Below are 141,959 nucleotides of genomic sequence, written 5' to 3' on the forward strand. Positions count from 1 at the left end.
GTAAATCAGCCTAGGGTTAGGGATGGTCCCAAGGAAAAAGCTGTGGAGGCAGCCATGTTGTGGCACTTTTGCACTCCCCTTGGGATGCCTTTTGCATCTGCAGTGTGCCTGGAGCTCAGGGCTTTCTGGTTTAAAAAACCCTAACCCTAGGCAGAACCCTAAAATGAACCCTAGGCAGGTAAATCAGCCTAGGGTTAGGGATGGTCCCAAGGAAAAAGCTGTGGAGGCAGCCATGTTGTGGCACTTTTGCACTCCCCTTGGGATGCCATTTCTGCAGCTGCAGGGTGCCTGGAGCTCAGGGCTTTCTGGTTTAAAAAACCCTAACCCTAGGCAGAACCCTAAAATGAACCCTAGGCAGGTAAATCAGCCTAGGGTTAGGGATGGTCCCAAGGAAAAAGCTGTGGAGGCAGCCATGTTGTGGCACTTTTGCACTCCCCTTGGGATGCCTTTTGCATCTGCAGTGTGCCTGGAGCTCAGGGCTTTCTGGTTTAAAAAACCCTAACCCTAGGCAGAACCCTAAAATGAACCCTAGGCAGGTAAATCAGCCTAGGGTTAGGGATGGTCCCAAGGAAAAAGCTGTGGAGGCAGCCATGTTGTGGCACTTTTGCACTCCCCTTGGGATGCCTTTTGCATCTGCAGTGTGCCTGGAGCTCAGGGCTTTCTGGTTTAAAAAACCCTAACCCTAGGCAGAACCCTAAAATGAACCCTAGGCAGGTAAATCAGCCTAGGGTTAGGGATGGTCCCAAGGAAAAAGCTGTGGAGGCAGCCATGTTGTGGCACTTTTGCACTCCCCTTGGGATGCCATTTCTGGCAGAAGGGTGCCTGGAGCTCAGGGCTTTCTGGTTTAAAAAACCCTAACCCTAGGCAGAACCCTAAAATGAACCCTAGGCAGGTAAATCAGCCTAGGGTTAGGGATGGTCCCAAGGAAAAAGCTGTGGAGGCAGCCATGTTGTGGCACTTTTGCACTCCCCTTGGGATGCCATTTCTGGCAGAAGGGTGCCTGGAGCTCAGGACTTTCTGGTTTAAAAAACCCTAACCCTAGGCAGAACCCTAAAATGAACCCTAGGCAGGTAAATCAGCCTAGGGTTAGGGATGGTCCCAAGGAAAAAGCTGTGGAGGCAGCCATGTTGTGGCACTTTTGCACTCCCCTTGGGATGCCATTTCTGGCAGTAGGGTGCCTGGAGCTCAGGGCTTTCTGGTTTAAAAAACCCTAACCCTAGGCAGAACCCTAAAATGAACCCTAGGCAGGTAAATCAGCCTAGGGTTAGGGATGGTCCCAAGGAAAAAGCTGTGGAGGCAGCCATGTTGTGGCACTTTTGCACTCCCCTTGGGATGCCATTTCTGGCAGTAGGGTGCCTGGAGCTCAGGGCTTTCTGGTTTAAAAAACCCTAACCCTAGGCAGAACCCTAAAATGAACCCTAGGCAGGTAAATCAGCCTAGGGTTAGGGATGGTCCCAAGGAAAAAGCTGTGGAGGCAGCCATGTTGTGGCACTTTTGCACTCCCCTTGGGATGCCTTTTGCATCTGCAGTGTGCCTGGAGCTCAGGGCTTTCTGGTTTAAAAAACCCTAACCCTAGGCAGAACCCTAAAATGAACCCTAGGCAGGTAAATCAGCCTAGGGTTAGGGATGGTCCCAAGGAAAAAGCTGTGGAGGCAGCCATGTTGTGGCACTTTTGCACTCCCCTTGGGATGCCTTTTGCATCTGCAGTGTGCCTGGAGCTCAGGGCTTTCTGGTTTAAAAAACCCTAACCCTAGGCAGAACCCTAAAATGAACCCTAGGCAGGTAAATCAGCCTAGGGTTAGGGATGGTCCCAAGGAAAAAGCTGTGGAGGCAGCCATGTTGTGGCACTTTTGCACTCCCCTTGGGATGCCATTTCTGGCAGTAGGGTTCCTGGAGCTCAGGGCTTTCTGGTTTAAAAAACCCTAACCCTAGGCAGAACCCTAAAATGAACCCTAGGCAGGTAAATCAGCCTAGGGTTAGGGATGGTCCCAAGGAAAAAGCTGTGGAGGCAGCCATGTTGTGGCACTTTTGCACTCCCCTTGGGATGCCTTTTGCATCTGCAGTGTGCCTGGAGCTCAGGGCTTTCTGGTTTAAAAAACCCTAACCCTAGGCAGAACCCTAAAATGAACCCTAGGCAGGTAAATCAGCCTAGGGTTAGGGATGGTCCCAAGGAAAAAGCTGTGGAGGCAGCCATGTTGTGGCACTTTTGCACTCCCCTTGGGATGCCATTTCTGGCAGTAGGGTGCCTGGAGCTCAGGGCTTTCTGGTTTAAAAAACCCTAACCCTAGGCAGAACCCTAAAATGAACCCTAGGCAGGTAAATCAGCCTAGGGTTAGGGATGGTCCCAAGGAAAAAGCTGTGGAGGCAGCCATGTTGTGGCACTTTTGCACTCCCCTTGGGATGCCTTTTGCATCTGCAGTGTGCCTGGAGCTCAGGGCTTTCTGGTTTAAAAAACCCTAACCCTAGGCAGAACCCTAAAATGAACCCTAGGCAGGTAAATCAGCCTAGGGTTAGGGATGGTCCCAAGGAAAAAGCTGTGGAGGCAGCCATGTTGTGGCACTTTTGCACTCCCCTTGGGATGCCTTTTGCATCTGCAGTGTGCCTGGAGCTCAGGGCTTTCTGGTTTAAAAAACCCTAACCCTAGGCAGAACCCTAAAATGAACCCTAGGCAGGTAAATCAGCCTAGGGTTAGGGATGGTCCCAAGGAAAAAGCTGTGGAGGCAGCCATGTTGTGGCACTTTTGCACTCCCCTTGGGATGCCATTTCTGGCAGTAGGGTGCCTGGAGCTCAGGGCTTTCTGGTTTAAAAAACCCTAACCCTAGGCAGAACCCTAAAATGAACCCTAGGCAGGTAAATCAGCCTAGGGTTAGGGATGGTCCCAAGGAAAAAGCTGTGGAGGCAGCCATGTTGTGGCACTTTTGCACTCCCCTTGGGATGCCTTTTGCATCTGCAGTGTGCCTGGAGCTCAGGGCTTTCTGGTTTAAAAAACCCTAACCCTAGGCAGAACCCTAAAATGAACCCTAGGCAGGTAAATCAGCCTAGGGTTAGGGATGGTCCCAAGGAAAAAGCTGTGGAGGCAGCCATGTTGTGGCACTTTTGCACTCCCCTTGGGATGCCTTTTGCATCTGCAGTGTGCCTGGAGCTCAGGGCTTTCTGGTTTAAAAAACCCTAACCCTAGGCAGAACCCTAAAATGAACCCTAGGCAGGTAAATCAGCCTAGGGTTAGGGATGGTCCCAAGGAAAAAGCTGTGGAGGCAGCCATGTTGTGGCACTTTTGCACTCCCCTTGGGATGCCTTTTGCATCTGCAGTGTGCCTGGAGCTCAGGGCTTTCTGGTTTAAAAAACCCTAACCCTAGGCAGAACCCTAAAATGAACCCTAGGCAGGTAAATCAGCCTAGGGTTAGGGATGGTCCCAAGGAAAAAGCTGTGGAGGCAGCCATGTTGTGGCACTTTTGCACTCCCCTTGGGATGCCATTTCTGGCAGAAGGGTGCCTGGAGCTCAGGGCTTTCTGGTTTAAAAAACCCTAACCCTAGGCAGAACCCTAAAATGAACCCTAGGCAGGTAAATCAGCCTAGGGTTAGGGATGGTCCCAAGGAAAAAGCTGTGGAGGCAGCCATGTTGTGGCACTTTTGCACTCCCCTTGGGATGCCTTTTGCATCTGCAGTGTGCCTGGAGCTCAGGGCTTTCTGGTTTAAAAAACCCTAACCCTAGGCAGAACCCTAAAATGAACCCTAGGCAGGTAAATCAGCCTAGGGTTAGGGATGGTCCCAAGGAAAAAGCTGTGGAGGCAGCCATGTTGTGGCACTTTTGCACTCCCCTTGGGATGCCATTTCTGGCAGAAGGGTGCCTGGAGCTCAGGGCTTTCTGGTTTAAAAAACCCTAACCCTAGGCAGAACCCTAAAATGAACCCTAGGCAGGTAAATCAGCCTAGGGTTAGGGATGGTCCCAAGGAAAAAGCTGTGGAGGCAGCCATGTTGTGGCACTTTTGCACTCCCCTTGGGATGCCATTTCTGGCAGAAGGGTGCCTGGAGCTCAGGACTTTCTGGTTTAAAAAACCCTAACCCTAGGCAGAACCCTAAAATGAACCCTAGGCAGGTAAATCAGCCTAGGGTTAGGGATGGTCCCAAGGAAAAAGCTGTGGAGGCAGCCATGTTGTGGCACTTTTGCACTCCCCTTGGGATGCCTTTTGCATCTGCAGTGTGCCTGGAGCTCAGGGCTTTCTGGTTTAAAAAACCCTAACCCTAGGCAGAACCCTAAAATGAACCCTAGGCAGGTAAATCAGCCTAGGGTTAGGGATGGTCCCAAGGAAAAAGCTGTGGAGGCAGCCATGTTGTGGCACTTTTGCACTCCCCTTGGGATGCCATTTCTGGCAGTAGGGTGCCTGGAGCTCAGGGCTTTCTGGTTTAAAAAACCCTAACCCTAGGCAGAACCCTACAATGAACCCTAGGCAGGTAAATCAGCCTAGGGTTAGGGATGGTCCCAAGGAAAAAGCTGTGGAGGCAGCCATGTTGTGGCACTTTTGCACTCCCCTTGGGATGCCATTTCTGGCAGTAGGGTGCCTGGAGCTCAGGGCTTTCTGGTTTAAAAAACCCTAACCCTAGGCAGAACCCTAAAATGAACCCTAGGCAGGTAAATCAGCCTAGGGTTAGGGATGGTCCCAAGGAAAAAGCTGTGGAGGCAGCCATGTTGTGGCACTTTTGCACTCCCCTTGGGATGCCTTTTGCATCTGCAGTGTGCCTGGAGCTCAGGGCTTTCTGGTTTAAAAAACCCTAACCCTAGGCAGAACCCTAAAATGAACCCTAGGCAGGTAAATCAGCCTAGGGTTAGGGATGGTCCCAAGGAAAAAGCTGTGGAGGCAGCCATGTTGTGGCACTTTTGCACTCCCCTTGGGATGCCATTTCTGGCAGTAGGGTGCCTGGAGCTCAGGGCTTTCTGGTTTAAAAAACCCTAACCCTAGGCAGAACCCTAAAATGAACCCTAGGCAGGTAAATCAGCCTAGGGTTAGGGATGGTCCCAAGGAAAAAGCTGTGGAGGCAGCCATGTTGTGGCACTTTTGCACTCCCCTTGGGATGCCTTTTGCATCTGCAGTGTGCCTGGAGCTCAGGGCTTTCTGGTTTAAAAAACCCTAACCCTAGGCAGAACCCTAAAATGAACCCTAGGCAGGTAAATCAGCCTAGGGTTAGGGATGGTCCCAAGGAAAAAGCTGTGGAGGCAGCCATGTTGTGGCACTTTTGCACTCCCCTTGGGATGCCATTTCTGGCAGTAGGGTGCCTGGAGCTCAGGGCTTTCTGGTTTAAAAAACCCTAACCCTAGGCAGAACCCTAAAATGAACCCTAGGCAGGTAAATCAGCCTAGGGTTAGGGATGGTCCCAAGGAAAAAGCTGTGGAGGCAGCCATGTTGTGGCACTTTTGCACTCCCCTTGGGATGCCATTTCTGGCAGAAGGGTGCCTGGAGCTCAGGGCTTTCTGGTTTAAAAAACCCTAACCCTAGGCAGAACCCTAAAATGAACCCTAGGCAGGTAAATCAGCCTAGGGTTAGGGATGGTCCCAAGGAAAAAGCTGTGGAGGCAGCCATGTTGTGGCACTTTTGCACTCCCCTTGGGATGCCTTTTGCATCTGCAGTGTGCCTGGAGCTCAGGGCTTTCTGGTTTAAAAAACCCTAACCCTAGGCAGAACCCTAAAATGAACCCTAGGCAGGTAAATCAGCCTAGGGTTAGGGATGGTCCCAAGGAAAAAGCTGTGGAGGCAGCCATGTTGTGGCACTTTTGCACTCCCCTTGGGATGCCTTTTGCATCTGCAGTGTGCCTGGAGCTCAGGGCTTTCTGGTTTAAAAAACCCTAACCCTAGGCAGAACCCTAAAATGAACCCTAGGCAGGTAAATCAGCCTAGGGTTAGGGATGGTCCCAAGGAAAAAGCTGTGGAGGCAGCCATGTTGTGGCACTTTTGCACTCCCCTTGGGATGCCATTTCTGGCAGTAGGGTGCCTGGAGCTCAGGGCTTTCTGGTTTAAAAAACCCTAACCCTAGGCATGACCCTAACCCTTACCCTAGGCAGGTAAATCAGCCTAGGGTTAGGGATGGTCCCAAGGAAATAGCTGTGGAGGCAGGCATGTCATGGCAGTTTTTCGCTGCCCTTTGGAATGCCTTTTGCAGCTGCAGAGTGCCTGGAGCTCTGGGCTTTGTGCTTTTCAGAATTCTAACCCTAGTTTAATCCTAGCCCTAACAGTAGCCCTAACCCTAGCTCTAAATCTAGTCGCAACCCTAGCCCTGACACTAGCCTAAGAAGGGTGCCTTTATTGTTTATTTCCAAGCATTAAACGCAGCCTTGTCTACAGCTGGCTCCAAGGAAAAAGCTCTGGAGGAAGCTGTGTCGTGGCAGTTTTGCCTTCTCCTTGGGATGCCTTTTGCAGCCTCAGTGTGTCTGGAGATCTTGTCTTTGTGCTTTTCAAAACCCTAGCCCCTGGCAAAACATCTCTGTTGATAACACAAGGACATACGAATTACTGCTCAGCGGTGGTTACATAGCGTCACACCTTTTTTGGGGTGATTGTCCTGTGCAGGGTCAGAAGCTGGACTTGATTGTTGTGGATTCCATCCAACTCAGGAGATTCTGTGAGTCTATAAGGCCTTTTCTGCCTCTCACCTCACCAGTGGGCAGCCTGGGGGTGCACAAGAATCTGGGAGGGGACACAGCCAGGACAGCTGATCCAACCAACTACAGGGATATCCCATAGTGTTTGGTTTCTTGCTCAGCATACAAAGCCTGGGAAGAAGGAGGAAGGGGGAGACATTTAGAGTGATGGTGTTTGTTTTCCCAAGTCCTTGTTGTGTGTGATGCCTGCTTTCACCTGCCTGCCCATGGGAAGTGGCGAATGATGCCTTGCTCTGCTTCACTTATGTGCATGGCTTTTGCTTTACCTATTAAACTGTTTTTATCTCAACACACAAGTTTTCTCAATTTTACCTCTCTGATTCTTTCCTCTACCCCAGCAGTGAGGAGTGAGAGAGAGTCTGCATATGGCTTAGCTGTCAGCTGGGGTTAAACAACAACATAATATTGTCTTCATAAGTGTATTTGTATGTCATAAATTTAAAAAGAAATGCAGTTGTGGTGTCTTACAAAATCCAAAAAATTAAAAGCCCAAAAACTCCGAAGTGACTTTCACACAACAGAATAGCACTTGAAATACCAACTGCTTTGGCAATCACCCTATTAGTACAGTATTCCTGACACTGCAAAAATTTAAAACAACAACAATCAGTGTGAAACCAGCTGGAGGAAGAAGATGCTACCTATATCAAACAAAACCAATCTGGATGGTTTATATTCATTATCTCATAGATTGTTCTCCTGCATTCTTGTGTTAGTTGCACCAAGATGTGTGTGTCTCAGTGGTCTGGCCAACTTCACTTATACATGACACAGGGGCAAGGGACATTACCTATCAACTTCTAATTAAATCTCTGTTATTTTTCTTGCTGACAATGGGGTTTACACATAGTTTTAATTCACTTTGTGACTTAGCCACTATGGCATAAACCTGTGCTTCAGGATCTTGTTTAAAGATTCCTCCATATACTTTTTGGAAGACTGATACTTATGGACTGTGTATTATCATTTGGGCGTTTTTGTGGCTGCAACCTTACTGTCATCCTCCTGTTAGCAGAGTTGGAGTCTTCTACTGAAGTGGTGTCATGCTGTGGCCCCATGAAAACTCAGGCCTTCTGATCTTGCTGTAAACAATGGATTCCTTGTTGTTCACCCCTTTGACTGATGTTAACTGTGTCCTTGGTTATCAGCATATGATGTTCTTAACCTTTGTTTGATATTGTTTCTTTTATATACATACAATGCCATCCATAATTCATTCTACTAATCTTTATATTTCTAACACTAATCTCTGCAAGCTACACAAGGCCAAGTCTGGGAAAAAGATTGAACTCTGTTTTAAACTTCAGAGAAACATGAAAAATGAATATGCATGCTCAGCTCTAGAAATAACAAGTATACATTTATAGTCAGTAATTTCTTTGCTCATTTCTGCAGCACAGTTAAAGGAGTGACTCTGTTCTCATAGAAATATGTTTTTAAAATGCAACCATACTAACAACTTTGCCACAGAAGACCACTAAATATTTGAGGCTCAACTGGTACTGAACTGCAGCTGCAACTTTTTGCTGAGGCCAGAGCTAAATGGATCCTGACTTCTTGAATTTTCAGCACTAATAATTTCTTTGAGCAGCATAATTGAGAAAGTATTTAAAGCAATATATGAACTTATGATTATATCCTCTTATTATATCCTGTCCATATGGATATAATTTCAGTCAATTTTAAACAAGTTTGTAAATGAAAGCACACCCTAAAGACATTAGCTAGGCCACAAGAGTCTGTGACAGAGAACAATAAGAATTCATTCTGGTAACTGAGAGACATATTTGAAATATGATTATGTTGGAGAGTAACAACAGCTGTTGTTCACTAATGACCTCATAATTTTATATGTATGCAGTGATATTTTTATTTGATATTCATCAAGGGAAGGCCAAATTGACCCAACCAAGTAAATAACTTCCTAAGGACAAAGCTAAAGATACATTGTCCATTAAGGAAGGTTAGATATCAAAACTAAAATATGAGTAAATGTTTTCCTCTCTGTGAAGAAAGACCATTGAAAGGTTCACTCTGCAAATTTGGTACCCTAGTCCATGCTGAACTGTTCAGTAGTAAATATAGGAAAAAGAACTGGGATGTGGCCTTCTTTGAAAATCTTTATTAGATACACACAAAAAAAATTTACACAGGCTTGTTGCTATGCAGGCACTTTGCAGAAGACTCAGTATAGCACCTGGTAAAAAAACCCCCAAAAACCCAAATCCTGTAAACCCAGTTTCCCTGACAGAGTGTGCAGTAGCCAAGTTCCCTCATGTAGTGCCTTAGTTCCATGGTGTGTTTAACTGAGGAGTACTATGCTGGATCATCTCTACTCTGCACCAGTATAAGCATGGTAGAGGTGGTACAGGAGCCTGCCTCAGGTACCAGCTCCCAACCACTTATGTGGGATAGTTTTCAGCCAGATTTATTCCTTTATTGGTTCCATCAAGAAGCCACAACAGCACAAGTGACTGAGGGAGCAGAAGAACGAGAGTGAATGGCCAAACATCAGGCTGGGAAGGAGTGGAAAACTGCTTTTTCTGGAGGATTTGTGTTGTTTTATGCTTACACAGCAATAGCAAAAGCCAGTGGGAAAGGAAGGGAGACAGAGACAATGGAAGGAATTAAGTCACATCCACCTCATTCAAAGATCATCTATTCCCAATATTCCCTGAAGCCAGTCTCCCTCATAAAGGGGGAATAAGGAAGAGTCTCTACTGAGCCCCTAATGACCTCACTCAGAACACTGAAGTGCCTGCCTTGCCTAATACAATTTGATCAAACACATCCTCTCACGGTCTAACTGGTAGGATGATTCCTCCTCTCCACATGTTGTAACTAAGGCAGGGCTGAAAGAAGGAGTGGGTGAAATCTAAAACATAGTGACTAAGGTAATTGCTGCAACTGAAATTTAAAGAGTTCGTGCGCAACTCTAATTCATATTTTGAATAGAATAATTTAACATTAATTAGAGAAAGAACAAACAGCCCAGTACTTCTACATTCATGTCAATGCCTGTACTAGAAAGATATTAGGTCATGTTGTTTCGGGTTCACTTTGGGATGTTTCCATGCAAAACAGAACTGCCTGACTCAGAGAGAACCCCGCAGCAGCTGGAGCATTTAATTTACAGAAAGATGCATGCTCAGACAGAAAAGAGATTTGAAGCCCAGAATGGGACTTCTGTGTGTCATCATCAGGCAGAAGATGTAGCAGGTGTTCTCTGCCTTCTTATCCACAGTGCATTAGGCTGCACATGAAATCAAAGGTGATCTCTGGCAGCTCCACATCCTGACAGGCCTGACACGTGAGCAATATGAGGAACCACTCAGGCTGTCAAGACTGCAAAAGCTTTGTCAGGTTTCAGATGCAGACCTAGAAGCACATCCATATTGGGAGCATTCAGAGCAGAATATGTTGGAGCACAACATGCCCATGCAAATCTAGCTAACTAGTCAAATGTTCATGGAGTCATAGAATGGTTTGGGTTGGAAGAGACCTTGAAAGGCCATCTAGTCCAATCTCCCTGCAATGAGCAGGGACATCTTTAACTAGATCAGGCTGCTCAGAGCCCCATCCAATCTAACCTTCAATGTTTGCACCAGTGGGGCATCCACACCTCTTGTGGGAGAGATGTCACAGTGTTCCCCCACTCTCATTGTAAAACAAACTTTTCCTTATAGCTAGTCTGAACATACCCTCTTTTAGTTGCCCTGTTGCTACAGGTCCTGACAAAAAGTTTTTCCCCATCTAGAACAGGCTGCCCATGATGGAAGGGATTGAGTCACTATTACTGGAAGTATTTGAATAGATTAAGATGTGGTGCTTAAAGACATGATGTAGTGGAGGACTTGGGAGTGTTAGTCCAACCGTTAACCTAGCACACTAAATATAAGGAACCTGAGAAGAGCAGGATTAAATTTAAATTTCCAAAATTCTCAATATGCTCAGGATCTGCAGAGTCTCAGTAAGATACACAACTTTATTCTTAAGCTCATGTCCTAACACTACAGTTGTAATCATACAATTAACAAAATAGCTACTTTTTGAAGACTGTCACCGAAATTAGGTTTTTTTTCTTTTCATGGTATCACTTTCAAGTCTGTTAAATGTTGATTGGCACACCTTCCTCAAATCCTGGGTTTTCCTGCAGAACCTGCCCTGCTACTTGGCAGTACACATAATTTATACACACCTGAACAATATGTACCTGCTAATTAGATGAGTTGTTTGTGGCACTTTGAGACCAAGGCAACTGAACCGGGAAGAAATTCTCAGGGCTAGTAATAAATGCTTCAAAATTATAACATACAGCTTTTTCATTGAAGGGAATGTGAAATATATTGAGAATTTTTTGTAGCCTAATGTCTCAAAGTATACTAGGAATAGGACATATGAGACTTCTGTTCATGTCAACATGCTGCCAGAAATACAAGCTTCTCCCACTGATATGCACTAGCAATGAAAAACAGAACGAAAACTAAACTCAAATGAACAGTGAATTAGATATTAAACAAGTGAACAACCATCCTGTCAGAATAATTCTCTCCACTGTAATAAGATCAGTCAAAGTTTTATGTAATTAAAAAAAAATCTGATTATGGCAGTCAGACACCATCAGCATTCTAAAAAAATTAAGCACATGGTATCTAGACATCAAAATGTAAAATTTTGACTTATGATTGAAAACCAAAGTGGGAAGCAGACTGAGTTACATGCTATGCTCATACAGTACAGCTTTCACTTTTTTAATACTGTGTACTTTTAAGGCAGTGCTCTCAGATTTATTTTAGTACTTGCATAAAAATCACATGGATCTCTAAAGCCATTAGTGAGCTGGAAGACAATGCTGATGGTAGCTGAAAAAATGGGGAAAAAAATGAAGTACCCCTATTTGCTAGCAACCCTCTCCCACTTCTTCTAGAGAAGAAACAAATGCCAGCTCCACTTCAATGAAGATTAATGTCTGACAAATGTTCAATAATAATCTCATCAGACCTGTGAAACAAAAAATACACAAACAGAAGAACTCTCAGAAGTCAAAATCTCCATTGCTTTACAGTGAACTCACAAACACCTTTGTCTGCCAAGGTGACTCTAAATAGAAACTTGCCTGAAGAAAGCAAAGTGATACCCCAGAAATCAACCAGGTTTACACTTATTACCAGCTAAAATGGCTGAAGGAGCACATGTCAGACACTACAAACAAGGCATTTTTCCAAAACACATTCTGTGTGTGTTTCTGGTACTCCAGGTTCTTTTGCAAATTTGTTTGTGAGTATAAAAGCTAGAAAAATACCTTTGAAACCTCTGATCTCTGTTCAAAGTTGAGATTTTCCCTTAACAACTTCAGCAAAACTTTTATTTTAGCCTTTAGGTCGTCTTTTTGGTTTGATGGGTTTTTTTCCCCTTTATGTAGTCTTTTGGGTTTGTTTGTTGTTGCTGTTGGAGTTGTTTGTTTTGTTGGGATTTTTGTGGGTTTCCTTGATTTGTTTGTTTGTTTTTATGTGGTTGGGGGCTTAGTTTGGGGTTTTTTGGTTGGTTGGTTTTTGGTTTTGGGGTTTTTTTCTGCTCTTTGCTAAACAGTTGCACTGGTACTGCCACCGTGGGACCTATTTATGCTGAACAATGAATCAGCAGAAAAAGAAGAAAAAAACCCATCACTAAGTAAATGTTTGCACATCCGGTATTTGAGTAAAGGAGGCTCAGAGGAGACCTCACTGCTCTCTACAACCACCTGACAGGAGGGTGCAGCCAGGTGGGGGTCGGTCTCTTCTCCCAGGCAGCGAGTGACTGCCTGAGAGGAAATGGCCTCAAGACGTGTGCCAGAGGTTCAGTTTGGACACCAGGGAGAAATTCGTCATAGAAAGCGTGATTAGATATTGGAATGGGCTGCCCGGAGAGATGGTGGAGTCACCGTCCCTGGAGGTGTTTAAGGACAGGCTGGACTTGGCACTCAGTACCATGGTCTGGTTGACACTCAGTTGACACGGCGTTCGGTCACAGCTTGAACTTAATGATCTCAGCTGTCTTTTCCAAGCTAAGTGATTCCGTGATTCCGTTTTCGATTAGGAGGACGCCGGGCACCCTCGCACAGCCGCGGGCAGGGCCCGAGGCCGCAGCCTGCGGCCGGCCGGGAGCCCCGGGGCGGGGCGGCGCGGGTCGGGCTCCGCCCGCGGGCCCGGCGACCGAAGGTGCCCTCGGCTCCCGCCGCCGCCGTACGTGGCCGCCACAGCCCCGGCGCGTGGAACGCGTCCCTCCCGTGATTGGCTGCCTGCGCAGCAGACCCCGCCCGCCTCGGCGTCCTATTGGTCAGTTTAGCTCCGGTGCCGCTCGCGCCGCGGGCCGCCAGGGGGTGCGTGTTCCCGCGGGCCGGTGGGGCGGCACCGCGCATGCGCCGCCCTCCCGTGGCCTCTCGCAGCTTGTCCCCACCGGCCCCGCGCCCCGGTCTCGCGCCATGGCGGCCGCCGCCGAGGAGCCGTTCCCGTTCCATGGGCTCCTGCCCAAGAAGGAGACCGGCGCCGCTGCCTTCCTCGCCCGCTTCCCCGACTTCGACGGGCGGGGGGTGCTGCTGGCCGTGCTGGACACCGGCGTGGACCCCGGAGCGCCGGGCATGCAGGTAGAGCAGGGCGGCGGCGGCCCTGAGTCACGGCCGCGGCTCGCAAGGAGCTCCCGGGTCCCACCGGAGCGAGCCCGGGAGGACGGGGACGAGTACGGGGCCGGCCATGGCACTCGGGCGGCCCGAGGCAGCGTTGGCGAGAGCGGGGGAGGCCCCGGAGGGCTGTCCCGGGGACTGTCCCTGTGGCGGAGACTGTCCCTATCCCGGGGACTCGTGGCTTGTGTTCGCTCTCGGTTCCCGCCCCGCACGCGTGAGCGGGGCTCGGGTGCGGGAGGGCGGGGAGATGCCGTGGCCGGGGATCCGTACCGGTGCTGCTGCTGTGAGGATCCTGCTCCTTCCCCAGCCGTCCGCAGGCGTGTTACGGCACTTAAATCTCTTGGGCTGCCTCCTCTCGCGCAGAGCTCATTATAAAAGAACGCTTTGTGTTTTTGTTAAACCTTAGCGTTACTTCGGCAGTAGGTAGCTCGAGGCTACACACAGCCGCCTAGGTGTTTTACATGAAAAGTGTATTTATGGCACAATTTGCATACCCGTCTTTATATTTCTCGGGCGTTTTATTGCAATAGCAGTCTGTATCGAATTTGATTCTGCCACCTTTGTTTTTTGATCTGCCAACTTTATGTCTCCATGTCGGTTTTGTAAATTTCTGTGTGCGATGTCAGTTTGGGCATTTCCCAGCACTTATTTCTTATAACCTTTGTCTCTTAACATTTCTTTATCTTGTAAGTTTGCATGCGGCCCTTTGTGTCACTGCTGCTTTTGATTTTTTGTCAACATGTTATGTCTGAGTGATGGCATAAGAGTCCGTGGAAGAATGATTCGGAGTTGTGTGCAACTCACTTGGACGCTGAATCCTTTGTTTTGTTTTGTTTTTACTAAGCAGGGCTTGTGTTGGTTTCCATCCTTTCTTTGGTGTGGAATTAACTCCTAAGTGACCTCATTCAAGGACCTGACCCTGGCAGATCATTAGTTCTGTGTTCTGAAATGACTCCTTATGGGATGCGGTTAGACTAGAGGATGAGTTGTGAGGACAGGTTGGATGGAGGGAAGGAGTGGCCAGGTGTAACTTCGATTGATTTAAGCTGAAATGAAGCTGGTGCTTTTGGTAAGAAGTTCTGGGTAAGTGGAAGAGTAATTGGAAATCTTAATGAAAGCTAGTCAAAAGGAAAATATGATAATACCATGGGCAGAGCAGAAAGTAATGGAAGACAATCAGGAAGGTGTGAATATAAATTGAATGATGTGCATGGTTCTGAAGTTTCACATATAAAAGCAAAAACCCCTAAGTTTTTAGAGGTTATGAATGAGTAGTGGTCAACAACAACAACAAAACCCCAGTATGAATTTATTGGCAGTAGTGGGAAGCTTTGTTCTGATATAGATAACCCAAGGCTCATAAGGGCTATTTATGAAGCAGCATGATCTCTGTGTTGACCATATCATTTTTTTCCAACATACTTTCTTTAGGCACAGGATAAAATTTTGAGTACCACAGTAAAAGATTTGTAGAAGAAGTAAAAGATTTGAAGAGCAGGATGTGTAATTCACATTGCAGTGGGTGAGAGTAAATTTGCAGGGTTGTTAGAAAAACATGTAAAGAAGTTGTGTGATCTTTTCACACTGCCCACTTAGTAGACCTAGCTTAAGGGGCTTGCTAAAGTACAGCCAGGGGAGACTTACTGCACAGGCAGTTACAAAGGAAGCATAGGCAGCACTCAGTCTAGAATAGCTTTGTAGGTGTTTCTTCAGCAAAGGAATGTTCTCACTCTCTGGAGCATTTGCCAGTTTACATTTTGGCTCAGTGCAATGAATCAGTGTCCTGGGCATAGGCAGTGACACAGCATAGCTGTACTGCAAGAAGTAGTTTCTAACCTTGGGACAATTTTTGGAATTTTTTTTTACACCCGTCTTTCCTGCTGCTGCTTTTTCTTACTGTCAGTCTTCTTGTCAGTTCCTGGCCTGGCATAGAGTTAGATCTATAAGATGTTGAATCAGTTGCTAACCTGTAGCAAGGTTAATTGGTATTACAACTTTGAGTTCTAGTTAACGACAATGATTATTACAAGCTAAAATGAGCTACTGTGATTTGGATATGGTGGAGTTCTTAGTCAAAACAAAAGAGTTAATTTCTTAGCTGCTCCATAGTGTTTCATTCCTGGGTAGGGTTCTTTGCTTGTTGATTCTGTGACTTGGTTTGTAAACATTGATAGCAGTGTTTGTTTTCTTTTTGAGGGACAGAAAGATCTGGGGACAGAGTTTAACAGGGAAATATCCTTATGTTTCTGTTCTTTCCTGGACGCTTGCTGCTATAGAGAGATAGTTAACAAAACCTTCTTAGATCTGTTGTCTGTTGATTGGCTTTCTTTGATAGATAAAATGTTATTCTAGCTTGTACTTACTTTCCTTTTCTTTATGAATCTTGGGAACCAGTGCCTTCTAGGGAATTCCTTTCACCTCCTCTTCCATTGCTTTTCCACCAGTTGACACCAGCTGTAAGGTTTAGTTTGTCTGCTTCTTTCATGTGAGTTTTGCCCTCTTTCAGTCCTCTTGGTAGAATGTATTTCCTGCTGTCTGCCAAGTCATTGTTTGTAATTCCTCATTAAGGCACAGTGACTGATGAAATTTTAGGTGCGTTTAATGGCGTGTTGTGGTTGTATAGGTATAGCCTTTGCTCAGCCCCACCCTGTCCTTTTCCTGTTCCTATTGTGGCTTCTTATGTTTCATGATAGGTAAGTCAGTTCATTTTGCTTCTTGCAAATTTATTTTTTTTTGTGAAGTGGCATTTGGAATTATTATTTACTAACATTAACTTGTGCTTTTATGTGACAGCTTTTTAGCAGTAGCAGCTAGTTTTGTTTTACTTGCTTTTCAGCACTGAGTTTAAAAAAATTGCTTGGAAATGATTTTGTTTGTGATGATGATGATCAGCTGTCCCATGACCAAAGTGCTGAAGAACTTGTTCATCTCTTGTGGCAGTTGCTGTCAGTTGGAGTCAATGATTGTATGAGCTAGTAAAAACATGCTAAAGTACATCTGGCTTTCCTTTTTCTTGTGTTGTGATTGTCAAAGATACTAGTGCTCCTTTACTTCTATTGTAACCTGTATCAGTTGCCAGGATTATGCACACAGATTAATTTTAGTGTTCTCAGTTTACTGCTTTACAAAGAACTAACATGTAAGTCGGATTTTAAAACTTCAAGCAGAAATGTATAAACAGCAAAGTAGTTTTCAGTTTTGAACTACTGATTTGTTTTTTAAATGCCTATAGGCAAGCCATAATAATTAAGGCAGGATTGGGGATTTTTTTTCTAAACACAGTATAAAATATTTTTAATTGTATAAAAATTATTTTTTTTAAATTTTAATGCAAAAGTTACTAGAATGTACCTTCTGTCTGTGATCAATTAATTACTTCAAGACTCTTCTGTTCGCATAAGAGAATTGATCAAGGTCACTTGATTATTTTTATTATAATTTTAAACTCAGAATGACAAGATTTGCAAAAGCCAAGTGAGCTGAACTCTTGAGTTTCACTCTGGCATTGCTGCTGGTGGGCAGTGTGCCGAAGAGCAGCTCATGGTAGCAGGAGCCGCCGTATCAGTTACTTGCACTAAATTACTGTGAACCTGTCTGGATTGCGGCTGATAGGAATTGAGCCTTAGACCAGCTGAAACTCTGAGTTTCTTGTGTCTGACTGAAAGACTCTGATTTCTTGGTTCTGACAGTACAAACTCAAGTGCGTGTGTGGGCCTGCTAGGTTTCAGCTAGGAGGCAGAGAGCCATAGAGTGTAGGAGTTGCACCTCGTTTTTCGGGCTAGGAAACAACTCCCAAAACTATCCAAGCTTGCTGCTGCATAAATCTGTGTTCTGGCCACCTGTTGCTGTATAACTTGCCTCCTTCAAGCAAGTCACCTTGGATTACATTTTCATTCTTGTTTTCTTGTACTGTGATCACTGAATAGTTGACTTTGAGTAGAGGCATATTGAAAAGTGTGCAGTGCTACTAATGTCAGGATTGGCTTGAAGTTGTTTTAGTATTGGAGCAGCTCTTGACTTTTGTGTGAATTGTGGCCAGCATTGAAGACATTAATTAGAAATGCTTGAAAAGTGTATGGTTTAGTGCCTACACACTGGTCCCCGAATAAATTTTCACTACTGTGTAACTATGGTTTGGTCGATGTTTTACCAGGTTAAGATGCTCTTAAGATTTTCTCTAGTGAACTTGAATTTCTGTGAACAGAGTAGAGTGTTGGTTTCTGTCATGAAACTTCTTCCCTAGCTAGCCTATTCAAAAGCAGTATTTATTACCTTCTGGGAAATTGAATTGATGCTGTTTTTATGGTTGCTATGGGTTTGGGATATTTGGGGTTGATTATTTTTTTAAGCTGTTTAAGTCTGTTTTCTTTGGTGGTGTTGCTTGTTACTTGTCTGGGTTGGTTTTTGTTGAGTTTCTAAGAGATTGTTTTTTGGATTGTATGAGTTTTGGTTGGGTTTTTGTTTGTTACTTGTTTTTTTTTAAGCCATGAATTTGAGACCATGGAAGTATCTATCCTTGTTTGCTGACATGTGATAAGAACCTGACTCTTGTCCTTTTGGCAGCAGCAGAGTGACTTTTATGAAACAGTTTGAATGTGTCAGTAGCTTCCAGTAGCTGAATTCACAATTCTAGAGCATTATTGGAACAAAACAACCTTCCATATATTATATCTAACATCAAAATTATTGATAGAGAATAAAGGCAAAAATACCATATATTTAAATGTAGAAAACAACAAATGTTGCTGCTTTTCTAAATATGAAGCTCTTTTCACTTTCAGTGTAGTTAACGTATAGGAAATACTAGGAAGATGATTGATATCTTCTTTTGTGAATCAGTCTTTGATACAGAACTGTAAAAATATGTATGTATGATCAATTCATAGAATCATAGAATGGTTTGGGTTGGAAGGGACCTTGAAAGGCTGTCTAGTCCAACCTCCCTTCAAGGAGCAGGGACATCTTCAACTAGATCAGATTGCTCAGAACCTCATCCAACCTCACCTTGAATGTTTCCAGGGATGGGGCATCCACCACCTCTCTGGGCAACTTGTTCCAGTGTTTCACTGTTCTTACAGTGAAAAATTTCTTCCTTATAACTGGTCCTACAGTCTCCTTTAGTTTAAAGCCATTCTTCCTTGTCCTATCACTGCCTGTGCCATGTAAAAAATTGCTTTCATGTTTCTTATAGGCCCTCCTTAGGTCCTGGGAGGCTGCTATAACATCTTTCCAAACTCCTTATAGAAGTGTTAGGTGTATATAGCTGTAGCTGCTAACAGTCCAAATGGATTAAAACACAAAGCAGTATCTTTGAAAGAGGAAAAATAAGGTAATAGTAACTTGTGTCCCTTTCAGGTTTCTTTAGGCTCAGTCAAGAGATTCCAGTTTGTGAGAGCTTGTACTTCAGCACCTGTCATTTTCTTACTTGTGCATTCATTACTATAAAATTTGTCCAGAATGAAGGGTCACACGCAACACAGCAAATGATATGAAAACAAATAGTAATTCTTGCAAATAGGTTTTTTGCAAATTTAGGCTTGGTTTTAAATTGAGGCTGCCTGAGCTTTGTTGATAGAGTGTTTTTCCTTTTTTCTCTTCTAAATCCTTATTAGAAATAAGTGGATTTGTATGAACCAGAAATAGGGACATGTTGGTCTTAGTTATTTGAAAATTTATCTTGAGTTCAGGTTGGTTTTATGTCCTTCAGTTAAAGGTTGGGTGCCTGAAAAAGCTAGTTGATATTTTTAACAGCAAAACTTTCCTGGTTTGTGTGCTAAAGTACTAATCAAGTACATTTTCCAATTTTTCTGTGCTCATATTTTCAGGTTACAACTGATGGGAAACCGAAGATAATTGATATCATTGACACTACGGGCAGTGGTGATGTAACTACATGTACCATTGCAGAACCTAAAGATGGAGAGATTACTGGTCTTTCTGGAAGAACTTTAAAGGTGAGTATTTGGTGGTACAGAGACGCCACTGGACGTCATCTTCTTTGGTTAACAGCAAATTTAGCACCTGCTTTGGTTTTTACAAAACTTGCTTCCTTTTAACCACATGTTGTGGTTTAAATCTGGCTTGCAGCTAAGCACTATACAGCTGCTCACTCAGCCTTCCCCAGGCAATGTGGGGAGAAGAGAATCACAAGGGTGAAATTGAAAAAACTTACATGTTGAGATAAAAACAAAAGCCTTGCACGCGAGCAAAGGAAAACAAGGGGTCCATTCACCACTTCCCATAGGCAGGCAGGTGTTCAGCCATCTCCAGGAAAACTGGGCTCCACACAAATGGTGACTTGAATATAAATGCCATCACTTGTAATGACTCCCCTTCTTCCTTCTTTTCCTGGCTTTATATGCTGATCATGATGCTGTATCATATGGAATATATCTGTGGTCAAGTTGGGATCAGTTGTCCCAGCTATGTCCCCTCCCAAATCCTTGTGCATCTCCAGCCTGCTCACTGTTTGGGATGGGTGAGAGAAAAACCCTTGACTCTGTGCAAGCAGTGTCCAACAGCAGCTAAAACATCCCTGAGTTATTAAGAGTGTTCAGCACAAATCCAAAACAGCCCCATATCAACTACTGTAAAAAAAATCAACCTTAGCCCAGCTGAAACCAGCTAACCAGATCTTACCCAAACCTAATGCTGCATTTGCTCTTCATGTAGATTGCTTAGTGTTTTTTACACTTTTTATATGTCTTTATTTCTAATTTATTCTGTAGCTGAATAGGGGTGTGTACAGGGCTTTTTGTGGGGCCTGATAATAATTTAATTATTTGTTCAAAAGACTATCTGATACAGCTTTGGAAATTGGCTGAAGAAAATGTGCTAATATGTTTTTAAAATATCAGACACAGTAGTGTCTTTAAGAGTGCTACTATTTTCCACATTTGCATGAGCTACAAGAGGAATTATGTTAAGCTCGTGGTGAATAGATTTAGAGACTGAAAAATCTCTGAGGACCTAGTTGTAGACTCACTGAATTCTCACTATGCATAGCAGAAATGCTGTAGGGTTTCCAAAAAGGACACGAAATCTTGTAGAGGTCTTGAGTACACAGAACTGATGTTGCTAACGTTTTCTTGATTTCCTGATTGGATTGATGATGTGATATGGGGGCATCACATCTTTGGATCTCTCCATACTGTCAGTTTTTTTCCTAATTTTGCACAGAAGATGATTGTAAGGCTAAGTCTGTTGCTCTTTTACTTTTGTTACTAGGATGAGCAGATCCTGATATACAGAGTCTAAATTGCATGAAGTTGTGAAATGAGATATTCAGATGTTTGTCATGGCTTCCAACCATACTTGCTCATGTTAGGTTTCACTTATAGTACTGTTATTTCCCCAGACCTCTGCCCAGCAAATTCAGTAAAGCTGGGGCTTTGTGTTTTAAAAGTAGACTATCAGAGCAACTAATGCTTAAAGATGTTCAATGGCAGTGTCACATGAACTGATACTGATTTTTTGGGAGCTGGATTTAAAATTCCATGTCATGTTGTTGGAACGGTGCAGTAGTTACTGTTACGGAGACAGAGAATTAAATTGGCAGTATTTGCAGGCTTGTTCTGCTAAGCTCTCTTACAAAGTGTTGGGCTTTTTTGTTTGAGAAGTTCTTTTAATGCCATTAGTTAACCTATTTCTAAATGTACTTTTCTGTAGATTCCAGCAAACTGGGTAAATCCTTCAGGCAAATATCACATTGGCATAAAAAATGGCTATGATATCTATCCTAAAGCTCTTAAGGAGAGGATTCAGGTAAGGATGAATTTTCTTTTCTTTCTGGTATATAGTCATATTTTACAGTTCTGTTTCTTAATTTTGTTAGAACACTACAGCATGTGATTTGCTAACATACTTGGATTGCTAACCAACACGAAAATGCTATTCTCTCTGATTTTTATTGATTCCATTTCTTCTGTGATTTTTTCAGAGCAACAGGGGGGTGGCTTGGAAATCCTCCTCACAGTGGTCCATTGAGGCGAGACATACAGAAATTACTGATAGCCCCTTTTTTTAAAATTGTATGGCAATTTATGCTTATTTATACTATTGTATGGAAGCTTTTTAGCCATTGTCTCAAATCAGAATTTTCAAATGATCTTTATAGACTTCATACTTTGACATACATTTCTTAGCATGTGGAGGAACCTCTGTTTTTATTTTGCAGAAAGAGCGCAAGGAAAAGCTCTGGGATCCTGTTCACAGGCTGGCTTTAGCAGAGGCCTGTAGGAAACAAGAAGAATTTGATGCAGCTCATAGCTCTCCCTCACAGGTTTGCATGAAGCCTAATTTTATGAACTTGTTCTTTGCAACAATTTGTTACTGGTTGACAGGATTAAAATGTTTCATTAGATGAGTGAAAGAAAGATACTTGTGAGTATTTTGGCAGATAATTTGCCAGTGTATCCTCTGATTAATTTTATAAGTCTTTGTATGCGTGGTTGTTCAGTTTGCTTAGTGTTCTTTACTTTTGAGAGTTGGTGTCAAATATGAAAACAGGATTACTTCAAAAAAATTGTTGGATATTTTCAGTAAGTTTTGTTGTTAATTTAATGTGCAATGTTTTGAGGCCACCATCCTTGCTGTGTTCAAAGTTGGAATTTTCTAAACATATTCTTTCTTGTGTAAACTGTGTACTATTTTAATGAAGTACCAGAAATGCCTCAGATACTACTTTATCATCTAATAGTCTTCAAGAAAATAATGGCTTTAAATGTTATGTTTACAGAAATTAGAAGTAGTTGTACATAATAGGCCAAAAATAAATAGTGCACTGTTGAAAGCCGTTGAACTTCTAGATTTTTGTGACTCCTAGGATAGTCTAACATTGCTGGGAAAGTAATGGAAAAAATGTATAGCACTAGAAAAGAATGTAGGATTACCCATCTTGTAATAGCTTTGGAAATATTCTAATTTAATTTTGTTTGCCATATTAGGTAAATAAGCTAATAAAGGAAGAACTTCAAAATCAAGTGGAATTGTTGAATTCTTTTGAGAAAAAATACAGTGATCCTGGCCCAGTGTATGATTGTGTAGTGTGGTATGACGGTGAGACCTGGAGGTAAATGACTAAACTTGTCTAAAATATCTTGTTCTCTACATAAAACAATAGCTTGCATCGAGGACTTGTTATCTTTTATATCTGCCCTCTTTATAGAGGTTTTAAGTATTTTTTGCTTTAAAAATAGTCCTGCTGTACCAGTTGAGTTTCTTGACAAAATTCTGGTCCCAAATGAAGATCGGATAGAATAAAGTCTTATTGAAGACAGTGAGATATGAGTGTAAGCTTATGGGGTTTTTCTTCTGAAGCAGAATAAAACTGTTTTGACTATCCATTGGTGATGTGAAATAAGACGAAACAGGTGTCTGTGCAGAGATGTAACATGGCACATTTCTTTACTGATAATGTGCCTCATACAAAACAGTAAAACTTCAGATGTTTGTGTACCAGCACTGAACATCTATCTTTAGTAAAATTTCTCCCTTGAACTTGCCTAAATTTTCATACTCTTGCTTTTCAAATACAGATTTATTTGAATTTAGTAGTGTTTTGAAAATCAGTTTATTTAGATAACTTTCTGAATCTTAAGTATAAACAACCAAGTTTTAAAGTAGTTGCTCAAAGAACTATTTAAAGAAACCATAAACACAGAACCAAACTTCTTGAAGTCTTTTTGCTATGCTCAGCTGGAGAGGGTAGGTGACCAAAAGTTTGCAGCAGCTGGGACATTGCCTTCTTTTGTTTGTTTGTTTTTTGTCAACAGAGCCTGCATAGATACAAGTGAGAGTGGTGACTTAGCTAACTGTACAGTGCTGAGAACCTACAAAGAGGCTCAGGAATATGGATCTTTTGGAACATCTGAGATGTTGAATTATTCAGTGAATATATATGATGATGGAAACCTCCTTTCTATTGTGACAAGTGGAGGTAAATGAAAATAATCTTAAAAACATTTTGCTGCTAAGTAGGTATGATGAGAAGCAGTAATTTGTATTGGGTCTTGTTTCTGATACTTGGGATGGCTTGAAGCAGCTGTTGTAGTACAGCAGTTGTTATTATGACTTTTAAGATCAATACTCATATTTCCTGAACTAAATTCTATAATGATAGCTCATTACACAACTTGCCTGCATTTTTGTATGAAATATTGTCAACTTTTATGTACATAAGCATGTATACATAGAACGTGCATGCTTAGGTATTCTTTAATGTGTACAGACATCTTAAAAGCTAAACTAAAGAGAACCTTCTGTCAAAAAACCTTTTTTGTTATGTTTGTTAAATATAGAGTGATGATTGATTTTAGTTGCTTCCCTTTGTATTTGTTTACTTTAAGAATCTTAAATACATGAACAAAATGGGTATTGATCTTAATTTAGGTTTATGCAAACTTTTTTGTCATGCTAGATGTCACTATAACTGTAGCTCCAACCACTCTGAACCTGTTTTAGAGTATTCTTTAAGTAATCATGGTTTGTTTTGGAAGAAAGCTGAGTGGTTGGGATGGTATGGATGCATTTGCTTTGAAAAATGCTCTTTATTCCCCATGAAACTATCCCATCTCAATAGAGCTACGTAAGCAGTTCAGATTTCTAAATAGATGGTAACTTATTTGAGATGTTCCTTTCTGTGTTTCTGTGTAGTTTTGTTTTCTATTCTTAATGCCTGCTACCTGAGTTGTCTCAGGTGTAGTATTCATAACTTTGAGTAGGAAGTGTGGAGCCTTCAAAGTAACTTTTGTTAGTGGAATTAAGTTAATACTTTGTTCCTCTCTTCCTGCTGCCTCCTTTCTCTCCTTAAAAAGCTGTTTCCTTTGTTGAACCTCATACAATTAGCCTCAGCCTATTGATCCAGCCTGTCCAGATCCCTTTGTAGAGTCTTCCTATCCTCCCAGCACTCCTGCCCAGCCTGTTGTTATCTGCACAGTGACTGAGGATACTCTCAATCCCCTTGTCCAGACCATCAAAAATACTGAACAGGGCTGGCTCCACTGCTGAGTCCTGGTGAACACTGTCACCCTTTTGGTACCAGCAGCACTGGTGGCTGGCCACTGACTGGATTTATGCGCTTACAGCTCAATAAGCGAAAATTAATTGAGCTGTAGCATATTGAATTCCAGCAAATGAATTCCACTAAAAATATGTACTTTTCCTTTGCACAGGAGCACATGGGACACATGTGGCTAGTATTGCAGCTGGATACTTTCCAGAAGAGCCAGAGAGGAATGGTGTGGCTCCTGGAGCTCAGATTCTTGCAATCAAGATTGGTGATACGAGACTGAGTACAATGGAAACTGGCACTGGTCTAATAAGAGCTGTGGGTATTTCACTGAATAAATTACTAATCTCAGCAGTGTGATTTAAGTGTAGAATATTGTGGAACTTCATGCCCTACTTGTTTATAGGCTTTGTTTCTGTGGTTCTACAGTATTTCCAACAAAAATACCAAGAATAAAAAAACAACCAAGCCACCCCCACAAAAAAAGCAAACCCTCAAGCAATAAATAACACAGCCAAAACCCCTAAAACCAACTAAACCAACCAGAATGTATTTTAAAGCATATTGTAAGACTAGTTTTTTAATATAAAACAAGACTTCTGTTGCATAGAGCTCTTAGAGTTTTTCCAGGCTAACAGACTTGCAGTGTCTGACTAGCTTGATGCATGAGAGCAGTTACTTGCATACTTAAAAAAGTTCTTTATGTTGTCAGTGTATCTTTTATAGTTACTCAGATCTAGAATAAATCTAGAATAGAGGCAAGTATCTACCTATGTTGCTGTATTTGTGTTAACTCTTTTTCCTAAGAGTGAGGAAAAACAGCATTCCTTTTAGTGATGAAAGATCCAAGAGCTTTTCTGTATAATGAGTTGATAAGGAAAAATTTTACCCAAGGAAAGGATATGAAAAGACTATGTTGTGGTCCATGGGATATTTTGATATAGCAACATGAACAATAACTTTTTTGCAACTTTTTGTACTTCAATCAAACTGCACAGGAAAGGAGAATTTTATGTTCTTGAGACAACACTAGTGCTGTCTGCAGTTTTCTCTTAGGGTAATGCCTTGATTTATAGCTGGGAACATGGCAAAAATAAGGCTTTTCAGGGTTTAGGTTTTTTAATTTTAATAGGTTTTTTAATTTTCTTAGTTCTTTGGGAAAATAGCACTTATCTGGCTGCAGTAAATTCAAGAGATTCAAGAGATTGATCTGTCTTTCTGAGATATGTAGCAAATCAATTTAAGCAGATGTTTTCTGTCGTTCCTGAAGTCACTTTCATTCTTTGACTAGCACATATTTTGACTTCCATTTTTACTTTATCAGATGATAGAAACAATAAAATACAAATGTGATCTTGTCAACTACAGCTATGGAGAAGCAACACACTGGCCAAATTCTGGGTGAGTAGTGCTGTGGTTAAAGTATTTTAATTTCACAGAGGTGGAATTGTATTTGTTGAGTTTTCTGTAAGTCAGCTAGTGGCTTAAGAGTGAACCATCCAAGCTCACATGATTCATAAGTTAGAAACTTTGCAGTATAAGTTATAAACTGGCTTTGAAAGAAGTAAACCCATTGAAAAAGGTTTTCATTTATATATCATACACATACTTATAACACATATACAAATAATATTTTAGTATAATTAAGAACTTTAATAGTTGCAACACCACATGATGTGTGGGGTATTATTTGAAGACCTAGGATCACTACATAATTTTCACTCCTTTTTGAAACCAGAAGATGGTTTTGTGGTCAGCTTCTGTACTGGAACCGCCTCTGCTAGGTGTGGGAAGCAGGCTGCATAAGCTTCCTTGTTTGGTGAATGGTCAAAGGTTGTACTAGAAATGAGAGCTTTGTCCTGTGGAAGAAAGCAATATTGTTGAGTAAATGATTCATTTCTTTCTCTTACTTTAGGAGAATTTGTGAAGTGATTAATGAAGCAGTGTGGAAACACAATGTAATCTATGTTTCAAGTGCAGGAAATAATGGTCCTTGCCTTTCTACAGTTGGATGTCCTGGTGGAACTACATCTAGTGTAATAGGTAAATAATTAATTTAGACAAATTTTTTGACAGTATTCAGCTTCTGTCTTTTCAAACTTTGTACTTTTGTTACATGTTTGATTGCTGAACTAAAATCTAAAAAATTGCCTGCTGTGCTACAAGGTTAATTCTGAGAGAAGCACTTGCTCTATGCTTAGGTATACAAATTTAGATTGTTATCTTCTTAAAATTCAAGACCTTACATATGTAGAAAAGGGATGAGAGGCAAATGATCTTGATTTAATGTGGCTTTGTATAAAATTTGCAAAAGAAATGTTTGGTCTGACTTACTTGAATATTTCAGGATTACTTTTTCAACTGTAACTGTCTAAGCACACCACTTTGCTCCAACCCATAGCTGCTGGTAAATGCAACTTATGAAAATATGATTCTAAGTTGGATTCTAATTAGTCTTCTGCAAAGTATTGCAATGCATTTTGAATTCTAAAAACTACAGTTTTCGATCATGTCTTCATCAGATACTCTAATTTTTATTTTTAGTGGAACAGATGGTTTTAATTTGGATAGAAAATAATCCCATGCTAGGATCTAGACAAGTCCTTGTAGGGGAGGAATTTTTCCAGCTGCAGTGCCACTGCTGTGCTAGTCTATTACTGTCATTAAAATTCTTTTTCTGATAGGCTAATGTATGGTTTTGATACTTTAGGAAAAGATGGAAGTATAGGATTCAGCAAAATGTCTTGCATTCAGGGGTAACTTGCTTAGTCTTAATTTTTAAATAAATCCTTTATTGTCTCACTGCTGCATTACACAAGATGCTTTTTAAGTGTCACAATTCCTGTGCAAAGAGACCAGTATGTAAGGAGACTAGCATGAAGCCTTGGAAGCTGGAGAGCTGCTATTCCAGGGCAGCTAGTAGAATTAATGCTGATTACTTTCTGGAAGTTAATCTGCTATTAATTCTCTGCTGAGACTGGGGGTTGGAGCTGGAACTAACAAGCTCTTTTCAGGTCTGCACTGGCTTTGCTCTTACAGTGCATCTACTTTGTCAATTCAGCTTAGTTGTATCATTCCAGAGACAGCATGATTATTCACTCTGCATGCCAAGTAGTTTGCTCCTGTCCTCCATCTGGAGTGAACCAGATAGAGTTTTTGTTTTTTGAGGGTAAAGCAAAATACAGCTGACAGGTTGGCTTAGTTCACACAGAGATTGCCTTGCCAAATTTGTCAGCTTGGTATGGTAGTTTTGTACCACCATGGTAGTGCTTGTGCTGTAAACAAAATCATAGTTGCAGTGTGCATCCTTGGCATTCTCTTCTACAATTGCTACTTTATCAGGCTTTGATGTAGTTGTTTAACATATTCTCTGTACTTGGAACTGATACCTAGTAGAGACTGTCTCCTGAGTGAGATGTGTGGATATGGCCATTTGCTCCAGGGGGTGTAGCTGGGAGCCACATGAACATGAACCAATTCACATGGATTGCTCTGACGTGCAGTTTGTGGCAGAGCAGTGTAAACAGAGAAAAGAAATGCAGAAGAGGGAGAAGAAATGTACAAGTTAGCTGTTGAGAAAGAAGTGTAGAAGGTTATATTCCAGCTGAATAAAAGTGAAACTTGGAACTTTGCATGATACTTTACTATTATACAGTGTGCCCATCAGCATTGTTACTGCATAGCATGATGGTTTACACTTGCCTTGCAAAAATATCTGGATTTAATGAGATGGCAAATGTGTGTTTCCATTTTAAATGTCAAGAAAGAATTCTTCTCATAAAGAACTAAAACCACAGAAGAATTTTACTTTAATTCTTAATAAAAATTCGTATTAGATCTAAAATGCTTGAATGTTTTTTACAGGTGTTGGTGCCTATGTGTCACCTGACATGATGGTTGCTGAATACTCTTTGAGAGAAAAACTGCCAGCAAATCAGTACACTTGGTCATCCAGAGGGCCTAGGTAGGTTACATTCCAAAAACAATTGATTACTTTGGGGTTCAGGTGATATAACTCAAAATCGGGTCACTAATACCAAAATGAAAGTATTTCTTCCCTGTGGAAAGAGCATAACTAGCCTGCTCTTCTGGTAACACTTTTGTATATTGGGATCTAGAGCTCCTGGAGGAGAGGGAATAGCATGGAACTGCCTCAGCACAGCCTGTATTTTCCAGAAAAGTATTTGGGTGCAGATCTATTCAAGGATAATCAAAGTTACTGAACGGTTGTTTGGAAATTTATTTGCATTTTTTGAATTACTTTTTTTCTATAGCATTTATTTCATTAGGTTAGTGTGGTGAAGTTAAATGTGCTATAAGTGATGAAGATTAAAATAAATACTGTTACTGCAGTGGTGTTACTTCTGTGACAGTGACATTGCTGTGATGGCATAATTTACTCAAGGGTTTTGTTTGAGTTCAGTAGAGGTGTGAATAGGCAGAAAAAATTGCTTTCTGCCTTATACTACGGAAAATTTTCTGAAGTGTGTGAAAGAAATTTTAAGGGCAATGTAAACACCAATTTTTATTTAATTTCTCAGAAGCATCTGATAGTAATGTGATAGACAAACAAAAAAAATAGTAACATCTTTTCTTGAGTTCTTGCTTGTGTTTAGACTTTGGAATTGTTCTCTAGCTGTTCTAGTGTTTATACTTACAGACAAGTATATTGTTTCAAGAATCTTACTATGAAGGATTGTCATGTTTTGTGTAGGGAAAAGAGAAATGTGCTCTCTGCCTTCAGCTGAGAAAGGGAAATTGATTTGTAATTGATTTTGATAGACACATACACACACACATACACATATAGATCACTTCTTGTGTGCTTAGTCGCTGTGCCCTGTAAAACAGTCAGCTGAAAGGCCAAGTCTGGCCAAAGGAGGATTCTCTTTGTTCAGGGTGCAGTATGCAGATGACTGAAGAGTTCCTGAAGTTTGCTAGAACAGTCTTGATGCAGGGATCAGTCTGTCCCAGTAAGCAGTAGAGGCTTTCAGGCAGATGTGCTGTGCACTGCTTGTCCCAAGGTGTTGGGATGCAGAACCTTTTTATGGGTTTATATACATCTGTCATAAAATATGTCCAAACGTCACATTGCTGTTTCATACTTGGAATATTCTGATTTCAGATGGATTTTAGACATATGAAGCTGTTAGTGTGGGATATAAGTACCCTAAAATATCCTGCCTCTCTACAGAACTAAATAGCTCAGGCACAGGGCTGTCCTTATTCAAGCAGTGCAATTTTTGTCTATCCAGAGCAAGAAAGATGGAGCATATCTGGCTCACAAAACTAGATGCTATTCTAACTGTGCCATAGGCACACAGTTGCTCTCTTCTTAAATATGCATGTGAAAGAAGAAGTGGGGATTAGGGATCAGGCCCAGCTGATCCTGACCTATGTCTTGACATTACTTTTTATGTGTTCTCCCCTTGCCCTCTTGTCTCAGGCTTTTAAATTCAAAACTTAACCTGGCAGTGAACTGTCAGCATGCAAAATTAGAAGTCTAAGTTTTGGGTCTTTTCTAGCCTTCCTCCTCCTTCTTTTACTATTTTTCTTTAGAAGTAATAACCATTGAATAGGCTATGTGGAATATGAATTTATTTATTGAAGTGTTTAATAGGTTGGTTAGTGTGCATTTTGTAATTCAAATCCCAGAAAGTATCCTGCTGGCTAAACTCAAGCCTGGTGGAGAATATTGAAGGAGTGGAAAATTTAGAAACCTCTCAATGTGAAACAGGCACAGCTGATGATTAACATGACATTTTAAATTGTTGGTTGGTGGCATGCTTTTTCTTGGGTTTAATGGGTTAATGGATTTAGTGAAGTAAAATGCAGTGAGTATTCTCTAAAGCAAACTTTTTCTTTTAAATGTATTGACAACTTTATCTTAAATTGTGCAAAAAAAAAAAAAATCAGTGTTTTAACCATTGCTTTTTAATGCTAGCACTGATGGAGCCCTTGGAGTAAGCATCAGTGCCCCAGGAGGTGCTATTGCTTCAGTTCCAAACTGGACTCTGCGAGGAACACAGCTCATGAATGGCACATCCATGTCTTCTCCCAATGCATGTGGAGGCATTGCGTTAGTATTGTCAGGTAAAGTGCTACAATGTTAAACATAGATGTATCATCTAAAAGTGGTTAGATACTTTTTCCTCTTAAAAGCATGCTGTCACTTTCAAATATTTTGTTGTATCCAATAACACTCTTATTTTTAATTTCAGGACTCAAAGCTAATAATGTTCATTACACTGTTCATTCTGTCAGAAGAGCATTAGAAAATACTGCAGTGAAAGCTGAAAACATAGAAGTATTTGCACAAGGACATGGTATTATTCAGGTATTTGAAAGCAAAAAAAAACCAGTATAATATAAATAACTGCTGGTGAAAAACTAACCCATAAAACAGCCAGAACAACTTTTCAGGTGATCTCACTCAGTTTGTTCCATGCTACTTGATTCTCAAATCTCACTGGGGGAGAGGAAGGAATGAGAAGGTTCTTCCAGTTTCAGCATGCAGATACTGTAAAATAAGTGTGATAACTGGACACATTCTTAGGCTGATCTAAAAGATACATGGGCATAAAAGTGGCATGAAAAATAGGTTTTCATCACCCACATGTGGATTTAGGTGCCACATGGGCACCTAGATTCTGTCCTAATGTCCAAAAATGTTTTTAAGTATTGTCAGAGACAGCTGAACTTGTTCTGTCCAGACAAAAGGTGGGACTGTAAGTTCTGGGCAGTGAAAACAGATACCCACGCTGGTTCACAGAGAAGTACAGCTGCAGTTGTACAGTGACTTTGCTGCAGGCCTGCACTAAACAGTCTGAGTGCTCATCATTTCCTGTGGGCTTCAGAGTAGTTTGGAAATCTGTGATAAGATCCTGTGTATGTATGGTAAAGGCATACTGACTGTCTCCTTTGCAATAGCTTATGTTCTTACAGAGCTGGGCCTGGTTATTTTCTACAGTCACTCCTGTCCTAGTATAATAGAAGTACTAAGATTTTTCTCTTGTGCTTCAAAATGCCAGCTATTAAATGCTTAGTCCAAAATTCAAGTTCAGGAGATGCTAGAACCTAGTAGGTAATGCCTGTTAAGTGCATCTGTAATGCTGGGTTTGATACAGAAGGCAGCAGTGGGGGTAGCCATATCAAATAAAAAATAAAATGCACCAATCATACTTGCTGTTTTAGCAGCCTGTGATTAAATCATGTGTTAAAATGTGACTAGAATTGATCTTGGAGACGAGGTGTTGTATGTCCACTTGTCTCAAAGGAGAGTGCCCTAATCTTCACTGATGAAGGTACCTTGCTGTCAAGTAGAAGAGAACTTAAGATTTTTGTAGTCAGTAAAATAGCAAGTGAGGTGGAAAGGTATCTTTTTAAAACAGGAAGATTAATTTTTTATGTGAGTTGATTGTGACATCTCATGTACTTAAACCCAGAGCTGGATTTCATGACCTGATTCTTTTACTTCATATCAATATATAAGACTTGCATGGGTATTCCATTGTCTTTTTTTTTTAATTGCTCAGCTTCTTATAGTATAAAAGTTTTCAATACTTTAACTAGTGTTGCTCCACCTATGAAAAAGTCACCTGTATTAGAATAGTAGGTTTGGGCCTTGCATCCTCTTTTTCAGTGTAATCTCTGAATAGGAATCTTTTTGTGTGTTTGTGGCAGAGGAGACTTGGCCTTGTTTGTTTTTTCAAATGTTCTTGGCTTTCTGGCTCTCTGTGGCCATTGCAGACTGCGAAAATTGCCTCATTTTCTGTACTGAGTATCGTGCAGTCGCACATTGCTCAGATAGCATGTGAGGTACTTCACTGTTTCTTACTGTGCTTGCTAAACATTTCATATTGAAGAGAATATGCATAAATTGCTATTAAGTTGAAATTTGTTAATTTAGAACTTGCTCTTTCTAACAGGTTGATAAAGCCTATGACTACCTCATTCAGAATTCATCGTTCACAAGTAACATCGGCTTCACAGTTACTGTCGGCAGCAACCGTGGAATCTACCTCAGAGATCCAGCCCAGATAGTGGCACCATCTGATCATGGGGTTGGCATAGAACCTGTCTTTCCTGAGAATACAGGTAGGAAAGAGCTTTAGTAGGTGGAGGTGCAGAGAAATACAAATGTCAACTTGACACAAAAAGCCATGATATGATGAGTGATAGGAATCTGTACTGTAAAAGGAGTCAGTGTAACGATAAGTTTCATGGTCAAGGAAGATGTGCAAAATAAACAACTTTTCCTTTTCAACCTCAGACTTACATGCAGGGCTTTCATGTTGTCTGGGGAGACTTGATTTAATGCTTCCTCTCACTGAAAAAAAGAGATCTCTTTGTTCTGTAAAAATTTAAAGTCAAGTTGGGGAGGCTTTGGAGAAACAGAAAGAGTAACCATAGATCCCTGATGTTTCATGAAATTACAGAACTTCAGGGTTTGTGTTGTAAATAACTTTTGGCAGAGGTTGATGATTGGTCTGAAGATGAAAGCACTTACCCAGAAATTAGTTTCTCAGTTATTTAAAGACTATAAATTCTAGATTTAAAATTTAGAAGGGCAATACGGGAATTTCTATGGATTAGATTTAGAAGGGCAGTACAGGAATTTATATGGTTTTTATTACTAAAAGGGTAAAAATAACTTGTGCAGATGAAAATAAGGTTTAACCTTTTTTTCTGCAAACCCTTTTGCCCTGCTTTATTTAATAAAAATTGGAACTCACTGAGAGACTGAATTATGTTGTATTTGGAAAGGGAGCTGTGTGAGAGCTTGTTAATGAGTTTATTCCTTTCCTGAAACCAGTGGTCATCAAGAAGGTTGGCATGTGACAAAGAGATGAGTTTATTTAGGGGCAGAAAGGGTATGAATTAGGGCAGGTTACTGACTCTGAATAACTTAATTGCTTGGCAGCTTACATTGCAGTCAGTGCATTTTAAATTTAACGTGGCACAAAATAATTGTTCACTAGACTTCTGCAGGAAATAAGCAATCTAAAAACAGGCATTTGCAATGAATGACTGGTAATGGTGCATAGCTGTTGTTTCCCTAGTTTTCCCTGGTACCTGTTTTCCCTAGTTATTTCTGTGCTGTGTCTGGTGTCTTCAACAAGACTGAGTTTGAGAAACTGTAAATAAGAGTTTAGGGAGGCTGATGGCTCAGTTTGTCTGTTGAAGCTCTCTTCAAGCTTTTATTGCTTCTGCTGTACTTATATAGAGTGTTCTTTTCTCTACTTAATCTAGATATGATGAAATGTCTGAAAATTAAGATAAGCTTAATTAGGACTAAAACAGAAAAAAAAATTGCAAAGTGTCATTAATTTTTTGAGCGGGAGGAAGCTCCTAATAACTAAAACATTTCAACATTTCTGCTGTTCTGGATGCTTTTCTGGAAGCTGTGCCTTAATGCATAGCATTTTTGGCATAAAAGCTAATTTGCAGAATCTGCCAGACTGTTTGTAAAATCTGACTAGATTATCATAGTAATTCTAATAGACTTTGCCTCTTACTTAGTATGCTTTATAATGTAGTTTGGTAATTAGCATAGCATTGAGAATCAGTGTGATTGCTTTTTATTGTATTTCTCTGCATGAGGCAATACTTTATCTGTAGAAGGAAGTTTATACCTGCTTCCAGACTATGTTGTGGGTAACTGAAGCCTTGCTTAGCAGCCTACCTTTGGCTTTGTCAGGGTTGACTCTTTCAGGGGAGAGGAATTTCAAAGCTAGATTCCACCTTTCTTTTACTGCCTACTGTTGCTATTCTTTTTTTGTCAAGTAAAAAGAAGTAATATAGAACACTCCCTTTGTGCAGAATCAGAGATCCAGGGGCTCTAAGGAATTGGTTCCTATTACATTTTACCAATGTGTGTATTTTAATGGCAAATACGGTTACAGTGGACTCTGTGCACATGTTTGTGTTACTGAATTGATTTTATAATTTGTTTCCTGACAGAAAACACAGAAAGAATATCTCTCCAGCTTCATTTAGCTTTAACTTCAAATGCACCATGGGTCCAGTGTCCTAGTCATTTAGAACTCATGAACCAGTGTCGACACATAAATATTCGTGTGGATCCACGTGGCCTGAGTGGAGGAGTACATTATACAGAGGTATGGAAGTACTGGTGTTCTGAGCAAGACTTTGTGCCCTTGTGTGTCCTTATGGGGTCTCTGTCAACTTTTTATGGAAATAGTATTTAAGGAAATAAAATCTTTGAGCTTTACAGAACAGAAAGTAGTGCCACAATGTATTTCAGTCTATACAGACTGAAACCAGGGTTCAGGAATAATTGGGCTAAACAATGTTGTATAGCATATGCCTGTAGAATTTTGAGTATCTGTGTTTGAAAAATAAGAGCATATAGAAAGCATAAGCCAAATAAATAACTATTGCTTAAGTTTTTTCCCTCTGGTGGAATGAGTCAAAATGGGAAAAATCTTTTTTTTCCTCAGTGATTGTTGGTGTTTTACTGTTTCTAGGGTGACAGTGCTCAAATGACATTTTCTCCTCAGTGACAACTACAAAGATTCAAAATACTCTGCAACTGGTTTAAGTTGAATGTTGTGTTCTATAGTTTGATTTTGACCAAAGATTTTGAGTTGCTATATTTTATTTTGTTAGGTGTGTGGATATGATACAGCAATGCCTAATGCAGGCCCTTTGTTCAGAGTTCCAATCACTGTTGTTATACCAACAAGGTGAGTAAATCCAGAACTCGTGAGAGTTCCCTTTCTACAAAAACCTGAAAAGATACTTACAACAGGCTTATGCAGTTGTGACATTTTTTGATAGTTTGGTCATGACAGCAGTGTGTTCTGCTGGGCTGAGCCACAGTGGCAGCAGCTTCCTTTTCTATCAGCATACAGACGCCTTCTGGCTTGTTGACCAAATTATCAATCAATGTACTGTTCATATGTGTAGGTCAGCTGGAGTTTGGTTTTTCATTTCTGCCTGGGAACTAGAGTACATAGAGCCAGAGGGCATTATTTGGCCATTGTATACATTGGGATAGTCTTTGATCATGACTTCAATACAGTGAGTTTAGAGTTACTATTGTGCCCATCATTGGGTTAAAAATAAGACATAAGTGATGTTGATAAAGAAGGAGAATATTTTATTAAACCTATTTGGTTTAATAAACAGGTTTATTTATTAGGGGAAAGACAAAGTAACTATTTTCTAATTCATTAATGGAAATATTGCTACTTCCATACCTTAGCTCACTTCAGTGGCAATTCACTCAGCCAGGAAAAGCAGATCCACTGAAAATGAGGATTTTGTGATATTTCTGTTTAGTCACTGTAATTTTTAGGAGGGTATTTACATAGTGTGGTGGAGCTGACATTTTAAATCTTTTTGATATTGTACTGTCAGATTCTGTATTAGTAGGATTAATATAATTGGTGTTAAATACTAAATATCCTCATTGTACACATTTTTAGAGTATTTTTGCATTTAAAAATCCTACAAAAATTGGCTTCACAGCTTGTTTGACTACTATTTGTGTTTTCCTTTTGACATACAGAGTAGATGAATCATCAAGCTATGACCTGACATACACAGATGTTCATTTTAAACCTGGTCAGATCCGAAGGCACTTCATTGATGTTCCCCAGGGAGCTACATGGGCTGGTAAGGAAAATGACCACATTACCTAAATAAAAAATTGCATCTGTCAGACTTGACAAAGTTGGTTTTAAATAATTTTGAGTTCTGCCTGAATAAATACTGAAGATTTTGGCCCATGAATATGTAAATTTTTGTTTGATTTTTAAGCTCTTAGATGAGTAATTTTGAGTTATTTCATGGTTTTTGGTATAGTAGGATCTTGATTCTAAGTCTTAAAGAAACCGGCCAATAACATTCTAAAGTGGTTGCCTATACCTGGAGGAATGGCCTTTGTTTATGGAAAAGTATCACTGTCTGAGGTTTACCTAGTTTTTAAGGTGTATGGATGTAGTGTTGAAAGAAGTCATAACTGAAGAAAATGTAATCTTCACAATGGGTAAAAAGCTCACAATTTTGCAAGAAGGAAAGGAAGGGGCTGTTTTCCTTGTCTTTCTTTGTGAAATTACTAAACAATAGTCCTTTCAAAAATCTTTCATTTAGACTGAAGTTAGTTATAGGGCTCTTATTTTGCAATTCATCAGTCTGTACTATGCAAATGATACATCTGTACTATCTGATTAATTTTCACCATTTAATTAAGACATGTTTCTCTTTAACCATCCTCCAAATTTAGCTAGTTTTTTTAACCTGAAAGAGCTTTTGAAACTAACTGATGTATAAGTATTTTTCATATGTGGAGCCACTTTGGGTACTGCATAACTTCTTCAATTACAAATTGCTTGTGAAAGTAATATTTCTATGCTTTTCATCTGAAATTCTTGTGTCTTCAGACTAAATTTCTTTTTCTTTAATGTAGAAGTGACAGTGTGTTCATGTTCAGCTGATGTGACTGCCAAGTTTGTGCTTCATGCTGTTCAACTTGTGAAGCAGAAAGCTTACAGAAGTCATGAGTTCTACAAATTTTCATCCTTACCAGAAAAAGGCTCAGTGATTGAAGCATTTCCTGTCTTAGTAAGTTACCCTAGAGTGGGGTAAATAAAATAATGTACCAGTACAGTATAACATTACTTATTTGGGATTTTTTGTCCTAAGAAAAATTCCAAACCCAAGACTTTGTGTGTTTGTTACAGTAGTCAACGCATCTGATTTTCAGTTTTGAAAAGATCTCTATCAGCTTGCTAATGTTTCTGAGCTATTTAGTAATATAATACATGTTAATCTCTGCAATTTGCTTGTACTTTTTTATGCAGAGCAGTTTGTTTCCCTTTCAAATAGGAGCTATGCCTTGTTGGATAATTCAGTATATTTTGCCTTTAGTGGTTAATGCGGTAGTCTGGGACGTCTTCATCTTGAAGCCAGGGGTAACTGACTGGCTCACATTCATACATCCTAGGTACAGGAGTCTTAGCTTGAATAATGCTAGCTCAAAGAGTCCAAAACAGTCAGGGAATGAGCTAGCAGTTCAGGGGTTTAGGTTTAGTTGTATAGCTCTAATGCCAAAGAGTAGTTACAATTTCTCTGCAGTTCAGTCCCTTACCCTCTGTGGAAATATCAGGTGGAGGACCATACGTTATGTTGGTCCCATTGACACATTATTTTGTCATGTTATTTAAAAATCGAAACAAGAAAAACCCAGAAGACCCCACCAACCAGGCAAAAACAAAACTAACTCAAACATCTCAAGTTTTGTGTCATCTTACTTAGAGAGTGAGTGAGATTTCCTTTTTTAATGCATGTTTTTTAGGAACACACATGAAACTGATCTATGAACTAACCTGTCTGCCTAGTTTGAGGGATAAGAATAGAAGACAGAACATTTAAAAGCAGTACCTTCCTCTGTAGGGTGTACCCTGGCACTCCTTGTTTTGAAGCATTTTTCAGTCATGCTGTTTTGTTGGAATTGTCTTATGTTTTCTGAACCAAGTATAATGTCTTGTTACTCTACAAGTCTGTACAATTGGAGTAAACTGGACATAAGAAGTCTTTTTTGAGTTGTACTCTGTCTTTTTTGTTTTGGTTGGGTTTTGGGAGGCTGGGATCACTAGAAGAGGAAGATGGGAGCTGGAGTCTAACTCTGTGCTTTTGTTACCCAGGCTGGAAAAACCATTGAATTTTGTGTTGCTCGGTGGTGGGCAAGCCTTAGTGATGTTAGCATTAATTACACAATTTCTTTCCATGGTGTGCTTTGTGGTGCTCCTCAGCTAAACATGGTAAGTTTTCCAGAGTGCTTATATTGAATTACTGTGAAATCCTATGGTTTCTCAGAAAAAAACCAGCTTTTCTTCTTTCTTGCCTGAATTTAGAAACAGTGAAAGTATTTTTGTACATGAGAATTTCATGTTCTCTCTTAAAAGTTGGTAAGTTGGAGTTCAGTCCCAGAGAAACGCCAGTTACTATTATTTATGATTTTTTTCTATGCCTTTTCATTATAAACCACTAGTGGAAAAAGAAAGGAAAAACAAAACCAAACCAAAAATCTAAACTCAACATCAGTACATAAAACATACTAAAAGGTTGAAAATATAAATATGCTTACAGTACCAAGTGTTTTATGTAAATAAACTTTGCTGGGGCCACAGTTCTTGTACATAAATATCTAGACTACCATTGCTAAAACAACAGCACTCTGTATACCATATTCAGAGTAAAATTTCCTTAAAATTTATTTTCTATTCAGTGTTCTGTTGAGATGTGGGGATTGGCTTGAGTCATCATTTAGGGTAGTTGAAGGTACAGTGGGTGGGGCTGTGTCATGATTCTTAATGGTCTGTAATACTAAGGGATTGAAAAAGTTGCTTAAAAAAGTTTGTGTGATATCTACAGTACTTTGTCTTGGTCCTGTGTTCTTTGCTGTCCTATGCAGCTTTGGCTTGGCACTGCCTCCCTCAGGAGAGAGCTCTTTGAGAGCTGGTACCTGCATGAAGCAGCAGCATGCCAATCTGTCTTGGTTCCTGCCTTTCTTTCAGCTAAAGGCCAGAGCAAATTGTAGCTCTCCTGTGGGTGAATTTGGATGTATTCAGGCTCTAAGAGCTGAATAAACTGAGGAAGAAAGAGTGGGTAGTGTGTTAAGGTACCAGGTCTTGAACTGGTAGAACAGAAAAAGAAAAAGCTGTTGGTGATGGTGTGCACAGAAGCTGCCCCCAGCCCGGCAGGATTGTACCAAAAGAATAATGGACACAGAAAAATAAGAGAATACAAATAGTCTTGCTGTTTCTTTTTGAGCACCAGTAACTTCCATAAAATAAATTTCAATTGTGTTCATATCCTAGTGTCTTTGTCATGGGATACTGCTAGAAATAAACTTTTTGAATTATTTTGCCCATAACCAAGTCTATGTATGCAGTATTGTTTGTCTTTTTCAGAGTTAATCTATTCTGTAATAATAGTCCCAGGAAGCACCACAAAATACTTGTTTTAATATTCTCTATTGTATACATTGAATTACATATTTAAGGTAAATCATCCTAAATGCACAAACAATTGCAGTCCTGCCTGTAGTATGACTTACTAGTTCTGTACAAAGTATTTAAATTAGGAAGTGAAAAGATGAGAGCAACTGGAACTTAAGTTTTATTTATATAAGTTTTGCAAGTCCCAGTATTATCTGCTGTTGGAAAATAGAGATGCACTTGTGACGCTTTCAAAATTACACAGTATTACTTGCTAAAGTATAAATAACTACAGCTTATGTTGTATTTTTGAGGATCATAATAGGTGGTCCTCATCTGCTGTTGTAAGTGCACAGAAACATAATTGTTCTGTACTCTTCTTCTAGCACGCTTCAGAAGGCATTGTACGGTTTGATGTTCAGTCCCTGTTGAAATACGAAGATATCGCTCCATGCATAAATCTGAAAAGCTGGGTTCAAACACTCAGGTAGAGTTTCTGGGGAACTCTTTTGGGAGACTGGGAAAACTGCTCATACGTAGAGTTTAGAAAGTAACACATTAGCAGTGAAATTCAGGATTGCAAAAATATTCTTGTCAAATTCAAAGCAGCTTTGGAAGCATCAATTAATTTGTCAGCATCAGTTAATTTGTCAGCATTCTCTTCTTTGTGGTGACTTTTTCAAGACAAATTACTTTCCTTAAACAAATTTGAAAGAAGAAAAATTTACAAAAATATTCCACTGCTTCCAGACACTTAGACGTAAAAGGTACTTTAATATCTAAAAAAAAAAATTGTAGAGGTATTTGAGTTATTATGTGCTACTATTTGTTGTTTTGGTTTTTTCATTTTGTTTTGTTGGGGTTTTTTTTGGCCTGGTTTTTTTTTTTTTCCTAAACAGCTGCTTGGGATCCCGCCAAATTTTGGCCTGGGAAAACCATCATCTCTCTCTTGCTTGATTTAAACTATTTTTGTAGAATCTGGTGGAGATTTTTTGGGGAAAGCTGTGTTTACCTTGTTTAACACATGCTGATTTAGGGAAAAAACTTTACTGGAAAATTTCTAGACAGTGCAGCAGTGATTAAAGCTGGTCACTTCAGAAGGGTAAAGTGGTACTTTTGAGATAATTTCACAGTGGTCAGTAATCCAAAGTTTTCCATTATTTGGGCCTGTGAGTGGAGCCTTTTAGCTCTGTCTGGGGCTTTTGGGTACTTGTAACTGGAATTGACTAATTGAAATTGCCAGGAGTTTAATGAACGTATCACCTAATGTTAGATTCAGAAATAATCCATTTGATGTGCTGTGAATGAGGTAATAAAACAGTGCCTTAATATTTGCCTTATTGTTGGTTGGAAAAATGGACGTGCTCTTTACTCCCTCATCTGACAGTAAATGAACTGCAATTAAGTAAACTATGTATAAATACTTATGTATTTAAATCAAGGCAGGAATAGTATCTCTTGAATGAACTAATGAGTCATGACAGAGAGAATTACTGAATGGCTTTTCATTCTGTCTCTTGTTTCAAATGCTTGGAGGCAGGGTGAATGTAGGGAGACATATCATGTCATATGTGGTATTACTCAGTTCTTAAGACTTCTGTCAGCAGTCTATCCAGTGTCTGCCAGACTAGGAAACCTGGGTTAAGCAGACTTGTGGTCTGACCCAGCACCATATCTTACTGGGTGACTAGTTTGTGCCCTTCTTGGACAGTGAAAGAGCTGGCAGAACCTTAGAGACAAATTCTCATCATGTAGTTAGAGGTTATCGGATTTAATAAATGAAAGGTAAACTTAAATGATGCCAGACCACCCTGATTCTGCTATTTTTTATCTCTGAAGCTTAGATTTTTCCTATATCATTATTATTTTGTTTACATTTTTTGATGTTTAAGGTCTAAAATGTTTGGCTACCCTGAACTTTGACTGCTTTTCCCAAGTGTGTCTGACTTAATATACACACTCTGTAGTGTACTTTTTTCTGTGTTACTACTCAGATTACTGTGAGGCTTCTTTCATTCTCTGAAGACACAACCTTCTATAAAAAGGAATTATCAATTGTTCTGTCTTCTAATTGCAGTGCCGTTAATCAGTTATGAAGACAAGTATTGATTTCAGCATGGATACTAGAAATGTAACCTGATTTTTTTTCTCTTAAACTTAATGGCCTTTAATTTTGAGCATTTAGACATGCCTACTACATTGTTTTCCTTTTGTTTTTGGCAGTGTCTGTAGTGTCACTAAACCTTGTTTTTTGGACTGACAATAATTTTAACTGAGGAATTAATGCTGCTTGGATAGTTACAATATATGAAATATTATGGCATGTGCTGAATTCAGTTGTATCTCAGAACATGCTTCTACTTAAGCAAGACAAATTTTGATAGAGGATGCATGTTTCTCAAGAGAACCTTTTGTTGTTTAACTGCAGACCAGTGAGTGCAAAAATAAAACCTTTGGGATCCAGAGATATTTTACCAAATAATCGTCAACTGTATGAGATGATTTTGACCTATAACTTCCATCAGGTAAGGGTTATGTTAGTTGGGGTTTTTTAAAGTTATTAAACACATCATGTTTTCTTTAATCAGGTCTTAATTTTAACTAGCTTTCTCTCAGAAAGGAGGTCTGGAGTCACACTCTAGGCTCCCTACAGTCAAAATTCTGATTTGGTCCGCTTTAAAAGCTACTGTTGTTTGAAACATGCTACAGTTCACGCTACTGTTGTTTGAAACATGCTACAGTTATCTTTTTGAATATGTATCTAAGGATTGTACTTTTTTTTTTTTCTGTAGTAGATTAAATGCTTTTACCTTTCTTTTAATAGCCTAAGAGTGGAGAAGTAACTCCAAGCTGTCCACTTCTTTGTGAATTGTTGTATGAATCTGAATTTGATAGTCAGCTCTGGATTATTTTTGACCAGAACAAAAGACAGATGGGTTCAGGAGATGCCTATCCACACCAGGTACAGAGTAATGTATTTATTTTACCTTCTTTTTGCTGAAGACTCTGAAAATGTTCATTTTTTTTACCTTCAAGGCCTCCTGTTAGCTCTTTACATTTCCTGATGCATAATTCTAATGTTCTTAAGTAGTCACAAGAAGTCATACAAGGTTCAGTGATGATGTATTTGTATCAAAAAAACCTAAATGTCCATGAAATAGAACATTATTTTTTTCTTTTCTCTCCTGTGGAAGGAGAAAGAGGAAAAGCTGTTAACTTCTGATTTCTTGTGATTTTGTGTGGTGCTTTTGAAGAAATGAGTTCAAAATCATGTTGTTCTTTGTTTTGTTTTTTTACAAAGACAGTACCTTAAACTTTTCTCTGCAGGGTGGAAAGGTCTGACTTGTGTGCTGATAGAACAGGGGCTTCTGTATTCATGAGCACTGTCCTCTGTGCTGTTGATATCTTCAAACAGCCTTTTTAGTACTTCAGCTTTGTTTGCTTCCCATTGCCATCCTTGAAAGAGAAGTTTTTAGCACAACCCTTGCAGATACTCTACCCTCTGCGGGAATCTCTTTCTGCCTTAACAGACTGTGTGCCTGGATCATGGGGGAAGTAGGGAGAAATAAAAAAAAAACATTTAAAAAAGGAAAAAAAGTTGTAAAAGAAACATTATTCATAATTTTTTGTTTGAAACTATATTTTACCAATATGAAATCACAGTTGAACATCATCAATGTAATGGTAATTTTGATAGATTGATTATTCTGGAAGTGTACAAAAGATAGTTTCAAGAGACATGCTTTACAGTTTATAAATTTTTTTCGAAATTGCATTGTGTAAGCTTCTGTTCCTTAACCTGAATTTTTAAGATAATATAAAATTTAAACATCACCCTAGTGCTTTGTTATTTAGACCTGGTGGACTATCATGCTGTAAATCTCTGGTGTTGTGCATCATAGGACGATTGTAAAACAATTCTGAATTATTTAATCCAGAAAAAATACCAACAGGAAGCATCACTCCCTAGCCAGGAAGAGGGATATTCTAGGAGCAGGGTAGTTCTGAGTTGTTGTTCCTTTCTACTTGGGGCTGCTTTCTGTCTTAGTGTAACAGTATCAGAAAGGAGACTTAGCATACTGTTGCTGGAATGTGTGCAGACATGTGTTGCCCTGTCAGGTTGCTAAAAATTAAAGAATGCTTTCAAAACATGACAGTCTTATTTCTGGGGTTTGGAAGCTTTTTTTTATTAATGGTAAAATGTTGAATCTTGGCATTTATGAGAACTTCTTTCTTTCAGTATTCTGTGAAACTGGAAAAAGGAGATTACACTATTCGATTACAAATTCGTCATGAGCAGAACAGTGAGCTGGATCGCATCAAAGACCTGCCATTCATTGTTTCTCATAGGCTGTCTAGTACCTTGAGCTTAGATATTTATGAAAACCATAGCCTTGCTCTCTTAGGGAAGAAGAAATCCAACAGTTTGACATTACCACCGAAACACAGTCAGCCATTCTTTGTTACATCCCTGCCTGATGACAAGTAAGTTACAAAGTGTTGATTTTCTCATCTGTATCTAGGCAGCTGCCTCTGCACCTCCCTAAAATGATACTTTAATAGTGTCTGCCTGTCCAGGCTTGGTTATTCCTCGTGTTCCTCTTTCCCTCTTAGGTGTCTTTATTGAGTTTCCATGGAACTTAGTGAACCTGGTTTTAACACTGAACTTACTTTCTTTGAACAGAATACCTAAAGGAGCAGGACCAGGATGTTATCTTGCAGGAAGTCTTACTCTGTCTAAAACAGAACTTGGAAAGAAAGCTGTGAGTATATGGAATGGATGACGGGGGTTTTTTCTGAATTTTTTTTTCTAGCAAGCAAATTGCATGCCAGGAAGTGCTGTAATGTATGGGATTAGTACTTTAAAGAGCATTAGGTTTGGTAACATAATACATTTTAGAAGCAGTTGTTTCATTCTAAAGTCAGCATAACTTCTAAGTAGTTCTATTATTGTTTTCATCTTCTAATTCAAATTTAATTGCATTTTCTAAATTTTGAGTTTTAATTGTTTTGCTCTAAAATCTTTTATTTCTAGAAGCAACTGCTTTCTTGTTGGTGTGGAGGCTTTAAAATTGACCTTATGTAACTCCCTAGCTTAATGTAATTTTTGAATGAAAAATACATGCATATAGTGTTATGTGCTTGTTGGTTCTGTAATACTCTTTGTTGCATGCATGCAATATTCAGCAGAAACATGTGCTTTCTAAACACATATATGTTACTGTTACCAAGTAATAGGAATTTTGCTGACTCAAATGCATAAACAGATTTTCTTACCTGCTACACACTGTTGTTGTCAACCACTGGTATGATTGTATGCTTCAACAGAATGGTATAAGATCTCTGTGTGTGAGGCTAATAAAAAAATGAAAGATTTTTTTTGCTCATAACACAGCACCCTGTGAAAAATATTTTTTAACTTGTATGACTCTGTGATGCAACAGTGATTATAGTAACTGTCACTTTTCTGTGTATCTGGTGCTACAGTGCTTAGAAGATGCCCTTAGCTGTTTTTAAACAGATGGTAAGCCTGAGACTAAATTTTAGTCAATCCTGATGATTGTTAGTACTCAGTGATAGTTGATCTATGTGCATATACCACTAGATGTGGCTGAACAACATGTATAAAACTAGAGTATGTCTTCATAGAAAATAAGTTTCTGAGAGTAGGTTGGCATGTACCTTTAGATATTGTTAAGCATAAAAGTTAAGTTAATTCAATCTAAATGGTTGTACTTTTGGGGCAGATTGTATGTAACTGCAGATGATAATGTATTACGAGAATTTATTTATCAGTGAGGAAAAACCCAGTAACTAGGAGCTCTAAAATACCTAGTTTAATATTTTTGTGATACCTGCAAGGTTGCAAGTGTGCTTTTATGAAATCCATGATAATTTAGTTTCCCTAGCTAGAATTGTGCACTTCCTTGAACTATTGGTTGCAATCTTGCATATTTTATTTTAAAACCAGACTAAGTGGCTATATACAGTGGTTTCTGGGATAGGAAGCAGGAGATAGGTAGATACAGCCTGTCAAATTTCATATGATAGAGAATACTTAAGACCTTACACAGGAAGAAATTCCAGCTGAGATGTTCCTCATGTCATAGCCAAAGGCATTATTGTTATGGTCATATTTCAATGGAAAAAGGATGGTATCAAATAGCAATTGATACTTTCTGCTGCCTTTAGTGAACCTCAATATGTACCAGGAGACAAAAAAGGAGGACTAGGCAGCAAAGTTGTCTCTAAGTCAGTGAGTGGATGCAAGGTAAGGGAAAATGTATCTAATTTGTCTGTATTTACTATGAAAGAGAACAATGCCACTGAACAGTCTAAAATCTAAAATTCTGAGGCTGAATTTCTGTATTTATTGAAGCTAAGTGGTTAACAACACTTGCTTATATTGCAGGAGTAATGGATCGTATATACAGTGCTGCATTGGTTTATTGATTATAAAAACCTGAAAGAGCATGCTTTAAGAGCATGTTTGATCATACATGTGAATCTCTAAAAGTTGGAAATCTGTAGGTTGGAAGTATAACTGTAATTGTACAGAGAAGGTGTCTCCATCCTGTGTGGTGTGTGCATGTTTTCTTACAGTATGTTATTCTAACTCCCAGGGGCAGTCTGCAGCAAAGCGACAAGGAAAATTTAAAAAGGTACTGAATGTTAGTTTTTGAAAAAGATATACTGAAGTCTTTTTGCATATGACTTAAAGAATTTGTCTACCAGTCTTGGTTTTTAATTTGTCTCCTTCATCTACCTGCTTAGACCTCAGTTATTTACTTCAGCACCTTAAGTATGTTTACTGGTAGAATGACAAAACACTACTGTAACACATAGCTGAGAGGCACGTGAGCATCTGTATACTTCTGCCATAAGTGCTGGAAAAATGCATGTGCTGTTAGTGATCTGCAATTTTTCTTGTTCTTAAATACTCAGGAATGTTCACTGTTTGTGGTCAAGATTTTTTGTGGCAAGTGTTTCTGCCTATTCTGTCTGCAGATTGAGAATCAAATATGAACTTCAAATTGAATAATTAAATCTCTAACTGTATTCCCAGTCTACTAAATTGATAGTTGTCTTCTTTACAGTCATAAAAAACATACAAGGAAGCTAGAGTTTATACAGTCACGTAGCAGGTAGTAGTTTTCACAGAATGAATTTTGGAACATGTACCAGATAGTTTAGAGAGGGGTTGACTTTTAGTGTAACAGTGTTTAGTATTGTTCCTTCTTGTATTGTCACGTCAGATAATACAATATTTTACCAGCAGTCATTGTAAACCAGTTTGTTTAAAAAAATGCAAAAATATATTTCACTAAGCTACCTACTTAAGGTTACTGGGTTTTTTCTTGTTCTTAAGTTGTAAAGGTATTTACTTTCTGTTGATTTCAAAGTATTTTGTTCTGGAGTGACATGCAGATTAGCCAGGATTCTTGTTGAGAACAACTGTGAATAACATAGTTTATAGTCATACTCCATTATTCTGTGAATAGTAAGCTGCTAACTTACTCTCATTTTGGTGTAATAACCTGGAAGGAATGAGATTAGGCTTTCCAAGAAGGATTTTAGTGTATGTTGCTGGGTTTTATTTTCATACCTGAAAATCACACAAATCGCTTTCAGAAAGATAATTTAAAATTCCATGTGAGTGCATGACTTCCCGATAAATAGGGTATAAGATCTTCACTAAGTGAATCTCTAACAAGGGAATTAAACTATAATAATAATAGAATTTGAATAACAAAACCTATTAAACAGATTCAAGAGGTTGTGGTTTTCTGGGTTTTTTTTTCGTTGATTTTTTTCATCTTTGGTTCTAGAACAGAGATTTGTTTTCAGATCTGAGCCCTAACACCACCCAAGCCAAAATAAAAGCGGTCCTTCTTGTTATTTCCATCTGTTACTCATCAGTGTACTAGCAGCAGATAAACTAGTGGATTTCTTCAGGGCTCCATCTTCAGCCCTGTGCTCTTCAGCATCTTCATAACAAGTTGGACACAGGACTGGAAGGGATACTCAGCAAGTCCACAGACAATGCTAAATTGGGAGGAGCTGTTAAAGGCAGGGAGGCCCTGCAGAGAGACCTTGACAAAATCTGGAGCTGGGCAATCACAGCCCATAGGAAATTCAGGAAGGGAAAGTTCTGGATTCTGCACCTGGGCTGGGCCAACCCTGGATGTACAGTACAGACTGGGGAATGAGAGGCTGGAAAGCCATGCCATGGAAAGGGACCTGGGCATCCTGGTTGATGGGAAATTGAATGTGAGTCAGCAGTGCCCTGGCAGCCAGGAGGGCCAAAGCGTGTCCTGGGGGGCATCAGGCACAGCAGCACCAGTGGGATTGTCCTGCTCTGCTCTGCTCTGCACTGGGGTGGTCTCACCTTGAATATTCTGTGCAGTTTTGGGTGCCCCAACGTCAGAAAGATTTTAAACTATTAGAAAATCTCCAGAGGAGGGTAATGAGAATTGTGAAGGGCCTTGAGGGGAAGCTGTATGAGGAGTGGCTGAGGTCACTTGGACTGTTCAGCCTGGAGGAGACTGAGGGGAGACTTCATTGCAGTCTGCAACTTCCTCCTGAGGGGAAGTGGGGCCACAGGCACTGGTCTCTTCTCTGTGGTGACCAGTGATAGGACCTGAAGTGGCCTGAAGTTGTGTCAGGGGAGATTTAGGTTGGATATTAGAAGAAGGTTCCTCACCCACAGGGTGGTTGGACATTGGAACAGGCTCCCCAGAGAAGTCACAGCATCAACCTGACAAAGTTGACGAAGTGTTTGGACAATACTCTTGGGCACATGGTGTGACTCTTGGGGATGGTGCTGTGCAGGGCCAGAAGTTGGACTTGATGATCCTTTGGTCCCTTCCAACTTGGCATATTCTGAGAAATAAAACACAGTGTAGTTCAGGGCATTGTTCTGTAAGAGCTCCAATAATTAATGCATTTTGCTGAGAATGCAACTCAAAGGCCTTTCTAGTTTAAAAATTTTGGTATTTACCCTGCCCTGTCATAGATATACATGCAGTTAAGATGTTTTCCAGCACAGAAAACTTGTTTATATATTTCCGCAGCGATGCAGTCAGTCAAAAAAATATGTGTAGATTTTTCATATTTTTCAAAGATAGGTCCAGGCCCTCTTCTAAGATTAGTAGCCCTCTTTGCTACAAGGGCACACTGCTGTTTGATGTTCAACCTGGTGTGCACCAGGATGCCAAGCTGCTTTCCTACTGGATGGCCCCCAGCATGTAGTGTGCCTGGATTTATTCTTTTCCAGTTCTTGCAATTATCTTTGTTGAACTTCATGAGGCTCCTGTTGAGCCCATTTCTGCAGCCTTTTGAGGTCCCTCTGGATGGCAGCAGACTCCCTGGCATCTCAGCCACACCTCCCACTTTGGTGTCACTAGCAAATGTGAGGGTGCCTTCTGCCTCCAGAAGGCCATCCAGGTAACTGATGATGACATCAGATAGGGTTCAATCCAGAATTGACCCCTAGGGCACAAAATTAGTTACTGACCTCCAGCTGTGTGTCACTGACCACCCTCTGGGCCCGGATGTTCAGCAGGTGTCAATCCACCTGACTGCATCTCTGTTTTGCATAAAAGCAGTTTGTGGTTATGCCAGGATATAGCCTAGGTTTCCAAAGATAGTTAATTCTTTTATAGTGTACAAAAATGTCAAGGGGCTCTTGCCACATAATAAACAGGTGTCTTTATTTTCATTTGTAACACAGTTACAATCTGATTACTTTTTCTCCTTGTCTCCAAACTTTGTCCAGAACGAAGTTAGAATGAAAAACATATCATTGACCTTTTTTGGTCTGTAAGAATAATTTTTTTGTTGGTTTACATAATGCAGCTTTTGAACAGCAGTATGTAACAATTAGCCAAGGGTATGAAAGTTTCTACACCATTTTCCCTATTCTGCTATCCTTTCTTTCAGTTTAAAGCAAGAAATGTATTATGCAAATATTGATAAGTAGTAGTGGAAGACTAATAAATACCACTGTGAAGTCAGATAAAAGGGTGACTTCCTTTGAGCATTAAGATACTATCCCTGTTTAACCATGAGGCATTCAAAAATAGGATTAAGTGTGTGTCTGATAAAATTTTGTGTAAGCCTGCCTGGTGGCTCCAAGAAGCTTTATTAATTTTCCACTAAATGAGAGTTGCCACAAAAATAAGGAACACTGCACAAATTGTATGAATCTTAACAGATTCAAAGAGATTCAAATTCCATATGTATATTCATCTGTATGTGCAAATAGGCATTAATTTGAAGATACTTATTAAATGGAAAATGAGACCTGGGATGTGTTCCTAGAGGGAGCTTTTTTTCCTGTGGTTAGCTTTGCTATGAAAGCTTTGAAGTACAAATAACAATAGTTCTATACGTGTTTTACATATAAAGTACTAGGTGGTAAAACACCAGACAGAAATCTAAATTGAAATCTTGAAGCCAAATTAACTGTTAATTAAGCTCTTTAAGAGGTGAGTGTTTTGATGGCACTGTGCTTGTTTATGTGTGTAGTTTGTAGTTCAGTTAAAAGTTAACCCAGTGAGGCTTACAAGACTCCACAGAGTACACTGACCAAAATGCATATCCTGTATGCATCACAATTTCTCAATGCTGCATATCTTTATAGAGGATAAATTTGAAAGTTTCCCTAAATTTTTTCAGTGGATAATATGCTCACTTGCTGTCTTTCTCTGTCTATAGCTCTCTGTCTTTTTATAGGTATATATAAAATGAAATCCAGTACACTACTCTAGGAATTCTGTTCCTGTCAGAGAGAAATTCGAATAAGAAAACAGATTGGAGTGTTGATTTGTGAAAAGCTGCCTTTGTTCTCCTTATTCTCTAATGATGAATGTTTCTGTAATGGCAATGACAGTGCCATTCTGAGATCTTCTGTACCTAGGGAGTTGCCAAGTGTTATAAATGATCCTAGTGTTTGAAGATAAAATAAATATGCCTTCAGTCCCTCTTAATGCCCTGTAATAGTTAGTTAAATGTGATAACAACGTAAACTTTATTTATCCCATGAAATAATTTTGAGATCTGTAGTGAAGTCTGTTCTGTAAGCTCTTTTGAGAGGAGGGTGCCTGGGTCTGAAGCTCATTGTTTTCCTTTCAGTGGTCATAGCTTGTAAGGCTTGCAGAACCTCATGAGACCAAAAGTACCTATATGAGAAAACAGGGAGATGACTTTTTACTGTTGATGGTTTAGCTATACAGGGTTAGTTTCTCAAAATGCAAGTGTTCGTCCATGTAAGTGAGATTTTGTTAATCCAATTATATTTGGTTTGAAACAAGCCAGAGTTGTAGAGCCTTCTCATATAGACAAGGCTTGAGAATGCAGAGGTCATCTACATATATAACTCCAAAAATACACTGCCAAGTGAAATGAAAATGGACTTTCAAAAAGGAAGTCCCCAGCTCTTGGAAGAATATTTCTTAGGCAGGTTTCTTTCTTAGGAAAATACTAGTCTCGATAGAGGACATCTTTTAGAAGATACTGTAAATTAAGATCTTTGTGCTGCACTTGCTTCTTAGACTTCTTAAAATGCTTTGTTTGCTTTAGTGAACTATATTGTTGCTTTCTACTGTTCTAATTACCTTAGTGAACCCCACACCATGTTCCTGACCTCTGTATTTTTCTGTATGTACTTACTTCCATGACCTGTTATGTTATGCTCTGGCCTAGGTCTTACTGGAGGCTCGTTTAGATGTATTCACTGGTTGTTCACTTCATACTTGCAATGCATGTGTGCAGGATAGTTCCTTAATGCAGATTAGTTATCTGAACTAGGTTTCAAAAAAAATTATTTAAATGTCCATGTTGTGATTCTGTGATTTCATATTAAGTAGCTGGAAATTTTTTTTAAGGGAATATTAAAGTCACTTTTACCAATATTGTGTTCAGTAACCCACAGCAGGATGCTGGTCTGTTTGAACTTTAAGTTCAAATAAAATTTTTCTGCAGCATGTTTTTTTAATATTTCAGAAGTGTAGAGTTGAAGTCCAATTCTGTCACCATTTTACTTGCTATTTCAGTAACTTTAACTCCATTTTGTACACAAGGGTTCATTTTACTACACAACACTGACCTGGTTTATGGGAAGCATTCCCACAAATGTATTCTGGAATAATTGGTAAGAATAATTAAATTGCCATAGTAATTGAGCATGCAGCTCAAATATTGCACCATGTTGCAACAGAGTAGTGGTATCTGGAGGACTTAAACTTACATGATCTTCTCTGTGAAGTATCCTGTATGTAAAGTAATGGGACATGTGCCCTTGCTGTTCAGGGAAAGGCTTGTGTCAAGATTGCAGCATTAAAACCAAAATAAGCAAATGGCCTCACCCAGCAGTTTGATGTTTTAGAAGCAGTGGATAGAATCTAATGCTATCTTATTTGCAAACTTATATGTAATTCGTCAGGAAATGGACTTCAAGAACATGGTCTGAGTTAGGATTTTCCTTTTAAATATCTGTAATTGTTTTTCTCATGGTGGTTATTGACTAGTGTAGCATGAACTCAAACTATAGTCATATTTCTATGCTATCATTTAAGGGTTAAAAGAAAATCTTGCTATTGTATCTACTTAATTAGAACTGAGATATAGGTGAAACTGGAAAGTCTGCAGCAGCAAACTGGAAATCAGTTGACTTTGGATGTATCAGCTAATTCAGTATGAACATGAAAGAAATAGTCTCTTGGGAGTAATAAACATATCCTGTGACATGTTTCATGTTTATCCTACAATGGTACTATTTTTTAGAATTCAGCCATCTTTATTCATTTGTTTATTGCCAGATTTGTAGGATAGGGTCTCTGTCTTTTTTCCCTTATCCTTTTAACCAAGTTATTTGCTTTTTTATCAACAAACAAACAGAAAACTACTTACCTTATTCCCTAACTAATATTATGTAAAATTATGTGAATGTAAAAATGTCAAATTAGCTAAATTTTAGGCTTTATCTTCTTACACCTAGTGTGCTGTTTTAATATTTCCATCCTTGCATTGCTTAGAATAAAAACTTAAAGCAATTCCTGAATTTTTACTGTCTAATATCTTTGCTCTCAGAACCCTTACTCACTGTATGTGTAGCTCAGAGTAGTTGCTGGCTATGATTAGCTTTCTTATGACATCAAAAAAAGTGTACTGTATCCTTCTGAGTATGTGTCTCTTTTCCCACCTCCAGGATGTCCTTACTGTTCATTATCATCTGATACCATCACCATCGAAGAGTAAAAATGGCAGCAAAGAGAAAGAAAAAGAACAGGAAAAAGAAAAAGATGCAAAAGAAGAATTTGCTGAAGCTCTAAGAGACCTAAAAATACAGTGGATGACCAAGTATGTCTGCTGTCATTACTACACAAGCTTGAAGCAGGTTGAAGTTCACAAAAATACTCTGAATCTGTACTTTAATGCTATATCCTCCTCTCTTCTAGGCTGGATACCACTGACATGTATAGTGAGTTGAAAGAAGCTTTTCCTAATCATCTTCCTCTGTATGTTGCAAGACTTCATCAGCTGGATTCTGAAAAGGTCATTTAACACTTCTTAAGCTTGATTTGTCTCAATACACCCTAACAACTCTTCCTTTGTGCACATTTGAACTTGAAGTGACTGTATGCAGTATTAAAAAGCAGAAATTTTTAATTAGGTAACAGGTACCTCCCTTGACTGTGATTTACTTAATTCCATGGCAGAATAAAAGAAACTATGGCTAACCAAAGTGTGTTTGTTCATCAAGTTATGCCTTGTTCAGTTAAACACATTTTAAGTTTTCATGCTTATGTAGTCTACAACAGTTTTCTTCTGAATGGTGCCTACTGAGACAAACACACATCCTATTCTGTTTCTCTTCTGGTCTGGTAATTTCTCCTAGCAGCATGACTTAGACAGCTGAGGACAGTAACCCCCTAAAGTGACACAGCTAAATCTAGTTTCCATTACTGTCCTCAAAAATGGGAGCTGTCAACAGAAGAGTTTGCATGTGTTTTTTTTTTTCATCTTGAAAACAAACACCTTTGTGCCTATGCCACTAGCTTGAATATTTTTCTTTTTATTTCATTCTGATTTTATATTTATTTCTGAATTGAGTAACTGCTACATTTTACAAAAGTACTCTTTGTACTGAAAGGTGATTTTCTTTCTGTAAACTCTGCATTTTGCATATTCCAACCTCCAACCATATTTCACAGTTTGTTTTCAGTGAAATAGACTAAGTATGCAGGAAATCTTGAAGACTTTCCAGGGTGTTTTAAGCAAAACTTGAACGAAATGGAGAAAAGAACATATTGAATGATCAAATGTTATTTTTGCATAGCTTTGCAATCACCCTAATTTTAGTAGAATCAACAATGAAGCAATTTTATGGTGCTGAACATCTTTATATTCTTCTTTTAGGAGCGAATGAAAAGACTTGATGAAATTGTTGAAGCTGCAAATACAGTAATCTCTCATATTGATCAAACAGCATTAGCAGTATATTTTGCCATGAAGACCGATCCCAGGCCTGATGCAACTACTATAAAAAAGTACCTACCCAGTAAATAATTTTCCTGCATCCTATTTCTGTATTCTATGTACTTTGTCTCTGCATGTAAGAAATGGAATGACTGCAATTTTTTTTGATAACTTGTATTATTTTTTTTGTGGTGCACACACAATTTAAAATATGATGACACAATTGTTGTGTTCTCTTCTTATATTTCCAGAATGCAGGGACACTGAAACTTCCATTTTTTTATTTATTCAATAAAATAAACAAGGATTCTTTCAGAATTTAAATATATCAGAAAAATGGGATTTTAAATTGTTGTATCAAGCTTAGTCTAAGCTCAGAGGGACCACTGGAGTATTAGTAGAAATATGTGTTTTGAATGCTACTTGTCTTTTCTTTATATTTTGCAACCTTTCCTATCTGTATTTGAAGACAAAATTTGTATCAGACGAGGAAATAACTGCTTGCTTGCAAGAGATTTCATTTGTGAAAAACATGATGACCATGCTGCAGAGTATTTGAGACCCATTGTTCTTTAGTTTCAGATTGTTCCTCTGTACTATTACCATGTATATCCTTAGGAAGATAATGTTTTGAAGGTGACACCTTAGTCTGGAGAATAAGTGATGGATTTTGCTGTGTGTAGCATGGTGCTGTTTTAGTAACAGAACAGCAGCTCTGAATATTAGGCCCTTAAAATGGGAGATGCATCTTTGTGGATTATCTATAAAATATCAGATTTCAGTTGTAAAGCTAGTCCATATGTTCTAGCTATCCTGAATCCAGATTTTTGTGTAATTCTAGAATTGGTGATATAAAAGCAAAGCCTTGACATAATAAACTTAATTCTAAACATTTCTTGGTAAGTTGATCCATTAGGTCATGTGTTTTGAATATAACATCTGAAATTGAACGCCAAATTCAATGGTGCTTTAAATGGATGCAATTCCTTTGAAGTCAGCAGAATTATATCTGCTTATATTAGTGGTGGATTTGACTCTGTTTATAATGCCAGGAACTATAAAGTTGTATTTCTAGATGCTGACATACTTTTGGAATCCTGAGTTGCCCTTGCCTTAAGTCATCTAAGGCATTTCATACTTAGAAGAATGATTGAGTATCTTTAATGCATAGGTGTCTTTGGGTAATCTTTTATGGTTAGTTTAATTTATAGTAAATAGCCTTGTGTGTACTCATGACTGTAAACTTTTTTGGCTTAAACTGAGTCAGTACTGTTTCTGTTCTTAAGGCAGCATCTACAAAAGATTCTAAATGTTTTTCACACTGTTTTTTTTTCCTCCCTAGTGAAATGGAAAAACAGAAGAGTACTTTAGTGGATGCACTTTGTCGAAAGGGAAGTGCGCTGGCTGACCAACTTCTTCATCTGCAGACCCAAGAAGGGGCTGCTTCCAGTGATGCAGAAGGCAAAGATGAGGATCATGAAAGCTGCTCAGAAGCTTTGACAGAGACATTCTGGGAAACAACAAAATGGACTGACCTTTCTGACAGCAAGGTAAGAGACCAGAGCAGGTTTTTTTTCATTTGCATGTTGGGTTTTCTGATGGTTTCTTCTGGAATGATGCACTGCCTTTGTGTGCACAGCCTTGTACATTCCTCTCTTCTACTTTGCCATGATGTCTCCCCTGTGCATTGTGCTTCCTTTATGACCTTTTTCCACAGAGATTTTGCCAAGCCTGTCAAATCTGTGGTAAGCCCATCTGTGTTCAAGTGAATGTAGAGGTTAAGGGAAGGGTGTAAGACAGTACCAGATTTCCACAAAAAAGCTGCTTCCTTTATTGAATTGCTTCTTTCTGTACTTTCCAGGGAATATTTTCGATTAACCTCTGCGCTCTTGTAGCTGTACACACAGAGGTGTGCAGCACTCCACCCTGTTCAGTCCTGCATGCTGTAGCCTCTTCCACACTATGGACAAGAGAAGTTTTGTGTTTTGCTGTCAGTAATGTCTGTAGAGGTAAAGGAAGAAACCCTTGGAAATAACGACACTTACATATATATTAGCACAGACTTCCCTGTCATTTTAGAGTTCCTGATCCCAAGACATGAATTTTTTTTCTCCTTCATTCAACACAGCAATTCCAGAAGGGGAAAAAAAAATCCATTGTAGGTGATTAATTATGTAGCTTTTAATTTAGAGAGGTTATGACTTTGTATTTTTAACTTTTGAGCTATTGATGTTAATTAGTTTCTGAACTTAGCTGTCACATTTGGCTGTGTTTTAGTGGAAGATGGAGTGACCAGGGTATTTGTTGATAATTATGTAAAATTATCAAAGTGCTTCAGATAGTTACGAAAGCAGAACTTACAAGAGTAGGAAAAAAAACCAAAATAAAGCATTTAACTTCCTTGACAGTAGATAAACTTCCTGTAAGAACTTGTGCTTTAGGTGGAGGCCTGGTCAGGAAGGTTGATGGTACTTACCCTCCTCACTTTAATGTATATGTCCTTGTACACATACATCTTTTCAGCATATTTCCTCTAATCGTTAACTGATGATAATATCATGTGGTAGCAGATTTTGTGCTTCAATCATATTGTTTGGCACGTGATTTTCTTGCTGTCTGTTTGTAAATGCAGTACTTTGCTCCAGTATAGTAACCCCTGGTTTATTTCTGTCTCCTGCTCTTTATTTTTTTAAAGCTGATGGAAATAATTTCAGTGGAAGAATGTCAATATAGACATTTTGTTGGGAGTTTCACTCTTTGGCTTTTATTTCAAGACAGATAGCATTGTTGAGCTCTGTGCTTTGAGCCTGGAATAAGTAACTCTGATTTGAGTTCTATGGATTAGGAACCTCTCTCTTTGACTGTCTTATCCATGGATTCGTGAAAGTGTATATTTCAGTTTTGCTCTGAAAATGGATTCTTCTGTAGTGTTAAATTAGTACTAAAAGATCAAAACTTCTCTAGATTTTTGTAGTATTTCATATGGAAATAACTTCCATCCTATTTATGTAGTATGTCTTCTTTTTCCTACTTTTTTGAGTTTTATTACTCAAATTGAAGTCTAAACTGATTGACTGTTATGAGACCTACAGAGCTACTTGTAGGGTGCAAAAACAGTTAGTAAAACAAAAGCCTTCCACACAAGCAAAATGAAACAAGGAATTCATTCACCACTTCCCATGGGCTGGCAGGTGTTCAGCCATCTCCAGGAAAGCCAGGCTTCATCGTATGCAGCCATGATTTGGGAAGACAAACACCATTACTCTAAAACTTCCCCCTTTCTCCTTCTTACCCAGCTTTATATGCTGAGTATGGTGCCATACAGTGTGGGATATCCCTTTGGTCAGTTGGGGTCAGCTGTCCTGGCTGTATCTGCTCCAACTCCTTGTGCACCACCAGCCTTCCCACCGGTGCGGTGGGTTGAGATACAGAAAAGGTCTGGACTCTGCAAGCACTGCTCAGCAACAGCTAAAACATTTCTCAGTTATCAACACTGTTTGCAGCACAAATAAAAAACAAAGCCCCATATCAGCTGCTGTGAAGAAAATTAATTAGCCCATCCTAAACCAGCACAGATTGGAAGTGGAGCAGCCAAGTCAAATATAGGGGATAGACCTTGTGTGAATGTCCTTCAAAGGAGAGTTGTCAAGAGACAGCCAGCTTATTCTGAAGCAGTGTGTTGGAGATGAAAATGTGGAGCTCTTCTTTTATGTAGATATGTCTGTGTAATACTGGCACTCAAAAGATGGAACATCTGGTTGAGAAAGGGTGGAAATCAGGCATTTAAGTACTGCACTAATTTTTTATATATATATATGGGTCTGGGTCCTAGCACACGTAGTATTCCAGGCCATTAGCTTGGGGAATAAAGTATCTTAACAGTGATTTTTTTTTTCCCCCCAGTATCCTATGCATTGCCTTTTCTCAATACCCTTTTATTGCTCTTTCTACAATTTCTGGCCCAAATTGCTTTTGTGCAAAAGCTGGCCTTCATTATATTTATTATATAATTTATTATTTCATTATATAGTTCTGAAGTAATATCAAATACTTTGAAGTCATTACTATTCTTTCATCTAACAATTTGGTTATGGATACAACAAATAGGTTTATTTGATGGTTTTATACATTCAGATAGCAGCTGTTTTCTCTGTTATATCCTAATAGTGCTCCAGTTTACATTTTCCTTACACATATCAAGGAATCATAACCTTTACTTCTGTGATCTTATAAAGCTTGCAGTATTTTATCTATAAGGCTTAATTTGGCCAATATATGTACAAGTTGTAAAGTACTATTTCTTATCCAACATCTTTTGTTTGTAAACAAATTCTGATTTTTAAGCAACTTATGCATTGTTCATAACTTCTGAAGTACTAATGAATTTTTAGTAGTTTTGCTGAACTTGTATGCAGTTGATTGGGGTTTTTTTTTCCAAACACTAGACAGAAATTACTGTCTTATGTAAGGAGCTCTTGGAGCATTGCTTTAAATCTTTTGGTTCAGCAAAGAACCTTTTTCTCCTTTAGAAATACCCAACCTTGTATTTGGCCAGAGCAAGGGTATTTCGTAAAATGCTTTGTTTTCTTGCCACAAAAACTCTAGGAAGCCCTGTTACGAAAGAAATGCTGTCAAGTGGCTTTCCTCCTGCCTTTATCACTGATGTTCAATAACCATTCAAAACTTACAGGGTCAGGTAAGAGCTTTCTTCATAGAGCAGTGACATTATTTCTGGTTAGCCTCAGAAATGTTATATTTGCTGAGAGCTCCAATGCATTTTTCATTTGATTTTTTTTTTGTTTGTTTTTTTGTTTTGTGGTTCTATCATCTTTTACAGAAGAGAATTTTTTTTTTAAGTTTAGTTTAGCCAACTAAGTCTGCTAATAGATCCACTGAGCAGTTATTCAGAAATGTTTGCTAATGTGTTTTGCTTTAGGAAAATATCCAAAATAATTGGATTGAGAATGCAGCATGCAGATTATTTTTCCAATAGCAATATTTGGAAAATTGTATATGTGAAAGGTGCTGTATGCTCATCGTTGCATATATGTGTGTGTTGTAAGCTACAACAGCTTAAGTGAATATTTCAACACAGCAAAATAAGTATTTGAAGACAGAAGAAGAATGAGCAACTCTTGAATACTTTGGCATAGTATCTTGAAGCTTTAAAATTACACCTTGACTTGCTTGATAATTAAGTTTATTTCTTTTTTACATTTTAACTATTTATTGATCCTGCAAAGACTTGTGCATGTAATTAAGTGGAAGTGTTCAGGCTGCTAAAACTAGATAGGTTCTTCACTCCTTGTAAGATTCAGATCTCTGGTTCCTTAATGTTTATATTCTAGAGACATATTTAATTTTTTTCTGTAATGCAAAAAATGTTTCTTAACATCCTTGAAGGGTTTCTGTTAGCTTTTTTTAATGGGATATTTTAAGTGGGAAATCTTCAACCTTTATTGTGGAGTCAGAGCAAAGGAAAAATGTTGTAGTGAATGAGGGGAAATGAATAGCAAGCTCTAATAAAAGATTTCATAAAACACTGCCAACAACAGACACACCACCATATTCACTAACTTTACTGCTATGTCACTCTTCAGTAAAAAATAAAAAATATCTTGTTTGCTGTGAGTGTTCCAAAGGGAATGTATGAAAGTGTCTTGATTGCTCTAATTCTTAGTGCTGCAACTGGTGAAATGGTTTGAACCATGTTGCAACACCCTGAGTGCTGTCAGTGGTCAGGTGTTCAGAACGTAAAATTATTTTTCATTAGGTCTTAGGTAGACACATTCATTTGCTCACATGAACTACTGCATTGGTAAGGACTGTAAGCTGGCTTTTTAGAAATAATATTATCAAGAAGGAGCTTTTTTATCATCTCTTCTTAAAAAGTTACCAATAGTGAGGAGCTGACCTAAAACCTGAGGCTTGTCTTCATGCTTACATGTCTTCATTGCTTGTTTATAATTATTTACATTTCTCTGTCTTTGTCTGTATATATCATTCACTGTGTACATTCATACTTGTTTCTGCAGTAAGTTTGTGACTACCTAGGAATTAAAATTCTCAATTGGGTTTTTGCTTCTCTGAGTCAAAAATATACCTGCCTGGTTGATGTTTTAATTATCTTTTTAATATGCCTTACAGTTGCCTGTAGAGAATGAAAATCCAAAGAAGCTAGAAATGTGACAAAAAATTAAAATAGTGACATCTGTGTTACATAAGTTCCAAAGTCAAATATGTTTGTGAAGTCAGAAATAGTCTCTAGGAAGTTCATGTTTATGACTACTACTGTGAATCATCTGTTATGCTGCAAATATCTCGTGTAAATGTTTTGCTTTGAATCACTTCTGCTACCTGAACAGAATTTGATCTCACTTGTTAAACCTTGTAAGATATTAAAATACCTAATTTGCTTTGTTTTTTTTAATTTGTATTGTAGGTTTTGACTTTTGCCTATAAGCATGCATTGGTAAATAAAATGTATGGAAGAGGGCTCAAGTTTGCCACAAAACTTGCAGAAGAAAAGCCAACAAAGGACAACTTAAAAAACTGCATTCAGGTAAGGAGTGTTTGGCCAAGTAATGGGGCTGTGTTCATGCTGTGTAAGCTTTCAGAAGTAAGATACAAGTCTTCTGGAATTTTTTTGTACTCTTCTCATTTTAGAAAGCACTAAATGTAATATCTTAACTTTATCCAGGTTTTGTAACTCAGCTTTCATTTGAAACAGTGATTTTTTTTTTCCCCTCCTTGTTCTAGAATAGCTTGTTTGTGAGTAACTGTTGTTTTTAGCAGATTTACTTTTTGGAACTTATTTTGGGGCATAAAAGAAGTAGAGACAACTTAGTCCAAGATATCTGCATAAAAATCCCCTTATGTTGCTGTTTTACCACTGGGTGTTTTTTTACTATTATTACTCTTAATTACTGCTCATAGAACTTAATGGGGAATTAATGGGAATTTCTAAGATTAAATTCTTGTGCATTATGTTGAAAGAATGTGGATCATATAGAAGGGGGAGGAGGGGTCCCCCTTTCAGGACTGAGGAAGTCAAAACTTACCAGATCTCTAATCTGTTGTCTTTCTGATTATAGACATTTTTAGTAAAGTGTTGATATCAGTGCAGTGTTGGTTTAGATGTAGAGGTTAAAAAGAGTAAGACTCATTTTTTTTAATGTGTGCTTTTTTTCTTCAGCTAATGAAGTTGCTTGGATGGACTCATTGTGCAACTTTCACTGCAAATTGGCTTCCTGTCATGTATCCACCTGATTATTGTGTATTCTAGAGAATCAACAATTGTAAAATTAAAATGATTTTATATGGGACAGGATAGGAAAAGAGAAGTTTGACTTTTTATTCGGACGCATGTTTTCATTACTGAATGCTGATTATTAAATTGTGTGTATTTATCAGTAAGGGCACCTGGGTATGGCTTAATACCTGTTAACCTAACTCCTGTCATCAGGGAGTTTCCTTATTGTGCATCCCATTGCTGGCAATGGATGTGCCAGAACTGCCAACATCAAGGATTTGGAATTAGTTTGGAAGGAATTACTGCATGCATATTACGTTCTGAATTGTTACTTTGAACTGCAAACCTGTAAAAGTTCTGTATTTTTTATGGCACACTGAATTTTAACATGTTTGATCTTAATTTCAATTGTATGAAGGCCTTAAAGCTACTTCAAGAGTAGCTGAAATCTTACTTATTAGATGAAAATAATGGACACCTGTATTGTTTGCAAGAGTTTACATTTAATGTTTTTGAGAAAAATTCAACCTCTCAAATGGTTACAATGTTTCTCAGAATTGCTGATGCATAGGTACTCTTGTAAATTTTCAAAACTCTTCATTTTGGAGTGATTTCAGGCAAATTCAGAAATCCTGGTGAAGCTGAGTATCAGGACAGGCTGATACATGTATAAAAGTGCCAGACAGTTACATGTTGATCAGATATTGTAAAGCTATACATAGATGTTTATTAATGTTAAAAATACAAAACACAGCAGAATAAATGTGCAAAGTTGAAGATCAAAATACCACCATGTTCACTCTGATACTTTAAAAGATTTTTTATAATGAATAAAAATACTGAAGCTAAAATTTGTATTGGTTTCTGGATGAGTACCTAAATGAAACTTGCTGAAAGAAAGCAGCTTACGAACAGCAGAGGTTCAGTGCAGCCCAGAAGGTCAATGCTTTTTGTTAAAACCTTCTTACTAACACTGTTCCTTCAGTGGAGGGGAGTTGGTCAGTTTGAACAGGTCATATTTATCAACCAGAGACAAACTGCTATATCTTTTGCCTTGCTGGGTTTTTTTCTACTTGCAATGCAAAACTTCGATGCAACTGCAACTTTACAACCATAAATGCACAGATGGTGCAACATAATCTTGGAAAGCATTCCAATTTTTGAGGTGCTGCCACTAAATCAAGATCAGTAGTAGTTTTCTCTTTAATTCTTTCTTACTGTGGCTTTAAGCAGCTTGACATTTGATTCTGGAAATTCTGCTAGAATGGTTGTGTTAAATATATTGCAAACTTTTTCCAAAAATTCGTAGTCTGTACTGAATCTGAATTTATTTGCCCATAGTAATACTGTTCCTGGCTTACAAAAGTACACCATTGTTGCTAGCAGGGGGTCCAGAGCTCCATGATGGTACACAACATCAGTTGCCAGTATGAAATCATAATGGTAAGTTGATACAGGAAAGTCTTCATTGAGGCCTTCTCCCCATACCAGTTTTCTCACTTCAGGTTTGTGCATATTCAAGTTCTGTGTATTTCTTGAAATATTATATGAGAGATTTTCAAGAACTTCAGGCAAATCAGTAGCTGTAACATGAGCCCCTAAAGAAAACATGAGTTTGTTAATTCACAGAATCACTAAGGTTGGAAGAGACCTTCAAGATCATCTGTCCAACCATGAACCCAGCACTACCATAATGGCCCCTAAACCATATCCCCAAGTCCCACATCCAGATGCCTCTTGGTTACTTCCAGAGACAGTGACTCCACCACCTCCCTGGCCAACTTATTCTAAGGATATCTAACCACCCTTTCTGTAAAATAAAAAAAAGTTTCTAATATAAAATCTGAACTCTCTGGCACAACTTAGGGCTGTTTCCTCTCATCCTTTCACTTGAGACAGGGCAAAATTCATAGTATGTAGTTGAACATGTATGAAGCTTTATCTACATAACTGGTCCAGCCTCCTGCATAACTAGGGTAATTTAGTTAACAGAACAGCATTTTACAATGATTTTCATTTAAAAAAGCAACAACAACAACAACAAAAAATTAAAAAAAAACCAAAACAAAACCAAAAAAAACCCCAGTGACAAAGTTTCCTTCAGCTGTTGTTTCATTGCCTTAAAGTGACAATGGCAGAGCTAGATCATCATTCACTAGAAATTGAAAAGTAAATACAAATTTACCAACCTAAGATACAGGCCACAATGGAAAGCAAGCCTGTTCCAGCACCAATTTCCAAAACTTTTTTGTCTTTGAGGTTGAATTGTTCTTGATTTGCTTCCAGATACTGAGATAAAGCCAGTGCCTAAAATGGTTAACACATATCCATAAAAGGTAAGAGCTAAGTTGCACAAAAATTCATTAGATGTTTTTATACAAGGGTGTTGTGTTTTTTTAGTGTAATGAGAAACACTGAAGGGTGTAACAAAAATGTAAGATGGGAAGAATTGTGATGTATCCAGTTTTTTTATTATTAAAAAAAACTAAAGCAGTTTATTTTTAGTTTTAAGTTTATGTGATACTGATTTACTACACACTTCTACATGAGTCCTCTGACAGCTCAAGACAGAATCATAGAATAAGCTGAGTTGGAAGGGACCCACAAGGATAGGCAGTGTTAAGATGTGAAACATACAGTCAGAGCAGCAAAGTTTAACAATATGTAAGTAATGTTCTGGTTTATTATGTATGTTATGCTATACTATCACTATCATACAGTAACTTTAGGCTTCAGCAGAGATTTTTGAAAAACTTTTTTTTTGGTTTCAATTTTTTTAGCAAAGAAAATATTGAAAATTGGTTATTTACAAACTTGATGCTTGTTTATTGATAATAGTATAACCTTTGGAAAAAAACAAAAACAGCACTGTATTAAAATATTAGGCCTTTGTAAAGATTTTGTCAGCAGAATATAAGTGGGCTGTTTATTAACAAGATAAACTGATGCCAAAGAAACTGTCTTCCCCCTTTTACTTCTCTTCTTTAGAATTGTGTTACTGTTTTAACTCTTGTGCTTTTCATAATGCAACACTGTCTACCTGCTCTGGGAAAGCTGACAGCTAATAAATCACCAGTCCAATTTGTGCAACCTCTCAATTTTCTTGGAGAGTTTTACCATCTGCATTCTGACACTTGATTAATGTGCGAATTGATGATCTGACATTTCAGAATAAGATCCTGTTTCACCCACCCATATGCTCTCTCTCTATTGTTTTGAAATTGTCTGCCATTTTCTTGTGAGCTTTTTAAATAAATGTGGATCTGAACAATTTTGAAATCCTGATTTTCTTGTCTTTATCAGTTGACTCTCTCTTCCCTCAAAGATGGTTTTCTTAGTCTGCATAAAATTCTGTTTCTAAGAGTAGGAGAGGCAGAGACTGAAGAACTGCTTACAAGTATGATTTTCCATACTGTAATGAAACTGTTCTAGCCTTTTCTTTAAAAGAAGCATATTTAGTCATTTTAACATCCTTTATTTATTCAATCTCTCACAGTTTTCATTTTCAGCCTCCTTTTAGTACTGCTGATTACTTACTTACCAGCAGTGACTGGTTGGAAGCATGGAGGAAGCTGAATGTTTCTTCCTAAGTTCCCTTACTAAATTTTTTTTTCAATCCCTACATTTGATGTACAAATGCTTTGGTGCCATAGTCCTTTTGGCATGAACTGGCAAATGAAGTCCTTCAGCAGAAAGCTCTGCCTTAGGGTAGAGGCAGAGCTTTCTGCTGAAGGACTTCATTCTGCATAGGGAAACTTCCATTGTCAGAAGTGTCATCTAAGAAAGCTTCCTTAATATTTGTGTGCTGCTGTGCTGGTTTGCTCTTGTGTCCCGTGAGCTTTCTGCATGTGGTCTTGTGTACTTACCCCTGGCCATACCACAGCTCCAAAGTGTTCTATGGACTCCTGAATGACAATCTGGTGGCCAACATATGTATAGTGCTCCTTATCAAAGTAGTGTGAAACTCTAGGAACCCAGTTCTGCAGTATTTTAAGAGTTACTGGTGAGCCTGTGAGAGAAAAGTTGAAATTTCATGGGTGTATGTGAAACTTGTTAAAGAGTAAAAAGTATTTACAAAAACAGTGTGTGAGCACGTGGACTAGAAGAGCTCTCAGGACATTGGTCTTGAATCATCAAATTGTTAAGGTTGGGAAAGATCTGGAAGATCATTAAATCATGGCATTAACCAAACCAGCACTATGTTCATTGCTAAAGCCTCCCCAAATGCCACATCTACAGATCTTTTGAGCACTTCTGTGGGTGGTGATCCCTGAGCAGCCTGTTCCAATGCCTGACCACCCCTTCAGTGAAGAGTAGTTGCTGTCCAAAACCAGACAGTCTGGGTGGCCAGGGGGTGAAAGGAGCAATGGTCATTTCCTCCCATTCTAGGTATTCACATGAGCAATTTAGAGATAGAAATGAACCTTTTAGGAAAACCTACCAATTCAAATATAAAACTCTACTAATGATAGCTAAAAGACTTTCAGGACCAAGGTAGCTTGTATTTTGGTGTTTGTGCTGAAGATTTCATTTGTGAGGCCAGCAGCTCTAGAACAGCAAGCTGCTTTTTACATTAGGATCTACATCCTACATTGAAGAAAACCTGACTCTTTCTTAGTGGTTGTTTTTTAAGCATCCTCCCACAGAAGGAGGGTTGTAAGATGCTTTGTATGTTGAACACAATGTAGTTCAGCAAGTCAGTGCTACAGTTGTCCTTGGGTGTCTCATCATGGCAAGGAGGCTCAGATCTGTGCTGAGGCTGTTCCATCTGATCTCACTGAAAACAAGGACACTGTTCTGAATGGCTGGACTTTTGTTGCAAGGATATGCATAGAATTAACTGCCAGGGGAAAATTTGCTCTGGATTGCAGGGATTTTTAACTGATGCCTGCCTAGAATCCTTAGTAGCTGTTGGAGCAGTTTAGCCTGTTAAAATCTGTAATAACATGGCTTCAACAGTGCTAGCCCAATTAATGCATATTATAAACATATCTCTTTTGTAAGAGATTTTAACTGAGAAATAATTCTTAGATGTCTAAATAAAATCAAGAGACCTGTTAAAATATATTTCTTAATTATGGAGATAGAGGGGTATTTCTTGTAGATTTGATCTGATAATATATGCAAGCATAAGGGGACATAATGGGGGAAATAAAAGGTATATAAAGATATAAAGGGATATATATATAAAAATATAAAGGGATATCAAAGGAAAAGTTGCATGATAATATCTGCTGTTTGAAGACTGACAAAAATCAAAGTATGATATGCTAGCATGCCGTAGCAATTGCAGTATTTAAATTGGACTAAACCTCTTTCAGATTCTGCATGCTCAGAGCTGCAAGTGCAGTTTTCAGAGTCATACTGCTCTTCACATGTTTCTTCTTCCTTGGATTGGCAGTCCATTGTTCTTTGAATTTTGTTGGGAAATGGTGGCTGCTGTGCAGAGATCATGGCAAGAGAGCTGAAAGGGAAAAAGAAGGGAAAAATAATGTTATAAAATCTTGCAGGCACTCTCTTCATATGGAATATATCTGGAAAAAGACAGTAAGTAGTTTAGGTGGCCTTTGGTGGCCTTTTGGAGTTTTTTTCAGTGACGGATTGAAGGAATGGGATTAGATGGGACATCTCCACTCCACTGGGTGGTACAAGCTGTTTCTGGGAATGTAGTAATGCTGTCAGAATTTTTCTTATCTCTCATTTATCATTTTTATCATTGTGTTTATCATTTATGCAGAAGCTTAGAATTATGTCACTGAATTGATACCTCTAGTCAGCCTGAAAATTGAGCTACTCTTATAAGTTGAAGCAATAGCTGAAGAAGATAACTGTCTTTTAATATCTGTGACTTTTTATCTGTGTAATTTGCTATTTTCAAAAAATTTGGGACTTAGGATTCCAGAGATAAAACTGTTTCATTTGCTTCAGTCAGTGCTCTTGATTTTGTCTCCTTGCATAGAGTTGCCTTCTTTTCCCTGTCTTTTCCTGTAGAACAGCTAACCCAATTGCACTGAAATGCAATGAACTGCAGAATACCCAGATGGCAGTCAGGAAATCATTGCTGTGAGAAGATTGAATCCTTAAGGGTTTTGGATAACTCTCCCTGTGCATCCCCAGGGTACAGGGCAGCACCTAATCTAAGAAGGAATTGATTGATACCAGCCAGCGTCAATAAAAGCAAGAACAGAACTTAATATAGATTTGCTTGGAGAGACATAGGTCAGTGAAATTCTTTGCTTGACTAGAGTTTTCTTCAGTAAAGAAATGCATGTATCTTTGAGTGTGTGAAAATTAGATATAGAGATATAGATATAGGTTAGATCTAGATTAGATACAGAAATAGATATATACACAGACACATCTATATAACATGGTGGCTGGAGTGAGCTGTGTTTTTATCCATGATAAAAACATTTGTCCACTCTGCTCATTTTTGAGACTGCATATTTGCTCTCTCCAGCCACAGGCACTGCAAAGTGTTGTATCATTTGAGTTGCATCATACTGCAGGAGGCTGTTTTACATATCCTCACTGGAAGGGGTAAATCTCTAGCAGTGGCCAAGATGTTTAGCAATGCCTGCAGGTATTTTTTAAGGAGCAGTGTGACTGCTGACTTATGTGAGTGATTTAATTTGCACATGATATTGACACCATTGCAATTCTACTGATACCTGATATATTCCTTATTCCTGCTCTGTTTACTCACAAGGACAGGATTTCTGTTCTAATTCCTCTGACACTGTATTTGTTCCATCTTGGCAGTGATTTTGTACTGCAAGAGAAAAGAGTGTTTTAAAGTGCTTTAAATTGATTTCTGCACTTTTTTTTTTTCTTCAGAGGGCCTCCATCTGGCTAGTAACAAGATCTGGCTTTCCCCTGTGATGTGTGATTTGAGGTAAGATGAAGGTAGGTAAGAGACTGAAGTTAATGGTGCAGTCACTGCATTCCCTGACATGAGGAAGTGCATCCATGTTCACTTTCCACATGTCACAGTGTGCCTCCTTCCAACAGCAGTGTTTTTTTCATTTAATCAAAAGTAGGCTTCTGGATTTGAGCAATGTCTCCTTTTCATGCCTTAAGCTAGAATAAAATCTGCTCATGTTTGAATGCTTTAGGAAATCTCTGTGAAAAATATTTTCAGACTTGTGCAATTGGGAGGGTACATAATGAAAAGAGAAGAATCTGTCAGAACTGGTGATGGCTACAGCCAGAAGACATTTGGTTGAAGACACAGTTTTCTGAACATTTTATGTTGAAACCTGCAGAGCAATACATTCTCATATGTGGGGATTTGGGGGTGAGTGTTTGTTTTGGTGGTGTTTGTAAGGCTCTTGTAGCCTTACAAAAATGATTTGTGCTATTTAAGTGAAAAAAACAATCCTGAAATTAAAAAGCAGGAGAAAACTTTACCTTGTCGAGTACTCTACTATGTATAAAACCAGAAGGCTTGTTTAATAATAAACTGTTAGTTTGGGTAGAAAGTGATCCCACTGTATTTTTTTTCCTTGCTTAAGCAACCTCTTACTACAACAGGCCAAAATTTCAGTTGGCTGTGGGTGGCAGTGAATTCCAGAAAATAGCTTGGAAGCATGTTTGATAAATACAAATTTGTTGATCAGCTATTAAGGACCTGCAGCAAATAAAATTCCATCTCTGATCCTGATATATATGTATACCTTATTTATCACTTATTCAGACTGAGCTCTAACTTGATTAGACATGTTACATTTTCAAAATAAAAATTGTTATGCTTTCCCTCACTTTGTTCTTTGAGTTCCCCTAAAATGAGAGTCTGCTTAAATATTTATAAAGAAACCTTGCTGGTTTTACTAAATTCATTAAAATGATCAGGAGGCCTAAAATCCACACTAGTGGTTACCCTGCTGCTGGTGTGGTCATTAAGTCCATAAGTTGCCTGAGCTCCTAGGTGGTGATTGGGGGGATAAACACTATGCACTCTATGTTTGTATGTCACCTGACACACTGGGCTCTGGTTTTTGGCTGGAGCTTCTGGATGCTATACTAATATCTTGTAGAGGTGTAGCTTTTGCTAAACAGAAAGGGGTTTATAACTGTGTATATATGTATATATATATGCATATATATGCATGTTCATTCTACTGCCATAATTATTCAATTACATATTTCATAGGAGTTAAAAGTAAATCTTTTTTTAGCTGCAAACTACAGGACAGTTTTAGTCTTATAAATTCAAGAATTCAAGTATATTAGTGTCGAGGCCTTAATAATGCACAACTTTATTTGTCATTTTAAATGACAAACTGCTCCTGAAGGGTACAGGCACAAGTGAATATTGAGAGGCTGTTTGCAAATAAGTGGTGTTTGCATTATTGCATTCTCTATGCAATATATGTTCATGTTGCTGCTGTGCTCACAGAATTACAAAAAACAACACTTGTCACTATTTTGACATTTTTCTGATCCATATTTTACTAAAAAATATTTATCTCTAAAATAATTTTGGTTTGATAATGTTGCAAGCAAAATCTGTTCTCTTAGAAAATGTTGGCTCTTTCTAAATGTTAGTAGCCAGGTTTTTTCCAAATTAGTCTTGTTGGGAAATGATTATCTAATTCTTTCAGAGTTTTTAAACCAGTATTGACTTCATTAATAGTCTTGAACTGTTGTGAACACAACTTAGAAAATCACATTTGATTTCTTCAGAACCTAAGGAAGAAAGAAGAATTCACAGAACTATATCTATTTGAAAATATTACATAAAATTAACAAGATAACACTTAGAGGGAAATTGTAAGATGATGATAAACCTTAAGGTAACAGACCCCTATAAGAATAAACTTTGTGCCTCTTAAGCTGCTGAAATCAATTTCTTGGAAAGAGCTTTTAATATCCAGTTACGTGGCCAAAAAAGAGTAGGTTACTGAGCAGTGCTGTGTCACTGGGTCTTCAGCTATAAACACAACTCTGCTGAAATGTGTTTCATCTCAGCACAGAGTTGCTGAGTGTAGTCTGTGTTAGTTTAAATATTTGGGCAAAAGCCAATTTCATTTGCTCACATGTGCAGTCTGTTCTTTGCAAGATCAGGTTTAATCATACTTGTACCATACATTAACATCTGCTTTAGAGCTCATGCAATTTTCTCATGTTACCCTGAACTAAATTTAAAAAAATAAACACCAGCAACACAAATGCTAGGAAACAAAGGAAATCTCAATGTTAGGAACATCACTATAGTAAATTTATGTGATATTTGAATCTACAAGGTAAACGCACCCAAATACCGCAGTGACCGTCACTCCGCACGAAACAGAGAGCTGGAATTGTGTTGGCTCACAGAGCTGACCTGAAATACAAAAATTCAGACAAAGGTATTTCTGTTATTAGTTAGCAGGGAACACAAAGGCACGTCAGATGAGGTTAGCTGGGCAGCTGTGTGGGTACCTCATGTGATAGAGGGCATGGGAAGTTTCCTGTGGGTGGATGCACGCTCCAGAGGTATTTTATACAGGCGTGCACCTGAAAAGAATAACTTTCCCCTCCAGCCAGTCGGATTGCAAGTTATTTAGAGTAACGTTACCAGGCAGCGCTCAAAGAACTTACACTTACCACGTCACACTTAAGACTTCCACGTGTGCAGTACAAAATCAAAAACCCTCTTAGACTTTGAAGCCCCAAGCATACAAACCTTTCTCGGCTCCTCCAGACTCTTGTTCTGTTTTTGCAGACGACGCCGTTCCCTGTGTTCGCCTTACGTCAGCAGAGCTGAGCCAAGCCAGCAACTAACTGTGGGCAAACTAGTGCGTAAATTATGAGTGTGGCAACTTGGCAGCAGCCCAAGCACAGGGAAAAGTTCATGAAGCTCCCACTACCAGGAAAAGGTCAGGTCTTCCTTACCCTGCTGAGCGTCTGGCTGGGGAAGCTCTGGGTGCCCTCCCTGCCCTGAGTCACAGACAGTGTGGGGAAGTCTCAGTCCTAAGAAAAAAAACTTTCTGATCATCACTGCAGGTCATAACCATAGGAAATATTGTATGGACTGAAAGAGGATGAAAAATTAAAATAATGAAAATCCCACTTTTATCAGAAGATCTTCCAGCTGATTATTTTAAAACAGATGGATGTCATAGATGTTGAAGATGAACCAGATGTGTATTCCTTACAGATATCAAAAATTGGAGAGGTTTATATATATTTATTCCTTTGCTGCCTTTCTGCCCTCCCTTCTCCTTCTTTGCAAAGACTCTGCCAAAAAAAATTCAATCCCATTAGAGGACAGAAAAATTTTAAAACTACTTTGAAAGTCATAAAGCTAGAAAATAACCCCTGGCTAATTAATGAATGGATGAAGGCTGGCACAAGAAATGGGGGAGGCAGAGGAAATGTGGATTTTTAACTCAATTTATAGGCATTTTCATTTTGGGGTAAAAAGCTTTTGAATTTAGGTAATGCTCTCCTGAAAAGTGGCAAAGTTAAAAAAATGACCCTATTGTGTCACGGCAGCTGTTCCATGGGTGTGCTGCTGTGTGTCTCTAGGAGTCACACCAAAGACAGGAAACACTTGTTTCTGCATTAAAATGCTCACCAGCTTCTTTCCTCTGAAATGTGATAGTTAAAAGATACTTTTTAATTTGTACTTGGAAACTAGTATTATGATATTAACTGTATTAAGTTGATATTGTAAACTTTGCATTCCACAAAGACTCCAGACCTGTCTGACTTTACAAGCAGTGCAAATGAGTGGTCCTGAGGCAGGTGAGCAGCTGTTATTGGAAATGAAGATAGGCTGCTGTTGGAATGACTGCCATGGCTTTTTTTAAGATGTGGTCCTTTTAGCAGGCATGTTCCTGCTGTCATATTTATTGTATTTGTCACCAGGGGTGAATGCAACTCAGACTGGTGCTGCTGTCTGAGCTCTGTCCTAAGCTTTGGAATGGGACTGATGGTGGATATAAACAGTTTATTTGTTAAATGAAAGCAGAGGAATTGGCTTACTCTGTAATGTGTCTCTTGTAGCAAGGGTGGAAACTGTAGGGACAGTGTTACCATTTATTTATGAATCATGCAGGCCTGGCTTGATTTCTTGTTTACAACTCATGGAGGAATCAACACTGATACTCTGAAATGCAGCTTTTGTTGACATATATTTACTATGTACTTTCTATAAATACTTCTTATTCCATACTCAATCTCCAAGTATTTCTTGTTTAACATTGAAAATGACTGTTGTCTGAAGGGGTAGCGCCATGGAATTAAAACTTCTCCAGACTTCTGTGAATGGGCAGGCTGAGGGCAATACAGCACCTCAGTTCTACATGTAAAAGGGCATTTTTCAGTTATCAATTCAACATCCAATTCCACAAAGCTCTGAATTATTTGGTTGGCTTTTCTGTTTCTCTAAACACTTGTGGGAATTTTGCCATCTAGACCACTGGTGGAAGACAAAATGCAGCAGGCTGCCAAAAGTGATGAAGTAAAGCAAACTTCAAATATTTTTAGAATGTACGTATTTTAATGTGAACTGTGTAGCTTGCATAGGTTTAGGGGCGTGTTAGGGCTGGCAATGTGAAACCTAATTAGTAGTATGGGTCTTTTTCCCATTTAGTGCTCTTAAGCTATCAGGAAAGCTGGGAGGAGTATTTTTCCTGATTGTGTCACTGAACTCAGCAGTAGCATTCTCTTCCTGGTACAGGCAGAGTAAAACTATATTCCTATTACTGGATTATACAGTACAGTGTTTCAATTTTAAAACAAATTAAAATGTTCCTCTGCTGTTAATAGTACCAATTACAGCATAAAAGTTATGTAGAACTATCAAAACTTTAAAAGGTTGTGATAAACAGGAATGAAAATGTTACAATCATTAAACTCATCAGGAGCAAGAAGCCTGCCAGATTTGTGCCAAAGGACAGCAGAGTTACACCAGAAAAGTTAAATTATATTCTTGTCAATTAAATCAATAACCACAGATGAACAGGACAAGATGGCAATTACTCAGAACTCCACAGTGGTATTACCAGCTCCAGACCAAAGTGTGGCGCCTTTATCTAAAAGTAGGCTTGATACCCAAGGAGAGGAAATTGTACAAATGTGAGTTGTATTTCTAAAGGAGTCTTGGGGGCATATAGGGAACAGTGGGGCAAGTCTGACAGTGCTGGTTAAACTGAGAGGAACAGCAGTGCTGGTGATAAATAAGAGGTGCTGTAAAGAAGGTTTTGTGTGTTCGTTGGCAGCATCTACAAGCATGTCATGAATTGTCCTCCAGTTTACAGTGTACATGGTTTTCCACAAGCTTTTCATAGGTCACTCACTAAACAGCCCTACAGAAATTGAGTTTTGTTGGGATAAGGGGTTTTATATTTTGTTTTAATAATTTAACAGTAAGGAGACCATAAATGGTCAAGGTTTCAATGACCCAGAAGAACCAGTGCTGCTGAGTGTATTCCTAAAATTAGTGAAAATAATGTGATGACAATGCAGAATTATTCAAGATAGTGAAAAGAAAAATAAGCTGCAGAGTTCCAGAAGGATCTCTGGCATGTTTTGAAAGGTGATAATGTGATAAATGAAATTCAGTGCTGACAAGTACCACATAATACACAGTCTCTAACACGGTAGCACCTAGGAAAGAGATCTTCATGGAGCCAGAGACAGCAATATACCATAGCTATGTACCTGCAAAACCACTTCACTAACCAAAACCACAAAGGGATTGTTGCATTTTTATAAGGAAATGGAAAAAATCCAACCAAACAAAAACTGGAAAAGGAACATTCTTTTTTTCCACTACAGGAATTCAGATATTATCTTATCTTTTCAGTGTGTGCCTCAAATCTTTGATTAAAACTTTCACGGTCTTGATTAAAACTTTCATGGCTCCTGCAGGATTTGCTGGAGGGCCTGGGTGACCTGGTGAATGACTGATGAAAAATGGCAAAGTCACACTTCTACAGCACATTCTCCTCATTCTTATTGCTGGGGACATCTGTCAACAGCCAGCTAAATGTCTACAGCATGGTCTTGGCGTAGTCCACTGAAGTATAAACAACTGCAAGGTGAATTTGTTCTTGGCTGAGATCTCTGACAGGGAAACAGCAGTGAAATATCTCACAGGAATTAAGGAATGTTTCTCTAGGAAGATGACAAGGCCAACAGCTCAGCTGAGGTGCCTTTACACAAAAGCAGACAGCATTGGAAACAGACAGGAGGAGTTGGAAGCCACTGTGCTGCTGGAAATCTATGACCTAGCTGCCACTACTGACACATGGTGAGATGAATCCCATGACTGGAATGCAACTGTCAATGGCTGTTTAGAAGGGACAGGGGAGAAAGGTGAGGTGGTGGGGCTGCCCTCTACACCAAGAGCTAGATTGAGTGTGGAGAATTGTTTTTTAAGAACAGCCAGCACAGCTCTGCCAAGGGCAAGTCCTGCCTGATCAACCCAGTGGCCTTCTATGATGGAGTGACTACATCAGTGGACAAAGGAAGGGTTACAGATGTTATTTATCTGGACTATGGTAAAGTCTATGACAGAATCCCCAACTTTTTTGAATTGCAGAGAGATGGATTTGATGGGTGAACTGTTCTGTGGCTAAGGAATTGGTTGGATGGTCACATCCACAGGGTAATGGTCAATGGCTCGATGGACGTTGCTGACAGGTGGAATCCCTCAGAGGTCCATGTTGCGACCAGTGTTATTTAATATCTTCTTAATGACATAGGCAAAGGAATTGAGTGCACCCTAGCAAATTTGCAGGTGTCACCAAGCTGAGTGGTGCAGTTGACACACCTGAAGGATGTGATGCCATCCAGAGGGACATGGACAAGCTTGAGAAGTAAGCCCATGGGAATATCCTGAGATTTAACAAGACCAAGTGAAAGATGTTGCACCTGGGTTGGGGCAACCCTGGAGGCCAATACATGCTGGGGGACAGACTGATCCCCATCCGTGGAAACATTCAAGGTCAGGTTGGACAGAGCTCTTAGCAACCTGATCTATTTCAAGATGTCCCTGCTCATCACAGGAGAGATCGCACTGGATGACCTTTAAAGATCCTTTTCAACTCAAAGCGTGATCTTCAATGTTTGGCTTTTTTTTTTTCCAATTCATTATGGCTGTGGAATGAATTCTCAGCTTAAGGTCACTAATACTCAAAGTTAATTCTGGTGGCCTTCCTGAATAAGGGCAGTGAAAGGTGTAGGATAACACCGAATATGAACCTCAAACCAAACACACCATTTTCATTATTTTTAGAATAACAAATACATACATTCTCCTTGGTAGATGTCTTCTTCTGCTTGCCTGGTTCAGGGATGGTGACTTCACTGAGCAGCCTGTTTCAGTGCTTGAAAAAATTTTATTTTTTTTCTTTAGTTGATTCAATGTTTCATGTTAATCAGGCTTAACCTTATTTGCACATACAATGAGATGGCACACATCTCAAAGAAGGGAGCAAATCTCAGTGTTGCTAGATAAGAAACCTGGAACAAATTGCCCAGAGAAATTCTGGATGCCCCACTTCTGGAGGTATTCAAGGCCAGGTTGGATGGGGCTCTGAGCAATGCGGTCCAGTGAAACCTGTCCCTGCCCATGGCAGCGGGGTTGGAACGAGATTCTCTTTGTGCCCCTTCCAACCCAAGCCATTCTGAGATTCTAAGTAATAATTTTAAATTGTGCTGACATGTAGGGGATCTTTATATTCAGGAGCATGAAGGAGTGAAGAAATGCTCCAAGATTTATGCTGAGAAAAGGGGCACCCACCTTGTCATCAGCTCCTGGCTGCTGTCAGCTGTGTATAGTGCATTTAATGCCTGCTCTGTCCTTCCCTGGCAGTGCAAGCACTACAGCTCATTAGCAAAGCTGTTGGGGAAACCAGTGCTGCATCACTTGGACCTATCACAAATGCCAAGATGGTGAGGAATGGGACTCTAAAATGAATGTTTATTTCCATAATCTAACCTTCCTCTGTAATTTAGGCTCTGGATTAACCTGAAGAGCCTCATTCATGTGATGACAGCTGTGTTCTGTACCTTCTGTGTCCATCTATGTTGTCTGTTGAACCAAGATGTCTTCCTGTCTTGCAAGAAAAACAAGGGGACACGTGAGTCAAAATTTTTTTGTGGGCTGAGTAGGACCTTCCTACACTTTTCTTATGTGAAGAGTCCTGGAGTATTATTTAAGCACACACTGTAATACCAGAATTAACAGGTTGTTTGGGTTTTTTTTAACTAGTAATTTCCTTGTTGAGTTTTTTGTCCAGCTTCTCTAAGTGTCTCTTGTCATGGTAAAGACCATTTAGATGCCATGCACTTGCATGAAGAGATTGGCTAGAGAGGTACAACTGCAAAGAGAAGGCAGGGAAGGAACAGAGGCACAACCTCTGGCACTGCTGGATGTGGAAAGTGCCTTTGACTACATGAAATCATGGGCAAATCAGATCCTTTGCCCTCATTTTCATATCTTGACAGCAGAGGCAATATAACTCATCCATGGATTTCTTTTTTTTTTTTTTTTTTTTGACACTGATTAGTTCCTGTTTAATTATAAAGTCACACACTTCTGCTTCCCTCAGCAATGAGTTTTGAGGATATATTCAAGCCTTCTGTAGTGAATTTTTCAAAATCTGAAGCTGTTTGCCTTATTGTTTTAGTTTGAATTTCATCATTAATCTCAGTTCTTCTCTGTTTTAAATAGGGACAGATTTTTCTCTTTGGTGCCACCTCTTTCTCATCTGCTTATTCATCCCACCTGTTTGGAGAGCTGCTGCTCCCTGCAGAGAGAAGTCACTAAAGCTGAACTTTCATCTGAACTCTCTCAAAGCTCTTCACAGAGGAGCCCCCTGCCTTGCCATGGGGTGTTGTCTTACCTCCTGTGGTCCCTCTACCATTTCTCTGCCAGTTGTTTGGAGAAGGACTCAATGCCATCTGCTATTTTTTCCTAATGGCAAGGAAAGATCTTGAACTAATTCCATGTGGCTTTTTATAGAGCTAAGATTGTAATGGTCCTAATATGCTGAACTGGAAGTTTAACAGCAGGGGCTGCCCTTACTCAATCTGTTTGGGGCTGGTAACTATAGACACAAATGAGGAACCAACTGAAGCTGGCTGTGTCAAGGATGAACACTCTCAGGGCTGCAGACTTCAGCTTACTTTTTTGTTTTTGTTGGGCTGTTAGGTTTTTTGTTTTGTTGAATTTTGGGGTTTTTTTCTGGTTTTGTTGTGGTTGTTGTTTTGTTGTTGTTTTTGTTATTTTGGGGTTTTTTTGTAGGATATATAACTATCCCCTGTTCTAACAATATTTGCTAAGCAATAAATTCTTCAAGTTCTTGTTCAGGTAAAGCTACTGAAGCCAATGAGGATTTTGTCAAGGTAGGGTTGATTAAATGGCTGAATTACAAGAATGCAGGTTCTGATTAATGGTATCCCACTGAAGAAACTCCTTGCTTCTCTTCCACTTGTGAAAAATATGGTGTTTCTCTAGAAGGAAAATAAAAGTGTATTTAAAGTAATTTCAAATGAATGACTAATGAGTAGCCCAAGCAATATTATAATGAAGCAATTTGTTTTGTAACAGGAATAAATATTCAGAAATCAGTCTTTGCAGCCTAATACAAGCAGTATTAAAAAAATTAGATGGAAGAATCTCTATTGACTTAGAATCCTAGAATCATTATGGCTGGAAAGGACCTCTAAGATTGAGTCCAACTGTTAACCCAGCACTGCCAACCCCACCATTAATCCCTGTGATTTTTAACAAACCTGGACTTGTATGAGCTTCACTGTACAGATGCACAATATAAATACAGAGTGTGTTTCCTTAACTACCGTGTGTGCAAATCAAAACATTTAATGCAAATCAAAGCAGCTCTGTGCCTGAATTAGTCCTCAGACTCGTGATGACATTATTGAAACCATAGTGGAAATGCCAGATGGTTACCATAAGGTAAATTTCTATGTCACTGGAGAGAGTGGGCTTTTTTTGCATTGGACTACAAAAATTTATTTCATATTTTTTATTGAGTTTAGGTTTAAGAGGGCTCTTGTATATTTGGTATTATGCTTTTTTAAAGGTTTTTTCTTTCCTCTCCTTTCTTCCATTTATAGAATTAGTCTGGGTGCAAAAGGGATCGTTTTGAGACCTCCAGTTTAACTCAGATTTAATCAACATCTGTGTGCTGTGGTGTGCCTCATCTGAAAACTCAGCAGATTTGTCCAAGCAAGAACTGCAGAATTTAATCCTAAGTCACTAATGATATTTATTTTTTAAAAATCAAATGAGCTCCAATGTCTATCATCACATCTTTTTAACTTCTGGCTGAAGCTATAAAAGGGCTATAAATTCAGTGTAGCCTTATCCTGCTCTGTGTGTATTCTCCATCTCGTAGGTAAGAACAGGATGCCGATTTAGCTGTGTAGAAGTTTAAAAGGATTGCAATGTGGATGTTTAACAAACATCTTCAGTCAGAAGTGATCATTAAGTCCTTCCTAGCTCACTAAAGCACAAATTAAGTCCTTCCTAGCTCACTAAAGTGCAGAAGCACAAATTAGAGACATAAATCAAAGTCTGACTGTTTGAAAGGAGAGACTTGGCTTTTTTTATTTTATCAGAGGGACAGCTGAATCTTAGCTTATATCCTCAGCTTCACCTACTTTATCAGTGTGTTTTGTGAAGGTGAGAGGCCAGAAGGCCCAGGAACTTGGTGCCAAGGAAGAAGTCAGCCTTGGCAAACCTTTTGTTGTGCCCCTGCCTCTGCAGTCATGCAGCTTGCCTGTAGTATGTTAGGAATGGCCCAGAAAAAGCAGAATTACGTTATCTAGCAAGTACCAGTAATACTTAAAGCTATGAAAGATTTGCCTGGCAGCTTTTGTAAGGCTATTCAGAAAAGATATTTTGGGATAGCTATTACATCAAGGTTAAAATGATTCCCTGCCAGCACCACCAAAAAGATGAGGGGTTACTTTATGCATTTCACACCAGTGATGGGCCCCACAAATACTTTGTTGGCCCCCTCCCCTCCCAGGACATGGTTTCAGGCCTCCATTTTCATGCCAATTGGTCAAAACCACAGTTGTTTTGAAAGCTCTTTAAGGACTGCAATTGCAGCACTGCAGCACAGACAGACAGATGCTCAGAGGAGGGGTAGCTGTGCAGTGCAGGAAATTATAATCAAGTGAAATGTATGCCATGAGTAACAATACCGTGTCACATAGCACAGGCTAATCCAGTGTTACAGCAGTAGCAATCCTGGACAGCTACATCTGGTGTTCCAATTTTGTGTCCTTTGCTCATCCTCTCCTCCATCCCAGAGCTCCAGCCTTCCTGCCTGCATGCTTGCTGTCACTGGCAGGTGCTCTGCCTTTCTGCTCCTGTGTCCTTGCGTGGGAGGGATGCTCACACCTGTCTGAGTGTTTGTGACCTGCTCTGGTGTCACTGCTCTGTGTGAAGCCTCTCTTTGGGGAAGTTATTACTCACATATTATTACTCACAACAACTGTGCTGTTGTGTGGATATTTTTATGTTGTTTCTCTTTCTGGTCAAACACTGAAATGTACTGCTAAGATTGCAAGGAGTTCTCTCCAGCTGTTTCAAATGTAAATAGTTATTATGGATGTTATGCAGTAAATGCTTTCCTAGGCAGTTCTTCATGCATGAGTTATTAAATTCAGTTAGAAGAATTACAGTATAATTTAGTTTTAATTATCGCTTCTGCAATGCAGCTCTTCTAAAGAATATTGCTAGTGGTAGTGCCATGTAAGCTAAACAGTAAAGCTCCTCCATTGATGAAGTGGCTTCTCCCTGCATGTGTTTTAGGAGACAGTGAGCAGCCTGAGGTGCCTGCTCATTGCTGATGGATGTGGTTCTCTCACAGCTGTTGGTCCTCCTGCCCTGCACTTGCAGAGGTATCTATTGCAAAGGCACCTGTGATGGGGTTTTTCAGTCCTCACCGACCAGATTCTGCAATATCACGCAGGCACTGAGGACAATAAGAACTCAGAAATGTGCTCTCAAATAACAAACCATTTTAAGTTTGGGTGTCATCTTTGCTCTCCTGTATCACTCATGTGGTTGTGTCAAACTGATAATGGAAGCCCTTCATCACCTTGGCAGGGAGGTTTCATTTCACAGAATCACAGAATCACTAGGCTGGAAGTGACCTTCAAGACTGAGTCCAACCCAGCCCTAACACCTCAACTAAACCATGGCACCAAGTGCCACATCCAGTCTTTTTTTAAACACATCCAGGGATGGTGACTCCACCACCTCCCTGGGCAGACCATTCAGTACTTTATCACTCTTTCCATAAAAAACTTTTTCCTAATATCCAACCTGTATTTCCCTTGGTGCAGCTTAAGACTGTGTCCTCTGGTTCTGTCAGCTGCTGCCTGGTGAAAGAGACCAACCCCACCTGGCTACAGCCACCTTCAGGAAGTTGTAGAGGTGATAAGGTCACCCCTGGGTCTCCTGTTCCCCAGGCTAAACACCCCCAGCTCCCTCAGTCGTTCCTCACAGGGTTTGTGTTCCAAGCCCCTCACCAGCCTCGTTGCCTCCTCTGGATGTGCTCAAGCATCTCAAAGTCCTTCCCAACCTGAGGGGCCAGAACTGGACACAGCACTCAGGGTGTGGCCTCACCAGTGCCAAGTACAGAGGGAGAATGACCTCCCTGCTCCTGCTGGCCACACTATTCCTGACACAGGCCAGGATGCCATTGGCTTCCTTGGCCACCAGGGCACACTGATGGCTCATGTTCAGCCGACTGTCAACCAGCACCCCCAGGTCCCCTTCTGCCTGGGCACTGTCCAGCCACACCATCCCCAGCCTATAATGCTGCAGAGGGTTATTGTGGCCAAAGTGCAGGACTTGGCACTTGGACTTATTAAACTTCATCTTATTGAACTCTGCCCATCCATCCAACCATTCCAGGTCTCTCTACAGAGCCCTCCTGCCTTCCAACAGATCGGCTCCCAGCTTAGTGTCATCTGCAAATTCACTAATGAAAGACTAACTTGTTCTAGACACCCTATTTAGGCCACTTAATCCTGCTGGGAGAAGGGATTCAATGCCAGGTGAGAACATCTAAACTCAGGCATCAATGTGGGAGTTCAGTTCACTCCAGTCCATGGAGATCTATTCTGTATGACTGATAAATCTAGAAATAATTAAACTCTCTAAACCCAGGATTCAGTAGCCTAAAATAAGTGTCTAATGCTATTTTAGGTGTTCTGGAGTATCCCAGTTGGCATCCAGTTGCTTCACCAAAAAGAATGTGGGCTTTCTCCATCTGACATCACATCTACCAGCCTTGTGCAGATGTCTCATCTGCCCTGGAGTATCAAATGGCAGGAAGAGCCAACATTAAAGAGATGAAGCCCATCTGTGCTGGTAGGGCATCTGATTCCTCCTCCAGGCTCCCTTGACTGCATCAAACTGATCTCTGCTAATTGAAGAAGGAGCTAAAGTACTAAATTTTGAGATAAGATATAAGCTTGACTCCCCAAAATAAAGGTATCTCACTAGAAAAATAACAAGATTTTGGAACTGAAAGTGACAACTAGATAATTTTTGGGTGCAACTATCTCTATTCCATCCTTCTCTTACCACACCAAATGGCAATCCAGCTTGCAAGGTAATGATTATTTTTAAGTCAGTTCTTCACAGTCCCTCTTGTTGTGACTGCACCCCGATGTGAAACTGGCTTGAGAATCCCTTGTCACCTAGACAAGGATGCCAACTAGGGATTCAGAAGCAAAGTATGACAGGAGGCAAGAAGTAGACCTAAAATTAAGTCTTGCCTTTGCAAAGTGAAAGAGGTGGGAAAGTGTCTCTGGGAAATTCACCAGAGATTTTTTTTTTATGCTCAGACAAAAACATTTGGATTTGACTTATTGCATCTATGGCCAGCATCTGATGACATGGAATTTTTATGATGGAAACAGAGCTACAGGGCATATTTAGCCAGAGACAAACAATAGCTTAGGGTGGGAGTTCACAAGATTGACATTGGACTTGGCTGCCCAAGAGGCTTATGACTGCCTTTTATGATCTAGACTTCTTTTCTGTCTGTGTCAACACTTGAGAGAAGTGACAGGTAAAATGGGATGGAAAATATGTCCTCTAATCTGTAAGCTGAAAAGCATTCTCTTTCCAGCAGGAAACCATTCTCTTTCCCCCAGTCTCTTCCTCTTGGAAGTGATGCCTAAGTAAAGTTAGAAAGGTTTAACAGCTACAGAAAAATCTGAGTAATTAATATTTGTTTTAATTTTGGCAACTAGCTAGTAACTGTAGTTGTCATCCATCTAATAATCTAACCATCAGGTGGTATAATTTCCTAGAAATTTTAGAAAAGTGGGTTGCAATTGCTTGTGGAAGGCCATTCTTCCAGTCCAAGGCAGGAGAAAGTACACCTGAGCCATTCCTAGGAGACATTTGACTGACCTGCTTTTCAAGACCAGCCAAGAGGTGCAGTCTTCATTTTAGTGAGATCTGTGAGGAGAATGTCACAGGTGCTGGGTGCAAGGGTGAAAGCAGGTTTGCACTGTTTGCTTTTGTGCAGCCTCTGGTTGAAGCTTCAGGTCAGATGATTGCACAGCTGTAGCTCAAACCTTGGGGACACTCCAAATCCCATTAAACTCAATAAGATTAAATTGAAAAATATATGCAAGCTCATTGCTGAATGACAACCACAACTGTGTTTGAGCATGAGGTGGCATTATTTGACACCTTTCCATATCCTTGGTACCTCACTAGACTGAGACTTACATGGCAAGAAGTTGCTCCAACCCCTTATGAGCCAGCAAGTTCCACAGTTGAGTGCCCTCTGAGTTAAACTGTGCTTCTTAGCAAGGTTAAAGGGCAAATGCTCATTTAAAGAGAAGAAATAGCATAGGTAGGCAGACACCCTACTCCCATCCCCACGACATTTCAAAACGTTTGTAAACTGAAAGTTGTGCGTGACTCACTTGGCGGGCACAGATATTGCAGCCATCTGTGCTGAAGGGGGACCACATGGAAGAGAACTGCTTTGGCATGTTGTTTTTTCCAAACTATATCACTATGAAGACCGGACAAGAATGTACTTACTCCTCAAAACTGGAATGAGAGCCTGCAAACAGAGCTATATCCAGCAAAGTTTTATAGACTCAGAATTATCTCCAGCATCTGTGCTGGAAACATGAGAAAGGACATTCATGCAGTGATTTAAGATGTTCCTAATGAGGATAAGGTTGCCTCTACCAACTCTTTTCAGCTTCCCCATGCACATTCAAGCTATTCCATAATTTTAAGCCCTTCTTTTGAACACCAAACTGCTATGGGCTCTCTTCTAAAGGCTACCACCCAACAGGTCTCATGAGCTCTGATACACCTTTACAAGCAGAAAGACTTGTCTAAGAGTATCCTCTTAGAGTGGCCACTCTTCTGCAGAAAGCTATGTCCCTGGTTTGTCCCTGGTCTGACTAGGAAAACATTTCTCTGCTGGGAGAAATGATGGGACAATTCAGGACCAGATAGTCATTGCCTTAGTTCTTGGTGACAAAATGCATCTTCCTAAGAGCAGTGCTGCTGGCATGACTATCTTGAGCCTTGTAGCACAGCTCCTTAAGTCAGCTCCTCCCTAGGACTAGAAGAGCAATAGCCAAAGAAGTATAAAATCCATTTAAAAGAATAGCACTTTCAATTTTTCAAATTATTATTTTTTATGACAAAACAAATATAGCTTCAGTTGTCAGTTGAAGGGGACAATTTCTACAAAAGCACTTCTTATCTTGCAGTATTTTAAAGGTTTTGTCCTGCACTTCTAGCTTAAGGTCTGGCTATGCTGCTCTGAATAGAAGCAGCTCCTTTAATAAGGACCTTTGATTTGTTGGTTCTTAAGTACAGCTTCAAAAACACCAGAATTCTATCTGCTACTTTAGAAATATGTAATAAAAACAGAAGCAAAACCTGCATAGAGCTAGGTTTGTGGCATGTAACATTTATCTTTTCATTTAAATTCAGCAGTGAGTAATAGTGCCATATTACTTAGGAGAATGCCTTGCCAGTGTTTGCTAATCACTCTTCCTAAATGTAACAGATATCCATGGTCCAACAGATATGTATGGTCCAACAAATTGTAAGTTAATCTTCAAGTTCAGTGAAAGGCAATATCCTGAAAGAAAAATCACTTTGGCAGTTTGTGATCAGCGACTTGAGTTACAGTCTTGGTACTCTCAGCATCACACTGTTTCATTTAAGAAACATGACCACATATTTTTGAAGTGAGGACTGGCTTTTTATTTCATTGCAGAAGCCAAGCTAAATTCATAAAGGCAACAAGAGAGCAACAGCCTGCCTCATCCAGAGGAGGAAAAATCAGAACGTAGCTGTTAAGTGTAAGAAGGAAATAATTATATTTAATATATATACTGGTTTATATAAGATATATAATACCAATTATAGCATCAGGCTGATGGTTGTTTAATAAGAGACTTCTGTACTCATTCCATTGCTCTTATCTCTGGATAATGTGATATTATTTTTTTCCATTGTGAGTACCAATTTATCAGAAACAATGAAATGCCTGATGTTCCCTGTCTCTGGAAACATCCCTTTCCTATACTTAGGGCTCTAAAGCATTGCTGAAAGGTGGGACAGAAGTGAAGCAAAGGCCAGGGGCTGTCTCACTTTGTGTCTCCCCCAGGGACAGAAGAAAGAGGTGGTGGCCCTGCAGGCTCTGCCCTTGCTGCCAGAGCTGGCTCGGCTGAGTACCTGGGATTAACCCAAACAGTGCCAGCAGGTGCAAGGAGAACCTGCTCCGGTTTTTAATCCAGGGGAACAATGACAGTAGATGAACACAAAACAACAGGCCTTTTAGCGGAGCCAAAAGAACTCAGGAAAAAGCATTTGGAAAATCCTTTATCCCTCACCCTTCGGCAGAAAAGGCAGGGCTGGGCTGGAGCCAGCCAAGACTCACCTCACGGCGTGTGCCGGGCGAGAGCACAGAATGAGAGAGATGAGCTTTCCTCGTCCTTTCCCACCATGATACCAAGAGCCAGACAGGTTATTTCTGAACTGCTGTCTTCAGGGACTAATTAGCTCAGGCTTAGTTTCAAATGAGCCATGAGACCCTCTTAAGTCAAGCATCAAAATTCCAATCACTCGATCCTAGGTCTGACCTACTCAGCTCTCCGTGAGGCAGGAGAGGCCAGCCTGAATGGGCACCTAGGATGGTTCCCACTGGCTCAAGGATTTTTCCACAACATGGAGCCATCAGCAATCCAGGTCTTGGGGAGCTTGGCAGAGTAGCACCCATCTATTCACCCAACTCCACATCAAAAAGTGGATGCCCTTGGTGCTCCCACCACTGCAAGGAGGAAGTTTTGCTCCCCATGGCTGTGCCTGCCTTCCCAGCCACCTCCCAGCTTTTAGGTGGCCCTGGCACTCACTGGCTGTGACATCACTGAGCTTGGTAAGCCTCTCCCCACAGGAGAGGGGTCTTCTCCAGGAGAGTGTTTGTGTGTGCCACAGTGGCCAACCAGCACCCAAAGGCAAGGAAACAGTGGCACTGTGTGGTGGGAAGCAGTGGGAAGAGGAACAGAAGTGAAGAAGGAAGATGCACAACATTCTCATTACCATTCACCATTCTGTGCTGGCACAGAGGCTCCCACCCTACTAAGAGTCCTGCAGCTGCCTCATTTAAATCAATCAACGGGGTATTCACACACCAGGAATGAAGCCTGTGGTTGGAGGGCTTGTCCTGTGCAGGAGTGCTGCAGCCCCTTTGCCAGCCAGATTCAGTACAAGACACACCAATTTGCATTGTACATTGACAGCAATAGAGATGTTGAGAAGTCATCTCACTTGTCCATTTCTTCCCCATCCTCCCTCTTACTCTGATGTGCTCCCAGAACGCTCTCCTCATTTCTTGGCTAGAGAAGTCCACTCGCAGTTTTACATGAGCAAAGACTCCTTTCACAGGAACAGCAGCTTTTCTAATCTTACCCTCCACCTGCTTTAAAGGCCTGCATTTTGACCTCTGACCAGATGTCATTTGCCATGTCTGTTATGGCATTTCTAGTGCAACAGGACAGTGACTAAGTCAGGCTGCCTTTTGTGCTGGGCTGCTGGACCAGTTATACCACCTCACCCAGGTGGCTTGAGACTCCAGGCACCAGGATTACTGGGTCTCTATGCAAGGGAATGATAGTTTTCTGATGGAAAGCCATGACTAAAACTTTTCAAAATGTAATTTTAAAAAACCTGAATGGACACTACTTATTTTATCTACAATGCAACCTGGTCTCAGCAGACCAGAGACTCTGGCCCTCCCAGTCCTGCTGAATTGGTACCTCAGCAACTGCATCATTCATTTTCACTTTCTACTGTCAAAGACTTCTTATTAGATCACATAGTGTTTAGTTTTCCTCAGTGATGACCTTGTCTGTTTGCCTGTAAAGCACTCAGGATACTGAGCTTGCCATAGCCAAGTGTCCTATCATCCCATGGAGCTGTCACATCTGGACAGGGATTTCCTCCTTCAGACACAGGCAAGGAGGGAAGCGATGAATCCTTTCAATTACAGCCTTTGATATACACGTGCTGTAACACCTCTGATCCAAGCCTCCTGGGCAGTGGGACACATCTGTGCTGGAATGGAAACACAGTCCTGTTAGAATAAAGCTCACTATACCAACAAAGCCACCTAATTCCATTATTTTATTTCACTAAGCCAGCATCCTCAAGCTCTAATTTGATGAAGGTCACAGAGGTACACATGTAGGCCATGACTCAAGCACTGGTAGCCATAACCACTGAGTAATGCCTGGCATGTTCAAGTTATGAATGTGCTTATGAGCACATGTTGACCTTGGCCCCTAGATGTGAACTCCTTTGGATCTGATGTGGATGTAATGTTAGTTCCTTCTTCAGTTAAATATGGCCTGGAAAGCAGCTGTTCAATAAACTGCAGGTGCATTTAGGGGTCTTCACATTTAAGGTTATTTCTTACTTTAAAAGAGCCTGTAGGTGTTTATTTCTACCACAGGGTGCAACACTTGCCAAGTAAATATTCTTGAATCCTGGAGCTTCCCAGCCTCCCTTGGCAACTTCTCCTAAAATCTTTTGACTTTACTGTACAGAAGCATCCTGAAAGTGTTGGGAATGACGTGTTTCCTTATCTCAGTGTGCTACAGATGCATAACCCACATGGAATAGCCCCAACTGTCCCATTCAGTGACTGTTCAAACACCTAGCAGAAACCAAGTTTAGGCTGAAATACGTATATCCATAGGAGTGTACATGGACTACACACACATGTACACACATATTTCTTTCAAAAAGGGCTTCACAAGGTCTTTGACACACATGAGGGAACAGCATGAAGCTGTGTCAGAAGAGGTTTAGGTTGAACATTAGAAATGGGTTTTTCATGGCACAAAGCCTGCAAATATTTCAAGAAGTGTTTGGAAATGCACTCAGACACATGGTCTGACTCCTGGGGCTGTCCTGTGCAGGGCCAGCAGCAGGAATTCAACAATCTTTGTGGGTCCCTTGCAGATCAGGATATTCTATGATATCCATATCTTTTAACTGTGACGCTGCATCCCTGTGGTACCAGGAAATACACTGAAGCTGGACACCTGACCCAGCCAGGCACACTCCTGATGCTGCTCCCCACACCTCTGAGGAAAGAGGGAATACCCTGGCATGGGCCTCCCCTGGGAAACTGAAACCTGAAGTCAGAAGCAGCCCTGTCATGAGCTCAGCTACCAACCTGCCAGAGTTCAGTGCCAGAGTGTTGCCTTTGATATCAGTCGCTGTCAGAGGTGTTAATATCCAATTATAGCAAAAAATGAGCTTTGCAACCAAGGAAAAAATGATGTTGCCTTTTCATAAGCTGGGAAGTCTTTGTTCCTGGGAGAGAGCATTTTTTAATCGACTATGAAATATATCAAATCACTGTGAGATGTGTTTTCATTAAATTGAGAATGAGGGCTTTTTTAATGCATTGCTATTCTTCCAAAGTAAAAGAGACATTATACACAGAAAGATTTTGCTAATATGAGTGGGGAAATTAAACTGTCTAGCACTGTCAAAGGCTAAAGTTATCTTGATCAATATCTGACACCTCACTAAATTTCAGAAACACAATTTACCTTTCTCCATTTTTATTCCATTTTACACATCCATTGGCATGGCATTTTATTCTTGTTTTTTTCAGTCTGTGGCAATCTGCTGAGTGGGTTAAAAAGGCTGACACGAAGAATGGCAGCAGAATTGCCCTCTGCACCTCAGTATACAGGATCCCCCTGCCTCTGTGGGGATTAGATTACTGCTGAGTGAGAAGGCCTGCATGGTCAAAAATACCCTGAAAACAGTCCACTTCCTGACTTCCCATAATAAGCAGCAACAACAGAAAATCTGCCACGTGTACCTGCGGACAACTCTTTTCTCTTCACTCTCTCACACAGGTTTGGGCTGCTGCTGCCTCAGTGAGCTGGGCTGCTTTCACTCACCCAGGAGGAATGGCTGGGCCCCAGGAGAGTGGGGGCAGAATGTTCTTCTTCTCCAGCAGCTCAAACAGAGATGAAACCAGCCATCATCTCTTCCTTCACAGCCTTCACAGAAGCCTCAGCACGCTGGGGCTGCCTCCTGCCACCAAGAGATTTGTCACCTCTCCTGACAGACTGGTAATGGTACTCAGGTTGATGAAGATGAGATGGCAGTGCCCACTTGCCCAGAAAAGGAGAGTCCAGCCAGGGAGTGGGAATTGTGGAGTCAGTTCCAGTCAGACTTTTTCAAGTGGCACTCTGCTGCCTGGAGACATTCCTACTCAACCATAGCCATGATGGAGGTCACCTCATGCTTCTGGCAACCTCCCACAGCTGTTCCCAGAACTTCTTTCCTGCAAACACATGTAAATTTATTAATTATATCCTGGCATCATTTCAAATCCTGCTAGGCCAGGCAGCCTGAAATTACTGTTTGGAACATGGTGGCAGTCAGGTGGGAGGCTCCTCCAGAGCTACACATTGCAAGCCTTAGGGAAGAGAATACTGAGAAGGGCTTTGTGCTACACTCAGGCCACTTCTACCTCAAATATGTCCTCAGACACAGTCTTGTATTAGCAGGGAGAACTCCCTCACTTGCTGACCTCTTGCTCACAGAGCTGCCTCACGAGCTGCTTACCAACACTACATATTTCAAGCATGACCTCAGAAACATCTCTGGAAAGTCCCATTCCCTGGGGACATTGATCTTGCAGCATCTGTATGCTTAGAGCAAGCAGGGCCCTGCTGCTGGCAGGCATGGCCTTGCCCAGGTGCAGGCACTTTCCAGAGTTTTCCATGAGCCCTGTGGGGCACACAGAGAAGTGCTGTCCTCACCTCCACAGCACTTTTGCCTAAGCTGCAGACCAGATGCCTTTCATGAAGGTAGTGTCCCTTGCACAAATACTTATTTATTTCTATATTCCTGACTGATTGATCCCAAAGGATGTCACTCTGTAGGTGTTTCTGCCCGTGGATGCACCTTCCAGCTCATTCCCCTAAGCACTGGGGACAAGCTTCCCCCAGGAGCCTGGGGTGCAATCTAGGCTTCAAACCCTACCCCAGAAATGAACTGAGCAGCTCAAGCTGAGCTCCAGCACTGCAACATTTAATGGGCTGACATTACTGACCTAGCAGTGTTTTTGACAGGCTCATCTGAAATTAGGGCACTCCCCAGGCTGTTTGCACAGTGCTGCTGCTCTTTCCCTTCTGATGGGTGTTTTGACAGGGATTACTTTCATCCAGAGAATATCTGGGGAAGAATTTTCTGAAGGGAGCAGCTGACTGGCAAGGGATCCATCCACCTTCAAAGCTGTCATGTGAGATTTTTCACAGGATGCTAGAGAGGGCACTGAAATAATCAAGATCACAGGTTTTCCAGGCATGGATTCCTGGTCATCCTACCTCTAACTATTAACACAAGCATTACTTCACAGTGAATGAAATCTACCCACTCCCCTTGCGGAGATATGGCATAGGCTCCTGCAACATTTAGTGCTATTTAACCTCTCAGACTGGGGCTTTAATGAGAACTAAATGCTGAGTTTGTGCTAGACTGTCCAGAGGAAAGTTTGCTTCATCCTGCAGGCCATGAACTTGTAAGAATTCTGGTATAATATTTAAAAAAAAATTTCTGCTTTGCATGTGCATCAGCATACCTGCACATTTGTGTGGGTATTCCCATGTGCTGGTATTTGAAAAAGCACCCCATTAGGTTTTTGACCAAAGATTAAATAGTATAAATATAAACATGAGCAGGGATGTTTGTTTTGGGTTTTTTCCTGCTGTATTTTATTGGCTGCAAGAAGCACAACATTAACACTGCAAATTAAGAATGGGAAGTTCCAACACTGTGAACCTATCTCACCAATGTGTACATATTGCAAGTGTCTATTTGTGCCTCCTCTGAACAGAACAGAACAGAACAGAACACAAAGGATGATCCCTATGGTCCCTTGAGGCACAAGATGCTCTAATCAGTCTTTGTGGCTTGGAAAATCCTTTTATCCATTGCCTGAAGATTACTTAAAAGACCTAGTGTCATATAAATGGTGTAGTGAAGGTACATATATCTGCCAAAAATGCAGTCTTATTTTCACAGCTGTTTAGGGACTGGAAGGAGTAAACTGGGAAATAGAAAACCTTCTTGATTAATATTTCAATCATTTTCTTCCCTTGATTTTTCTCAGCACTTTCTCAACATCTGTAAGATGCAGAAGAAGGAATCCTACACTTACTACGCTCCTGCAGTTCTGGCTAAGAGAGAAACTCAGTAGGCTCTGGGAAGACCATGCACTTCAGGATGCAGAGCCAGCAATAGGCCATCCATGAAGATGAACACCTGACTTCAGCATGTGTTAGCTTTACCAATACAGCTACCACTGGGGTTGCTTCAATGCTTCTGCTGAACCAATAACCCATGGAATGAGCAGGAATAGTGCAGTTTAAAAATGTCTGCACTTAGCATGGGAAACTGGCAGCACAAGTAGCACATGACTAAACCTTCTTCAAGGTGATTAAAAAAAGCTACTGGCACTGGAGAAGTTAAAGCTCTTTAAAAATAAAAAAAAGAAAGAAATAAATATAGTTGAGGTGAGCGTCCTTGGAAAGCTAAAGAAAAGGATGCAACAACTGGAGGAGGCAAAGCAACACTTGACATATTTGAGGTATTAACAGCTTCAAACAATAAACTAGAAAACTTGTGAAAGGAGGTCAGAAAAAAAATCCACAGGCACAGGATCTTAAAGGTTAGATCTTCATGAAACTATGAGTTCTCTGCCCAGAATCAGATTGCCCAGAATCTGATGCTCTTGGCAAGGTCTGCAGGTGAAACCCCTTGGTCTCACACAGAGCATATCCAGTAGAGTGGGCTGTCAGAAGAGACACCAACTATCCAGTTTCACTTCTTTGGTAGCAAACAATGTTGGGACATATTTAAGAGATGACAATGAAACATTTCCGACTGCTCTGCTACTCCAAAATAAGGAGATGGGTCTGCAAGTGTCAAGGAATGGTAGAGTGGCAGAAACCAAACTCCTCTCTACAATGCTCCACTGAAACAAATCAGAAAGAGGACAGAGAGAGATCAGTCCATGAAAGACAAGAACCCAAAACTGCAGGCTGCATCCTCCAGCTTCTCCTTGAATGATTTGGCTGGAGTTATCTGGGGGCCCTGCCTGGTCAAAATTCAGCACACCCTGCTCAGGTCAGGCCATTTGACCTGAGCCCACTGTGTGCGCCAGTCTGCAGAAAACTTGCCTGCCCTGCCAAACAAAAGGAGGAATGCTCTTGAGAGCTGAATACAAACACTGTGAAACTCTTAAGTGCAGGTCTGTATTAAACCTTGTGAGCCAGCATTCATTACTAGGTAGGTGAGGTCTGGGATTGGGACCTTGCACATAAACACTTTATTATATGAAAATTAAACATACACTACTCTGCACTGATTGTGCAAAGAGAAAAGGAGCATTCAATTTCAAAAGACAGCATTTGGTTGGCTGCACACTTCCTCTAGGCAGAGGGGGAGAGAACAAAGAGCTGATGTTAATGACACTGATGTAGGCATAAACTTACAGGAGAGAGCTGCAGGAACAAACAGAATTATCTACAGAGGCTGCACTGGCACAGCCTCTTCCATCCCCTCTGTAGGCTGGGTCACTGCAAACACAAGGGCTGCTGCCATAACATGGTCTAAAAAGTTCCTGACAGTCACCACAGCAAATGCCATATAATGCTGCATCAGCAGGGATAGGGCTAGATGACATGGCTGGATTCTCTCATTTCTGCAGTCCTAGGAAAATGCCTTGCCATTTAGAAAATATTTAACTGCAGTGATGTCAAAGCATCTACTGAGATATGTTTCTGATGCATTTCATTTCCACTAGTAAATACTAAAAGGGACATTTTAAGAATTCTAACAGATTGATGCAATATCAATGCAAAACCATTACTTTCTTCCAACTCTTCTTTGAGAAATCAACTGACCTACCTCACTGATTAATTGATCCAACCTGCTTTTTTGCAGATACAAATTAATTCCTCACCACATGAGGGCCTATAACCTCAGCTCAGCATTTAAACAAGGCCAAGAGCTCAAAGTGAACAGAGCATCTAAAAGAATGACAAGTTCATAAACATAGTTTGCTCCCATTGGATCCTAAACCTGATTTGGATACAGTTCTACTCTGGGCTAAATCTGATCTTGATCCAAACTGAGGGTTTAGAAATCTCCCCTAACCTGGAAAAGGCTCATTTCTTAAGGGTCAATATTCTTGAAAACAGAACCTGCAGTTATTTTCTTTGAGGAAAAACAACAACAACCACCAACAAAACAAACCAACAAAACCCCAAACAAAACAAAATAAAAACCACTAAAACCAAACAGCAACCCATAACTCCAAAACCAAAGTAAAACTTGCATCTAAAATTGGAAGGACTGAAAGCAGCAATTAAACCACAAAATAAATAGCACCATAAATTCCATCCTGCACATGACCTTTTCCTAGGTCATCTTTTCACCACCCCTTTCATTAGCTCAGTACCTGTCCGTCGTGATATCAAGCACAAGGCCAAAAGCTCGCTGTGTGCCCTGGCACAGGCTGGCATGAGCTTGATGCAGTTTGCCAAGTCTGCCTCCTTCTGACTTTATCACCAACTTGCCTCTTGACTCCACAGTGTGCCTGATGTCATTGCTCAGACATCCGCTGTGTGATTTGCTGCAATTGGCAAAGACCTACAAATTCCCCATGAAAACAAGTCCTCCAACTTGTGAGTGTAATGTTACTATCCTTAGTGTCTTCCCAGAATGCTGCAGTGCAATGATCTTCTTTTTTTGTATTTGTTTTTCAGTTAATGAGATTAATTGTGGAACAGACATTTGAGAGACCTGTGGTTTTAGATCCAATTTCCAAAGGGCTTTGCATGCTGAAGTATTCAGGTAATCAAGACAAGGCTGCATATCCAGAAATTCAAAGGTTAACCCTGAGATGACATTAATCCCACACAAATAAAATCCCACATAAATAAAAGTCTTGTAATGCTACAGGGTCTTAGGAGTACTCACAGTGGATGAAATCCTGTGCTTCATCTTTCTTCTTGTCATCTTCTTGAACTTATTCATATCATATAATCTATTGCTTTATAAGAGCTGAGGAGAAGAGCCAAACATGTCTGAGGCTGAAAGCTGTCATGTTGACTTCAGCAATCTGTTGCCCTTGCAGCATCTCATGAAAAATCTTCCACTTGGCAATCAAAGTGCCCATGTACAAGAAATGCACACTTTGTGACATGCAACACAACTTCAAGCAGAGGTCAGATACCTGACATGGTTAATTTCACCCAGCAAGAAATTCTCAGAGGAGAAATAGTTTGGGACATACTTAATGGTATATCAGAGAAATACTTATGAGGCTCAGCTTTGTTTAAATTAAAGATTTTAAATGAGTCCAGGTACAACATGTGTGTTACTACCTGCATCATTCCTGAGTCTTCTCTTCCAGCCTATCAAAGTCTTTGCAATGGCTGCAAGAGTCATACCCATACAGTTTTATAACAGCTTTGATCCATTAATCCCCGCTGAGTTCCAGCTGAGTAATGCAGGGCACAAAAAGTTTAGTCAGAGCAAAGAGCATTCTTAGTTTTGTCACCATTTAATGCTATAGTTTCCATGCATCTCTGTTAAAATTTTGCAACCAAAACTGCAGAGCATGAAGAGGTGAGGGAGAGATCACTCAGGCCATACTTAATTATTGCTCTTCAGGAAGCTGTAGAAGATGTGAAGAAATTCTTACACTTTGAGAACTGAAGTGAGAATATACTTGATGAGGACTAAAAGGTCCTGAAAAATGTTTCCAGCTGGTCTTTCCTTGGGAGGGACATGGCAGATAAGAAAGAAGGGTGGTCAAATATCATCTCCCCAGATATGTTCAGATGGGTTTTAGATATGGCACAAAATGCAAGACTTAGGAATGTCCACTTACCTGGATTTGCAAGGGCATGGAGTAATAGGACAAAGAGCAATGGCTTTGAGCTGAAAGAGACTAGGTTTACATTGGCTGTTAGGAACAAATTCTTCACTGTGAGGGTAGTGAGACATTGGGACAGGTTGCCCAGAGAAGTTGTAGATGTTCCATCACTGGAAGTGTTGAAGGCCATGTTGGATGGGGCTCTGAACAACCTGGTCTAGTGGAAAGTGTCCCTGCCCTTGGTAGAGGGGCTGGAACTGGGTGATCTTTAAGGTCCCTTCCAACCCAAGCCATTCCATGATTCTGTGATTACCAAGTGCATCAAGATGCTAACAACTCAAGAACTGATGCATGGATCATAGGAGCTGAGATGAATTCACTAGTTGGTTGAACCCTGAGTGCAGCTTTGCATGACACCAGGAGGATTTAAAATAGCTGATGACAGCCTTGCAAGCATTAGAGCACCTAAGACTCCCTGAGCACAGTCAGAGGATGTATGAGCTGTCCTATGAACACACAATGAGCTCTAAGACTGTTCTGAGAAGTAACAGTTCTTTAAAAATTCTGCTTGGGGTCACTGACAGCTGCATGTGTCAGGCTTCAGATCATTTCCTTGCATGCTAACACTTCTGGTGTGCATGTATATGAGCATGAATGTTTATATTCGAAAGTATATAGCTGGTAGCAAACTAGATCCTCTTGCACATGTAAATTTATGACAGCTTTTAAGATAAAAGGGGAAAATAAGAAGGTAATAATTAGACCTTTCAGTATGACTTCAGTTCCATGCACTAAGCAAATACACACTCTCTGTGTACACTGAAATCTACTAACAAGTGAACAATATTCAGAATGGATTTGATAAATTGTGTGAAATCAAATAATTTCTCCACCTACCCCAGAGTAATAGACTTTGTGAACAGGAATAGATGTTGACTTTATTATACTTTTCCACTGCTTCTTTCTATCAGACTAGAGAGTCATAGCATAAATTAACTTTCAACAGCACACATGCAAAACCAAAAACCATTTCTGACTGAGACTGATATTCTGTTGGAACAGAAGAATAAATCAGAGAGAGTTCATTACACTCTTTTCTTGAACTCCCTATGTTTAGAAATATCTTGGACTCCAGAGTAGATAAGATACTTCTTAACCACACAGGTAATGTGAGACTAAAAGGAATTCCTGGAATGCTTTGGAGAAGAGAGTTTTCCAAAGCATTCCAGGAAGATAAGGAGAGGATAAGGAGAGAGCTCCTTATGAGGAGCAGCTGAGGGAGTTGGGGTTGTTTAGCCTGGAGAGAAGGAGGCTCAGAGGAGACCTTCTTGCTCTCTACAACCACATGACAGGACGCTGTAGCCAAATGGGGGCTGGTTGGCAACCAGTGACAGGATGAGAGGACACAGCCTCAAGCTGAACAAGGGGAGGTTCAGGTTGGACATGTGGAAGAATTCTTCAAATCTAAATTAATTATTCCAATTAAACATTGGAATAAGGTGCTCAGGTAGCTGATGGAGTCATCATCCCTGAAATTCTTCAAGTGAATGTGGCACTCAATGCCATGGTCTAGTTGATATGATGGTGTTCAGCCAAAGGTTGGACTCAACGGTCTCAGAGATCATTTCCAGCCTAAATGATTCTGTGTTTCTGTAATTCTGTCTGCTTAAATGAAAGAAGTGACCTGGAGGAATGATAATTGAAGAAGGTAAAACACATATCTGCAGAGACTCTGCAGTTATTCATTCTGACAACTTCTGGATAAACAAAGGGCTTAATTTTCTGTCAACCTATGTGAGAATTAAAGGCAAAGAGAAGTGCAATGTCACTTCCTGCATCTCATAATAATCATATTAACAGAAGTGAAAATGGCCTAGGATCTTGCAGCAAGATGCAAAATGTACACAGTGCCCATATTTAGGGGCTGTAGCACAATGTTTATAATTATAACTATCAATAAACTCCAGATAAGTAACTTACTTGAATGATTGATGACACAACTGCTGAAGGGATCTGATTTTTGAATTGAGAATTAAAGAGACTAAAATCTTGAAACACTGTTCACAGCAAAAGAAACCCTAGCAGCAGCAATGATGTTCTTTACCATCCCTAACCATGTTAACCTTTTAAAAAAGCAACAGATAGAGTGAAACTTCAGAACAAAAACATACATGGAATTGAGCTTAGCATTCAAAGATTGTATGAACATGCCAAAACTACTAATTCTTTCCTTTCAGCATTGAGAACAGAAAGGTTTGTTCCACTGACTCCTGGCCAGGTCAGTTCACCATCAGCCAAGGGGAGAGAATAATGAGAGAGACCCCTGCCAGCAGTGGCCTGTGCAGTCCCAGCACACGCAAGAACTGTAACAGCTGCCACTGGAAAACAAAGTGGTTGCATTTATCAAGAACAATGAGGGAATTCAAAGTCTCTAACAAAGACTCTGAGAAATGTATAGCATCCAAATTTGTCATGCAGAAGCATGTGTTATGATGACACCTTCCTTAATTAAAGTAAGGAACTTTCATTTAGCACCACAACTACAAAGCCAGAAACGTTCCCAAAGAGACTCGTGCACAGGGAGAGAAGTTTTTATGCGCTGCACATTTGTCACCTGACGTTAGCAGTGCTCCCAGAGTTTGTGACCTATATAATGCTACAAAAGGCACCATGTACCTGACATAATTTTATAAAAATAGATGCCTAATAGATGCCTAGCACATACACATTATATATTTATTATATACTATACATTGCATGTCAGTAACAGGCTTACAATAGTAAGTCTGAATAGACTAAAACCAGGCAGGCTTATTCCTTCACCCTTCCTGGAGAAAGTGGTTCTGCTTATCGCCTGCCCATCACTTCCTCTTTCATGGAGGACCTCAAAACTTCTTCAGACCCTCAAGAAGTATGGTGCAATAGCTAAAAATTAGGCAGTGTTATGGATATCACCACTTTTAAACACAGGAAACAATAGTGGCTTATCAGGTAATAGCTGGCTGATCACTTTCAGAAAATTATTAAAGGTTACTTTTGATACCTGTGAACACAGCACGTCCATGTGCTGATGTGTATCCACATCCTCAGGAAGAAAAAAATGAAGGTTCTTGCTCAAAAGTCAAGTTTGTAATTTAGAAGGAGAGTTGAACTTTTAGAACAAATATGTGTCTCCAGCCTAAAAAGAACCCCAAATTTTTTGCAGTCTTCTATTAAAAAGCTTAAGAAAAAAAAGTTTCTGAGCCCAATATCCTCAAGATTATATTTATTTTACACTGAAATACAGACCCCCTCAACATATGTTTTTATACTTTTATAATTATTTTTATACATTTCTCTGAACAAATATATTCCAACAAAAGATTAACTCAAAAGGTCATCTCTGTTGTTCCCATTGTGTGTTAATCTAAGTCTCTGGTATGAAATGCTGTATTTATAATCCAAAGAAAAGAACAGGGATTGTCTGATGTGCTACTGAAAGTTATCGGGTCCCAAGTTTAGACCAGGGATAATGTCATTCTTTGGTAAACAGCCACTGTTTCTTTAAACCCAGCTGCCTTTGGCATATCAAATCTGTCAGAGGTGCTTACAGCAGTGCATAGGTTATTTTAACGCTCGACATATATTCCCATTGAGAAATGGCAAATCACATACCACAAATGATTTTCATATTTGGTGACAGACTTAGATTATTATGTACTATGTAGTTTCCAGAATCAACTTCTATTTCCAGGAGTGATGTAAGGTTAAAGTTATGAAACGATGCCATGCTCCTAAGAAACCATGTTTCCTTATCTTAGATGTTAAATTAAAAACATTGATTCAGAAGTTCCAAAATGATTCATAATTGGTTTTTTGGGGGAGCTTTAACTTACAGTATTAATTAATATTTAAGTGTGCAAAAAAAAAAAAAAAAGTATTTTCAATGCTCCTGGAAAGGAATAAAACTGGATTTCAGAACAGTTACTCAGCACACTTGAAAATCAACAAGAATCTATCTAAAAGTCCTCCTAAACCTAGAAAGACCTAATTTGGAATAGTTTGATATGAGAATTGCTTTATGATGCCAAATTAAAAAAAAAATCATTTGCACGTTAATTAATGCATTTTATTAGATATGCAGAACTCAATAAAACCCAGAATTTATCCATCATAAAGAATTTGCCCATGAGTTGGAATCTAATATATGCATTTATAATTAAATTGCCTTTGACATACTAGCAATACTTGGGGTCATTATCTTCCAGAAAGAAAGTTACAGCAGGAAAAGCATGGCAAAAATGTACTGGTCCAACCCTATTGCCACAGACCAGAGGATTAAAGAATGACAGAGTCTCTCCTTCCTCACACATTCTCTTCATCACAGAATCACAGAATGGTTAGGGTTGGAAGGGACCTTAAGGGTCACCCAGTTCCAGCCCTTCTGCCATGAAGAGGGACACCTTCCACTAGACCAGGTTGCTCAGGGCCCCATCCAGCCTGGCATTTGTGATGTTCTCAACTCTGCTGGTATTAGCTACCCTACCTCAAAAACTGTGCTTATGCACAGAAGAGTTTCATGTGTTGAAAGGAGATTGGAGCCAAGAAAATGAACTGAAAAAATAGGATGTAAACTGGTAGCAGCTTGATGTATGGAGAGAGCATAAGAAAGTAGTTTTCCAGTGGGAAGGGGTTACACATGGGTAGATTTAATGGGATACAGGTTCCTTAAGGACTGCTCTGGAGACAGTATGTGAGTACAGAAGGACAAATACAGCAGGTGGACTCAAGAGGGAGGAAAAATTAAAAAGAAAGAGAATGCAAAAAGCAGACCAAGAAAGGAGCAAAACAGCACCAAAAATATAAACTATACCAGAGCCCAAAAACATCCATTACATATAGAAATGAAAGCAGTTATAAAAAAACCCCAGAAATTAATATGAAGGAAGATTTTCTTAACCTTCTTCTTGCATACCTGTTTTCTAGCTTGAGGTTGTAACTACTTGGCACAACAAATCTTCTCAGTCCACTTTTGCCAAGAGGCTTAACTGGTGTGAACTACCAGTTAGAATAGTGTGATCTCCAATCAAGACAAATTAATTTCCCTAGTCTGCTGCACTCAGATGTGAGCTACGGCTCCAGGAGCAGCTGCCTGGACACCACCTATGGTTCAGCTCAGTGGAAGGTGCACAACTCACACAGGCTGTGCCTGACTTTCACTCAGCTTAACGCTTCTGCATCCCACTTTAGCTTGACGTCTTTTAGGCAAGGTAGAAATCCAGATAAATAAATCTCCCTGTAAATCTCCCAGGTTCTCTCTCGGGGTCTCTAGCTGGTCAGAGTGACCCTGAGGTGTGTTAGAAAGTTTCTTTTCCAAGCCCGGTGCTCAAAGAAGGAGTCAGAGCTCTTCATTTCTCAGTCTCAAGCTTGTTTATTGTATCTTATCTATAAAATTCTTTCTCCTGCCCTGCCGAGGTCTGCTCAGCAAGACAGTCCAAGGCACTCTGCCCACCCCTGGGGTGGTGTTATCTTTTTATACTAAAAACTACGTGTACAATATTTACAATTACTTTCCAACACCCGTCACCTATGTTAGACAGTGAGCTTCTATTCTAAACCAATCTAAAAGTGCCAACATCACAGCAGAAGATGGAGGCAAGAAGAAGGAGAAAGGCTGGACACACCCAGATTCCTCCATCTTGCCCCCTGAACCCCCATTCTAAAACCCCAAAAAATCTATTTTTGACCCTGCGATAAATTCACTATCATTCTACTTAAACTTTCATGGCTTGTAATTCTTCATACAAGGTTGGGAATTGTTTTTTCCAAGGGCTAAATCAAAGGCACGGGGGTCTTGGGCTCTGTGCCAAGGTCTCTGAGCCCCCTGGGCAGGGGCTTGAGTCCTCCAGGGCAGCCAGAGGAATTTCCTGGGTTTCCACAGTTCTCCACTTCTGTGTTTCACACTTACTATGATAATGCCTGGACTGGGAATTGGCCTGTGAGGCAGCAGGATGGTCACTGAGACCGCAGCTCAGAACCTGAGCTACCCTGCCAGGTTCACTTCTCAGAGGGTTGCAATATTTCAGTCCCAGTGTTTGACAATGTCCAGCTGGCAGGCCGACAGTGAGACACTCAGAGCACAAGCCAGAGTGAGCTTATTTTCCATCAACTGAACATATGAAAAACAAAGTTCTGCTGAAGATGCCATCTTCAATCAAGTAAGTAATAGGGCACCTTAAATGATATGAGCGAGCTTAATACACTGATACTGGAAGAAAACATGAGCTCTGGCTAAATACCTTGCAACAGAGGATTTTGGAATTTTTTACTGGCCTGTGAAATACTCAATATACAAATACTGCAAGCACTGCTGCATATTGTTGGTGCTGTCTCCCACCAGATTAAGGCTGTGTTTTGAACACAGTAGGTCATTACTGTACAACAGAGCATGGCCCCAGGAACAGATATGTACCTAGAAAACCAGCCACCGAGTGTCTCTCCCCTGTTTGTCAATGTCACACAGATCAAGTGTGCTGACAGCTGCCAAAAGAAAATTGCCTGCTGTCACTCTGGACATCTAACCTTTCCCTCTGTACTTGGCTCTGCCGAGTCCACACCCTGACTCCTGTGTCCCATTCTGGGTCCTCACTTCCACACAGACATGGAGGCACTTGAGCAAGTCCAGAAAAGGGCAATGGAGCTGGTGAAGGGTCTGGAGCACAAGTCTCATGAGGAGCAGCTGAAGGAGATGGAGGGGGCAAAAGGAGGCTCAGGGTGACCTTATCAGTCTCTACACCCCCCTGAAAAGAGGCTGTAGCTAGATGGGGGTTGGTCTCTTCCCCCAAGCACCCAGCAACAGGACAAGAGAAAATGGCCTCAAGCAGCGCCGGGGGAGGTTCAGGATGGACGTCAGGATAAATTTCTTCATGGAAAGGGTTTCTAAACATTGCAATGGACTGCCCAAGGAAGGTGGTGGAGTCACCATCCCTGGAAGGTGTTCAAGAAATGACTGGATGTGGCACTCAGTGCTGTGGTCTTGTTGACACGGTGGTGTTCAGTCATACGTTGGGCTCGATGGTCTCAGGGGTCGTTTCCAACCTAAATGATTCTGTAACTCATGCTAAGCATCTCATCTGTACTCCTTGAAGTCAGTAAAAACCTGACTTTCCGAGCAATCCCTATGCTATTTATTTGTGCTGAATTACCACCTAGCAGTCCGTAGAGTTTTTGTTCACACGAGTGAATAAAAACAATTTACGTGGGGCTTTATTTATTTCTGTGTGTTTGATGTATTTAACACGGCCCAACCCGCTCCCATCCACAGCTCCCTCTCCCCCGAATAGGCCGCTGCCCCTCCCCTCACCGGGGGGGGCAGGGCCTCGCCGGTCCTGACCAATCAGCGCCGCGGCAGCCGGGCCGCGGAGCGGGACTGGCGCAGGGAGCTGTCACTCCGGTGACGTCACGGCGGGATGGGCGGGCGCGTGGAGGTATGGCTGCCGCTTGGCCTGCGCCTGCCGCTCCTGGGGTGTGCGGGTTTCTGCCGCCCGGGGCAGCTGCCCTTCCCTCGGAGGGAGCTGGGCAAGGGGCCAGACTGCCGTCGCTGCCTTCCCACTGGAAAACTGCTGTGTGCAGGCTGTCCCGCGTGTCCTCCGCCATCCCCTGCCGTGTCTGGCATCTGCCACCCGCTCCGGGGGCTGCGGGGGCAGGAGCTCGGCAGGGCCGCTGAGCGCCTCCCCCGGCCTGTGCAGCTCCTCTGCGGAGCGCTGCAATGGAACGCCTTCGGGACATTGAGTTTATCTCAGCCCCGGGGTGTCCTTCTTGCTCTCAGAAGCCGCCACAGGGATGTTTGTGTTGCCCAGTCCCCGTTCATGCCGTAGAACGTGAGCAGGTCTTGTGTCTGGATCAGCTTCTCCAGCTGGCTGTGCTGATGGAGGCCCTGTGTCCCCCTGGAGCTTTGGCCGAACCTGTGCTGTCCCCTGTCCCTGGGGAAGGTTCAGTCCTCCCCTCTGCAGGCTGCTGCTTCACTCAGTGGTGATTGAAATCACTCTGTGATTTCAAAATGTTTGCTTAATGTCTTAATGTCACATATTATGGTCTTGGCAGATAGTTAGGTCTGGAAAAGCTAGACATAGATATATAGAGAGGGTCAGAATTATTTTAGCTTATGCTTTGAAGCTTCATTCTCTAATGGAGAACATAAGGTGAGGAGTCATAAAGTGACTTACCCATTATTGTACAGAAAATCTTTGAACCAGAGGTGCAGTCACTAATTTAGTACTCTTAAACAGAAGAAATAAAAACAGGCTTGCAATTTTGGTTTATTTCTTAATTGTCTGGGGTTTTTTTTCATAATAATGTGTAGATGTATAGACTGGGAACACTCCCTCTTGGTTTTTTGGGGAAGGCTTTTTGCGTTTGGTTTTGTTTGGTTTTTTAAAATAATAATACTGGGTTTTGTTTCATTTCTAGATTAAAGTAAAAATACCTTTTGGAAACAAATACCTTGATGCTATTTTTTCTGTCCCAGAGAAGAAACCAACATATGGAGTGATTCTTACTCATGGAGCTGGAGGAGACATGAATTTCCCTCACTTGGTGTCCTTGGCAGCTTATCTTGCATCCCATGGAGTTCTGTGCCTGCGGTTTACTTGTAAAGGCCTTAATGTTGCCTACAGGACTAAGGCTTTCAAAGCAGTTGTGGTAAGGAGTGAAAAAATTCTCAGACCAAAGCTTAGATCCACAGGTGCTGTCTTCCAGGTTTCTTAAATTACAGCCAGAGATTAGCCAAGCAACAGTGGGAAAATTAGAACCAATGTTTAGGTAAATGGAGCACTGTGTGTGAACAGAAACAGCAGAAGCGGTTCTTAGATGGGTAACAGCTGGAACAGCTGCCACAAGTGTGCGGGTTTGAGTGTAGGGAAAAAGAACAGCCTGACAAAGAGCAAGGGTGTTTCATGGGAAAATTTACAGTTTGCAAAAAGCGGAAGAATTTAGGATGGAAATGAGCTGGGTGAGGAATTTAGGATGGGTGATCTGCTTGCACTGAGCAGGAGGCATTTTCATAGGGGAACAAAATCGAGTTCTAAAGGAATTTTGTGTGATATCATTGTGATTATATGTACATTAATTTGAAGTCAGACTTTACTGTCTTTCGTGGGCATCTTCAGTCTTTATGGAAGAAGCATAATGTTGTTAGCGTGTTTATGTTAATATGCTGCAATGTAAAGGTAATTTTAAGGCATCTGCTAAGATAACTAATCAGATGCCATCTTATCAGATGCTATCTCCTAAAATGTGAAAAAATGTTGCTGAATTTTATCTTTTCTGTTGGACTTAACTGATTGTGTCACAAATACATAACCTCAATGAAGGGCATTTTTGCAAACCTGCTCTTCCTTTTGATGGGCCAAGAGTGTGCAGGGGGTCTGTTACTGTAACTGAGTTGATACATAGTATTCACTTATGTTTTGGTAACTTTATAGGGCATCTGATATTTTAGACTTGCTGAAAGCTAATGTTAAATTGATTGTGTTGTTGCTGCAAAACCTTATGAAACCATTTATGTGATAAAACCCAAGAGAGCACCTTATATGTACCTGTTCTTTAATCTTCAGTGCTGAAAAAGCTTCCCATTTTCTGTGTAGTAACTACAAACAGAAGAGATTCCCAGCTGTCTTAATTCTGACTTGTAATGCTTCTCTTTCTCTTATTTCTTTAGGAATACTTAAAACTTTGTGATGATTATAAACTTTCTGGTGTTTTCCTTGCAGGTATTGTTTTTATTATCAATAATTTTCTCTCTTATACTGTCTCTAGTAATAGCATTCTGTAAATATTCCAAGTCTGTCCCATTTTGGTGACAAGCAAATGAACCCTCCTTATGATGCCATAGGTCTTATTGCAGAAGAGGAAAGAAAGAGCAATAGATTGTATTTTCCAGGTACTTTGGGAAAAAACTTCCTTGTCACTTAGAATCACAGGGCATGACTTTTCTGATTATCCATGTGTACTTTTTAACTGCAGGTCTTGAAGAATTCTGGTTACTGATAAATGGAAAACAGTTTTCCTGAAACAGGTTTTGGTAATTAAAACCTAGTGGCAGATAAAAAAGTTAGCTATGTTACGTGGGAAGGGGAATAGATGGGGGTGGTTAGGAATATCTTGACAGGGAAAATTCTAAGTTTTCTCTTGAGTGAACCAAGTCTGTGCTGCTATAAGAACTAGTGACTTGTAGCACTCAATTTCAGTGCATTGTCAGCTCATATGCCTCCTCTTTGAGGAGATACTTTGATACTCGCTTGCTGTTACTGACTGACCTCATGTTCCAAGTTCACACTTTTTTCCCTCCCTTCTACTTTTACTTTTAGGCTGAAGTTCAAGGTGTACATAACACTGGCTGGATTTGTTTTGTGAGCCAAGTGAAATCAAGTGCAGAATTTTGTTTTGAATTTGAGCAAATTGAGGTTGCGTGAAAATAGTGATACAGGACACTATCATGGCTATCTCAAATTTCCAGGCTCTGGAGCATAGGACCAATGCTTCTCTTCCCTTGTCCCCAGGATGGGGTGTTGTTCCTTCCAGTATTGCAAGGGATCCCTATCCATTTATATTTTCTTTCTTTTCCCCTTCTTTTTTAAGCAGGAGTGTAAATGTTACAACTAGACAAATAGCTTAGCAGAAAATGTTGAAATTAGGATTAATGTTTTTCATGAAGGAGAACATCCGTAGCATTTTGTGACTGAAATACACTCAGTTGGATTGGTTTGGGGAGTTGTTTACTAAACCAGAATGTGGATGAGGTGACAGCAGATAATACATTTTTCCTTTATTTCTGCATGGGAGAAAGGCCGTTCCATGGGCTCACGAGCTGCTGCCTCTGTGATACGTCAGCTGAGCCAGGGTGGTGATGATGATGATGATAATGGCTTCATTCAAGGTCTCGTGTGTTTATCTTACCCATTGCATCGACCAAAACTGCAGTCCAAGCTCCGGGATGAGGATTTGTTACTGATCACATGTCCAGTGCTGTTTGTCTCGGGATCAGCAGATGAGATGTGTGAAAAAGTGAGTACCCTTGTAAATCCTGCTATGAAAGGGCAGTCTGGAGGAGCAGCAATGGGCCTCAGTGATGCCTGTATTTCACCTGATTAACAGCCTTCCCTAAATAGGTGTCTTCTGAAGGAAGCCTTGGGTAGAAAACTTCATCAGACACAAGGAAGCCTGACAGGGCTTCCTTTTGCTGCTTAAAATGTAAGGGACCGTGCTTGGTCTTCCACTTTAGCAAGCTCATCTTTGGGTCACTGAAATACCCCTGATTTAAATGGTTTCAATAGGAGTGCATAAATTAAAAGTGGTCTATGGAAGGAGTGAGTTATTTGCTATTTTGTTTTAATAATTTCAAGTTACAAAACCTGTATGGAGCCACCAATGTCACACTGGTCACATTTTCATGGCAAATTCTTCTAGCAAAGCAGTTCTACCCCCAAGTCAGGCTTCTGTGGTAGTGATATTTTTGTAGAGATGAAGAGCAGGTGTTCAGAGGGAGGGAAACAGTGCTTTTCTGCCGTGTTTCCTTGCAAACAGGTGTCTGCTGTTCTTGAACAGGCCAGTATCAATTTGGGGCTATGTGCAATTGGCATTTTCCATGCTTGGACAGTTTTTAAGGAGTCATAATGCTTTTGTGAGGATTTGTTGCCAAAATAAGTCAGGCCAGTGACCAGCAGATCCTTGGAGTGTCCTTTATGTGGGAATCTCTGACTTTGTGAGCTGGTTCTTAGATCTCTCTGTTTGCTGAGAGATTTCAACAGTGTCAAAGCTAGTCCCTAAGGAATTACATTGCTATTCAGCCTCTGCAGACAAATCTGACTTCAATTCTATCATTTTATTGCCAGCACTACCCTCTGACAGTAAAAACGGACTCGTTTGAGGTTTAATTTTCTGCTATTCTCTGTTTCAGTAAGAGTGAAGCTTTGAGCAGATCCCACTATTCATATCCTGAATAGAGAATACAACCCATTTTCCTAGCAAGGTGTTTTTCATGTGCACACAGATCCATCTATCTGTTTTTTAGGAGCTGCCTGATTTGCATTACACAGGCAAAGCAAGAGACATCTAGGAGTTCCAGAGTTTGTAGTAGCCAATTCTCTAATATTTGCATTCTTGTTTTCTCCATAGCAATTGCTAGAAGGTGTGGTGAGCAAAATGAAAGCCCCTAAAAAAATCCATTGGATTGATAAAGCAAACCACGGGATGGCAGTCAAAGGACGAACAGCAGATGATGTCATGGAAGAAGTAAATGCACAAGTTTTTTCTTGGCTTAGAGAGAATGTTCAACTGCAGCAAAAATAATTTGCAGTGTTCAAGCAGTATCTTCATTTAGTTTTTCCTAAATGTGGCAAATAAGGGGTTTGTTATTTTTTAGAGGCATATTTTTTAAAAAACTTATGTTTTCAGAGGTCTAAGTGAAAATGCAAATAAAGCTTTGTATGAATGAAAAAAAAAATGCAAAATAATAAAGAACTTCCAGAAGTACAGAAAATATATCATGGCAGCATTGTTCTCTGTGTTTCTATGCAAATATCCATATATGACACTTGGGAATGCAGAGGATTAAATAATGCTTTTGACTAATATTTGAAGTAATATACTAGAAAAAAATCTACTTCAACAGATATCTTTAGGGTTCTTCAATTTCTGAGTATATTACTGATGCTGTACTCACTTGCAAAACCTACTGATTTTAGGGTTCTGCCAGCACATCCCCTGAGGCTGGCAAGCCTGGTATACTACGTTGCCTTGGTGCTGTGTGCTGGCCTTCCCAGGTGCTTCCAAACCTGAGGCAGGGAGAGGAATCTCTGGTTGGTCACAGTGTCTGCCACCTTAGGGAGCCAGATTCTGCCTCTGTGGGGAGGAGGAGGTAATGCAGGCACAGCTGGGTGTGTGAAGCAAAGAACATGGTTCAGTTTTGAGCAATCCCCTTCACTAATGTCCTTTTTGTAAAGGACTGATCACAGAGGCCCTCTGATAAATAAAAACAAATTGTGTTTAGTGATGGAGGAACTCCTGGAGCAGGAACCAGTTGTGCATCCATTGTGACAGGATGATCTCAGGTCCCTGTCTGAGCTCTGACACTGGAGAGTGGATAAAACACTTTGTGTGTACTGGCAGCTGCAGCCTTTGTCATTATGGCCTGTGAGTAATCTGTTGGTGTAACCGACCCTACAGCAATATTGGAATTGTGGTTTTCCTTCAGGTTAACAAGATTTATTATGAACCCCACAGCATTGCCTTTGAGATTGTCTCAGAAGGAGCACAGTTATGGTCTGAAAAAAGAAGCCTTTGGCTGGATAGATAGAGAGGGAGGGAACATATACAATTCTCATCTGCCCTTCTTGCAGAACAGTTTCACGTTTGTGAAAAGACTTACCATATACAAGCATGAGTAAAAAGTATCTGCATTTCCAAGGTAACTCAGGACAGGAACACATGACTGATACAAACATGGTTTTTATTTAAAAAAAAAATATAAAAATGTGTTTGAATAAGGCTCTGCCACCACTGCATGATTAAAAGGAAATCAGGGGTGTTTTGTTTTCTTCCATATGTAGATCATGAAATGGTAAACTTTAAAATATCCACTGACATTTTCTGCGGGCACACTAACCCAGATTTCCCTTCTTTCTTTAAGAAGACAGTCTGAACTTAGGTAAATACTGAAAAAAATTATTTACTTCTGTCAGAGTTCATCTTTGGCCTGCAGTCAAAAAAGAAGAAACATGTTTCAGTTAACTGGAAGCCTATTTTTCACTGTCTAGTCCTCTAGTCCTGCAAATACATCAAGAAGTGTTTCTAAGTTCGATAGGTGTTAATGGCCTGGCCTGATAACTGATACTGTGGGACACTGAGCAGCCCTGCTCCAGCGGGGCTCAGCAGGAACTGAAGACACTCAGCACTTTACATTTAACCCTGCATGGACTGTACCTTTTTTCGGTGGCAAGTGCATGGGAAAAGGTCATCATCAGGCTGCTGCACCTTCTCCATCCCATCTCTGATTTTTGGTTCACTCACTTGCAAGCTGGCATATTCCTAGTTTTAAAAAAAGGAAGGTATCATTAATCCATAAATTTTTTAGATTGTACATGTAGTTGCCAATATTGTACCAAATCAGCTGAGGAATTCTGTAAAAACTCTGGGGCTACACAATCTGTTCCTGCAGACTGTCACAGACAGGGTGAGGGAACACTCAGCTGCAGACAGGAGCCCCTTCGGGTGCCTCCCTGGAGTTCGGTATCTTGGTGCTAATGCACAGATATTTTCAGCTGTGGTTCACAGGGTGTGTGTCTGATGTGGAATTCTTTGATCATTGTGGGCTACATAATCTGGCAGATTAGATCAAGATTTTTGGGATCCCACTGCCTCTCAAGCAGCCAGCATAGTCTTGAGGGGTTATAGCATATAATTGAATACAATGTTTGTGGAAACCAAATGAAGATTTTAATTGCTGCTGCTTGCTTCATGGCTTCAAGTACCAGACTGGCCAATTTCCAGCAGCTCTGTTGCCCTAAATTCTTGCTGTGTGATTTCTATTTCTGTGCCAGTAGCCATTAAAAATATACTGACCTGGAAAAGTTTGAAATAGTAACAAAAAATGTGGTCTCCCATGAGATTATTTCTTGCAAATTCTTGTCCAGATTTTGCAATATTTTTTGCCTGTCAAAGAAAATGAAAGTTTGGTTTATTTTTTTATTGCCCAGACCTAGTATTTATTTCAGGGTGCTACTGTTGGTTCCCAAATTACAAATGAAGTTGACACTTCAGTATAACTCAAGTAAAACATTCTTTTTAAAAGTTAAGGCATTGTTAGGAAGATACTTCTTTTTTCCTGAAGTTCAATTTGATTTCAAATTAAGGACAATATTATGCATTTTTGAGTGTTTTTCTTCTTTGTAGAGTTGATGAAATAAATTTCAAGTTCTCCTAGTATTTTTTTTTCCTTTGTTTTAAAGAAAGTCAATTTCTGTTCTCTTCTAGAAACATTACTGCATACTTCTAAATGTGTATTTTACCTCTTCATCATGATCTTTTGCCCACTGTAGTTTTTCTAGCAGATCACTCAGGTCACTTTTAAATGGAATGAAGTGTTTCCATGGCTGCAGCTCATTATAAAAGTGTTCATAGTAGATGGAGTCTTGCTTTAACACCACACTGTTTCCTGCTAGTAGATAAGGCAATCTGTATGCTGCCACTGTGCCATCAATATTAATTTGATATTTATACTGGAAAGAAAAGGACCAGAAGTTATTAAAAACCACAAGATCCCAGTGGCTTGGTTAGGTTATATTCTGAGGGCACTGGTGTTACTGACTTGCCGATATTGAGACAGGTAGGACTGGCTAGGCAAGCATCAATGTCTAAGAAGCTTTTATTATCTAGTTTGGAATTCATCACAGTGCAGGGTACACAGAGCTTCATCAATTAAGTTCTCCAGGAATTCTTAGGTGCTCATCCTTGGATGTGAGGGTAGATGTGCCACTTCATCCACAGATTTTCCCACTATGTTAGTTATGTTAGTAGTCCTGATCGCTGAATCAGGAAAAAGAAATAAAAAGGAACTTGAAGTTATGTAGGTTACACGAGGTTCTACAGAACCTATAGATGTAAATCAGACATTACTATCCTGAGGGTAAGAGCTACATAGCAGTTAATCCCACTGGAGGGAAGTCTAGTCATGCTTGTTACTGGTGGTGTCCTGAAAAACTAACAATCCCTTTATTTTCAATAATACATACTAAGTTATTTCATAATGGGAAACAGTGAGAACTGAGTTCTATGAAAAATAATTAGTGGCTTACCTTAAAAAAATCAAAAAATGAAATGTGCTTGACAATAGGACCATAGAGGCTTTCATCATGTTTAAAGAAAAAAAAGTTTGTGAAAGCAGCATCTATGATCTCTGGATATTTCCTGCTGAGTTTTACAAGCTCAAGCCTCTCTTTGCGGCTGTCACGTCCTCTCCAGAAGGCTGTGGTGTTCTTGTCTTCCCACGATGGGCCAGTGTTTGCTTGGACTGACATCATATCCAGGCTGACGCTGCACCAGAAAGAAGTGGTTTAATAGTGAAGCCTACTGGAAACTTTTTAAAGTGCAGTAACTTAAAAGAGTTCACAGTACCCAGAGGCAGAGAGCAAAGATGAAGGCGAGTCATGAGCACACCATCATGTGTTACTGTATCAGTCATTTTGCAGCAATAGAAACAGATAATGAATGTTAAGTTCACAGGCCTGTGGCATGACAGCATCATTCAACAACATGGCATGTGGAAACAATATGGAAAAAAATAGGTAAAAGTGGATACAGTTGCCAGAGAAGGTGATGCAAGGTACTGTAACTGGCTTAGTAAAATATATTGCACATCCTTAAAAATGTTAAGAAATGAAACACATAAACTGGGAGGGCAAGGGATAGCAAATTAGAAAAACTCTTGACAAAAAAAAGGAACCTGAACTAAACGCAGTGAAACGATAAACAAGTTCAAGATGCATTACAAAGATTTCTTAGAAGCAAGCTGTCTTTGTAGTGTTTCAAGACAGAAAAGAGCAGTTGCTAAGGCTAGTTATGGTAAGTAATCAAAGTGGGGGATGGTAGCTCCTAGTTCGAAAATTCCCCATAGCTATGTTGGGATTTGAAAGGTACACAAATAACAAATTCCAACAAAATCAGGAAAGAAAGCCACCTGGCCAGTTGTGAACAAATTCATGGGGGGAGAAACAAAGCAAACAAACAAACAAATCAAATGCCTAGCCTTGAAACATTTTAAGTGCTGTTTTTAGTGATTTGACCATGTTTAGATAAATTTAATTTTTGAAATGAAACAGTGAAGTATAATAATATATTGATTACACAGTCACTGCCTGCCTGGGTTGCCAGTGTCTCAGTGGGTAAATGAAAATAGTTAATATACTGTTACCATACAGATCTCTATGGAAGATCATCCATTGTGAACTTTGTGAAAAGTTTAATCCATTTCTTACCGTCCCATAGTCTCCAAAACTGAGTCTGTTAAGTCGTATGTTGGCATGACAATGTCTTTTGACTCACTGGACCCACACCACGAGAAGATCGGGTGCAAGTTCTGTGGGGGCTTCCTTTTCTCCAGAGGCCAATCCCCCAAATTAACAAAAAATTCTACATCTGGCATTTTCACCTAAAGAGAAGCAAAGTAGGCACAAATGCAGTTTAGCACAAACAGTATTCTGCTGGCATCTTGCATTTTGAAAACAACCTCACTAAGAGAAAAAATTGCCAGGTGCCTAATATACTTAAAGTACCTGTAATAAATCATGGACATTTAGAAACCTGTTAGAAGTACTGAGACCACAGAGTAAAGCCTACAAAATAGTATTTTAAAAAAATATTTGCAAAGTGACATAAGGCATAGGAGCCCCCTTTTTAGAGGATGGTTTCCTGTTATACTTTACATGATTGGCCACACAATCTTTTGATCAGGCTAGCACTGGGACCTAGTCAGCAATTGTATAGTTCCAAGGTAAGCTGGATCATTTTGTTACTGTATGGAAAACTGATGCTGGCTGGTAAATCAGTTTTCTGTCACATCAGTGATCTAATTCACCCTGTATCTGCAGGATGCCTAAATCCAACGGAAGAGAAGAAACAGAAATAAACAGCCATGATGGGAAGACCAATTTAGTCAGTGCTTTGGTTAATTATTAAACATAACATCATCACTTAGTTAAAATATTTGGTAGCATGGAACCATACCTGAAATCACTGTTACAGCCAAAAGGCAAGAAAAATACTGTTGATGGCCAGGAAGCAGGACAGAGGGCATAATTTTGTGCTTTATGAAACTGTGATGCACCCCCTGTATTGAGTTTGGTTTGGGTATTTTCAAGTGAAGTAAGAAAAGGTAGAAAGAAAGGCAGCTTTGTAGTTTTCCAAAGAAAGGACCAGCTGCCTTGTGAGGAAACACTGAAAATGGTGGGACAGTTCAGTTTGGAGAGCAAAAGGCAAAACATGACAAATGGCTGCGTTTTACAGAACCCTGAAGGCACATATAAGGTCAGTGCAGAACTAACGTCATACCTCAGTTCACTCTCTTCCCTCTCAGTTGCCTCTTTCAAAACAAAAGAAATTACTAATTTGCCAAATATCAAACACTTCCAAATGGTGGAAGATACTCTATTCCTTTCAAAGGGTGTTTGCTACACAGACTAATGCTCAGCGCTGAACTTCATTACTATGGCGCCATCTAATGGTTGTAATGGCATAAACCCTACAAATTTAATTTTCTACACATACTCAGCAGCAGAATCCATCAGCAGCCTCTGAATCTTCTCCAACCAACTATCTACTGTCACTCAGTGACACTATCCTAATAAAAATTCTTATTCAATGATGTTTAATAGGAATGAGATAAACTTTGTTTTCTAGATCTGTAAACAGTTTCTGGTTTTGGAGTTAGAAATACTTCTTCAACTTTTAGTCTAAAGTCCTTAGATGAAATTTAACTCCATTATTTCTTATCCAACACTAGTGACACCAAGAACAGTTTACTTCCATCTTCCAGAGAACAATCTTTTAGATAATTGTAGTCTACATTCATGTTTTTCCTTAGACATCATATCCTCCTGTAGACAGTGTTAGATGAAACAATCCCCAGTTAAATTAATGTGCATTTGTACATTTACACATTTTCCTGTGCAATGTTAGTTCAGCAATGTTAGCAATAGAGCAATCCTTAAAGCATGACACCTAAAGGCAGATGGAGTAGCATAACTGATCCATTACTAATCCTGAGGATAGTGGAAAGGTTACTTGATATTTCTTTAAAATGTTAAACTTGTGTTCAGCTTTTTGCAGCAATGTACCTGCAGAGACAGAATTTTCTGTTAGATGCTACAGGATGATTTATTTATTCTACAGGGAAAAAACCTCAAACCAACACACCCTGTTCTGGCTTATCAAACTCACGTATAAAAGCCTGCTTATTCAATTAACTTTTGTGATAATCAATCAGATGGCATTCTAGAACATGACAGCTTCAAACAAGGAAAATCCATGACCTTTCCATAATTAATCAACGAGCAAGAATTTTTTAACAGAAACAGCAACAAATACACTGATGTGTATTTAAGGCCAGGCTTCTATAACTTAGGACATGCAGAGTAAGTGGCTGTACAGATGTACTCACTTTTCTGGTCAAAGAAAGCAGTATGGCATCCATGAAAATTCTGAAGCCAACATGTTCCCCATATGTCTTTATATAAACCTGAAAATAAACAAAGGTTTTACTGGGTGATTTCATTCCAGAGAATGGCTGGCACAATTCAGGGCTCTTTTAATCACATAGTAACTACTCAGACAGACTATATGGCTGTATAGATTTATGAATCAGCTGGGAAGCAGTAGAAATCTCATCACAGAAAAGTGATGAAAAAAATTACAAGGTTTGTTTGCTTTTGCAGATGTTTGAGGTCTGTTTCACGAAAGCAGAAACTGTTGCCTGTCTCTGTGGTGTTCCATTCTTCTAATATCCACATAAAACTCCACTGAAAAAAGTACAGTATATACAATTCTCTGTTACAAAGAATTGCAGCTCTGATGCTCAGTTCAGCTAAAAGTGGGTATCTCAGAATTATGCATGATATAATTTATTGATGTACTTCAAATTAGATGATTGTGACACCTCACAGCAGTATTGCTCAGAGAACAGGAAACTGAATTAGCATTTAGGAGACTTGGGTGGGTGCCCAGTACTCACATTGATTGCCTGGAAAGTAATTTGCTTTCACTGTGTTTCAGCTGTAACATGGACAAAAAAGCACTTACAAAGTAGGAGAGACATTGCTGAGCTCATACACAAACTGCAAAGTATTCAAGGACAGAGAAGCAAGCAAAGTCTTGTTCTTAAAGAATACACTACAAGAAGCTTTTACAACTTGGAACAACCAAACTGCTCATGGCTTGCCACCAAATTCCCATATGGACTTCAGATCAACCAGATTCCATACCTCATTGTCTTTGATGGTGTAGTGACACAAACTCTGTCTTTGTCCAAACCTCTGCGGAATTTCTTTTGCAATCTTATCTGGGTCAACAATAGGAAAATTTGCTAGGTCTCTCTGAATCTGTGGAATGGTTTGAGGGCAGTTCATCTCTTCCAGCCATGCACTGCTATCCTCCTGAGGGCAGTCACAGTTTTCATGGTAAATAGGTCCTGTTGGGAACAAAATTATTATTTTACTTTTAATAAGTCATAGTATTGAGCTGTTGAGATCACAGAACAGGGTCAAGCACTGAACATTCATTGCTTAGGGCCAACACTTCAGCAACTCTAAATGGGTATGTCTGAATTTTTTTTAACTCTAATGGAGTCATGTCAACCTATATCAGCTTATGTGTGAGCCTTCCACCTGTATTTATCAGGCAACAGCTTCATAGCATTTGCTTCCTTTTATTATTTTGAAAACTATGTGTAGGATGCATATAATGAATCCATAATTCCAATGGGATTTGATAGTCCAGAGAAGTATGAGGTCCCAAAGAATCCCGTGCTTCTAGTAGAAGACATTCTGGGACACGCTTTGTCAGCCCTGACAGGAAACCTGTGTGTAGTGGTGCCTCTTACCTTTTAAAATATATGGAGACTTGGCAACATGCTTATCTCCAGTTTTGACTTCTATCCTCAGGCTTTTGTAGCTCGCATACATCCTGTACCTCACGAGGAAGGAACCATCTTTCCTGTCCAGTACTTGCACACCAACACGAGTGAACTGTTCTTCGGGAGCAGTGATCTTCACCTGGAATGCATTTTCACCTGGTGATGAAGTGAACCTACCCAGAGAATAAGTGGGAGCTTAATACACAAAGGAAACATACAACAGATTTCCTTTGCAAGTCAACAGATTTCCAGCGAGCCATGTTAGCCACAATTTCCTCTGAGCCATGTTAGGCCTCTACAAGCACATCCAAATGTTCACTTTAACAGGTTAATAAGTCTATTATTTTACATTCAGAAGCAAAATGTTTTCAGATTACCTTATTTTCCAGGTATTATTTAAGGAAGTTAAGAACAAAGTTACACTTCTTAATCATTATGGTAGCTTATATTGGAAAAAAACAGGGAAAAGAAATTATAGAGGGATTACGTAATTCTATGTGTACATGAGATATTTTGGTATAATTAAACAAATACCAAAACAGAAAAACCTCTATAAAACCAAATAAAATAATCTGAATAATCATGAAGTTATCACATATCATTGATGTATTAACAAAGTTGGTGCAGTCAAAATGCTGTCAACTTCCTTCCACCTTTCTTCCAGTGACCAGGCTCTTGGGCTGTAACTCCTTACTTCACCTTTCCTAAAACATGTCCAGTCATACTTGAGACCTGCCAGTTCAATTAAATGCAAGAAATATTTACTATCCAAGTTAAGCTGAATTGGCAGCCTCCATACTGACACAAGCCATGGTGAATCTAATCTTTCTGAGCACCTATCTAGGTTGCATAACCAGTTTTCCTAAATAAATGGAAAGCAATGAGTATCCTCTGAAAATCATAGAATCACACAGTTGTTAGGGTTGGAAAGGACCACTGGAGATCATCTAGTCCAATCCCTCTGCCAAAGCAAGGTCACCCTGCAGCAGGGGACACAGGGAGTTTGCAATGTCTCCAGAGAAGGAACTCCACGGCCTCCCTGGGCAGCCTGTTCCAGTGCTCTGTGACCCTCAGGGAAAGTTTTTCCTCGTGGTGAGGTGAAATTTCCTGTATTTTAGTTTATAGCCATTGCTCCTCGTCCTATTTCATTGCTAAGAAATTTACCTATTGGTCTATGGACTAATTCCTAAATTATTCCACTGATCTTGTGCCTCAACACGTAGGAGAAATGCTAATGTTCCCAACAGTGGAAACAAGCTTGATGCCTGAGCCTAACAAATTAAATGTATTAGTCACTGCTAAAGTTTTGACAAAGAAGAATAAATAATGAACTTTTCCCACTGACTAACACGTATGCTTTGCTGCTGAACGTTTTCATCCTCTTATCTCATCCCCTCGCGCCGTTATTTGACACTCCTTGAAAGGATTAATTAGCTCTTGCCAAGTGATATGCAGAGTCACGTAGAGGGAGCTTTTAGCCCGCACCTTCTACGAGCAAATCGCAAGCCTCTCGGTCAGACCATGCCCAGAATCTCCCCGAAAAGCCGCCGCCGCCGCCCTCACCTCAGCCCTCGGGCGTCCACGGCCTGCACATAGAAGTACCGTGCGGGGAGCGCGGCCGCGGCGCGCAGCCCGGGCCCCCACACGGCGCTGCGCTCGGCGCTCGGCCGCCCGCCCGCGGCCGCCGCCGCCGCCGCGGCTCCCAGGGCGAAGCACAGCGGCCACAGCGCACGCATCGGCAGCGCTACCGCCCCGAGGGACGAACACCGCCGGCACCGGCCTCCTGCCCTCGGCACGCCGCCGGGCAGTCCCGCCCCCGGCGCGGCTCCACGGGGCGGGGCCGCGGCATGGCGGGGCGGCGCTGCCGGGAGGCGCCGGCAGAGTTCCCGGGAATTACTGGGACCTAGCGCATGGAAAGCATTAGGGACAGCTGGCTCTGACGGCCTGCGGCCCTGACCTACGCACCCGGACATCTCTGAGCCGCTGTTTAATCCCTGCCATGAGCTGAAGTTCTTCCCCCCCCCGCCCCCCAGCTTCCCTTCAATCCGCTCCCAAACTTTAGGGTGGGAAAGGGAGTTTACAATCCGGAAAATGTGTTTTCAAAATCCTCCCCTGAGCAGCTGGAGGTGAAGAGTTTCTTTGAGCTGAGGGTGGCAAAGCCCTGGAACAGGCTGCCCATGGAGGCCGTGGTGGCTTCCTCTCTGCAGACATTCCAAACCCACGGTGTTCCCATGCCACCTGCTCCAGGTGACCCTGCCTTGGCTGGGCGATTGGATTAGGTGATCTCCCGAGGTGCCTTTCTCACTTAACAGCTTTGTGACTCTGTGATATGTGGCTGCTGGTAGTGCAGGTCTGGGATTGTCTGGAGCAAAGGTGAGGGGGCACCTCACCCGCTGCCAGCAGGGCAATCGCCCAGTTCAGGCATATGGTGATTCCATGGCCCTTTGTCAAATAATCCAGCCTCCAACTGCAGAGAGCTAGTCCCAAACACTAATGCTGCTCTTAACTACACACAGAATCATTTAGGTTGGAAAAGACCACTAAGATACTTTCAACTTGGCTCCTGACTGCTTCTCTCTTGTTAAGGCAAACAATAAAAAAAATTGAAACTCATCAGCAAGGACTCATGAATTTCAAAAAGATTTTGTATTTTACAGTTTGAAATAACTGCAAATTAATTATTATTATTATTATTATTAATTATTCTGAAATAACTGCAAATATGCTTAGCTAAAAGCACACAAAAAGCACTTGTTTGAAGAAAATTTCAAGCTGAGAAATGACAACTTGGGTTGATGAAGAGAGTCTTTTCTAACCAACAAGGTCATTACAAAATGCCTTAAATATTACCAAGCTCCAGCTTTTAAAGACATGGGTTTTGCCCTGTAATGTTCTAACTGTAATGAGTTTTTCAGGACATTCAGCAGTTAGAAGACTTAAAATATCCACTAAAAATTCACACAGACTCTTATTGTATATCCATGACTCTTTAGCTCCTCTCCTTTCCCTGTCTTTGCTCTCCTGATATGTTTTACAGGATGAAATCACACTCCTTCCAAGTTCATATTTTGCTGTATGAGAGAAGCCAGTCTTCTCTAGTGGCAGAACTTTAAAGATATTTTTAATTAAAAAGAAATTTGATAGCTGTAGAATTCACAGATCATGCTTCCTCTTCTTAGCAGGATGGCACTGACATGTTAAAAGCACAGCAGTGGTGAAGTAAAGGTGACACACTTCCATCCTCCTGATGTTCTCTCCTCCAGATTTTTTCCCCCACATAAGTGCAGCTCAGGGAATCCATGCAGAGATTTGGCACTATTTGTCAGCACCCGAACAAGTTATAAGATAAATCATGCAACCTAATTTTAGCCTTGGCTGGCAAAGCCAACATCACTGTTATCCTAATGCCTATAATTTGGCTCAGATAAAAACGCTGTGGAGGCAGAATTATTTAATTATATCAAAGGCTGTTGGCCGACTAAGGCTCAACAGGCTTCCAGCTGGCAAAGACAGAAAGGATGCTCTCCTTTACAAGGGGCAGGTTGCCTCAGGATAAACCACATAAACTATGGAATGTGATCTAGGGCTTCTGATGTCCAGGGGATGGCAAACATGGCTGTACCCTCAATTGCTTGAGCAATTTGGCAATTCAGCTCCACCTAACCACTGAGAACCACCAAATAACACTAGCAATTCAGGATATTAGATTCTGGTTTTTTTCCATTAATTGCAGCACCTCTCACAGAAAGTATTGCTGGGAGTAGAGGCTCTGTGGACTGAGGCACGGTGTCGTAATTGCCAGGAGTGAATCTTCTGTCAGCAGGACCTCATATAACTTTTTGATATTTTATTTAAAATTTTGTAGCGACTTTGTTACAAAATCAATCTGAATAATTAAAAATCAATTAATTTTACATATTTGTGGCAGTAGCAGAACAGCTCCAGTTGCATCTTCAGTGTTGTTCATGCTGACCGCAGTGAAGGATGACAAATATTGTCAGCAGTTCCAGACAGTGTTACCTGAAATAAACTTTCGTTCCTTCATACAGTTTTACAGAAGCATTGTTATTACACATGTTCTTACTACTGTCAGGGGAACAAACCCTGGTGCAAATATAAGGTAATATGGTCCAAGCTGCCTGCCCAGGCAGGGTCAGCCCAGAACACATTGCACAGGATTGCATCCAGACGGCTCTTCAGTATCTCCAGTGAGGGAGACGCCACAGCCTCTCTGGACAATCTGTTCCAATGTTTGGTAGCCTGCAGAGTAAATAAGTTCTTCCTCATATTTAGGTCCAATTTCCTGCGCATCGATCTCTGCCTCTCGTCCTATTGCTCGGCACCACCGAGCAGAACCTGGCTCCATCCTTTTGGCACCTTCCCTTCAATACTTAGAGACATGGATGAGATCCCCTTTCAGCCGTCTCTTCTCGAGGCTGAGCAGGCCCATTTCCCTCAGCCTGTTTCTCACCATTCCGCGCCGAGCCCCCACACAGGCGGCGCTTGCCGCCCCCGCCATCCCCGACCCGCTCCGCTCCTCCCCTCCCTCCCCCGCCCGCCCGCGGGGCACCAGCGGGCGAGACCATGAGGGCGCAAATGGGGGGGAGGGCGACCGAAGAGGCGCCACTCACGGCGCCGAGGCGCAGTCGCGGCCCAGCCGGGAGGCGCTCGCCACTGGTTCCTCCGAGGCACCGTGAGGGCCCTCAGCGGGAGCGTGGCCGCCGGGCAGCTCCGCGCCTCCCCCCGTCCCCGTGCGGCGGCGGGAGTTGGTGCGGGCCGGCGGCGGAGGAGGCGGGGGGCGGCGGGGGCGCGCAGGTGAGCGCGCGGCTGAGCGCGCGGCTGTGTCTGCTTCCGGCGCGCCCGCGTCCCCGCTCCGCCGCGGCCGGGGAGGCGACGCCGGCGAGCCCCGCTCCGCGCAGGTAACACGGGCCGGGGGCAGCCCCGCCGCCCCCGCCGCCGCTGCCCCTCGCAGGCGCCCAGGAGGGGAGCGAGCCCACGGTCCCGGGGGGCCCCTTCCCCCAGCCCGCGGCTGTTCACTCCGGAGCCGACTGGCGGCAGCGCGGGGGGAAGGGCGGGTGCCTGGATGTGTCCCTGCGCTCCGCCAAGCGGAACCCGGCCGGCCCCAGGCGCTCCCGGGGCGCTGCAGGTGCGGGGCAGCGGCCCGAAGCCAGTGTTGCAGGAGGAGGCTGTGGAGCGGAATTCCTGCCTCCCTCGCGCCAGGTTCCCATCTGCGGCGCGTGTCTGCAGACGTGCGAGCTGCTGAGATGACAGATAACACACACGCTGTCAGCTTGCCCTTTAAAAATGATCGTTTAAAGCAAGCCAGCCAGCCGTCTAAATTTCTTTTTGGTAATTCTTAGCTGCCATAAACAAAACCTGCTTTTCTTTCTCACGTCTTGAAGAATAAGAGGCACGTAAAAATAAAAGGGAACCTTTAACAGCTATAGGAGGAAAGCACTGGAACAGATTGAGGGTGATGTTGTCAATTTACAATCGATAAGGTTATAGTTACTGTAATTGTATGCTTGAACTTCACTTGCAGCAAAAGTTTGCAGGATTCAGCAGAATTAAGACCTTTAATTATGACCTTAAATTGCTGTATGATGATTTATTAATTTGTATAAATTATTCTGTATTTCACAGTGTATTGTGACTGTAAGGGATAGAAGAGAGCAACCACAAGCAGGAACATGTAGAAAGCTTTTAATTTTTAAATTTTTTTATTTGTGTCCTGGTTTATAAGTGTAATTATTATGACCTCATCATGATATCACTGCGGTGTATGCTGTTGGCACCTCACAAATGATAAAAAGTGCTGATTGTAGAGTTCCAGAGAGGCTTAGGGAAAGACACCCTGTTGTGTTCTGGTAGCTCAAAGGGTATTTCAGCTTTTATTGGCTATGAGTTCAAAGATAAGCTTTGTGTATATTTTATGCAGAATGAGACACCTGTACTAACTTACCATTTTTTTTCAGGCACTTCATTGATACCTTGCAGAGGCAATGGAGGCAATGATGAAAACCCTGTTGTAATTAAAGCATAAAGAAAAAATATTCTTCGCTGTGCAATACCCTTAGTATCATTCAATGCCTACTATTTCAGAAGATGAAAAAGAAAATGGTTCTGGAAATAATGGCAACACTGAAAACAGACCTGGGAAAGAATCCCCAGAAGCTTCTCTTCACAATCCCGTGAAGCCATACTGCATGTCAGACACCTCCACTGCATCCTTGGTGTCTAGGGAAGATGGGCATTATCCATGGGGATGTCCTGTGACTCACACAAGAGAGAAGTTTTATACCATCTGCTCAGACTATGCTTTTTTAAACAGAGTTACATCTATTTGTAAAAGTCCAAGTGCTTCAGTTAGTGCCTGCCTATCAAGTAGTGCTGCCTTAAATGTTGGGAATAACACACCTAACTTACTCAGCGTTCAAACTGGTGCTTCAGAGATTATCTACAACGAGGATGCTAACTTGGAAAGCCTGCCTGGCAAACTTGGAAAGCTTCCACTGGCATGGGAAATAGACAAATCTGAGTTCAATGGCGGGAACTCAAATCTGAAGAGCAAAGCAGGTGAGGTGGTGATGTTTTGATGTGAAAGGAAAAGGCTTCATGTTTCTGGCTTGTTTGTGAAGGGAGCTGGGCATCTCACGTGTCCTGTGAAGAAGTGCTACACAAGAGCCTGTACTTCATTTCAAGGAGCCTGCTCATCAGGATAGGAGAGAGAAAAGGAGTAAAAATCAAGTGTAACTGCCAGGAGAAGTGGATCCAAAGGAAGGCTGACTTCTGCTTAACTGTGTAGTATTTGGGGTGGTTTCTTCCCCCCTGGCCTTCCCACAGTGTTGTTGGAGTGGGTTTTTTTCTTTTTGTTTTAATAGGACCTAGTATATTATGCATCTGGATGTATGGCTTCAAAAGGACAAAAATATTTCTGCTTTAGCTTGTGGCCCAGCTCTCCATTTTCTACTGTCACAGTGGCTTATAAAAAGGAAAAGACTTTGGGTGTATATTATTAATGGATTTGCATATAAGTTTTGTCAGAAACTGTAGCTGGTTGCAAGGCTGGCAGTGAAAAACAAGCATTTCGTTATGTCCTGTGCCTACATAGTGTTAGGAGATGGGAGGTCCACATTGGTCTGAGTCTATTTCTGGGATGGGTGATTTAATGCATTAGAATAATCAGATTGACTTATCTCTCTAAACAGTTGGGCAGGTCATCATTAATTCTGTTCATGATCTAAACACCATGTTGTTTACAGAGCTAATGGCAGATTTACAAACCTGTTGACAATTTAGATTATGTATTTGAGCTTTCTTTCAGTTAGTGTTTATTCCCAGTTTACGCTTACTAACACAACTGGTGTCTACTGTATGCTATTACTAAAAGTACTTAAGGAGAAAGCTGCCAATAGAAAACTAGACATTCATTTGATTCTGAAATTTGGTTTGCAGGCAACATGAAGAAACAAGGGACAAAGAAAAAATCCGTGGACAAAAAAAGCAAACAATACAGGGAGTGTCCTCAACGTTCAGCTCTTGAAGACGTGAAGGAGAGAAAAGTATTGGACCTTCGGAGATGGTAGTATTTATGAATTAATTTCTGAAGTTAGGAATTTATGAACTACACTAACTATGTAGTTTCTCAGTAAGCACTGTTGCTAGTTACCTGATTTCAAACTTCTCAATAATGTCTTTGTAATTTTTTTTTTAGTAGAGATATTAAGCATATACACACTGTCTCATGCATTCTAGAAGAAAAATTAGAGCTTCCCTCCCATCTGTTGAAATTCTTAAAACATTTTTCTTTCTAAACATGCTCTTTGCTTTCAGCAAAGGGAAAAACTTAGATGGGGATTCATTGCAAAACAAAATACAAGTTCAGTAGCATGGTCAGGCAAAAAGTAACCTTAAACATACCACTGATATGTTTTATTTCTGATGTTATTTTTTATTGGGAAATACTTGATCAGAATCCATCATTTCTATACAACCGTTATTGTATTAATATAGTTCACTAATTCAATTAGTTTAATGCATCTGTCTGGTTCTAACTTTATGTCTATGACACCAGAAAGTTGGAGTTAAGCTAGGGAATCTGTGGCCCAGAATGACATTCATTAGTAAATTGATAGAGATGCGGTTTGCCACAAGGGCACGTGTTAGAAGGGACTTGATAAAACTGTTTATTGTATTAGTACAGAATCATATTTTCCTACAGGATCGTTTGTACAAAACTCCCATGGGGTTGTTAGAAATTTGACTGATTTATATGAAATAGGGTAGTGGCATCTGGCAAAGAAATTGATTAACATATTTCTTAATTTTTGTTTTTAAGGTACAGTTGTTTTGGATTTTTTGCTTTTTTTGTTTTAATACAGAAGAAATAAAAACATTCAATATAATGTGGCACTTTAGTGACATAGCACACAAAAAAGTAGTTCAGGTTTGTCATATATGTGAGTCAAGATTGTGTTACTAATATGTTTGAGGTTTTTTGTTTAAGGTATTGTGTTAGCCGACCTCAATACAAGACTTCCTGTGGAATTTCATCCTTAGTGTCTTGCTGGAATTTCTTATATAGTACACTGGGAGCTGGAAGGTAAAGTCACACATAGACTGCTTTGCTTTGCCTCTAGATTGTCAAAAATATGTTTCTAATTACAATGCTTTTGGTTTTTTTTAAGTTTACCCCCCATCACTCAAGAAGAAGCCTTGCATATACTGGGTTTTCAGCCCCCATTTGAGGAGATTAGGTTTGGTCCCTTCACTGGAAATACAACTCTAATGAGGTATGTTTGGTTCTTTTGATGCAGCTAAGAGATAGAACCTTTAAAAATATGGTAGCGGTTCATTTATTTAAAAACCAAGGGGCTGACATGTTAATCCTCTTAAGTTTTAGAATAATGAAGCATACCTGAGTACTCTGACAATGAAACTTCTCAAGGAGTTGTTTGCACTGGCCATTTTGAAAGGTGTTGTTACACAGGTCAGATCAATGTGAAAGTCTGTTTGGTTTTTGGTTCAGTTTGTGTAATGGTTATATAATACTCTAACGAGTCTAGTCTCCTGGTTAGGAAACTTTCTCTTTACACTTATTTTCCTCGTTTTGAAAATGCATGTTAAATGCTTGTTAATATCACTGAAATGGCCTGAAAAGACAATTGATACACTATTAGCTTATTGTAATTTAAGAACTGAAAATGAGGTAGTGCTGAATCCTTGCTGCATTGGAGCTATTCAGGAACAAAGCATGGGGCTGGAGTCACAGAACGTTTTGAAATTTTTTATCGCTTCTGCTCTGCTGTTTCCTGATACTTAAAGGTTGGACCTAAATTCTTTGTAGTTTGTTTTTTTTTGCATTAAATTAATAAGACATTTTAGGATTAAACAGAGCCAAGAAGCATCTTGTACTAGAGTGCTGAGCATTTTCACAGGGCTTTGGTGTGTTACCTTTTGGTGAGATTAGAAACTTTTGTAGTATTCTTGCTTGTTTCAAGAGTTGTATTTGATTTAGTTATTTTTTTAAGGGCAATATATAGTATTTGGCAGATCAGGTTTGTGCTAGATTTGAAAATGTGGTAGCAGTCTATTCTCCATCTAGCATACTGGCTAGATCATTGGAAAATGTCATGAAAATTTCCTTACCTGCTTTAGGAAATTCAGATCCTGGATTTGTATCTCTTCAGGAGTATGTCGGGGTATAGCAGCTCTATGGTATAGCAGCTCTTATAGACCAAGCTGAAATGGTGTTCTGTCTCTTCGTGTCAGCAGTCTGTGCAGACAAAAGTTAAACTTATAATTCTTTTTTTATTTCCTCTTTGAGCATTCTCTATGCAGCAGAGAAGTTACCCATCTTTTTGGTTTTTTTTTCCTGCCTTGTCCAATCATTTTGAAGTACTTAGCAGACTGGGAAACAGGAGAGCTGGAAGCCAGCCCCATTGCCCAACATAGCTTTATGATTGAGGTATTATCTTCAAACATGTGAATTTGAATCTTCTAATATGGAAAAATTGCTGGCCTGTCCTCACTTAGTGCTGCGGTGAGGAGTTGCAGTATGAGGCTCCTGTAATTCTCAGGCTTTGTGAAATTTAGGTAAGAGAAACCCAACAGGATAAGTAGAAAGTCTCACTTGAAGAGTCCCTTCTGGTATCTTAGATTTCATTTATGTACCCTACAAATCATGGTTGAAGTTTGGTACCTCAGAATTTGTGTCTTTCTAAAGGCTGAGTAATTGAACATTAGAGGTGACTGGGCTAAATACAATAGGACCAATATTTCACATCCAGATCTTTGGTTATTTTTATGTATCTATGTCAAGTCTGGAAAAACAAAATGAAGGAAAAGGCTCTGTGTATTTACTTCTCTGTCTAGGATATGTTAAGTTTTGTATTGGGTGCTGTGGTTGTCTACAATTTAAATATCAGTGAGGTAGGTATTTAGTAGCACATCAAGACTTTTTTTCCTAAACTGTCTAAGCACAGGAAAAGTGTGAGAAATGAAATTGCATTTAATAACTCTTGAGTTACTACATTCTTTAAGCTTATTGTTTCAGATGGTTTAGGCAAATAAATGATCACTTCCATATCAAGGGATGCTCATATGTTCTGTATAAACCTCATGGGAAGAACAAGACAGCTGGAGAAACTGGTACGTAGCTAATGCTAAAGTATTCATCTTACAGTGTATAAATTGAAAAATCCTGCAGTGTGTAGCATTTGACAGGACAAACTCTGTAAGTAGTAATTCCAGTCCAATATAAGGTATCAAATAGCTCCAAGTTGGCTGATTTTTCTGGTTTTACTTTTTCTCTTATTTATCTAAAAATTTCATTTATACTTTTATTATGATAAAATACATTCTGTGCTACGTATTCTGCTGTCACAGAATTGGAATTTTAAGATATCCAGGAAAACAATTGCATTTCCAGTTCTGTGTTGGTGTGTGGGAAGATTTCTTTGCTGTCATCCACTGGGAGAACAAAAACAATTTGTCCTTACTTAATGTTTTGTGCTTTTAAAAAGCCCAGTTTTAAAGGTAATGAACTGTTCTGCCTGGCTGTAGCTAACATCTTTCTCGAAAGTTAGGTGATTATTCTCAATTAGCTTATGAAGCTGCATTTTTGTCTACTTTTTAGGCATGCTGTTTAAAAAAATTTACTTTCATGTGCTCTTTACTAGCCTTTGGTATAGCCTGGGTAATTACCTGCTAACTGAAAGGTTCTTTGAAAGCACAAAATCATGCTGAGACGTTTAAGATATTATTAAAATGGATTGTTTTTTTTCTTGACATCCCACTTGAAAATTGTCATGTTTCAGTGCCTCTTCTAGTCTTCCCCTGAAACTGAGCACTGTGGTCACATTATAAACCATTGCATGCCTCTATGTGTTCCTGAGACTAGGAAGCTGCAAGAGGCTCATGATACCAAAATGTTTAAGTGTTTTCAGTGGTTTCAGTATTATCATTAATGGGTGCCACATCTGACCTAGGGCAGCTGGGACTGTGTTCTGTTGCAGTGTGTATTTCTTGGGTTAAGAGATACTTCTGGTTCTTTTTTAAGTTTGATTTTGATCTAAACATAAAGCATAAATTATATTGCCTTTCCCTTGTACAGAATGTGCTGCAGATAGTGTTTAATTTCCTGCCTGGTACAAAAAAGTAATAAGTTTGAAATCAAAAGTGTATTTTGTGCGTGCCTGTCAGGTCATGTCCTCCCACTTAAAAAGCAGTATAACTACTTTGTTGTCAAATAGGTATTTTTTTTCTGCTGACTGTGTTACACAGGATCCAAAGCACCCTGGCCTGTAACCTGATCTTTCTGTGTAGCTGCAGGGGCCCTAGCGAAGCTAACACGTGGACTGAAGGATGAATCAATGGCCTACATCTACCATTGCCAAAACCATTATTTTTGCCCAATTGGATTTGAAGCAACCCCAGTAAAAGCTAGTAAAGCCTATAGGTAAGATACTGTGTTTATGCTTATTTTAGTGGAAGAAACATACAGAAAAAAATACTGCAAATTGATACAATTTTTCTCCATAAATAATGGTTCAGTTTGTGTCATATAGGCATCTGTCTGAGCTAGAAAAACTCTACATTGTGATTTGAAGGGACTGACTTAAAATGTAATGTAACTAAACAGACTACATTGAGAGAACTTAAAACAGAAAACTCTAAGTGGTATTAAGAAATTGGTCTTTTAAGACCTTCTAGCCATGTAGAGAGAAGGTAGTTATTTTATTGAAGGACAAGTGAAGGTAACTAATCTGCAAAATAAAAACATATGGGCTTAAAAAAGGGCAGGTGGGGTTTTTTAAGGCTAAACAATAAAAAGACAGGTAATTATGGGGAGAGTCTGTTCCTAGAGAGCTTGGAAGGGAAAACAAAGAAAGTGCGTGTATGTTGCAATTTATAAACTAGAAGCAAAAAGTTTACAGTAATGTTAGTCCTTCATGAGGTGGATGTGATGAAATTTAGTTTTAGAAACCAGTGCTTGAGAATAGTAATAGCAGGGGTTGTGTAGGTATCACAGGTTACATACTTCTGTTGCATTAATACTGACTAATAATGGTGATCGTAAACTCCTACTACTGGCATGTAAGGCATAGAAAAGTAAAGATATGTGAAGAATTTGTTACTGGGAATGGGGGAAGAAAAGCTAGAAGAGATCTTTGGGCTAAGACATTAGGTTTGGCTTTTTTTTAACAATGCTTGAAATGCTGGAGTACTCTATAAGCTTAATATGCCAGTTATTTTAGAATGAAGTTCCCTGTATAATAATTTCAGATATGTCAGAATGACTCTACTAGGATAATATAATGCAGTAGTTGATATAGTTTTCAATTAAATACAGATTTAAAAAAAAAGGTAGTAGCATTAATAGTCATGCAGAATTTGGGGAGTCTTGCATTAAACCCACAAATTTTAACTTTGAAAATATTAATTCTTGAGATATGTATTAGCTTTTGTAAGGCATTTACCTTGCTTCTTGATATAGAGTGCTGTGCATTGTGGAGCACTCTGTGCACTCTCTTGAGGAAAGTAGTTTGTTTTACCTCATTCACTGAGTCACATTAAGCTGTTTTTCCTCTCTCAGAGGGGTTGCAAACATGGTATGTATTAAATTATTCTGTTGAGCTTTCTCTGTGTTCAGCCATTGGTCAGTATTTATTAGTATTATCATAGAGCACAAGTAGTCAATCCCTGAGAAAATTAGCAGATACCAGAATTGGGGAATGTTAAACAATGAAAAGTGTAGGTCACTAGTATAAGGTAAACTTCTGCCTATTTGCTTCCTGTGCAGTCTGACTTTGAGGTAGGGTCACATCAAGGAATAGAGAATGGTAGCTCTACTTTTGGAGTTCAAAATGGTCATTGATTGGTTGGTAAAGCATAATCATTCAAATCTAATTGGTTCCCAGTGTGAAGATTATGATAGTGTTAATGAAAGTCTTTACTATATGAACAAAAGAATACAGTTCTTTTATTGAGACTGAGTTCACTGACTTGCCAGGTTTGTGAGAAGAGTGTAAACAAAATATTCCCCAAGTAGAAATCCATCACATCAGTCTACTTGAGTTTACCAAAATGTTAATCTTTTACTTAATCAGTTAGAAAGAATCTGCACTAGAAGACCAAAGTAAAAAAAAAGTTACTAGATCAAAAATACAATCTGAGAAATAATATGGTCCAGTGTGTGGAAACATAACATGCCTTTTAACTAATTTAAATTTATGTTGTTTAGTAATGACTAAGAACAACTTTCCTTCTTTACCCATGGCTGAAATGGATTCTTAGTCACTTGTGATGTTATTTTTAAGTTGATATTAGCTTTCTTTCTTAACAACAGTTCTCTTCTAACAATGTAGCATGAAATAATAAGTTCAAGAAGCTTTTATAGCCTTACTTTAGGCTGGAGGTCAGACCAGATGAGCATCCTGTTTTCTTTGAATTTTCTGATCCCACTGAGGAAAAAAAAAAGTTTTGTTTTCAGAAGGACTATCAATAGATTCTGGAGCAGTTCTTGTTTATCTGTTTTTCCACTTACAAAGTAAAGTTTTTATTTAAAAATCCAGCTAAAAACATTTTAGGTCCCAAAAGAAGTGGGTGGATAGGTTGCTAGGCTGAGCCTAGAGACAGTTCTTAGGTCACCCACGGACTTCCTGTATGATCTTAGGTTGCTGGATTTGGACTCGGGAGACCTGGGTTCAGTTCCCAGTTCAACCACAGACTTCCAGTGTGACTTTAGGTAAGTCGATCAATCTATCCTGTGTCTTGGTTTCCCATCTTTACACTGATGGAATACATTGTTACTTTACAGGGAATTTTTTGTAAGTAAACAAATTGTTCCAAGCAGTAAGGCCATATGCTGTCTAATACCCTAGGCAGAAAAATGCCAGGTTTTGTCACAGTTGCAACTGATGTTTTTCATGAAATAATTATTTCACAGAGCAGTCCTGTGTAGCTCATCAGTTTTGCCCTAATACTTGTCAGAAATTTTCCTTGACAAGGTTACTGCAAGCTTTGAGCTTCTTGGAAGTTGATTGCAAAGTACTATTAATTCAAAGGTTTGGATTTCAGTATCTGGTATTGGATGTTTAGAAGGAAGCATTTGAAGTTGCCAGTTTTGTTCTTACAGATTACCCTACAGCTCTTAGTAACAACTGTCAGCCAAGGTATAGTTTAAAAATAGTGGAAAGGACTCTTTCATGTCTGTTAGACATCAGATAGGGAGGAAGCTGTTTGTACCACATTTATGTGGCTTTCCACAACTCTTATTTCTGTTGTTTCCTGTATGTTTATATTTACATCATGTACCAGACTGTCTTTCATCCAAATAAAACTGCTTTTAGTGAAAATCTGTCTTCCTCTCAAATAATGTGCAGTAGCATCCCAAGATTTGCTTTCAGGCCTTGTGGAACAAAATGTTCCCCGTATGCAATTGTGAGCACTATAGCACAGGAGCTGGTTTTCAGTTTGGCTGAGGAAACAATTTTAAATGTTAGAAACTCCTAAAAAGAACAAGAGACTGCAAATATCTTTTTCTTTTTATTATGCACAATGAATCATACTAGGATTGTATCTTCTATTGAACAGAGGTCGTGTCTTGCAGCAAGAAGTAGAATATTGGATCTTAATTGGAGAGCCCAGCAGAAAGCATCCAACAATACATTGTAAAAGGTATGTTACTTGGTAAGAATGTAAAAGAATGTTTGCTCTCAAAACAGTTTGTAGTTCTCAGAGTCACTGAGTGACTTTTTAGTTCTTTTGAATGAATATATACATGCGTATAAATATATGTATCTAATAGAAACAGATGCTGCTTTAGTGAGAAGCTTCGTGGTTTGACCTCAAGGCTGGCTCTGCAGTTTTATATCACCTGTCAGAACATTTGTGGGCTGCTGAGAGCCCACATCTCTTGTTTGAGTGTGACACGGCTCATATTAGTCAGGAAGAAAAGGCAGTTTCAGCTGTCGTTGTGCCAGTTGTGACTTACAGACTGCATGGCCCTTGGGGGAGTTTGCACTGGAGCTGAGGACATCCGCAGGCTGTGTCTGGGATGTGCACAGAATATTCTGCTGCTGCTGAGATTGTGCACAGAATATTCTCTTAACTCAGGTGCAGCCTGTACTCTGTTGTGTTATTTGCATATCTGTGCATTCAAACAGTACATTTAAGATGAGGTTGACACAAACAAAGTTGATGTCTAAATTGGATGTATAGACTAGGAGAACTAGGGGGTGCTGTGTAGAAATCTCATGGATTAGTTATATTTAATAATTTTTTTTTTGTCAGTGATGTGACCTTGTCAATAACTGCAAATACCCCTGGGTATTTTGGACTATGAGATTAAGTGCAACAAAATTAAAATCACAGTATGCATATGATTACTGAGAAATGGCATATTGTAGGTCCCAAGGATAGAACTTTGTCATGTGGTATATTAACTACAAGTGGCACAGGAAGAAGTTTCAGAATATATAATAAAGCCATTTGTAATACTAATTTTGATTGTGGAGACATTCTTCCTCCTGCTGCACTCCCAGTGAGAGCTGGCAGAATGTTCTGTGCTTAAGGAAAGGGGGCAAAGGTTGGAGTAGAAATGCATTTTCTCAACTTGGAGGATGGTGTTAGAGAGAAACAGGTAGTTAGACATTGATAGAAATGAAAAGGTGATGTAGGTTTAAAGAGGTCTGGGATGTGAAAGTATTTGTTTCAGTTGGGCTGGAAGGAATTATGAATCTTTGAAAAGCTGAGTGAATGGGGAGTGATTGAATTGATAGTTTAGAATTAAATAAAATGTAGGAGTGAGTTATGATGAGAGCTGTCTGGTAAAAGCACATTTAGTGTGCAAAAGAAACCAAGGAACTGAACTAAATAATACAAAAGGGTAGGAGAGGTTTAAATTTAAAAAAGGCTAATGTTTCCCCTTGCCTAAGCCACACTTTGTTTCTTTCTTTTCCAAACTGATGAATTGCTAAGTGTAAGGAATGTAACTATGATTCATGGTGCTCTTATTCGTTTTGGAAGGTGTTTCCCAAGAGTAGGAATAATCACTGTGAATGCTTTGATTAAAAGTGACACTTTTACATCTAGCTTGATGTCTTTAATATTGAGGCTTTTGTAACTTTACACATATATTTATCTTTAAATCACTGATAAGACTGTTTAAAGCTACAGGTCTGTATTTGCGTGTATGTGTACCTGAGTCTTCGTGCTACTGAGGTTTCATAAATATCAGCTGAGTAGTAATGATTTTATTCTGTAGGTGGACAGATATTGTCACTGACCTAAATACTCAAAATCCAGAATATCTAGATATTCGACACCTAGAGAGAGGATTGCAGCATCGAAAAACAAAGAAGGTAAGGTGAACTCACTAAGATGGGAGGAAACTCATGGTAGGTTTTTGCAAACTTACTCATATTTCAGCAATGTAAGATAACCTCACTAAAGGAATTTGTTCTGTTATGAAGTGTTGCTGAAGACAAAAGTATAACGTGGGTTCTTGCATACCAAAGTAATTTAGATTTACTTGCTGGACGAGATATAAAACGTGTAGCTTGGTATATGCCGGGATGAACCAGGATACCGGTGTATACAGAATGTATTTGGTCAGAATATTTAACTTTGTTGGTTTAAAATGTAGCTGCAGCAAGTATAGAAATGTTCTGCAGACAAATTACATAGCCTTTGGGGTATGACCCTCCGATGACATTAAGGTGGGAAAGAAAGTACAATTGAGTAGGGTCAGGCATAAATGAATGTGTGTGTCTCCCTTAGTGGAGTTACTGTCAATGCATGTGGCTTTCTTTCCTATAGAGAGGGCTTGTGTCTCATGGGTGGAGGATGTGTTGGTGATTTGCAGATTAAAATTCTGTGAGAAATAATAGACTGAAGAGATTATTTCCGATGTGGAGACCCTATGGAAGACTCTGTCAGCAAGATCAGAATGAACCAGAACAGATAATTGCTGAGAAGATAGCTAGAAAGTAAAAAAAGACTAGCAGAAGATAAGTGATACTGGCCCATGAAGGATATAATTGATAAATTAAAAAGATGAATAAGAAAGTAGTCATTGAATCTGGGAAATAATCAGAACTGATTGATGCAAGTTGTATATTTCTGTATATGATTTTGTGGTGTTTTGTTGTTTGTTGTTTTTTATTTTTTTTTCCTGGTTTGTATATTGTGGCACTTCTTGTTTGCTTTCTTTTTGAAAGTATCATGTTACTTGCCGAAATGTTGATGTCAAGTATCTATGAGTGTTAGAAATGTGCCTGTGGTGTGCATTTAACAAAGAACCTTTTTTACTTTGATTAGGTTGGAGGAAATCTTCATTGCATCATTGCCTTTCAGAGACTTAACTGGCAAAGATTTGGTCCTTGGAATTTTCCATTTGGGAATGTTAGACAGAATAAACAGTCCCAAACACAAGGGCAAGGAATTTCCAAATCTGAGAGTGAAGACAATATATCTAAGAAACAACACGGGCGACTGGGTCGATCTTTCAGTGCTAGCTTTCATCAAGAATCCGTGTGGAAGAAATCTAATCTTCGGGAGAGGAGAAACAGTGGGTATCAGAGTTACAATGATTATGATGGAAATGATTAAAATTAACTTTAGATGATAGAGTTGATATATTAAAGTTAGTTTTAATCAAAACATATTAGGGATTTATTAGTCCTAGAACACATAAGAATAGAAATTATGGCATAAGATACAGCTTCATAATTATTAAACAAATATGTTGATATGGTTGCAATAGATGAGATCTGATGTATAATGTGACAGATAAGCACAGATTGTTGTAATTTTGCAATCAAAGGTGAATATGATAGCAAAATCAATAATATCTTTTGAAATAATTGTACTATGTCCTGATCTGTGAAAACAAAAGAGCAGGTTGAAATCAGTCAGTGTAATAAACAGACTTCATTGAATATATTTATTGTTAAAAAGCATGAAAAATTATGGTATTATAAAAAAGGGTTATTCTGCAAATGGTGTAAGGATAAAAGTAAGCATTGCCTTTGTTTTTAGCACTTCATTTTAGTAAGGCTGCCCATATCCAGTGCAAATGAAAAAAGAGTTCACATAGGTTAGAAAACCTTGTTGGATTTACAAAGAGAATGTACATTCTCCATTTAATTCCTATTTGACTTCTGTCAGTCAGATAATCATATCTTGTCAAGCAGGTCTCAGTTTCTTTTCCCTTATCTGGTTGCCTGTTTTTGACCATGAGGAATCACCTGTTTGAGGATGGAACTTCTCTATTATTTTTGCTCTGTGGGTAAAGTGGCTGAATTCTTGCCCTGGAGCCTCCTGAGAGCACGGACTCACTTAACACAAGCTTATGAAATTAAGTATTAAAAGCTGCATTTTACCATTAGCCAAATGAGCTAGCTGAACACTGGGTTCTGTTGGCAGTTCTTTTCCTTGTTCAGTCTAAATCTCTGTCCTTTGTCTGCTGCTTTTTTCATTTTGTGTGAAGGGGATGCAAGTGCTGAAAATTGCTGGCAGCCCCGATGATATACCTCTCAGCCAGCACACAATTCAAGCTTCTTCAGGTGTCCCTGGTAAATTCTTTTTTTCCTTTTTCTCTTTCCCTGTTAAATCTAGTTGTTCGCCCAAACACATCTCAACAGTTGTATTGTTCTGTGTACAAATGTTCATACCTGCTCAAGGATTAATTTTTTGACATAAAAAGATTTGTCATGGAATGCAGGGGTTTTGTAGGTTGCTGCTTTTGTTAACCAAAAATGGGAGACTTTTAGACTTTTGTTCATTCAATAAAATTTGTTTTCTATCTTGTTGTTTGCTTTTCATTTGTCTTGGAAATGATGGCCCTGAATTTAGTGAAGGTCTTCAGCAAAGTAGGTAAGCGACAGATCAGCGTTGCAACTACTGCTTAGCAAAGTAGGTGAGATCCCTTGGGTCATAAAAAGTGGTGCTCAGTGCAGCCACTGTGACTTCTATTTAATTTCTCAAAGCCTGCAGCCTCATGACTGAACAAAATTCATAGGTTTTGAAATTTTATTCTCTGGATGAGCTCTTTTCAGCCCCTGTTTTTGCAAGCTGAGTTTGGGCTGAGGGCTCGGGTTTGTTTAGAGTATTTGAGCTGTGTTCTTTACGGATTTAGGACTTACATAGCCAGAGTTCCATGTGTGTCTCTTAACTTTTGCTTGATAATGACAGTTGCACTGAGAAACGGGGTCTCTCCTCTGATGGTAGCTGACTGTTCTGCTTAAGTAGGTTGGGATGAAATTCTGATTTTACATTTATTTTGCTCTTGGGCTGGAGGTGACCGTCACTTTTTTCACAGAGTATGTAGTGTATGAATTCTAGCATTAGAAGGAGCCATGGCATGTCCTTGGGGTTGTGCTGCAGGGAGCTTTCCCTAGGGATTCCCTAGGTGGGGTGCACCAGGGCTGTGGTTGGGGGAGAACAGAGAGAGCGCAAGGTTGCAGGGGAAATCGTGTTTGGGAGCAGGAAAAGTAGGACTACTTTTGGTCTGCATTGTGGGATTTGTTTTGGGACAGGAGACTTTCCATTCTCCAACGAGAGAAGGTCTATAGAGCTCTGGAGCACAAGTTGTGGGAACTGGGGTTGTCTAGCTTGGAGAAGACGAGGCTCAGGAGTGACCTTATCACTCTACAACCACCTGAAAGGAAGGTGTAACCAGGTGGGGGTCAGCCTCTTCTCCCAGGTAACAAGTGACAGGACGAGAGGAAATGGCCTCAAGCTGCACCAGGTGAGGTTTAGGCTGGACATAAGCGAATTTGTTCACAGAAAGGCTGATCAGATATTGGAAGCGAGCTGGTCTAGTTACTGTTGCTGAGCGTTTAGACTGGACATGGCACTTAGATCATGGTCCAGTTGAAAAAGAGACGTTCGGTTACAGGTTGGACTCGATGATCTCAGAGATCTTTTCCAACATAATTGATTCTGTTAATCTCTGCTGTTAGGTACGAGGCTCTCCTTCAGGCAGCCGGGGAGCCCACCGGCCTCAGGAGCCGCAGCTGGAGAAGGAGCGGTGGGAGCCGCCCGCCGCGGTGTGAGGGGCGGGCTGTGGGCGGCCGCTCCCGGGCCGGGCCTGCGCTGGCTCCGCCCCGCGCACGGCGACTCCCGGCGGCCCCGGGGCTGCGCCGGGCGGGGCCTGCGATCCGGGCGCGGGGAGGCCGCGGGCGCTGGGGCCTGCGCCCCTTCCTTCCGCGGCCCTTCCTGCCGCGTCCCTGCGCCGGGATCCGCTCCCCGCCGCAGGTCAGGATCGCGACCCCCGCCTGGTCCTGCCGCTGTCCCTGGCTATCCCGGCCCGAGCGGCTGCCTCGTTATTTCCCTTTGATTTAATAAAGCAGTCGCGGGCCGCATAATCTTTGGGTTATTCCTTCCTTTGTGCCTCACAGATTTTGTCTCAAAGCAGCTAAGGAAGGACAATGGGAGTTCAAGGACTTTGGAAGCTGCTTGAGTGCACCGGGAGACCCATAAACCCAGAAACGCTGGAAGGGAAAATTCTTGCTGTTGGTATCCTTTAAAAGTGAAGCTGGGGAACCGAAGTTGCAAGGGAGATTGTTTTAACTATTTCCCATAATAATAATAATAATAATAATAATCTTATATTCTTCTTCTTCTTCTTATTATTATTATTACATTTAAATTGCCTACATTTTGGTAAGTGGAATTTTTGCTTTACAATATGTACTAAACCCTTTTACTTTCATCTTTTTAAAAGTAGACTTTTTTTAAATAGGTTTCTTATATGAGTGTTGGACTATAGAATTTTGCACTTTATTTATAAATGTGCTGTTCTTAGTAGGACTACAAGATGAAGAAGTTTTATGCTTATGCATCAGCTTTCCCATCCTGTATACTTGGTTAAATGCTGGAAAGATGTGGAAGGAAGTTAATTGTCATTTACCTGTAAAAATAACTGGGGAAGTATTTGCTGCGCTTTTGCTTCCACTCTGCTTTTTGTGCAGGGCAATAGGGATGGTAGTTTATTCTTCTTCCAAGTTCATAGCTATTTGGATATTCTTGCTTTTGACAAGACAAGCTTGGAGCCGTGGGCTAAAGCCATTTAGTCAAATCTGTGCACTTTATAGGAACTCACAATGTGGTATATGTGTAAAAGAGAACTTTTTTTCCTCTCAACGGTTCTTTAAGATATCAGTATTTGGTTGAACCAAGCAATAAAGGGAGCCAGAGATCGTGGTGGCATTTCTGTACGGAATGCTCACCTGCTCACTCTGTTTCATCGACTCTGCAAATTACTGTTTTTCCGGATTCGACCTGTCTTTGTTTTTGATGGAGAGGCACCTCTTTTGAAGAGACAAACCTTGGTAAGTACCTTTGTGAGTTACTGCAATGTAAAAGAGCCTCTATGCTGATGATAAGCAGCCATTTATGTTTATGTTTCTGAGCTATGGGGATGGAGGATTGAAGTCCACTGCTCTGTGGGTGTCCTTTGCAGTCCCAGCCTGGGTTAGTCTTGGAGCATGCAGCAGCTTTTTAATCTAGGCAGATTTGATTTGCATGGGAGCCAGATTGCAGAGAAGTGGATGATGGCACAAGCCTGGCTTGTGCTCCAGAGTGGACCTGAATGCAGCTCTGCAGGCATTTGTAGCCAGAAGATGAATGCTGCTCCTGAGTCCCATACAAGAAATGGACATAGATTCAGAGGCTGTGATGGCTCTGTCCCCCTTGGTGTAGAATGAGTTAGGAGTAGCTCTTAGGCTCAGCACACAGAATTTTAACAGGGATTCACTGGAAGTGCATCTTCAGCTTCCAGCAAAATCTTGTTGGTGTTAATCTTATTTTCATAGGCTAAGCGAAGACAAAGAAAGGAAATAGCCATCAATGATTCCAGGAAAACTACAGAGAAACTCTTGAAAACACTTCTGAAGAGACACGTTATCAAAACTGCTATTACAGGCAAAAGGCAAGAATAAAAATTATTTTTCCCTTGTTTATAAGTGACAGTAACTCTTTCTGAAGCTGTTAATTGCTGTTCTATTTTTTCTTTTTTTTCCCCAAGCAATGAAGCTTTGCCCAGTATTACACAAGTTCGAAGAGAAGGAATTGATGATATGTATGTATTGCCTACTTTAGAGGATGAAGAGAAGAATAGGTAGGTAGAATTAAGAAAAATAGCTTAAATGTATTTTAATAAACCTGGGTAAAAGTATAAACCCCATTTTTTGATGCTGATGAAAGACCTCTAACCCATGAGACACTGTAATAAATATATAAAGTATATTTCTTTAATTTATATTTTTTTTCAGTTTCTTTTTGGATATAGAAGCCTCCTAGTTATCTATGGGAAAGTAACAGAAGAAGCTTTCAGCTCACAGATTAAATTTCTACCCTGGATTCATGTATGAGGATCAAAGTTCTACATCAGTCTCTATGGCCATGTCCATACAACTAAATGGGACTGATTGTTCAAGCTTGGGTGTGGCAGCTCGATTCTGTTTTGTGTTGACATGTTCAGCAGAGGCAGGCTTTGTCTGTACTTGTCACACCTGTGGCATCTTCTTAAATAACACTAAGTGAGAATGTGAAGCTGCCCTGGAGGTTATTCTTTGCACATCTGTACTATTATATACTTCAAATGCTGACCCAGGAAGAATTGTGTCATGATCTAAACAGCAGCAGTTGTCTCCATCTAGTTTTAACTGACTTAAGTTTGCCTTCTAACTTTCTGCTCAGATCTTTATGACCTGTGTGTGTATTTATGTGTGTATATATATACTATATACACATATAAATATGTATGTAAACATATATGTTTGTGTGTGTCTGATGCTGAAAATTTCTGTGCTTGACCAGCGAAGGCATGACTAATGTCTTTTTGCTTAAAATAGAAACTCTGTTTTCCTGGGTAAATATCTACACATTTGTTTTCTCTGTGATTTTTAGCTCAGAGGAGGAGGAAGAAAAAGAATGGCAAATGAGAATGAGCCAAAAACAGATGTTGCAAGTAAGTGCAACATAGTTGCCTTGTTACTGTGAACAATCCTCTCATTCATATGCTGTGCTTAAAAGACAAGCAAAAAGCTTATAAAATCCAATTATTTGGAGATACAGGTCTTATTATAGCATTACTTATAATAAAACAAGTTAATTTTCAGTGCTCTAAGAATTCCTATTAATGAGGAAATATAAATGTGATTTCTCCACTAGAATACAGCAGAACAGAAAATTCTTGTCATAGCCTTTCTTTTTCTTTTTACTACTTCCTTTGAACATATGGAGAAGACATTGGTTTTGTAACAAGGCAGGAGAAATGCATGCATTTGTGCATGTGTATGCACATGAATAATAGCAGATTTAACAAAATTCCTGTACTTCTCCAAATGTGAACTGAAGTTGAAGCATTTAAGTCCTTGTGTTTTCACAGAGCAATTCTGTGTTTGCTTCTGATGTGCTAATTTGATTGGAAGAGGAGAAGAGAAATACATAACCTAAGAAGAAGACATAATAAATAATAAAATTATCGCTGCTTTCACCTATAGGAAAAAAAAAAGAAACACTCTTGGAAAGATTGTTTATCTTTGAAGCAGTTCTCATTCAGAAGGAGAACCTCTTTAGAAGGACAAAATCTGAGTAGCTGAGGCTATATGACCTGGTTCTGTGTTTTATACTAAGTATCTTTTTGTAAAAATAATAAAACCAAGTTTCTCTGTATATTGTACATCAATAATCAAATATTTAGTGCTATTTTATTACACTTTATATGAAAATATGAAAAGTAGTTACTTTTTTTTCATATTTTCTTCACTATGTGGGGAAGTAGCAACAAACTTCTTGAGGGGTTGGGTTTTTTTTGTCTTGCTTGGAATATGCTCTAAATATTTTATTATTTTTGTTGTGCTGTAATATAAAATTTGTATTCTTGTTTTCCATTTTTATAGGAACAGTTATGTGAAAATCCTTATTCTATAGATATTGAATCAGAAGATTTCCATAAGCTGCCTCCAGAAATAAAACATGAGATCTTAACTGATATTAAAGAACTTACAAAGCGAAGAAGAACGTTATTTGAAGCAATGCCAGAGGTAATATTTAAAATAGCTTTCAAGACATTGGAATGGAGCTGTTGCCATTAATGCAAATAAAGAAAGAGTACTACATCTGGAAAGCTTTACACCCTGGACTGTTTAATAAGACATGTTAACGTGAGGAGAAAAAAATCCAGTGAGATAATGACTCTTAACAGCCTTATCTCTTGATTTCCACTAAAATTAGCAGAGCTAATTCAGTTTGGCAAAAATATTAAAAGTGCTGTGTTTTGTGCCTCATCATCATTATGCTGAAGATTGCATAACATGCTGCTGGTGTGGATGAGCCAGGCAGGATAAACACAGCTGGGATTCCAAACCCTGAGGTTGTTAGAGGAGCTGGCAGCTGGGAAAAGGCTTTTGTAACTTAGGCAGATGTGTTGAAGCTGGTCAGACATGAATGGGGAATCCTATAGTGCCACTTCTACAGTGAGGTTTTGAAAGTGCAATATACATCAGATCAAATGATGGCTTGTGTCCAAGTGTCAGCTAAGAACCATCATTTTAAAATGATCCACATGTGGATTCTCTTTTAATTACTTTTTTTTAAGATGGGGATGAGCTCTGATAGCCAAAAGTGAGATGTCATGTTCTCCAGCACTCAGAACTACTGGTACTTTTCAGAGCTGTTGTATGTTGCCAGGACAGTATTGCTGTTGCTTGTGAGTGCAGCAGCCAGTGAAAGACAAATGTTAGCTGCTTAAAGGAACTCTTGAAAGAATTCCCACACTTCCAGAATGTGGGAAATTAATTTGCTTTAAAAGGGGTGCTTTATTTCAATTGATTTGTTTGTTTTGTTTTGTTGTTTTGTTTTGTTTTTTTGAGGACTCCAATGACTTTTCCCAGTACCAGCTTAGGGGTTTGCTTAAAAAAAGCAACCTCAATCGGTGCATAGAAAATGTGCAAAAAGAAATGAATCAACAGCACTCGGGTGAAATCCAAACACAATATGAAAATGAAGGTGGTTTTGTGAAAGAAGTGGAATCAAGGAGGGTGGTCTCTGAAGAGACTTCTCACTATATTCTGATAAAGGGTATGTCGGGTCTTAATTTTGTAAAACCTGTTGTTTGGAGTGTGCACACTTAAAACTGGCAGGTTTAAGACAAACCTGAATATTGTTTATTGGTGCACCTAGCCAATACTTTGTTTGAAATGTGCATTACTGTTATACGTCATTAACTGTGATCTGTAAACCTGTAGAAGAGTGGTTTAATAGTCTTTATATAATGATATTTGTTATGTAAAATGGAATGTTTTTATAAAGCAGTATTTTTCCACACAAAACTTTCTTTCAGGTATTCAAGCAAAAGAGGCTATGAATAGAGACTTGGAAACTACTGCAGGACCTTCATCAAAAATGCATGAATTGCCTAAATTAAATAAAATCAATGAACCACCTGCTAATGCAAAGCTGTCTGTGTCTGACAAGAAGCAGACAGAGGAAGATGACAGTGTGGTGGCAGCACCCCCCTCTCCTCGGACTTTGCTTGCTATCCAGGAAGCCATGGTGGAAAGCAGCTCAGAAGAAGAACTGGACACAGGACAATTGAACGTGGACCAGTTTGTGTCAGAGGAAGGCAGCGTGTCTCCAAGAACACTGCGGGCAATTCAGCAAGCTCTGAGTGAAGATGATAAAGGGGGGGAAGTTGTTACTGCTACAACTGGTGGAGTGCTATCAGAAAGACCAGAAGGAAAGGATTTTCTGCTTTGTAGCTCAGATGAGGAAGAGCAGATTCCTAAAGCTGAGGGGAAAAACATTCCTACAGCTACAATTCATTCATCAATCCAAGTGACCATGCAAGATGCTAAATTTAAACAGAAGAGTCAAGAATTGGAAAAAAATGATATTGCACCCAAAGACACTGTTATATTCAGAGATGAAAATTATTCTGCTATTGAAAATACTAGAAAAGGCAAAGAAGATGTAGACAAAGAAGAAAATGATTTGGAAAAACATATTGCACCGAAGGACACCAGTATATCCATAGCTGAAACTTATATTGACAATACTATAAAGGACACAGAAGATGTAGACAAGGAAGAAAATGGTTCCAAAAATCTTATTTCACCAAATGATACCAGTATATCCAGAGCTGAAAATTATTCTTATATTAACAATACTAGAAAAGATAAAGAAGACTTGGACAAAGAAAAAATTGGATCCAAAATAGACTTAAAGTCTCTGGGAGAGAAGGATATGAATTCATGTTTGCAGAAGCCAAGCTGTTCCCCTGAGCAAACCAGTATAGATGCTTTGATT

At 40.0% G+C, this 141,959-nt stretch overlaps 6 protein-coding genes across 13 annotated transcripts in view; 4 read left to right on the forward strand and 2 right to left on the reverse strand.

Moving 5' to 3' along the window:
- Window positions 1-13,022: 13,022 nt before the first annotated feature.
- On the forward strand, window positions 13,023-64,298 carry TPP2 (tripeptidyl peptidase 2). Of its 2 annotated transcripts, XM_071455168.1 has the most exons (30): window positions 13,023-13,273; window positions 19,135-19,263; window positions 20,978-21,073; window positions 21,486-21,590; window positions 22,255-22,379; window positions 23,083-23,246; window positions 24,481-24,635; window positions 25,642-25,718; window positions 26,233-26,360; window positions 28,182-28,281; window positions 30,262-30,410; window positions 30,539-30,654; window positions 32,246-32,414; window positions 34,281-34,438; window positions 34,950-35,026; window positions 35,854-35,960; window positions 36,754-36,908; window positions 37,991-38,107; window positions 39,673-39,773; window positions 41,715-41,811; window positions 42,111-42,248; window positions 43,527-43,771; window positions 43,971-44,049; window positions 45,910-45,948; window positions 52,497-52,648; window positions 52,747-52,843; window positions 53,708-53,838; window positions 55,110-55,317; window positions 60,210-60,329; window positions 60,963-64,298. In XM_071455168.1, exons 1-30 carry the CDS (start codon window positions 13,112-13,114, stop codon window positions 61,050-61,052), a joined length of 3,786 nt encoding a protein of 1,261 aa, XP_071311269.1. In that variant the 5' UTR covers window positions 13,023-13,111; the 3' UTR covers window positions 61,053-64,298. The 2 variants fall into 2 exon arrangements, with proteins under 2 accessions (XP_071311269.1, XP_071311270.1); XM_071455169.1 differs by lacking the exon at window positions 45,910-45,948.
- Window positions 62,223-70,680, reverse strand: LOC139604159 (protein-lysine methyltransferase METTL21C-like). The gene is given in 10 exon segments (XM_071455200.1): window positions 62,223-62,617; window positions 63,209-63,326; window positions 64,886-65,028; window positions 66,332-66,483; window positions 68,430-68,445; window positions 70,283-70,319; window positions 70,321-70,344; window positions 70,443-70,517; window positions 70,608-70,649; window positions 70,651-70,680. Coding segments are annotated over 10 exon segments (1,032 nt in total).
- A 31,188-nt stretch (window positions 70,681-101,868) lies between these two features.
- Window positions 101,869-107,001, forward strand: TEX30 (testis expressed 30). Of its 4 annotated transcripts, none has more exons than XM_071455184.1 (5): window positions 101,869-101,946; window positions 102,929-103,159; window positions 104,178-104,229; window positions 105,306-105,523; window positions 106,634-107,001. In XM_071455184.1, exons 1-5 carry the CDS (start codon window positions 101,929-101,931, stop codon window positions 106,805-106,807), a joined length of 693 nt encoding a protein of 230 aa, XP_071311285.1. In that variant the 5' UTR covers window positions 101,869-101,928; the 3' UTR covers window positions 106,808-107,001. The 4 variants fall into 4 exon arrangements, with proteins under 4 accessions (XP_071311285.1, XP_071311286.1, XP_071311289.1 ...); XM_071455185.1 differs by lacking the exon at window positions 101,869-101,946 and adding an exon at window positions 101,953-102,660; XM_071455188.1 differs by lacking the exon at window positions 101,869-101,946 and adding an exon at window positions 101,953-102,660 and having other exon boundaries at window positions 102,987-103,159.
- Window positions 107,002-107,949: 948 nt separating this feature from the next.
- Window positions 107,950-117,126, reverse strand: POGLUT2 (protein O-glucosyltransferase 2). Of its 2 annotated transcripts, none has more exons than XM_071455182.1 (10): window positions 116,703-117,126; window positions 115,107-115,312; window positions 114,490-114,695; window positions 113,670-113,747; window positions 111,490-111,662; window positions 110,311-110,548; window positions 109,525-109,734; window positions 109,079-109,168; window positions 108,440-108,544; window positions 107,950-108,212 (listed from the first exon to the last, which is right to left on the reverse strand). In XM_071455182.1, exons 1-10 carry the CDS (start codon window positions 117,110-117,112, stop codon window positions 108,195-108,197), a joined length of 1,734 nt encoding a protein of 577 aa, XP_071311283.1. In that variant the 5' UTR covers window positions 117,113-117,126; the 3' UTR covers window positions 107,950-108,194. The 2 variants fall into 2 exon arrangements, with proteins under 2 accessions (XP_071311283.1, XP_071311284.1); XM_071455183.1 differs by having other exon boundaries at window positions 115,107-115,278; window positions 116,703-116,970.
- Window positions 117,127-119,816: 2,690 nt separating this feature from the next.
- BIVM (basic, immunoglobulin-like variable motif containing) lies at window positions 119,817-134,448 on the forward strand. 3 transcript variants are annotated; one of them, XM_071455214.1, is made up of 11 exons: window positions 119,817-119,954; window positions 121,115-121,715; window positions 122,595-122,721; window positions 123,646-123,741; window positions 123,827-123,931; window positions 125,695-125,789; window positions 126,966-127,098; window positions 129,316-129,387; window positions 130,236-130,319; window positions 131,908-132,004; window positions 132,963-134,448. In XM_071455214.1, the coding sequence occupies exons 2-11, from the start codon at window positions 121,226-121,228 to the stop codon at window positions 133,251-133,253; spliced, it is 1,590 nt and encodes a 529-aa protein (XP_071311315.1). In that variant the 5' UTR covers window positions 119,817-119,954; window positions 121,115-121,225; the 3' UTR covers window positions 133,254-134,448. The 3 variants fall into 3 exon arrangements, with proteins under 3 accessions (XP_071311315.1, XP_071311314.1, XP_071311316.1); XM_071455213.1 differs by having other exon boundaries at window positions 119,914-120,058; XM_071455215.1 differs by lacking the exon at window positions 129,316-129,387 and having other exon boundaries at window positions 119,914-120,058.
- A 1,308-nt stretch (window positions 134,449-135,756) lies between these two features.
- Window positions 135,757-141,959, forward strand: part of ERCC5 (ERCC excision repair 5, endonuclease) — a 15,043-nt gene continuing 8,840 nt past the window's right edge. The window contains exons 1-9 of the mRNA XM_071455211.1: window positions 135,757-135,902; window positions 136,046-136,163; window positions 136,803-136,978; window positions 137,462-137,577; window positions 137,674-137,766; window positions 138,558-138,618; window positions 139,553-139,696; window positions 140,525-140,732; window positions 140,995-141,959. The exon at window positions 140,995-141,959 is cut by the window's right edge and continues 181 nt beyond it. Coding sequence (XP_071311312.1) covers window positions 136,076-136,163; window positions 136,803-136,978; window positions 137,462-137,577; window positions 137,674-137,766; window positions 138,558-138,618; window positions 139,553-139,696; window positions 140,525-140,732; window positions 140,995-141,959 — 1,851 coding nt within the window. The 5' untranslated portion in view covers window positions 135,757-135,902; window positions 136,046-136,075. The remainder of the gene's footprint in view (window positions 135,903-136,045; window positions 136,164-136,802; window positions 136,979-137,461; window positions 137,578-137,673; window positions 137,767-138,557; window positions 138,619-139,552; window positions 139,697-140,524; window positions 140,733-140,994) is intronic.

Source organism: Agelaius tricolor, unplaced genomic scaffold, assembly GCF_023055355.1.
Source record: "Agelaius tricolor isolate 1412-34295 unplaced genomic scaffold, bAgeTri1.0.p SCAF_45, whole genome shotgun sequence".
In the NCBI taxonomy this organism is placed as follows: Eukaryota; Metazoa; Chordata; class Aves; order Passeriformes; family Icteridae; genus Agelaius; species Agelaius tricolor.

Excerpts from the sequence above, each read along its gene's own strand:
- BIVM (XM_071455214.1), top strand. The coding sequence starts at position 121,226 with ATGCCTACTATTTCAGAAGATGAAAAAGAAAATGGTTCTGGAAATAAT. Across the intron at positions 121,716-122,594 it reads AAATCTGAAGAGCAAAGCAG|GCAACATGAAGAAACAAGGG; the intron begins GTGAGGTGGTGA and ends TTTGGTTTGCAG. Across the intron at positions 122,722-123,645 it reads GTATTGGACCTTCGGAGATG|GTATTGTGTTAGCCGACCTC; the intron begins GTAGTATTTATG and ends TTTTTGTTTAAG.
- TPP2 (XM_071455168.1), top strand. The coding sequence starts at position 13,112 with ATGGCGGCCGCCGCCGAGGAGCCGTTCCCGTTCCATGGGCTCCTGCCC. Across the intron at positions 22,380-23,082 it reads TATGACGGTGAGACCTGGAG|AGCCTGCATAGATACAAGTG; the intron begins GTAAATGACTAA and ends TTTTGTCAACAG. Across the intron at positions 36,909-37,990 it reads TTGAAGCATTTCCTGTCTTA|GCTGGAAAAACCATTGAATT; the intron begins GTAAGTTACCCT and ends TTTGTTACCCAG.
- POGLUT2 (XM_071455182.1), bottom strand. The coding sequence starts at position 117,112 with ATGTCCGGGTGCGTAGGTCAGGGCCGCAGGCCGTCAGAGCCAGCTGTC. Across the intron at positions 114,696-115,106 it reads GTCTCCATATATTTTAAAAG|GACCTATTTACCATGAAAAC; the intron begins GTAAGAGGCACC and ends TGTTCCCAACAG. Across the intron at positions 110,549-111,489 it reads GTTTTGGAGACTATGGGACG|CGTCAGCCTGGATATGATGT; the intron begins GTAAGAAATGGA and ends TTTCTGGTGCAG.
- TEX30 (XM_071455184.1), top strand. Across the intron at positions 103,160-104,177 it reads AGGCTTTCAAAGCAGTTGTG|GAATACTTAAAACTTTGTGA; the intron begins GTAAGGAGTGAA and ends TTATTTCTTTAG. Across the intron at positions 104,230-105,305 it reads TTCTGGTGTTTTCCTTGCAG|GCCGTTCCATGGGCTCACGA; the intron begins GTATTGTTTTTA and ends CATGGGAGAAAG.